Below are 138793 nucleotides of genomic sequence, written 5' to 3' on the forward strand. Positions count from 1 at the left end.
TGAAGCTATCCGTAGCCTCTGCAACACGAGTTCGATACCCGGCCCTCCAGGAAGCAATCCACATGGCTCAGCAGACCTCTCCTGTCTTGCCCGCTGCTCCCCTCAGCAGTGTGTTTCAGTCGATCTGCCTGTTCTGCTCCCTGCTCTGTCTCTGGTGAATCCTCTCAATCCCCGCATCTCTGGCCTGTACCCCAGCTCTTGTGTGCATGAATAATAAATCTTAAAAAAAAAAAAGAAAGAAAATGGCTGTGGCCACTGCAGGGGACAATTCTCAGCACAAGGGAACTTGCAGTCATACTGTTGCCCATTTCTTGAAAATAGAGGGGTTACGGGAAACAACAGAGTGTGCTCTGTGACCTGGTGACACTGGGCAGAGCCTTATCCTGTGTCGAAGCTTTATTTACAGCCTGTACCAAGTACAATAAGCCACCAGGAGCGTGCTCTGGGGAGGGTTGGCTGAAGCAACAACCAGGTCAAACTGAACCCCACGGGAGCACTGAGGACACTGGCAGACACCTGCAAAGCGTGGGCTCGGGTATCCTTCCCTGACGTCCACTCTCCTTGGCGCCCTCTTCTACTGGCCATGGGGTGGGATGGGGCTCTCCAGGCAGAGGTTGTGGTTTGAGGGGAGGAGAAGGGAACTTTAGGGAGACACGGAGGGGAGACAGTGGGTGCGCTGACGGGAGCAGAGAACATGGAGAGCAGCTCCTGGTCCTCTGTCCTGTTCCTTGGCCATGGTGCCCATGAAACGTGTAGAGATTTGGGGCTCAGTGTGTGAGGGGCTTTCCCCAAAGGTGCAGATCTGGGCGGTGGTGGATTCAGAACCTCCCACTGCTGTCCTGACCAAACCTCACAGGGCGGGGGACAGCAGCGCTGAGATGCTGCTGGGAGGGGTCACTGGATTCCGTGGGCAGTGTCTGTGGGGTAACAGGGGGGAACTGTTGCTAAATAACTTGAGGGAGCTGATAGTCCTGGGAGGCCGATGAACCCCTCACCCCCAGATGCCCGTCTAGGTAAAGGCATGGAAGCTTGTTTTGTCTTATTTTCAAGGCCGCAGCCTCCTCCTATGAGGGGACACAGCCCTTTGTGTCGGCTGGGTCTGGGGGTGTGGGTGGCCCGTATGGTGGCCTTAGGCAGAGGTGGTCTCACACCCACTCTCAGGCCCCCAGTGGGGTGCTTCCCTCAAGAGCTCAGGAGCCCTGACTGCATGCTGAGCTTTAATCTCCTGCATCTGCTTACAAGGAACAGTTTCTGTTTTATTTGGTGCTATATAAATTGTTGCTAGAAGCCACATTCTTTTGAGAATTTAGAAGAAATGATCATGAGCAGCCCCAACTCTCTTGTGCTGAGAGGACCAGGTCCACCTGGCAGGTGATGAATTAACACCGTCCTTTTAAAATCCTTCCAACAAGTACGGGAAGAGGCAGTGCTCCCAAGCACATTTTATGGGGTCCTCATGATTAGGGCTCTAGTCAGACTAGCCGGCAGCTCGCTTCCTCTCCACCAGCTGTTTTCACCGTGACACCCGCAAGCCACGGAGCACCCTTGCTGGGGACCTGACACGCTGGCACCCCGAGCTTGGGCTTCTCAGCCTCCAGAACTGGGGGGTAAATTTCTGCTGACTCAGCCACCAACCTGTGGCACTGTGATGACAGCCTCGTTGGCAGAGGTGTCAGGTGAGCTGTTGGCGATCATCATGCTGCGGGGATCCCTGGTAGATATCGGTGTCTGCATGGGGCTGGGTTCTGGTCTGAGGAGATTCTGGGCTCTTTGCCGGCAGCACAGCAGGGAGCGTGTACTCTGTGATGACAGCCTAGTGGGCTGAGGCGTCGGGGTCTCCTCCTCGTGCAGTGGCACCAAGGCTGTCCCTGTTCCAGACCCCAATTCTATCCTTCCAGCCTCCCTGTTGTCTATCCCGCCTACTTCCCTCTCCCCTCTAGGGCACATTCCAGTCCCTGGAGCATCAAACCCAGAGAAGCAATTAACTAATGGGAAAATCACCAAGGTAGCTTCTGTCAGAAAACTGTCTCCTTGGTGTGGCCCTTCCACACCAAGTCATTAACAACCATAATTAGCTCAGTGTCCCTCCCGCTCTGGAAAGATGATCAGACACTGAGCCTGGCTTTCTGCGCAAGATTCAGATTCTTACGTCGCCCTCTGGGATCTACGCTATAACCCAAGACAGCAAAGATTGCTTTGGAAATGTTGGTGCATTAGCAGGAACATGGAGAAGAAGGTTCCTGGGTAGCAAAAGCGAAGCCCCCACTACATGATGGAACCATATTTTTGACTCTTGGAGGGAAACACTTCTTCCCCTGGCTCCACCCATTCTGAACTTCCTGTCTCAGAGACTTTAGAAGTTGCCAGTCCTTTTCTTTGCTCGGTTAGAGGAAGATCCCAGCTCAGACAGCTTTGTTGGAGTGAGCTTGAAAAACCATCAACTAGTTCAAAAGCAGGTGAGCGTGGCTGAGAAGGGGACCAGAGCGATCATGCTGTGGGGCTCCCCGGTAGATATGGGTGTCTGCATGGGGATGGGTTCTGGTCTGAGAAGATTCTGGGATCTTTGCTGGCAGCACAGCAGGGAGAGTGCTGCAGAGCGGTGGGGGTGCAGGGTCAGAGGAGCCGGGACTGACCAGCACCATGTCCCTGCACCTCCCACCTCACTGGCCAGGGTGGGGATGGGGAGGGAGGGCTCCCGGGGCATCCCGGTCACCGGTGACGGGGGAAATGGAGAATCTTATTGCTGCGTCCTGCCAGCCTTTCCCAGAGAGAAGCTGCGGCCCTGGGCGTGAGGTGGGGTGAGGACGGGGTGCTCTGGTGAGGGTGGGCCCCCTAAGGGACAACGTAAGTGGAGCCTCCTCCCTCCGCCCTGAGTCCCGGCTTGCTGCAGCTCCCCGTCAGGGAGAGAGTGGGCTCTGCCCCCCCGCCCTGGCCTGTCTCTACTGTGAGGCCACCCACATTTGGAATCCTGGGCCCGAGAAGCAGCCAGGGGGAGGCGGGAGAGTGAGTGGCTCAGGGTGGATGTGGGGTCACAGGGACTGAAGTGACCCCCTCTGCCAGCCCCTGTAGCAGGCGACCTGGGCACTTTCCTCAGCGCTGTACGTCACCTCAGATTTCCAATGTTAGTAGCTGGAAAAACAGAATTAGCTTCCCCACGGGCTGCTCGTCATGAGTGAATGAAACAAATGGCTCCAGAGCATCACCGGTTCCGCAGCCACCCGGGGGTCTCTGCCTGCACAGCTAGGGGTGCAGGAGTCTCCGCAGCTCCTGCAGGCCCAGGACCTACCGCCTCGTTTCATGTTCGTTTCTTCCTGGGACGTCTCCTCAGAAAGGGGCAGCTTTTGTCCAAGAGGACATTTGCTGTTACATCCTCGAGGTCACTTGCGGCCCCCCCAGCCCAAGCTCTGTGTGGGTTTGTACTTGGGGCGCATGTGCCCCAGCACCACCCCTGTCTGGGGGGACAGACCCGGGGCCTTGAGCAGACTGGCCAATGCGTCACTTTCTCCACCAAGTAGCTGGGGTGACCCTGAGAGCAGAGCCCGCCCCCCATGAGGCTGTGTTCCAGGTCTGCTAGGGAGGCACAGGGACCTGGACGCCCCTTTCGTGGAGCTCAGTGTGACAGGCTCCGCCTCTGCCCCCGACCCGTGTTTTTGGGGATAATGTTGTCAGAAACAGAAGCCTCTGGACACTGGCGATGGCCCTGGAGCTGCTGACCCTGCGGGCTGTCGCGGCCGCGTCCCTGCCCGGGAGTCCCCCATGGCCCCCGTGGCCCTCGCCGCCACCCTCGCACTCCAGGGTGACCAGTGCACTGGGGTGACCTGGACACCCCCTGGCCAGGCCTGGAACCAGCATTTTCACCTGCGAACCCTCATTTTGTTTTTGTTTTCAAATATTTATTAGTTTATACAAGAACCGGGGTACAGGCCAGAGGTGCAGGAGGATGAGAGGATTCACCAGAGACAGAGTGGGGAGCAGAACAGGCGGATCTACTGAAACACACTGCTGAGGGGAGCACGGAGACGTGGGTTGCTCCCTTGCCGGCTGGGGATTGGACTGCAGAGGCTGCAGTTCTTGTGCTGCAGAGGCTTGGGATGGCTTCATAGTGCGGTGCTTAACCCCTTGGCCATCAGGGAGGCCCCAGAACCCTCATGTCGTGTGTGGGAACAGGATGTGAGGACACAATGGGCGCCGAGGGAGCTGTGGCTGCTGAGCTCGGATGGTTTCTATCGCACATGGTGTCCGTTGAATAGCCTCATGCGTATTTATTCTGTATGTTTTCCAGAACATCCAGCTTTGGGATAAATCCTAACACTGGGGCTGGTGACCAAAGGGTATAGGCGTATGCGCTTTGGGGAGACACTGCTGTTTGTCCCCGCGGGTAGGGGATATTCCCCACCCCCACTGGCCATGTTAGGGAGACGCTGTTTCCCTGTCTGTACTAACAGCCTGCGCGGCAAACCCCTGGATTTCTGCCAAAGTTGTAGGTGAGAAATAGCACCTCTGTGCCGTTTTAATTTAATTTATTGAGTTATTTTATTATGCTTTGATAATAGGTTATGAGTGAGCCTTAATATCTTTTATGTATTCTCAAGGGTCTCTTACCCTTTTTGCTTGAACTGCTTGGTCATACCTCTTGTTCCATTTTCTCTCATGTTGTGAGTCTTTTCTTTCTCTACTTTTGCAGTGTTTTGTATATGAGGGGGAACATTTTCCCCTTTTCTGACGTTTGTGTGTTCATTTGTATCTATTTTTTTTTGACCTGGTGGTGGTGTGTAGATTTTTATGGAATGAAAATTCTGAGTCTTCCACCTTCTGTATTTCAAATCTTAGATTTTCCTAACTCCTAGGCTACAAAGACTGCATCCACGCTTCTCCTATTATTTAAATGGATTTTTTGCCATCTCAGTATCTAACCTGTTGGAATCGGCGTGGCACCAGAAAGAGGCGAGGTTCTCATTGTCTAATTGTTCATGGCATCACCTCCACATTGGTGATGAACACACTCTCTTTCCCATCCATGTGAGGTGCTGCCTTATTGAATATGAATATAACAAAAATAATTGAATTAAATATATGTGTTGTGAATAGAGTATGGCCAATTTGAACTCTATCTGAATTTGCTGGTTTTGTTCTGGCTGTACTCACACACCCACCCAGTCTCTGGTGTTGCTGTGCGGACAACCCCTCCTGACAACGGGAGCCCCTGGCAGGGTCACCCTCGTTCTCTGGCCGGTGTGGGCAGGTAACAGTTTCCTCCCGCTGAGATGATAAACTCCCCAGCTTGAGGGGCCGGGGAGGTGTGTCATTTATAACAACTGCAGGTGACACAGAGTCGAGCTGGTGGGGTTTGCTCCTGGTCCTCTGCCCCCTGAACACGCTGAGCACCCACTGCACCCACGGCTTCTGGTGGCAAGAGGCTCCGCGGGGGCTCCAGAGACTGTGGGGTCCTGAGCCGGCACAGGAGGCTCTGGAGACGCGGTCTCTCCCCCAGCGCTGTGCAGAGCCCAGAACAGCGCGAGCTCCTGGGGCTGGTCACAGGTCAGCGCCTCCCCTGCTGAGAGCAGCCCTCGGCCCTGTCTACCCACAGCGTGGAGCCTGGACTCTGAGCAATGGCTCTGGAGTTCTCCCCTCCCTCTTGTGAAAGGCATCTGGATCATCTAAGCCTTTATAAAATTGCGGTGCCTTCTCTGGGATTGGGAGTCAACAAGTCTCTGAGTTGCCCACATGGGTGGTGGGTGTGACGTCATCACCCTAGTGCTGACATCACCATCTTCTGCTCCACCAGGTCTGCTGTGTCGGCCCTGAATGGATGCATCCCACGCGCTCCCACCAGGGGACACTGGCCATGCGTGGCTGCCCGGGCTGGCGCCGGGCAGGGAGGGATTCGAAAGGCCTGAGGAGGCGGCTGCGGGCTGTGGCAAGGCCTCCAGGCTGTGTGGCGACCCGCATGCAGGCCAGACTCGTCTTGTAATACGTCGAAGTGTTTATTCATATTTTTATCTATTTTTAAATTGGGCTTTTTGTCTTTTTATTAATGAAATCTGTTCTTCAGAAACTCTGTTCTTTTTCTGCATTTTATCATATGTTTATTAAATAGATGTGAAGTTCTTCTTCAGATATATGATTTACAAACAATCTTCCAGTTTGCAGCTCGCTATTTCCTTATTGCTTTTGATACATATTTGCTGCTATTTTTTATTCCTTGTGTTTATCTAATATGTACACTCAAAGCTAGAATTTAAGCTCTAATCACTGCTTTAGCTGTATCGCATGAACTGTGAAACTCGGGGTTTTAATTACACTCTAGTTCTAAATATTTATCAATTTCTATTATCTTCTTTGATCTATGAGTCATAAAATCATGTTCTCCAATTGCCAACAACACGGCAGTTTACATTTAATTTTAATTTCAGGAGGGCCAGGAAATAGGGTGGATGTTATTTCAACCCTGTGAAATCTCTAGGTCACTTAGCGCACCCCGGGGAGCACACCTGTGGAGGAAGGCCCTACATTTCCAAGGTGCTCGAAAGGATGTAAACCAACGGCACTTCAAAATAAATCAATTAAGTAAAAAGTAGTTGGCAACTTAAAATAAAAGACCACTATTAATAAATGTTCCCTGTACTCTTGAGAAAAACTGACTCTGAAATGTTAAGAAATAGTTTACAGGTGCTCATCAGATTAGGTTTATTAAGCATGTTGTTTAAATCCTCTGTGTCCATTTAGATTTTTACCTGCTCACTTTAGCAATGAGTGAGATGTTAAATTTGTCATCCTAGATGTGGATTTACATTGTTTTATTGTGATTTAGCTATTCTTTCTAAACCATGGTGCCTGTTACTATTATTTAAATTTTGAGGGTTACATTTTTGCTGTGTCATATTATATATTCCACTCACCCTCAGCCAAACCACCAATGCCCTCACCCCCTCTGCCTCCCTCCCTACCTCTGCCCAGTCCCCCATCCCCACCCCCACCTGCAAGCATTAAGTTCTTTCACTGAGTTCAAGATTTATTCCACTGTATTTTTTTGCCTGTGAATGTTTTGGGTTACACATCTTTATGGTGAAAGTCCTGTAGTGTGTCCCCTTTATTTTCTTTCAAGCAATTTACAATTTCTTTTTTATATCCAGATCTTTAATCCACTTTGAATTAATTTCCATATATGGAGCTAGGTATAGATCTGGTTTCATTTTCTTGTGAGGCCTCTCTGTGTTTCCCAACGCCATTTTTAAAGAGGCTGACTATTAATTGTGTGGTCACAGCTCCTTTGTCAAAGATTAACTCTCTGTATTGGGTGGGTTTATCTTGAGGCTTTCCGTTCTGTGTGGTTGGTCTCAGTTTGTGTTTTGTTCCAGCACCATACTGTTTTGATTACTGTTGTTATGTAATAAAGTATGAAGTCAGGAAGTGTGATAGCTCCTTTTTTTTTTTTTTTTTTTTTTTGCTTTTCCTTTTCTTGCAGGATTTCTGTAGTTATTTGGGTTTGTGGTCCATAAAATTTCTGTGGTTCCGTATATATTTTGTGATTCCATATAAATTTTATAATTGCTTGTTCCATTTCCTTGAAAAAAGTCATTGGGGTTTTGATAGGTATTGCATTGAATCTTTAGATTGCTTTAAGTCATATGGCCATAAAAGATATTTATTCTTCTAGTCCATGAGTAAGGGATTTCACATTTCTTTGTGTCTTCTCCAGGGAGTGGCTGGAACAAAATTACCCCCTTTTCTGACCTGGAGAGAAAACACAGGACAGAAGCTAATCTCTGAATTCTCCTGCATGTGTCTGTGACTCGTTTCCCTTATATGGAAGAGGGGTTCATAGGTCCCGCTTAGGTGGTGAGCTCCATCCCTCTTTGCCTGAACCTCCACTGCATGAGTAGTTAGTGCCTACAAGATGAAAGCTGGGCCATGTCATGTGACTTGGAGAAGTGACAGACAACAGACAACCATATAAAGAAATTACCCAGGCACACAGGTGATATTTTTCCATAAAATTCTATTGCTTTTTCAATAGCTGAAGCTGATTAATAAAGTTTTTTCAATATTTTGAGAAGCTTTAGCACCCATCAGTGCCTCCAAAAGTCCCTTAAATACTGTCTCTGGCGGCGGGGGATGGGGAGCCCGAAGGTCTGTGCTGCCACCAGGTTCCCAGACCCGCTGACCCTCAGGGCTGCCCCGACTCTGAGACTCTGAGACTCTGAGACTCTGAGGGGGCTTTACAGGCCGGGACTCTGGGCCTCACACAGAACAAGAGAAACCACCTCATCATGCTGAAGGTAGGCGGGTCCCCAAGGTAGGAATGTCTGGGCTGTCCAATCTCAGCTTCTCCCCTGACAGGCCTGGGCACCCGCCAGGCCACACCCATACTTCTGAGGAACCACTGAGCGAGTGTCCCTGCAGCACTTGGTTGGGTTAATGGTCAGCCAGCGTGACATCTGCCCTTGTAACACTATCCTGCAGATTAATCTTGCGATTAGATTAGCGACAGTCTGGCCCTTGTGATAGTCTGGCCCTGCAACACTTATTCCTTAGGCCTATCTCAGGCCAAGTGTCAGAATCTGCCCTTGAGACACTGATTGTAGGTTAATCTTCAACAGGCTGCTCAATGCTCTTTCTGTCTTCAAGGGCCATAGCCTCCCTGGTGGCGGGAAAAGGGAGTGGAGGACAGAAGCCCCTGTAGGTGTTGGGGCCGGCTCTGGCAGAGGAGCAGAATTGCCAGTGCCAGGGCAGAACAGCAGGAGAAACCACCTCATGAGGAGGTTTGGTAACTTCTCGCGGGGTCACCGTTCTCACCAGAGGGCCCATCCATCATGACATGGTTCTGAGTATCCAGGGACCCTGACTGCAGCCCCTTTTCAGTAAGAGGGTGGGGTGTGTGACTCAGGCACCATGTCTTCTCCAAGGGGACAGTCACACCACTCTCCTCAGCTTTTCCATTGGGAGGGTGGGCTGTGGGGGCTGCTCAGCAGACCCGTTGGGGTCACATTCCAGGTCACTTCCTTGGAGACGGGACTGAACTGTCTTGTTGTGTCGGCAACATCACACTGCTAAGCAGGAATCATGGAGCAGGCTTCACAATGCAGGATGCTGCTGAACGAGCAAGACCCTGGCCCTTTTATTGACAGACTAATCATACAGCGTCAGTTACATGGGGTCGGAGGACAAAGAGGGAAAGATGGGTGAGACTAAAGAACGTGATTTTGTCATCTAGGGCTTCAGGGGGACGTGAGCCTGCTGACCAGATAATTCTCATCTGCTTGATGACCAAGTGTTGTCTTCAGAACCAGACCCCAGACCCCAGGCCATGGTTCCGATCTCATCAACAAGGTGTCCGCTGATCAGCTTCTGGGGTGACTTGTCATACATCGGTCCTCAGCCACCCGGGTGTTCCCGGTCATACCTCGTGATGCACACCCTTCCCAGGGTGAGCAAGCTTTCTTCTCCTGGTTGATTTGAAAGGGACCTTGTAAGGTTGGGCTCCTATGACTGATTAACCAGGCAGTTCTGACCTTGTACAGGGATGCATTACTGCAGGTGACAAAAATGGTGGCCAAACAGGCCACTTAGGATTAGCAGGCCAACACAGTCTCACTAGTCTAAGGTCAGCATTTTAGCAATGCCTGGGGTTGAGGGCAGAAAGGTCAGGCCTTTCTCCTGATCTCCAGGTGCCAGGACCGGAGCACAGTTAGAGGAGCCAGGTGGGGCTGGTCCAACCTGAGATATCTCAGGGAAGGGCCGGTGGCCTCTTGAGGTGGGGCCAGCCTGTCTGCCTCTGAGTCTCCTCAGCACCCACATTTCCATCCTTGGCTGGTGACCCACTAGCCATTTCTGACTGCATGATCTGGCTCCCGTCAGTGTCCTCTGGGTGGCAGGAATGGAATTGGAGGGAAAGAGAGATTGAACACCATGGAAGCAGAATGTCCAGCTCTGCTCTCCTGACCAAGGCACAAACACACCCATCAGCGTCCCCCATCCAGGAGCCGTAGCCAGCATCAAGGACTCTCCAGTGAAGTCCATCACTAGTGTTCTGGGGAAAATTTTAAAATAGTATATATTTTGATTTATGCCAGAAAGGGTGAATCAGGTTAACAAGCATATTGGTGTTTTTATGCAGTTGATCAATCTGGCTTCCCTGGTGGCTCAGGACTGGGAGAATATAGTGTCCACATAGGGAATTACTACTGTGTTAACAAACGCCATGAATCACAGCACATTCTTCTGGCCAGGAGATTGATGCATTTCCAGTATCCTCATTCTCTCCCTCTAGTTCAGTTGCAAAGTTGGCTCAATGAAAATTGAGCACCTGACCTGATACTTGAGCACTGGCGGTGCAGGGAGGGGGATCCCTAGAAGCTGAGTCCAGTCCTGAGCAGCCGCCAGCACATCCTGCTGCCCCCCTGGTGTCTGCAGCCCACCCAGGAGCTCACATCTGACCCAGCCGATCTATTCCTCACATATTCAATGAATTCAGCACTGATTTCATTTTGCCCTGGAGTTTTTTCTGGGAATGACTTAAATTTAATTTTTGGTTTGATATTGGCTTTCAAATCTGCTATTTCTTCTTGCATCAGCTTTTGCTAAATTGTGTCTGTAAAAATCTATTTCATTTAAATAATCAAATTCTTCTGCCATGAAGAAGAATTTCTATTTCAGTCTATTTCAGTCACTGTTGCTTTTAATGTGTGAGGTCTGCAGTGGTGTTCCCACTTCCACTCTTTTTTTTTTTTTTTAAAGATTTATTTTATTTATTTATACAAGCACTGGGTTCAGTCAGAAGCGCGGGAGGGTGAAAGAATTCACCAGAGCCAGAGCGGGGAGCAGAGCAGGCAGAAGGACCGAGGTACACTGCTGAGGGGAGCAGCGGGCGGCAGGAGAGGTCTGCGCGCCATGTGGGACCCTCGCCCGGTGGCCGGGGAGCAGCCGGGGATCGAACCGGCGCTGCAGAGGCAGCGGGCAGCTTCGCAACCCAGCGCTCAACCGCTGTGCCACCGGGGAGGCCCCCCACTTCCACTCTTATGAGTGTAATCTGACCATCTTTACACATTTTCTTTATTCACTTTGATAGGGATTTGTCCATTTTATTGACATCATCAACCATTTAGTTTTATTTTATTTTTATTTATTTATTTTTTAAAAGATTATCTATTTATGCATACAAGAGGTGGGGCATAGGCCAGAGGTGTGGGGGGTAAGAGGATTCACCAGAGACAAAGTGGGGAAGAGAACAGGTGGATTGACTGAAATCCACTGCTGAGGGGAGCAGTAGGCGAGCCAGGAAAGGTCTGCTGCGCCATGTGGGTAGCTCCCTGGGCGGGGATCGAAATCGGGCTGTAGTGGATGCGGATAGCTTCATAGGTTGCATCATAACCCCTTGCGCCACTAAGGAGGCCCCATTTCGTTTTAGATTTCAATTTTTCTTTATTGTTCTTCTTTTTCTATTTCAATGATTTCTCTTTGTAGTGCTTCCCTCATTTTCTTGACCAGATTTTCATTTTGATGTTCCTTTTCCAATTTTTAAATGTATCACAGATGATGAATATTTTTGACTACTTGTTACTACTTATATGAGCCTTTAATGTACAAAAGTCCACTCTATCATGGGTCATGTGAAAGCACTTAACCCAGACCTGGGTGTCACCACTAATGTCAGCCAGAACAGGGGACTTTCCTACCAGCAGGGACCCCTGTATGCAAATGAAGAAACCTGAGGAATGAGTGAGTGCATTAGAACTTAACATAGTGACTATGTTTTACATCGACCGGCTCCCCATGATGAATATGGACTCACACAAACCTCCTAGTGGGCTTAACTGAGACACAATGGAGCCGGCCCTTCCCTCTCTACCTCCCTCAGGACCACACGAAGCTTCTCTTCCTGCCTCCTCTCTGGCCTGGCTGCACTCGCCTGTCGCACTCAGGGGCTGAGCCGACCTTGTAACGTAGGTTCCTCTGTTCTGGAATATTGTTTTCCTCATCGCTAGTGCATGATTGATGATACTGTATTTCCCCAGCACAGGGAGCTTAGCCTGTGCTTACATAACAAAACCGACCACACGCTACCCCAGAGAAATGGGCGTCTGCGCTTATCTAGCTTGAGAGCTGTTAGCAGTTTGCGTAATTACTACAGTGCTATAAAATTCCAGATTGAATTTTATTTCCAGATGAAGGGTCATAACGGTAAATCAGACCCTTTCATAATGAGACCCGAGTCTCCAGGGAACTGGGACCCCATGACAACATTCACAGAGCCCCTCCCCGTGGCAGGCGGTGTCACAGATCAGGGTCAACTATTCCTGATGGTCCTCATACCATCTGGTACCAGGTACCACCCAGTACCAAGTACCTAGTGGGCTTAACTAGGTTTGGACCTAGTTAAGGTCTCTTGGAGTGAGTTTGGACCCGTCCTTGGAGTGAGTTTGGACCCGTCCTAACTAACCTCATGCTTCCAACACATCATTCCAAAGATGCAAGCAGCCTGAAAGCAGCAGCCCTGTCTCTCCCACATCCCTCAAGGAAGGAGCAGGGAGGGACCGGCCTGCCCTGAAACCGGCCTGAAGCCCTGGGTGCAGGTGTGGGGCCAGACCTGAGAAGCGTGTCCAGGGACCCAGGGCCATCGATTAATTGGTGACTCTGGCACCGACCCGAAAGTTTCTTCCAGAATTTTCCAGCATGACCCACGCTTGGCTCCTTTCTGTAGTGTCCTTCGTGGTCTAGAACACTAGCTGCCAGGCTGAAGGGACGGGTGCACTTTATCCTTAATCAGTGTTTCATTTCCCAGCCACTCTCGCCACTGCGGCGCTGCCCTGACCTGGTACAGCCCTTCCGTGCAGAGGCTCGGGCGGCGCTGCCGATGACCAGGGGCAGGTCTCCTCGGAGCGAGCTTTGACGGCTCCGCCCTCACTTCTACTTCCTCCACGTTCTTGACATCCTGGCTGAGCAGTGGCCAGAAAATTCGAAGGGAGCCGAGCCCAGATTTTCCAGGTAGGGGAGTGGGGTGTTGATGGGGAGGAAGTGGGTGACTGTGAATTGGGTACTTCGCCCCGGGTGGGTGTCGGCAACCTCCGGAGAAACCTGCTCTCAGGGTGTGCCCCTCCTTGGCTCCTGTTCCCTGTTGGGCTGAGTTTAAGCTGTCTCTCTTCCCAAGGACGAGTCCTGTGAGTTACTGCCTCTTCCAGGGGTGACCGATCAGAGGAGACTCCTGAAAATGTACGGGCCAGTTCCTAACCCACAGAATTTCTAAATAAACGAAGCTTGCAGGGAGAGATGGCCGAGTGGACACCATGAGCTCCGGGGGCGGGTGGGAGCTCACGCCAGAGGTGGAGCAGCACAGCCCAGCTCCAGTGCACCCCGGGAGCACAGGGTCAGGGCCAGAGCTGTGGCACCCCTGTGCTGCCGGCCAGAGCTGCCCTTGGGAATCTGCCTCCTCAGGGACGGTTCCTTACTAGTGCATTGAGAATGGAGGAGGGGGACCCCAGCAGTGGGAGAAGAGGGACCCCAGGAGCGGGAGGAGGGACCGCAGCCCTGTGACTGCAGCCAGGAGAGGCCGGGGCACAGCCTGCTTGGTCTCCAGGCAGAGGGGAGGCTCGGCCTCCAGCGCAGGGGTCTCTGCCCAGCTCTGAGTGAGGGTGGACGCGGCGGCGTGGAGACTGCAGAGAGAGCCCCGGGGCCGGAGAGAGCCCCAACCACCTGCGGCAGATTGTGCCAGAACTGATATTTTAGAGTCTGTGATTTCTCTCCTCTGTTCAGCCAGAACTGATATTTTAGAGTCTGTGATTTCTCTCCTCTGTTCACAGGAAGCTGTTTCCTCCTCTCTCTCCTTGAGGGATAAAGAGAAAACCCTTTTTTCAAAAGCGCTTCTCTGCATCTGACAGCGTGTCAGATTGGGCTCGGTGCTGCCATCACTGAGCCGCCCCTCCACGCCAGCACGCTCAGCCGGCCCTGGGCGGTCAGCTCAGCCAAAGTCCTTCTAAATGCTTTCAAAAGGTTGCGGGTAGCAAAAAAATGTGGTACCGTGTTTCTAGAACACTCTCTACTGGTGAATAAGGGAAGGGTCATTTTCTCCACAGGTCCCGCGTGGGCTGGGCAGAAGGCCCTTCAGAGGGAGGCAGAGTTAGGGGGACGATGCTTAAGCAGTTTGCTTACTTAGCAAGCGCTGACTGAGAACCGGTCTCTGTCCAGAGCGCACCTGTTCCTGGGGGGCACAGGAAATACCAGACCCAGGGGGTCCTGCAATCACAAATCATCACTCTAGGGGGAGACAGCGGGGCACAGACGAGGTCTCCCTGTTGTAAACCCCACTGCACCTGAGCCCTGAGCGAGCAGAGCAATTGGAGGTGACCTCACCTAAGCTGTGCTGTTGGGGGTGACCGGCTTGGGGAGAGGGGCTGGAGAACACTCGGTGGAGAAGTGGGAGCTGGGCTCTGGGCACTAGATGGCCTGGGATTTCCCAAGAAGAGGGCACGGGCCACAAAGGTGCCAGGTGGATGGAGGGTAGAGGACTCGGGAAGGTTGAGGGGGGCAGGATGGCTGAAGCCTCTTAAAGAGAGACACTGATGGCTCAGGAGGCTTTCTGGGCTATGCCAAGGATGGTAAATTAGTTGCAAAAACAGTAATAATTTTATTTTTTTTTTCTTTTTTTTTTTCTTTTTTTTTTTTTTTACTTTTTTTTTTTTTATAAATTTTATTGTTATATTCCCCATACAATTGCAGCCCCCCATTCTGACCCCAATCCCTCCCCTCCCGCCCCCGCCCCCCTAAAAGTGTCTCTGGTTCATAGTTTTTTGTTGATTTTGATTTTCACTTTCTTATAGTTATTCATTTTCCTGGTCCCTTATTTAAGTTTTCTAGATTCCTGCTATGAGTGAGACCATCCGGTATTTTTCTTTTTCTTTTTGGCTTATTTCGCTGAGCATGATCCCTTCCAGCGCCATCCATGTTGCAGCAAATTGCATGTGTTTATCTTTTTTGAATGCTGAGTAATATTCCATGGTATATATGTACCACATCTTCTTGATCCAGTCATCTATTTTTGGGCATTTGGGCTGTTTCCAAAGCTTAGATATTGTAAATAGTGCTGCTATAAACATAGGGGTGCAGGTGTTCTTTGGAATTGATGTTTCTGTGTCCTTTGGGTAAATACCTAGGAGTGGAATTGCTGGGTCATATGGTAGCTCTATGTTTAGTAGGTCCAGAAATCTCCACACAGCTCTCCACAGTGGTTGGACCAGTTTGCACTCCCACCAACAGTGCAGAAGAGTTCCTTTTTCTCCACACCCTCGCCAACATTTGTTGTTGCTAGTTTTTTTAATATGTGCCATTCTCACTGGTGTGAGATGGTATCTCATGGTAGTTTTGATTTGCATTTCCCTGATGACAAGTGATGTTGAACATTTTTTCATATGCCTGTTGGCCATTTGCATTTCCTCTTCAGAGAAGTTTCTTTTAAGCTCTTCTGCCCATTTTTTGACTGGATTATTTTCTTTGTTGTTGTTGAGTCTCATCAGCTCTTTGCAGACTTTTGTGATCAGTCCTTTATCATTAGTGTTGGGTGCAAAAATGTTCTCCCAGTTGGTGGGGTTTCTCTTTGTTTTTGTTATTGTCTCTTTTGCTGTGCAAAAGCTCTTTAATTTGATGTAGTCCCAGCTGTTTATCTTTGCCTTCACTATCACTGCTTTGGGTGATGTGTCTGTAAAGATGTCTTTGATGTGCAAATCACGTAGTGTTTCGCCTATATTTCCTTCTATATATTTTATGGTTTCAGGTCTTATGTCTAGTTCTTTAATCCATTTTGAGTTGATTTTTGTGTATGGTGTGAGGTGGTGGTCAAGCTTCATTCTTTTGCATGTAGCGACCCAGTTTTCCCAGCACCATTTATTGAACAAACTTTCTTTGCTCCAATGCATAGTCTTTGCTCCTTTGTCAAAGATTAGTTGACCATAAATCTAAACAGTAATAATTTTAAACAGGAAAAGACCCCAAGTATGACATGAAAAATGATCTGACTAAAGCAAAAAAAGTCAGCCATCAGCTCCATTGTTAACAAGTGACCATCCATTAGGTTAACACGAAGCTGCAGGGAACTGGATCATCTGCAGTACCTGCAAGTAGAATCAGCAGGATTTGCAGAGGGACTGGGGAGCAGCTGAGGAACAGGAGGTACAGAGGACCCCAGGTTCTGCAAAACCGCTGGCTGACTAGAGATGCCATTCACGGGAACCGGGACTCTGCGGTGACAGGCTGGGGGAGCTCGGGTGCAGCATGGTCTGATTCTGTGGAGACGCCCACAAACGCCAAAATGCAGATCTGGGTGGGTTGCAGTTTGGGGTCTGGGGAGGTGTCAGCTACTGACTGCCCGTGACACCCCCGTCAGGACTCTGAATGCACAGAGCGGGGTGGGGGCAGCCCCAGAGCACGGGGCACTGGAGGCTGGATGTTTGTGTAAGAAAAAGGAAACCCCAGAAATGAGACGAGAATGGGGCGTGAGCAGCAGTTTAGAATTCCAGAGGAAGCGCCTGGGAAAACCAGCAGCTCTCGGCACCTGTGGAAGGTTCCAGAGACCCCCCCCCACCCCCGCCCGTGACACCGTCTCCTTCCTCTGCAGGACCCCAGCTGCCATGGCGGCCCCCCTCCACAGCGACCCCAGCGCCAGCGCAGGTGAGAGGGGCTCAGCTCCCCAGGCCGGCTCGGGGGTCCCCTGGACTCAGCCTCGCTCCGGCCTCCCCCCCCCCCCCCCCCCCCGCACTGTCCTGCTCCTCCCACGCCCTGACCCGCCACCCCCTCTCCTCCCCGGGGCGCGTCCCCTGCAGGGGGGGCCATGGGTTTGGGGGGCTCCCTGCCTGCTCCTGTGTGTGTCCCGCAGCGGGAGGGGGGCGGGGGGCTCCCTGCGGCTGCCCAGCCCGTCCCCGGGCCGCAGAGGACAGAGGAGCCCGGCGGGACGGGACGGCCCCTCTGTCCGCCCCGCGCCCGCTCCCGGCCCCTCCAGCCCCGCAGACGCCCGGCCCGAGCCCTCGGCCTGTCCCGCCCGAGTCCACCCCCGGGTCGGGCGTCCCGAGTCTCCCCGGGGCCGCCCCCTCCGCTGCGCTCCCCTCGGGCCGGCGGCCAGTTCGCGGGCAGCGGGGCTCGGGCGGGGCCAGGGGTACCCCGTGGGCTGGCGCGGGCGGGGCTCCGGGGCAGGGACGGGGGGGGGGGGGGGGGGGAGCCGGGGGCGCGGCTGGGGCTGGGCCGGGGCGGCCGGGTGGGGCTGAGTCCTCCCTCCCGCGGCCGGCTCCTCAGGCGAGGCGGGGTCCGGGAGCCCCGGGAAGGCCGCGCGGGGGGGGGGGGGGGGGGGCGGGGACACCGCGTCACGGTCACGGGGGACCCCCACGTGTTGCGTCACGGGCTCGTGCGGCTCCCGCCCTCCGGGGTCGCCTGGAGCAGCTCAGCTCCCGCGGGGCTCAGGCCACCCCACGGGGCCGCTGCATAGAGCCTGGGTGACGAGGGCTGCCCCTGGCGCACCCCGCGCTGCCCCCTGGGCCAGGAGCCGCGATGGCGCTGAGCCCGGGCCGGGTCTCCCCTCGACTCGCTCCCTCTCCAGGGCGGGCCTCCCCCGCAGGGTCCCCTGCAGACGGCCTGTGAGGACAGAGGGGGGCTCTGAACCCACACCCCAGCCCCCGGAGGCCCCCTTAGCCCTGCGGGGTCGGGACCTCCTCTCCGGGAAACTGACCCCTCACCCCAGGACTCTGGGTGTCTAACTGGGGAGCACCAAGGGCGGTTTGTTCATCCCTCAATTAGCAAAAGCGTCACCATCAAGTGTAGAGGAAGGGGATTAACTATAGGATTTTGCAGCCAGAGCAAGTTCCACAATTTTCCCCCATGACTGATATTTGTAAAATTTTACCCCAAGCTACTGAGCAGACTGAAGGGACGGGTGGAAGCAGAGGCCGGTCAGGAGGCTGGGGGCGTGGGGGGGAGCCTGGATTGGAATGAGGGTTTCAAGATGGAGAAAAGTGAAATTTGCAGCTTTAGCCAAAAGAACCAGCCGACCAGGGAAACGAGGCGAGAAAAGGGAAGCGAAGAAGCAAGTGTGACCCACATCTCTGGTCCGATGACCTGGACGAGGGTGACGGTGTCTCTAAGGCAAAGTGGAGCTGGTAGCGGGTCTATGGTGCTGGTGGCACGGGTGTGAGTGTGGACGTCACCGTGGAGACAGCAGCTTCCACAGAGGAGCCTCGTGCAGGGCCCGTCTCGCTCAGGGGCGCGCTGCCGGGGGCACCCCCATACAGACCCGCGCATCTGGGTTGGCAGTGGCCTCGCGCGGGTGCTGTGTGCCCCGAGCAGTCCCGAGAGATTTCCACATCACACACACTTCACAGAGACTGAGAGGGTCACTGAGACGAGGAGGAGCTGGAGAGGGTCGGTTTTCAGTCTCAGGCCCCGTTCTCTGGACACGGGCTCAGCTGCCGACACCGCAGCTCTGATGTGATCATTCAATTTCCCAGGAAGGGGATGGATATTCCCCTGCGAACCAAAGAGGGGACAACGGTACTGATTCATATAATGTGAGTTCCCCCGTTTGTCATGTGTCAAGGCACGTTATACTAAACCCCACATTTGTCAGTATTTCATGACTATAATGTTTCAGCTCGTACTTTAAAATAATAGATCTAGATCTTGGCTGATATTTCTAAAATCGCCTCTTCTTATTGCCACGATGTAGATCATTAACTCTAAACACAAGGAGTTTCATTGTCCTGTGGCTCATCATCCCTGAGGGCATGCATTGGGATGCAGTGTGTCTTTCCTGAGGGCATCTCCGTGCTGCTCGCAAGGGAGTGTGGGCCAGACTGATCTTGCCAGGAAGGACAGTTCCATGTTGACTATAAATGGGGCGGGGGAGGGAGGGAGTTGCAGGTGGAATCAACCCCAGGATGCCCTGAGTCAGCGCCTGTGCTGCTTCCTACATTCCCTATGTGAACAGCTGCACCGGCAGCACACAGGGCTCTTCTTTAACTGTTTTGTTTCCCTGATAAGCTCTTGATCAAACCCCTAGAGGAGCGCCAGGGCGGGGCTGTGCATGGCCGCCTGTGCAGCAGAGGCCCCTGGGGCAGCACCCCATGGGCAGTGGTGGGCGCCCAACAGGACTCTGCAGTGGAGACGCTCTGGCCTCCCCGACACTGTGGCTTTTGTCCCCTCCTGTCCCAGGCCTTGGACACCAAGACCCCAGAGAGTCACAGCTGAGACTGGTCTTACTGGGTAAGACTGGAGCAGGGAAAAGCGCCACGGGGAACAGCATCCTCGGGAGGAAGGCGTTTTATTCCAGCCTCGCTGCAAAATCCGTCACCACGTCCTGCCAGAGAGAGAGCAGCCCCTGGCACGGGGGAGAAGTGGTGGTGGTGGACACGCCTGGCATCTTTGACACGGAGGTGCTCGATGCTGACACCAGCAAGGAGATCACCCGCTGCCTCCTGCTGAGCTCCCCGGGGCCCCACGCGCTGCTCCTGGTGGTCCCGTTGGGCCGCTACACGCCTGAGGAGCACAAGGCCACGGAGAAGATGATGAGCATGTTTGGGGACACAGCGAGGAGACACATGATCCTCCTGTTCACCCGAAAAGACGACCTGGAGGACATTGAGTTCCGTGACTACTTAAAGGGAGCCACAGACGTCATTCGGGAGCTGGTGGGCAGGTTCAGCGATCGCTACTGTCTGTTCAACAACAGGGCGACGGGGGCTGAGCTGGATGCCCAGAGGGTCCAGCTGCTGGCCCTGGTCCAGCACGTGGTGACGCAGAACGGAGGGGGTTACTACAGCAACGATCTATTCCAGAGGGCGGAGGAGGAGATTCAGAGGCAAACCCTGGTGAGGCAAGAGCACTACAGGGCAGAGATGGAGAGGGAGAAAGCGCAGATAAGGCAGGAGTATGAGGAGAGGATCAGAAAGCTGAAGAGCCAGCTGGAGCAGCGAGAGAGCAGGGCGCAGATGGAGCAGAAGTTGGCAGAGAAGGAGTCTGTCTACCAGGCCAAGCAGCAAAATGCCAGGCGTGAAGTGGAGAATCAGAGAGGGATACTTGATGTGATCTTGAAAGCGCTGGATGTTGCATGTCTGGTTTTCTCACGTCTGTTCAAGTAACAGAAAGCGTGATGGAAATGTGTCTACTTTCTGGGAGACCGTGCCCCGTAGAATTCACTCCCCACAGTCACACACTCCCCGTTCCTCTGCTCGCAGCACCATGGGACACAGCCAAGCTCACGGTGGCAACTGGCAAATGTTTCACTGATTTGCAGGACATGCAAGTTCTCAGTTTGGGAAACTCGGAGCAGAAGATAGTGATGGTGCTGCCGTGCGATTTCTCCCTGAGACGCAGAGCAAAGGATGCAGGGACCAAAGGTGGTGACCCCGAGCTTTCTCTCCTTACCCCCAAACACACCTTTCTCCAGAGTCTTCTCACGGGGAGATGATCTTGCCAGGGTTTCTCCGCCCTTATTTGTACCTTCCAGACCCCGTCACCTCACCCATGTGGGTTATAGAAAGGTTAAGCATTTGCAGAGTCAGTTTTATGGCTGAGGACTGTATAGATCCCTCTGAATGAACGTAAACATGTTTAGTTACATTTTACAGGACTCAATCATTTCTCACCTCCTTCCCATTGGAGAACAAAGCTCTGTCTGGAAATTAGATTTTTTAGTACTTGATTACATGAAATGCCATGAAAAGAGAAGGGCAGAGATGCAGCAGATGACAGAACAATCATTGTAGATGTATTTGCGGACACACTTCACCCACTTCAGCAAAGCTCACTTGCTGAGCACCCAGCTCTCTGCTCTCTTTGTAACGGCCTCCCCTCCCGGTCCCCCCAGGACCCCATCCCTGGTTTCTGGCTGACCTGGGTCCTCGGCTCAGGCCTGCCTACCCATGAGTGTTTGTTAATAGCTATGATAATAAAGCTGTATTCTCCCATTTGGTGCACAGTGGCCGTCTGGTTTTCTTGGGAGTCGCCACGCTGTGTGTAAGAACACGGTGATGAGTTTCATGTTGTGCTAAAATCTCTAGTGTGGTGTGGACTGGACCTGCCCTCGTCTTTCCGGCTCCTCTTCCCCGGAGGGTTTGAGCCACTGTCACCTCCTCTGTCAGCAGGGACCCCACTCCCCTGGATTTCCTCACTGTGTTCTGATAGACATTATAGTTAACCAACATGCTGAGGATGCTGTGGTGTAGCAAATCCTTTCACATTCGGGGGACAGAACTGTAGCCCCTACTCCTTCCCTGTTGTTCCCCTGGGTGCTCCTAGGGGTTCCCCAGCTCACCCCATGTCCCCACACGTGCTCTGGTGGCCCCCAGAGACCCTGTCAGCTCTCCCTGCTCTGCCATCTTGAAAATGGCTTCTCTGGGCCCCAAGCCAGGTTGCCCAAAATAAGGCCACACCTCTTCTGTATTTCCCCAAAACCCAAGTGATGGAGAATAGACAACCCATTCTGGGGAAATTCCCAGTCATACACAGTTGGCATCTTTTCACAAAATTTTTTTTTTTTTTTAAACATTGGAGGCTGATGTTTGTTTCTCAGTATTCTCTGAGGCAGTAGCCATCAGAGCCACCCGGGAATCTTATTAAACTACAAAGTTTCGATGAAGTGGACACGTGCAACAGGAGATTCTGCTACCAGAGCAAGTTCCCAACTAGCTTGCTGCTGAACCAGCCCCTTCAGAGAGGCCTCCACAGAGCAAACCCCTGCGCTGGAAGGAGAAAGGTGGAAATGCTCTCGTAATGGTCAAGGTGAGTCCACTGACCCTCGGGCTCCCAGCTGATCCAAAGGACGCTTTCCCCTCCTGGATCCTGACGGAAACTGCAGATCAAAAAACACATCAAATAAGATCTCGTCACACATGGGCGCCACACGTCGGGAGCCTCCTGATAAAGATGCGGTGGAGACCGTGTCAGGGGCCAGAGGCCAGGTCAGTGTCCTCGGCTTCTCCTTGCACTGAGCTTGGCGCAGACAGTCACAGCCTGAGGCCTGTGAGCTCTGTGGATGGACCCCAAGGCAGCTGCTGGCTGCCAGGGAGAGGACTCTGGCCGCCTGTGGAGGGAAACAAGGAACCAGGACAGGCCCTGCCTGGTCCCCGCAGGTCAGGGGAGAGGACACTGTCTTCAGTGTGTTTCCTGTTTTGAAATGTGGAAACAATAGCAGGAAGTGGTCTGATGGATGCCGGGCTCCCAGTGTCCTCACACCCGGGCGGTCGACCCTCCGTGCTGGTGGCGAGGAGGCCTGGAGATGCCCTGACCTGCACTGAACAAGCACCCACCCCTCCTGCCCAGTCAGAGGGGACAGCCAGGGGCCCAGGAGCCAAGTCACAAGCTCAGATCTTATTCACCCTTGTTTAGAATATTTTGTTGGACCTTTAATTCTGGCTCCAGGTGATGAGGCTTGTCAGAGGTTTTGCTTGTTGAGAGGAAATGACATTGCAGACTCCCTGGGTTTGCTGTTGTGTCTCTACCAGCTCTTCTCTCTGTCTCCTGACCGCAGCAAACCCACTGCCTTTGTTGCTGTGATGCGTGCTCTTCCCGCCTCTCTCTGCCCGTCTCTCTTCCCTTGCGCAAACTACACCTCCAGTCACTTTCACATCGGTTATTGCCTTTGTCTTAAAGTTACAAATGGTCCATATTTCAGCTAAAATTAACGTAATTTTGTTATGAATAATTATCACTATTTACACTTAATTACTGATGTCAGTGTGGGGAGGGCCATTCTAACTCATGCTGTCTGTGCAAATAGTCACCTGAAAGCATTACATCCGCGTGTAAAACAGCTCCTTCAGCCTGAGGCAGCCCCGACCCTGCCCGCTCTCTGGCGGGTCGGTAGAAGAGTAGAAATTCAAAATACATTCTCCTCCTTTAATGCGGCAAATATGTGATACAGCAGGTAGTGTGTTTCTACCTAAACAGTAAAGCCGTGTTTTGAGGTAAAAAATCCTATGTTGCTTCCCATTTTTAATGGAAAACTAAAGCCAATTATAATGAACTAAAATTTAAAAATCAGTGTTTCAGGGCGCCAGCTGGATTCCCCATGCTCAGCAGCCTCTGGGCAGGCACCTCCCCCAGCGCAAACTGCATTTCCTAGAAATTACTCAAGTATTTGGAAATTAAATACACACTTCTAATTCGAAAGTAAACAAGGACATCACAAAGAAAACAAAGTATTTTAAACTGAATGATCATGAAAACAGATATACCAAAAATTGTGTAATAGAAACACACAGAGAGAAACTGCATGGCTTTGTATCCTTATTTAGAGAAGAATAAATAATAGTGCGCCGGGTACTGTCGAGACTCTGCATCCTGTTATCTCCTGAAGAATGTTGAATTTGTTCCAGCAGCACTTCAGTTACTGGCAGAACACGATGACCTTGGGAAGGCCTGTATTGACATGTCACTCACAAGGCACTGCAAGTTTGCTCTTCCTTTAACGCAAATTCCTTAGACCTGATGTGGTTCTGAGTCCTCAAGTGTGACCCCTTTGGTATTTCAGTCGAAATTTCCAAGTTTACCGCCCTCTTATGTGCTGGAATGGAGTTTCTGTTGCTACTGTGGGCAACAGCTGACCTCTCTGACCTAAGAAAGCAGTTATTTCATCCTTCCAGAAAATTCTCTCCTGATCACTTTGGAGATCAGAGTTCATAGGTCAGTCTGTGATTTAAAGTGTGGTTATACGCAGAATTTCCAATGGCCTTTCTCCCATTCTGTGGCTTTTTTCTTTCAAGAGTTCCCCATCATTTGCAAAATGTCCTGGCTGCCCCAGAACTCCGTCCTCTTACTCACGGGTCACTGTAAATTTCTGCTTGAGGGATGACTCTTGTGTCAGCAAATGGGAAACATCTTCAGTGGAAAAGACACACACATGACAGCAAGGTCCTCCCACCACCTCCAGAGTCAAGTTCCCTCTATATCTGCCTGTACTTGGTACTTCCCAGGACATTCAAAACAGTAGTTTTGAAATTACTACTTTGTGTTTTCTATGTCATTCATTAATGCTATTCCAGGGGGATTGGGAGTCAGAAACCTTCCTCTGACTGCTAAGAGTTGTTTTGACCCAGCAAGGAGCAAACAACCTTGCACTCACTTGCTCTTAAAACACCCCAAATCCCTGGCTCTCCTGCTTTGCTCCAGAGTAGAGATGATTTTTCTAAAATAGACATTTTAAAATTCACTAACAATAGATATTAAAAGTTCATCCATTTTAAAGTTCAGTAGAACTGTTGACAGCTTTGACCAAGACAACCCTCCCTCCTCACTGCACCTCAGTCCACCCTCCTACTGGCAGCACCCAGACTGTGGGGTTTCCGGAAGCCTGGAATGGGCCTTCCCCATTCTCCAGAGCCTGGGGCTGGTAGCAGCACCGATCTCTCCTCCTGAAATGTTGGGGGAAGCGACTTCTCTGAGTCTTATAGTAAGGACTGAAAGCACCATTTTGATATAAACACAGAAAATTCCTTTCAAATTTTTAATAAATGACATGTTTTGCGACTTGCCTTTAGAGTGATTGGATGGGTGTCATTGGTCACATGTCTGTATGACCTATTTTGATATTAATTAACAACTAAAGCTAAAACAGTAACACCTGATGAAGGACACCTGCCTTCTTACCCTAATGGAAATGCAGATGATTTTAGCTTTATTTCACTAGCGCTGACCTTGAGTGCGTCCATTTAGACACAAGGTGACCTTGATTCACTTAACCTTGAAGTATTTGCCAATTCCTCATAAAATCATGTGTAAACGCTAGAGAATTCCCACTGCCAACACCAGTCAGATTCTTTTTTGAAAATGAAACGAGTGATTTACCTGTCACATAAACAGGAAAGGCCCAAGGGAAGCAAAGGGCATATGAGAGGAAGGCTGAGGGGGAATCAGCCAACCACAGCAGAGTCCACACGGCAGTCATCCCATCACTGCTTTATTCACAGGAGCAGAACAGCAGAAAACAGGAACAAGAGTCAAACATCCTGACAAGGATTTGACAAAGATATGAAACCCGAATACAGTTCACTGGGAAGTGGCTTGCTGGTGAAATGCGTGGTTCTGGCTGTCGTGAGACGGCGGCTCTCTTAAGAATACACCAAGACAAGTCTGCGTGCGGCCTTCAGATTTTTTCGAGGCTTTTAGCAAAAGAAAATTTTTCTTAGTCTTTTGTAGGAGTCCACTGCTCTGGGGCCTGAGGGTGGCCTGGCGGTCAGCTGAAGGCCTGAGGTGAGGGGTCTGAGGTGTAGGATCTCTGGTCAGCAGGCGAGGGTGGGCCAGGCCTGAGGCTGTGTCCTGGGACTCCAGTTTATTCACCAGTCGTCACCCCACCTCCACTCTCCCCCCCAAAAAAAACATGGCAAGAGAACTTGTGCTTGAAGAAAGCCAAGGAGGAGTGAGCGGGAAGCATGTTCCCTCCTTTCCTCTCATCATTGCACCCTGAAGGTCAGGCTCCCCATGCGCGTCTGGACCCCAGGAAACTGAGCTGCATCAGGGGTGGGTCAGCCTCCACCTGCAGTCCGAGGGCACCAGCAGACCAGAGCCCGAGCAGGCCCTACTTGCTCCCTCCTGTTCCCTCCGCACCTCTGCTGAGTCCTGTCCACGGGAGCCTCCTCTGACAGACACCCACGCTGCAGGGTGCTCCCCATCAACCAGGCGGTGCTCCCCAGGATGTTCAGGTCATTCATCTGCTCCCCTTGCAGGCCCTCTCCTCTCTGCCTCCCTCCATACTCGCCCCAGATACCTCCCTGGGGGACTCACACCTGAGACACTCACCCACTCGTGCCTTTTCCCCACCAGGAAGGGGGAAGGGAAGGGGCTGAGGCAGGGCTGAAAAGGTCTTTGTTTTCTAAGGCCGGGAGGCAGGAGGCCTGAGGAGAGACAGGTGTCAGGCCTGAGTGTGTGGGCTCAGGGACGGGTCCTCTGCTCATGTCCCACTGGCAGCTCCAGGGCTTAGCCAGCTCCAGGTCCACCTTGTCGGGCACCCCTGCCCGATGTTGTTCCCCTCCCACCTGAAGAGTCTCCCGGGAAGGCTTGTTTGTGGCGATGGCCTCCTTCCCTCCTCACGCCCTGGCCCGGCCCAGCCTCCGTCCCTCCCACACATCTCCAAGCCCGTGCACACCCCGACCCCACACAGAGCAGGTTTTTCCCGCTCGTTACGCTCCATGAGCATGAACAAGTGACTGCAGGGACCCCACGCTGGGGGTGCACAGGAACATGAGGCCCAGGCTGCCCAGAGGCAGCTTCAGGCCTATGGGCTAGAGATGAGCATCTCAGGAGGTGAAGGCCTGAGGGCAGAGGCTCTTTCTCTATAGGGGCACCGGGGAGGGAGCCGTGTGCCCTGGACAACCTGATGAAGGGCCTGACAGAGCCAGGACTGGAGCCCACACCCTGTCTCACCACACCAGACAGCGTGGCCTGACTGGGGTGGTGAGTCACCCCGGGAAAGAAGTGACCGAGTGACCTGCTGCAAGATGACCAGGGGTGAGGGAGGCTGCAGGATGTGACTGCCCTGGTGGAGTCCAGCAGAGGCTCAAATGGACACCCTGGGCAGGAGCCATCTGTGAGTCCCCTCGGCTTCCTTCTGGACCCTGCACAGGCCCTCTGGCCAGCGCTCCCCCGGAGGCCCTTCCTTGGCCACCTGACCCTCGTCCAGTGGCTCCCCGGGCGTCTCCTGGGGCGGGGGGTGCTCCAGGCAGTACCGGTAGGCCTCGTTGCTGAAGGGGCGGTCCTCGCTTTCCCACAGCACGCCCTGGACCTGGAGCAGCAGCTCCCACAGCTGGGCCTCCTGCTCGGCGCCCTCGGCCCGGTTGTCGAAGCCACAGTGGCGCCGTGAGCACAGCACGTCCAGCCGGGCCAGGTCGCGGTTGTCGGTGTCGCGCAGGAACTCTTCCAGGGAGCCGTCACCCAGGTCCTCCCTGCGCGTGAACACCAGCACCGTGTGCGCCAGCACGGCCAGGCCGAAGAGCTCCTGCAGGCGCCGGGCTGCCGCGCGGTCCTGCTCGGTGAAGCGGCCCAGCTGCGTGACCAGCAGCACGGCGTGCGGGCCCGGGGCCGACAGCCGGATGGCCTCGCAGGCGTCCTGCAGCGCTGTGTCAGCCGGGCCCCCGCTGGACAGCAGGTCGGGTGTGTCCAGCACCTCCAGCTCCAGGCCGGCCCACCTGCGCCGCGCCTTCTGGAAGGCCCGAGTCACCGGCTGGGCGCTGAGCCGGGACTCGAACTCATGCCGGCCCAGGATGCTGTTGCCCGTGGCGCTCTTCCCGCTGCCGCTTTTGCCCACCAGAAGAAGCCTCAGTGTCGTGGGCTTCGGGACCGGCTGCCTCAGACCTGGGGAGGAGAGGGGAGGGTCTGGCCGGCCAGTCTGGGCACCCAGGGGCCCCTGGATGATCTGGGGTAGAAGTGCTGGGTAACAACATGTGGTACCACGTTTCCAGGTTCACATTTAAACCTCATTTTAGGGTCAGTATTCCACCAGAGGGCCCATCCAACATGACGTGGGTCTGGGTGTCCAGGGACCCTGACTGAAGGTCCTTCTCAGTGAGAGGGGGGTGTGACTCAGGGACCACGTCTTCCCGAGGGGACAGTCACACCCCCCTCCCCAGCTTTTCCCTTGGGCGGGTGGGCCAAGGGGGCTGCTCAGCAGACCCGTCGGGGTCACATCCCAGGGCACTCCTTGGTGACTGGATTGAGCCTCTCACCAGCATGGAGCTGAGACATTCGGCTGAGCGGAGACTTGGACCAACAACGCGTCATATAGAGAAGCCCAGTGTCAGCATTTCAGCCATGCCGGGGCTGAGGGCGGAGAGGGCAGGCCCTTCTCCTGACCTCCAGGGCCAGGACCAGAGCACCATGAGAGGCGCCAGGTGGGGCTGGGCCAGGCCTGTCTCACACAACGTCCCTGAGGCGTCTCGGGGAAGGGCCCGCGGCCCCCTGAGGTGGCACCGGCCTGTCGGCCTCTGAGTCTCCTCAGCACCCACTTGCTTTATTGCTGCACCTGTGGCTGGCTGACCCACCAGCCAGTTCTGACGGGATGATGTGGGGTCCTTGAGCACCCCCAAGTGACTTGAAAGGAACTTGAGTGAATGGGTGGGATTCCCACAGAAGCAGGGAAGATGAGAGTCTGTCCCTGTCCGCCCAGCGCAGCGCTGGACAGTCTCCTGTCAGAACCAGCCAGAGCCAGACCAGTCACTGGGCTCTAAGAAGAACACATCACCTGGGCCCTGAGGATTCTTAAGTAATAGTGAAGCTTGTTTATGGCTAAAAAGGGCATATCAGGCCTCAGGACTCCTTGGTGTTTTAATGCCGCCTGTTAACACAGGTTTCTCCTAAAGGCTCAGGCCTTGAAGTTTGTCTAGTGAAATATCTTCAGTGTCATCAGTGTTTATGACACATTCTGGCCGGAGACGGATGGATTCCACATCCGACTTCTGTCTCCCAAGTTAGTGCACAGTGAGCCTGAAAGTGGAGGCCCTGACCTGATGCCAGTATGAGCTTTGGGGGACCCTAGAATCGGTCCCCAGTCCTGAGCAGCTGCCAGCACATCCTCTACCCCCTGGAGTCTGCAGCCGGGCCGGGAGCTCCCATCTGATCCAGCCGACCGGCATGCGGGGCCTGCTGGCCCCAACCCACACTGTGCACAGTGGGGTCAGCCCCTCTTTCCTGAGCAGGGTCCCTAGGATGTAGACCCCAGCCTGGGGACAGGGAGGGGTCCAGTACAGGGTGAGGGGGCACTGGAATTCCTTCCACACACTGCCTGTCATGGCCTTTCCCTCTCATCTGACGGGGGCAGGGGGGAAAAGACCTCTCCCCAGAGTCCCTCTGATGGGGCTCTGATGCGGCCTCTCCACACACCACCTGCCCATCACCCCCCTGCACCTTCTCACATTCAAGTCAGCTGGGACAGTAGGTTACCTGGCGACGGGTCCCCCGAATGATTCTGAGACCGCGCTTCTGGAATGTCTTCAGGCACTTGCTCTTCAGATTTTATTCCTTCCTCCTTTTAGGGAGAAGATATGACATGTTTCTGATTTTTCTGAGTTTTAATTAAATGACTTTTGTGTCTGCTGGAGGATGTTTAGTCATGGATCTGGCTGAGTGAGGGCGGGAGCACGTCTCAGACACTTTAACTCTTTAGGGCCCTGCATCACCCCCCCACACATACACCTTCTCTCTCATGCACGGGCACACTTGTTCACACACACTCACACACACACACACATAACCTCTGTGGTCTCCATGAGGACCTGAGGAGATGTCATGGAGGAAGGAACTGCACAATCTCCCTGCCCCTGAATGGGTGGCATTGGATAAAGAGGGGCCCCAGGGTGCTCTGTGGGCAGGAGGGAGGGGCGGGGCCAAGAGCAGTTGGGGTTGTAGCAGGAGACCTGGTGGCCAGTCTGTGCCCGAGGCCAGGAGCAGGTGTTGCTGGGAGGGGCCGTCTCTGGCCCCTCCCAGAACGTTGTCCAGGCTTCACCTTTGGGGAAGGCGTGGCAGTGAGCACTGAGCAGGCATGAGAGATGGGTCCAGGTGTGGGGGAGGACCACGCCATGCACAGCCTTCCTGCCGCCCCTGGACAGGGCAGTGTTCTGCCAAGAGCTAAGAGACCTGGGGTTCATCTGTATAAAGACAGTCTTAGTCCTCTTGGCAAAGTATGGCCATGTCACCCCTCCCAGGAACACATCACCCTGCTGGTGGAGAGCAGCGGGCGCCCAGCCAGCCTCCTCAGGAACTGACCTGGCTCCCTCTCTCAGGAGCCCTGTGGTCCTGTCTGCTGATGTTCTCTGGGGGCCTGGGCAGGATCCCAATGGCCCAGGAATGTTTCCAGAACAGGCAGGACACCCGGAGCCATTCGCAGTCAGAGTCTCCAGGTGTGGGACCCAAGCACAGGGGTTGCATGGACAGTGCCCCCACCCGGCGGCTGGAGGTGCTGCTCTGGGTCATGGACGCACTTCAACCCCCAGACCCGGAAGCCAGTGGGTGGGAGCGGCCCCTCGGGCTGTGGGGCGTAACGTCTGCTCAGGGTGGACTCCCCAGTCAGCCGTGACTCCCTACAGATCAGGCCTGTGAGCAGCGTCTCCCAGACCAGACACCATCTCTCAGGGACACAGTGTCTACCCCCCAGGGGCTTCTGGAACAGTCTCTGCAAAGTGCAGACCCTCAGCCCCTTGCCCTCGGCTTCCTGCATCTTTGCTGTGGCTGCGGCAGTGTCTCCCCCACGAATCTCCTTCCTCCTCCTGGAGAGGGGCAGGCTGGGTTAGGGAGGGGCCCTGAGGCACCTGGGAGCCAGTGTCCTGCACCCCAGACCGCTGCGCGAGCCGCACCCCAGCCCCTGCCTCTCCCTAGCCCTGCCCTGGACGGGGCCCCCAGGGGTGCCGCTCAGGGTATTCCGTCTCCAGACAGACACCCGCAGGCACCACTTCCCGGTGGGTTCTCAGGATGACGATACTTGGGACAGGTGCCCAGGATGGAGCAGCGAGTCTCCTCAGACAGGCAGGCAGGGCACCCTCTGTTCACCCAAACACACCCACAGCGGTGACAATACACATGCACAACACACAGACATTCACATGAACCTGCGTGCACAACATACACGTAGACACAACACACAGCATCACACTCACCACACACACACACAGGTATACTCACACCCACCACACATACATTCACACATGTGCACACATACACAACACACACGTACGTAACAGGCACAAAAACATCCGTGCACAGAAACACAAATACACACACACAAACACGCCACACACCTGACTCACACCAACCACTCCCAACACAACTCACACACACACACACTACACAAACTCAAACACACACCCTTCCCCGCCCCCACAGGGCACTTACCAGGCAGCCGGCCCCGGGTCCTGTGTCTCCACTCAGGTAGGAGACTATCCCCCACACGCCCTGACGGAGGGAGGTAACTGGTGTCCAGAGGGCTGAATACAGGGAAGACATGGCTTATTTTTGGAGTAAAATGTGGTGGAGAGCCCAGCTCAGTTCTCTGCCTCCCCAGCACGGGTGCTACGCGGCCTGGCAGCTGTGGGCTGCTGCTGGGAGGCGCTGGGAGTGGTCGGAACAGGCCAGGCCCGCCCGAGCGGAAGCCCTGCCGTCTGCCTGCGTCCACGGCCTGGGAATGCAAACAGGAAGGCAGAGCCCAGCGCTGTGGCTGCTTCCCCTGGACGGGGCGGCTGGACTCGGAGGCTTACATGGCGTGGGCCCTTCAGAATACAGTGGAAGGGAGTGAATTTTTACTGATCTCCCTTTTCTGGGACCTGCCCCTCCCCGCAGACCCCCTGCACCTTCTCTAAGCCAGTTGTCTCGCTGCTCCTCCAAGCCCTCCTTCCTGTGAACATTGTCTCAGGGCGGGTCTGCTGCTCCTCCTAGCCATGAACCACCCACTGTCCTGAGCTGCCCTGCGGCAGCCTCTGCCGCTGAACGCATGTGAACTTACTGGAAAAAGGGAGACTTTTACTCAGACACAGAGTAAGTCAGAGTAAATAAGTCCCCCTTCCCCTGTGCGCTGGACTGGACAGTCAATGATGGGTAAGATTGGGGGCACACGAGATATGGCACTGGCTAGCCGCATGTCTGTGACTCCTGACGACCTAAGACAGGCGCAGTCCCCGAGGGGTTTCATCTTTTGTTCTTTTGCTATCGCAATGAAATTCTTTGGCGTTCGATTCAGGCAAATGCCTGTAAGCCCAATCTAGGCACTAAGCCCGCAGTAAAAAACCCTTCCTTTACTTGAAAACATGGTTGCTGCAGAGCATCATCAAGAAATAAGCCTGATGGACTTACCTACAAAGCAGTTTAACTATTAACCAGTTGGCCATTGTTCCTACATAAGAAGCAACCTAGTAACCACTCTATAATTATACTATTTTCTCGACTACTTTACCTTTTTTATACTGATGAAATCTTTTTCCTGGAAATGCATGACAAAGAAAGTAATTTGTGCTAATGTTAATTTTTAAAGTAATCATAATACTTCTCATATGAGATAACACTACAAATATTAAAATGCTTACATATATAAAAAATTGCTTGCGCTTACCTAATGTAAAATGTAAAACTAGTTGAATATTATAAAATCTGATAGGTTGTAGCCTTGGAAACAAAACAAGTTATATTAGCTTAAAGAATGTTGGTCTGTGTCCAATGGAATCGAATAGAAAATCCAGAAATAAACCCACAGATTTATGGTCAACTAATCTTTGACAAAGGAGCAAAGACTATGCACTGGAGCAAAGAAAGTTTGTTCAATAAATGGTGCTGGGAAAACTGGGTCGCTACATGCAAAAGAATGAAGCTTGACCACTACCTCACACCATACACAAAAATCAACTCAAAATGGATTAAAGAACTAGACATAAGACCTGAAACCATAAAATATATAGAAGGAAATATAGGCGAAACACTACGTGATTTGCACATCAAAGACATCTTTATAGACACATCACCCAAGGCAGTGATAGTGAAGGCAAAGATAAACAGCTGGGACTCCATCAAATTAAAGAGCTTCTGCACAGCAAAAGAGACAATAACAAAAACAAAGAGAAACCCCACCAACTGGGAGAACATTTTTGCACCCAACACTAATGATAAAGGACTGATCACAAAAATCTGCAAAAGGCTGATGAGACTCAGCAACAACAAAGAAAATAATACAGTCAAAAAATGGGCAGAAGAGCTAAAAAGAAACTTCTCTGAGGAGGAAATGCAAATGGCCAAGAGGCATATGAAAAAATGTTCAACATCACTTGTCATCAGGGAAATGCAAATCAAAACTACCATGAGATACCATCTTACACCAGTGAGAATGGCACATATTAAAAAAAACTAGCAACAACAAATGTTGGCGAGGGTGTGGAGAAAAAGGAACTCTCCTGCACTGCTGGTGGGAGTGCAAACTGGTCCAACCACTATGGAGAGCTGTGTGGAGATTTCTGGACCTACTAAACATAGAGCTCCCATAGGACCCAGCAATTCCACTCCTAGGTATTTACCCAAAGGACACAGAAACATCCATTCCAAAGAGCACCTGCACCCCTATGTTTACAGCAGCACAATTTACAATAGCTAAGCTTTGGAAACAACCCAAATGCCCAAAAATAGATGACTGGATCAAGAAGATGTGGTCCATATACACCAGGGAATATTACTCAGCATTCAAAAAAGATAAACACATGCCATTTGCAGCAACATGGATGGCGCTGGAAGGGATCATGCTCAGCGAAATAAGCCAGAAAGAAAAAGAAAAATACCGGATGGTCTCACTCACAGCAGGAATCTAGAAAACTTAAATAAGGGACACGACCAGGAAAATGAATAACTATAAGAAAGTGAAAATCAAAATCAACAAAAAACTATGAACCAAAGACACTCTATGGGGGGTAGGGGGCGGGAGGGGAGGGATTGGGGTCAAAATAAGAGGGTTGCAATTGTATGGGGAATATAAAAATAAAATTTATTATTAAAAATAAGAAAAAATAAACAAATGCAATTTAAAAAAAAAGAATGTTGGTCTGTGTAATCATTATTTGCAGATTGCTTTTTGTACTTTAGTATGGAACACTGCACACGTCTACATGAAAAATGAAATAGAATATCTTGTATTAAGTAATCATACATCGCTAAGTAATAATTAACTTTGATGAAATATTGTATTGTTAAAAAAGTATAAAAATGTATAATGATTTTGAGCACATTACATTCAGATCTTCACTCTTGAAGTGTGTCTGTCTGTCATTTATGCGCCGAATCCTTGACCGTCCTGCACGTTTTCTCATCCCTGGGACGGCCTTGCCGGTCTACCGCTGCGCTGGTCCTCGGCACTGCCCCGTCTTCCAGAGGACGTCCCCTCCCGCAGAGGGCACGTGCGGACTCTAACACAGACACTGTCTGGGGGGAGCCGTGTTTGAAAGGGAGACGAGAGGAGGGAAAACCTCAGCTTCCGCAAAGACGCGTTTGCTGGGACGTTACCAGTAGCTCTGACACGTGATGTTAAAGTGTTAAGATACACTCAAAAGTCCCTCTCACCTGGCACAGTTGTTCTAATTTCCTCCTGTTCTAGTGGACAGCTGTGGAGTATTTACTCCAGTTCTCATACTCTGTGTGTGTGTGTGTGTGTGTGCACCTTCTCATGTTTGACATTAAATTATTCTCTAAGACCTGAACATGATAAGTTCTTAGACGCCATGGCTCGCTTGTACCACTCCTTCCACTGCATAAATAATTAGAGCATGACGGCCCCGCCCGGAGATGCCGTCACCTGTGCAGCATCTGGATGAGCCCCTGTGGCCGCCCCTGGGTGGCTGCAGCAGGCGGGAGACCAGCTCAGCCTGAAGCCGCTGAGATGTTATTGCAGCAAAATCTGCAGCGTCAGTCTCATGCTTGTTTCTTCCGGACTCTCACTTTTGATGATTCCTTTGCTGGGGAAATCTGCGAGTGTGAACTCAGTCTCTGCTTGTGAATGCCTTTGATTGTGGACTCGGGTGTGGACATTCTAGGACGACATGTTTTTTATTATTATCGGGAACTGAGAAGTGGGTGTTATTGCCACCATGTTAGCCCTCCCTGGGGCCTCTGGTTTAACCCAGCACCCCCAATCTACAGCTCCCTTTCAAATAGGTCCAAGTTTACGCTCTGGGTAGTCGGCTGCTTCACTTCCCTCAGAGCACCCAGATGTCTCCTTGGATTTAGGGATCCCAGCTCCCACTTCACCTGGAGTTTTTCATTGTTGTTTTTTTTTAAAGGTGTATTTATTTGTGCATACAAGAACTGGGGTATAGGCCAGAGGTGCAGGGTTGGGGGTAAGAGGACTCACCAGAGACAGAATAGGGAGCAGAATAGGCGGATCTACTGAAATACACTGCTGAGGGGAACAGCGGGTGAGACAGGAGGCACAACAGGAGAGGTCCGTTGTGCCATGTGGGTAGATCCCTGGCAGGTGGGGGATCGAACTCGCGCTACAGTGGCTGCAGACAGCTTCACAGTGCTGTGCTTAACCCTGTGTGCCGTCAGGGAGGCCCGAGTTTTTCATTGTTATTTACTTGGCTTTCCCCACACAGGATAGTCCCTCACTTTCTGCCTGACTGTATGAGTCAGGGTTCTCTGGAGAACGAGGACCTACAGGATGCGGGTCTGTCTCTCAACAGGTAGGTGGGTAGGGAGGTGAACAGGTATTACAAAGAATTGGCTCATAAGGAGTTGCCTCACTGGCTTATGGCCCTGGGAACCCCCTAGCTGCAGTCAGTGGAGACCCTGGAGCCAGTGGCCCAGCCCAGTCCCCGTCCACAGCCTGAGAAGCAGGAGGAGCGACGGGGAAGCTCTGGACTGAAGACACGCAGGCTCAAGACCCGGGAAGAGCCCATGTTCCGGTTTGATTCAAAACCAGAAAAAAAAAAAAAAAGCAAAAACCCTCAAAAGTAGTCAGGCAAAAGGAATTCACTTTCAATCAGCCATTTTGTTCCATTTGGGCCTTCAACTGATCGGATGAGACCCACCCACGTGGAGGAGGGCGATTTCTCTGCATCTCCTCTGCTGCTGGTGCTTCTCTCAGTGGGAAACATCCTCACAGACACATCTAGAAGGTTTGACCAACATCCGGGCACCCCATCAAATTGACACACACATTAGCCATCCTGGTGGTGGTGCAGGACCTTGAGCTCTCACAGGGTTACTCCTACCACCTGCGGTGTCTGTGACTTATCACGGTCTGAAACGCAGGGGACACTTCTTGCTCCTGGAGCCAAATGTCTGTGCTGTACTTAGAATGTCAAGTGTTCTTCCTTTTATAAAAAAATTAGTGGTTACTCTAGAGTTTGCAATACACATTTACAAATAATTCATGCCAATTTCAAATGATGTTCTACTGCTTCCCGGATCAGTCAGGTGCTTTATAACAGAGTATTCCCAGCTCCTGCCTCCCGTCTGCCGTAACGCTGCTGTCATTCACTTCAGTTACCCATGTGCTGGCATCGTGTGATGCGAAGCTCCTTTCATCGCTGTGAACAAAACATCACCTAGTAGGCCAGGTCAGAATAAGGAACATGAAAGGTTTCCTACACAAATGCTCTTACTTTCCTCATGTAGAGCTGATTCCTGACCTGTGTTACTTTCCTTCTTCCTAATGAATGATTGTTTGTTGTTGGGCCAGTTTGCTGGCGATAGAATCCCTGACTCTTGTTTGTGTGAGAAAGTCTTCATGATTCACCCTAAAAGCTATTTTTGTAACAGAATTTTAGTTGGTGGCTTCCTACGTTCATCACTTTAAATATTTTACTCCACTCTATTCTTGCTTGCATGGTTTCTTTTCTTTTTTTTTAATATTTATTTATTTATGCATTAAGAGCTGGGGTACAGGCCAGAAGTATGGGGGGGGGTGAGAGGATTCACCAGAGACGGAGTGGGGAGCAGAACAGGCAGACTGACTGAAATACACTCCTGAGGGGAGCAGCGGGGAGACAGGAGAGGTTTGCTGCGCCATGTGGGTCAGCTCCCTGACAGGCCGGGAATCAAACTCATGCTGCAGAGGCTGTGGATTGCTTCATATGTGATGCTCAACCCCTTGCACTACCAGAGGCCCTTTTTTACATAATTTTAAAGGGTAACTTCACAGCGCTGCCCTCAACCCCCTGTGCCACCAGGGGAGGACCTTTTATATTTTAAAAACCACAATTTATATCTATTTGGCTACTGTTTTATGTTAGTCAATTTTTATAGGTTTTTAAAATTATTTTATTTTATATAATTCTTACATCATTTTTCATTTTGCACAAAGTATGCATTTTCATTTTGGTTATATTCCCCATGCAATTCAAACCCCCCTTATTTTGACCCTAATCCCTCCTCTCCCTCCCCCTCCATCCCCCGTAGTGTGTCTCTGGTTTATAGTTGCTTCTTGATTTTGATTTTTTCTTTATTATAATTAGTCTTTTTAAAAAATATTTATTTATTTATTTATTTATTTATACAAGCACTGGGTATAGTCAGAAGCGCGGGAAGGTGAGAGAATTCACCAGAGCCAGAGCGGGGAGCAGAACAGGCAGACTGACGAAGTACACTGCTGAGGGGAGCAGCGGGCGCAGCAGGAGGGGTCTGCGCTCCATGTGGGACCCTTGCCGGCGGCCAGGGATCGAACTGGCACTGCAGAGGCTGCAGGCAGCTTCGCAGCCCAGCGCTCAACCGCTGCGCCACCGGGGAGGCCCCTATAATTAGTCTTTTTCCTGGTTCCTTATTTAGGTTTTCAAAATTCCTGCTATGAGTGAGACCATCCGGGATTTTTCTTTTTCTTTCTGGCTTATTTCGCTGAGCATGATCCCTTCCAGCTCCATCCATGTTGCTGCAAATGGCATGAGTTTAGGACACAGAAACATTAATTCAAAAGGGCACCTGCACCCCTGTGTTTACAGCGGCACTATTTACAATAGCTAAGCTATGGAAACAACCCAAATGCTCAAAAATAGATGACTGGATCAAGAAGATATGATCTATATACACCATGGAATCTTATTCAGCAATCAAAAAATTTTTTTATAGTTTTTATTTAATTTTGTATCCATCCACTTGGAAATGATCTCATTTTTTTTTTTTATAGAGGCATGTTTTACTTATTTATTTATTTGTTTGTTTTGTTTACACATGCACTGGGTACAGTCAGAAGCACGGGAGGGTGAGAGAATTCACCAGAGCCAGAGCGGGGAGCAGAGCAGGCAGAGGGACCGAAGTACACTGCTGAGGGGAGCAGCGGGCGGCAGGAGAGGTCTGCGCGCCATGTGGGACCCTCCTCCTGTGGCCGGGGAGCAGCCGGGGATTGAACCGGCGCCGCAGAGGCAGCTTCGCAACCCAGCGCTCAACCGCTGCGCCACGGGGGAGGCCCTGATCTCATTGTTTACAATAGTTTATCAGTGTATTCTCTTGATTTTCCCAGATAGAAGATCACAGCTTTGACAAATAACAATTTTACAACCATCTTTTCATTTTTCATATATGCAATTCACTTCTTGGTGCTGATCACGATCCTGAAAACACAATCCCAAACACCAGATCCTGAATGTCAAGTCCTGAAATCTATATTTCTGGAGGAGAGAGGGCAAGAACGAGAGCAGATTGCTCATCAGAAACCATGCAAGCGGGGCCTCCCTGGTGGTGCAAGGGGTTAAGACACAGCCTATGAAGCAATCCGCAGCCTCTGCAGCATGAGTTTGATCCCCAGCCAGGGAGCTACCTACACGGCACAGCAGACCTCTCCTGACGCTCCCACCGCTCCCCTCAGCAGTGTGTTTCAGTTAATCTGCTTGTTCTATTCCCCACTCTATCTCTGGTGAATCCTCTCACCCCCACACCCTGGCCTGCACCCCAGTTCTTGTATGCATAAATAAATAAATCTTTTAAAAAAATCAAGAGGGTTTGGGTTATACTCCAGAAAGACACAATCCTGAATGCTAGAATGCCAAAGCAAAAATTCCAAAAATAAAATGATAGAGAACAGAACATCAACAATTCTTCCAGACATTTCTGGGCCTTTTGAAAAGGGCTTGCTCTGTGTGAGAGAGACTTGAGCACCAGCTGTGCCTGCGTCTGGGCGAGCTGGCCATCCACAGCGTAGCCAGCAGGATGTAGGCGCCATCTGCTCCACAGTCTGTGATCATGCTGCTGTGGACACCAAGCCAGGTTCATTTTTGACGGCACCAGTGAGAACGATCTTCCCGGCTCTTCCTTTTCCCTGTGAGGTGGTCGCACGTGCCAACTCTGTGAGGGGACACGGCGCGGTCCTTTACCATCAACCAGCTGGAGTACCCGCCTGCGACCAGCCCAGCTCTCATCCCCCTTATATTTCATGGCCTGCCTCCTCTTTTCCCCACATGATGGAGGCCATCAGGATTCAACATTTTGATCACTCAGGACTATGATCTCCAGAAATTTAGATTTCAGGATTTGACCTTCTGGGTCTGGTGTTTGGGATTGTGTCTTTCAGGATCGTGGTCAGCACCAAGAAGTAATTGCATATGTGAAAAGTGAAAAGATGTTTGTAAAATTAATATTTGTCGATTCTGATCTTCTATCTGGGAAAAGCAAGAGAACACACTGATAGATTACTCTAAACAATGAGATCATTTCCAAGTGGATGGATGCAAAATTAAATAAAAACTGTAAAAATTGACAAACACAAAACAGTAGCCAAGTAGATACAAATTGTGGTTTTTAAAATATAAAAAATAAAATACCTAAGAATAGCCTTTAAAATTATGTAAAAAAAAAAATCTACCTGAAGAAAACTTTAACAAGATTGTCAGGATGTGGTGCAAACAGAAGTTTCACATGATACTTAGTGAAAATGTAAGCAGGTCAAACCACCTTGGACAGTCTTGGTAGTGTCTAGGAAGCTCCTAGCTCAATAGTCAGTGTCCAGCTACTGTACCCCAAGGGGGACCCAACAGAAGCAGGTGCATGTGTTCATCAAAAGGAATGCCTCCGACATTTGCAGTAGCGCTGCTCAGAACAACAGGCAGTAGTAAATATCCATAAAATAGAAGTGCTCTCCCCACAAACAAGGAGAGAAAAGAAAATAGCGAGTATGTGAGCTAACAGACATGTAATGAGCTTGGTTGTGGTAAATACGACCCAGTGTATGCCCATCTCAAGTCATCAAGTTGTGTACCTTTAGAATGCATAGTTTTTACTTAGCAATTATATGGATAAAGCTGAAAAATAAAATTAATATAAAATTTTATAAATTATTTAAATAAATAAATAATAAAAAACTGGAAAATGTTTTAAACTGAAAGCAACATAGTTCAGATTAATTGAGTCTATTTTATAACATATACTCATAAGTTATACACATCAATTGGGTTATAGGCACACAATGAAATAGTATATTGCCATGAGAATGAAGAATTGATTGCCACATCTAATATGAATAAATTTCAAAACAGAATGGTAAAAAAAAAGCCAGTTATGAAAGAATTTATGTTCTATGATTCTATCAATATAAAAAACAAAAAAAACTAAAACCAATCTATGCCACTGGCCTCAGCTAGAGGTCACCCTGGAGGGCATGGGGTTTTGGGGTACTGGCGAGGCGCCCTGTGTCGGGGTGCCGGTGACAGTGCAGAGAGTGTGAACACAGATGGCCCCTTTTCTCCATGCAGGTTATATTTTGACCAAAAAACCCAGAGCTGGAAAGGAAAACTCCAGATTTGAAAGTCTGGTGGGCCTATGAATTTTCTCTAATGAGGATTTTCCACAAGGCCCCTACATTATTTCCTTTTATTCTGGAGGGGGATGTTTGCTCTGACACACAGCTGTAAACACAGCTGTAAGGACAGAGGCTTCAGGAGGACTGACCATCCCAGGACACCACCACCAGGAAGCCCTCAGCCCCGCAGCCCACACCTCACTGCAGCTGCCGCTGCACCCCTCCTCGCAGGGACCCCTGGCTTCCCTTCTTCTCATGCAGGAAGGTCAGATGTGCTTCAGGGGGTCACCCAGGGCTCCCCAGGAGGCAGGATCACCTGGTGCAAGGACGAGTTTAGGAAGCTTTGGCTGAAGCCTGTGGGAAGAGGAGGGAGAGGCTTGGGCAGAAGGACTCCTTGGGCTGCGACGAGCCCTGGTCACACTCTTGTCACTCAGCACAAGCTGGGGACTAATAGAGGCTCTACAGACATCCCAGAGGTCAGGGGCAGTGGTCAAGTGTTACCCCCACAGCAATCGGGCATGGGATGTGGGTGTCGGGGGTGGGTTGATCTTGGTGGAGTTGAATGTCTATGGCACAGAATCACCCTAGGGGACTCCTGAAGTTTGGGGGCTGAGCTGGCAGCCCTCAAACTGGGTGGGCCCTGAGCTGGCAGCCATGGACATTCCATCTGCTGGGAGCCCAGGGCCTCAGCCCGGAATGGTCGGGGGTCACTGGGCAGAGGCTCCACACTCTGGTCTGGGCACATGGGCTGGGGTCACAGGCCAAGGCCGCTGGCGGGAACCAGCAGCAGGACAGGTGCAGGAGGGCAAGGTGTGAGCCGGGCCTCCTGCAGCCAGGCCTCCTGCAGCCCCAGTCCAGTGACAGGGAAAAGTTTCCTTTTTCTCCACAAAGGCAAACCCCATCACTGGCTCCGCCCACCTGAGCTTCCTGTGCTTGTGGCCCAGGGCTCAGGGCTCCACAAGGAGGAACACACTTGTCCTCACTCGCAGCAGAGGCAGCAGCTCAGGGCTCTCCCCGAGAACTCGAGACTCATCATCTGCAGAGAAGGTGAGGCCGAGAGGGCCGTGGGTGTGGTGATGCGCCTCGAGAGTGTGAGTGTGTGTGTGAGTGTGGGGGGACCATGGAGGAGAGCGTCGGCGGGGGCTGGCGTGAGGGGAGATGTGTCAGGAAACCAAGAGATTTACTGGAGCGATGCCACACGTCAGTTTAGATGTAATTGCTCGTCTCATGCTTCATTGACGGTTTATTTCATTTGAATCAAGAGGCCAAAAAAAATCTAGTAAAATGATCCCAGGTCATCACTTTGTACCTTTCCTGTCTTGGGCTGTCAGTCAGGCATTCCTGGGAGAACCCCAAGTTCCTCTTGCTGGAAGATGGCTGTGGAGGCTGGAATCTAATCTAAGCAATAAAGGGTGTGTCCTATTCTAGATCTTTCCAGTACCCTGTGTGTGTGTGTGTGTGTGTGTGCGTGTACGTGTGTTCAGTGTGTGCAGAGACAGTCCACACAACTTCAGGATCACACCGACAGTACTAGTGGTGAATTATAAAAAGAGCTTAAAGGTGATTTGGTTCTTTTCCACACTTGCTGGAGGTTTTCATGCAATTCATGTGTTTTGAATCACTTGGAGTTTCTCTTGTCTCTACTTTCTGTGATGTTCTCAGGCACACGGTTCTGTTCCTTGTTTCCTTTCATTTTTAAGAGGGGATTTGCAATATAATTTTGTTGTAATGTACAATATTTGCATCATTCTAAAATCAGAATACGAAATACAGTGACTTTAAAGAAGCCAGGGTTCTGCCTCCCTCCCCCTGCCCAGCCCCCCAACCTGTCTTCCCCTGAGAGAGAGAGAGAGAGAGAGAGAGAGAGAAAATGCGCGTCCTGCTGGGTCTAAACTCAGTTTTCTTGCTCACCATCCGCAATCCGCCCTTGGCTGCGGGATGCGTGGCGGTTTCCGGGTGCGAGGCCTCTGTCACCCTGAAATGCAAGGACCTGCTGGTGTGGCCCCGGGGCCTGGAGCGGATCCCGCACCTGCTGGACACTGTTTGCCGGAGGACGCGGGGTTTGTCCGGAGATCCTTCCTCTGGCCCCACAGTCCTGGGGGGGCGGGCGTGTTTGGGGGGACTCATTGTCGGTAGCTCTCCCCCTGCATTAGGGTCCCCTTCCAACCCGGGGCTCGGGCCTGGGGGGCTCGCCCTGGCACCCCCTCCCCAACACGACCTCTGTGTCCTGATGGCAGGGTGGCACTTGTCTCTTGTCCCCCAGGGTCTCGGGGGCCACAAAAGCGCTGCCGAGTCCCCCTCTCTCCAGCTGTTGCCCGCTGTCAGGAAAGCGGGGTGCAGCCCTGGCGCCTCAATGTCTGAGCTGCAAGCCTCAAGTTCAGGTGTCCCCCTTGGGCCTGGTTCACGTCTGTGTTTTGGGGTAATTTAGGAAAGTCCCCCATGCTCAGGCTTGGGAGGCGCGGGCCTGTCTCCTGTGGCGTCGCAGGTGAGGGTCGCTTCTGGGGGTGAAATCTGGACCCTCCTGTTGTTCCTTGGGAGCGTGAGGGCTGCGGGGTCTGCCCTCCCAGCCAGCCGGACCTTCCCGCTGGGCCCCATCCCCACAGGGGAGCCCCCAATAGGGCCTATGTGGCTGGGGGTGCAGTCTCCTGCCCGGTCCCCCTGTGTGCAGCACCCTGCGAGGCTCCCCGGATGAGTCACCACCGCCCCGTGTTTTGTCCCCTCCCATCCCTGTCCTGGCCGCTTCTCCCCCGTGGACGAGGCCGCGCCGGGACAGACGCGGTCTGGGAGTGAGAGCGTGTCCAGCTGAGGGAGCTTCTGTCTCTGGTGTAGACGGATAGACAAATAGGTCATTAAGGGTGTTGTGATTCATATTTTGGGGAATGTTCTAATAATGAGCAGCTATGAAAGGATCATATGGACAAATTTCTCCCATTGAGCTCCCCCAGCCCCACCTTCCCACTCGGTTCCTAGAGTAAACCCCGCTAGTCAGGACGCGCCGTGGCTTCCAACGCTGCTGATTCTCTTTCCTGACACGTTCCCCGAGGGCTGTGCTGGGGTCACGGGGGGGAGGCACGGGGCACGGTCGTTTCTGCCACAGCCCGGGTCAGGCAGCTCAGGGGATGCTCCCCTCCCAGGACGAACTGTCAGGTTTCCTCTCGCCCGTCTGGGGGTTCAGTGAGGAGGGCGGGAGTCTGCAGCTGAGGGTTGGTGGGATGGTCCAGGGACAGCTCCAGGCTGAGGCTCCCTGTGGCAGCTCCTCGAGGACTTTCTCTGTGGGGTCTTCATAGTCACGGCCCTTTTCCGGGGCCCACATGGATCCCCTGCATTTGGCTGTGACGCACACAGGCAATTTCAGAAAGAGATGACTTGATCTGTTAGCAGCCAGCGTGGGAACAGCTTTTCAACTTCTGTGTCCGATGCCAGAAGCTCACCTCAAACACTTGGTCACTGTAGATCGCAAGACACCCCGGACTGGTCTTTCTAAACATCAGAGTATTTTTAAAACAAAGACATCAAATTTATCTTTTTCTGGGTATCTTGAGAAAATGAGACGCGCTCACCGTGTGCCCAGAGCAACACAAACACCAGGCAGTGCTCACATCCCGCCCCAAGGGGTTATCCCCTCGGCTGAGCCCCCTGGCCCAGCTGCCCACAGCCAGGTGGCACCCCAAGGCCCCCCCCCCTCCAGCCCACACTCTGAGTGTCGGATGCTCCTGCTTTTTAACCAGCTCTTCCCTAGACGGAACACTACCTGCTCCCACCAGCTCCCTCAGGTTTCAGATCAAAAGCAAATACCCGAGTCTGTCCCAGATCAGAAAATGTGCGACTCACAAGGAAAATGGAGGAACAGATTTAACACTGTGGGCGCTGCTTTCCTCACAGGACAGAGGGCCCCGTCAGCAGACACCAGAGCAGTAAGAGGACACCAGAGAGTGACTTCAGTGAGCCCCTGCCTTAGGAGACTGGCGTCATTTACACAGCCGGCAGGGTGTGCACAGAGAAAATGAAGACTGGAATATTTATCTGAATCTTTTTTTTTTATTTCTTCTTAAAATTATAAAGGTGCCCGCCCTTCAGACCTCCTGGTTGACCATGGCTGACCTTCTGAGGATCGTGCTCGTGGGGAGAACCAGAAGTGGGAAAAGCGCCTCAGGAAACACCCTCCTGGGGAAAAAAGCATTTGAATCTAAACTTGGTCCCCACGCTGTTACCAAGCACTGCCAGGCAGCAGCCCGGGAATGGCGGGGGAGGAAGCTTCTAGTGGTCGACACCCCAGGGCTCTTTGACACCAAGGGGAGCCTGGACACCACCTGTTTGGAGATCAGCCGGTGCGTCCTGGCCTCGGCCCCGGGGCCCCACGCCATCGTCATGGTGATGCGGCTGGACCACTGCACGGAGGGGGAGCAGCAAACCCTCGCGTTGATCAAGGACATCTTCGGGGATTCTGCCATGAAGCACATGATCATCCTCTTCACGGGCAAGGATGATTTGGAGAATCACAGCCTAGATGAGTTTATAGAACAACAAGAGGTGTCTCTAAGAAGCATCGTCAGGGAGGCCGGGGGCCGCTGCTGCGCCTTCAACAACAGAGCAGGGGCGGCCGAGAAGGAGGCTCAGGTGCAGGAGCTGGTGAGTCTGGTAGAGAAGATGGTGCAGAACAACGGAGGGGCCTACGTCTCTGACGCCATCTACAAGGACATGGAGAAAAAGCTGAAACAACAGGCGGAGAATTTGATGAAAATCACCACGGATAAATTAAATAATGAAATTAAACTGGTAGAAGAGGAAGATGCCGATCAACCCCAGGACAAAAGGGAAAGGAAAATCTCAGATCTGCCAAGGCAATGTGAAGAGCAAATAAGAAATACATGGTAAGGGCCTCCCCGGTGGGGCAGCATGTTGAGCGCAGCGCTGTGAAGCTGTCCGCAGCCTCTGCAACGCTGGTTCGAATCCTGGTCGGCCAGGGAGATTCCCACATAGCGCGGCAGACCTCTCCTGCCTCACTCACTGCTCCCCTCAGCAGTGTGCTTTTGTCCCTCTGCTTTTTCTGCTCCTTGCTCTGTCTCTGGTGAATTCTCTCACCCTCCTGTGCCTCTGGCCTGTACCCCAGTGCTTGTATAAATAAATAAATCTTTAAAAAAAAAGAGATACAAGGTAAGAAGTGAGAACAACACATTTGAAAAGGGAGGGAATGGGGTCAAAAAGATGCTCTGGAATACATGGGAGATGTTTGGCATGTCATGTCAATTTCAGGTTTTCTTCATCTGCCGCGATGACGCGCTGAGGTGGGGCATGCATCTATCCATAAGGCGTGGCAGTACCTTCTGCCTTTTTCTTCTTACAGTCTGACCTTGTTACTCCCTCAGTAAGTTGTGGAGTCCGGGTCCCCCGCTTGAAGTGGATGGACCTTGTGGCTGCTTTGATAAGAGGCAGGTGGCTGACGCAGCCCGGGGGACTACTCAGGTAGAGAGGGAACCTGCCCCCTGCTCCCTTGGGTGCCCCCTGGACTTGGCCACAATGAACCCGGGTGGAGGGGCCCATCCCCAGGGGGATTGTCCATGTGCTGACCACACTGAGTGGACAGAGCAGTGGGGGTTCAGGGTCAGAGGAGCCGGGACTGACCAGCACCATGTCCCTGCACCTCCCACCTCACTGGCCAGGGTGGGGATGGGAGGGAGGGATCCCGGAGCATCCAGGTCACCGGTGATGGGGGAAATGGAGAATCTGGTTGCTGCGTCCTGCCAGCCTTTCCCAGAGAGAAGCCGCGGCCCTGGCGTGAGGTGGGGGGAGAACGGGGTGCTCTGGTGAGGGTGGGCTCCCTAAGGAACAACGTAAGTGGAGCCTCCACCCTCTGCCCTGAGTCCCGGCTTGCTGCAGCTCCCCGTCAGGGAGAGAGTGGGCTCTGCCCCCCGCCCTGGCCTGTCTCTGCTGTGAGGTCACCCACATTTGGAATCCTGGGCCCGAGAAGCAGCCAGGGGGAGGCGGGAGTGTGAGTTGTTCAGGGTGGATGTGGGGTCACGGGGACTGAAGTGACCCCCTCTGCCAGCCCCTGTAGCAGGCGACCTGGGCACTTTCCTCAGCGCTGTACGTCACCTCAGATTTCCAATGTTAGTAGCTGGAAAAACAGAATTAGCTTCCCCACGGGCTGCTCGTCGTGAGTGAATGAAACAAATGGCTCCTGCAGAACATCACTGGTTCTGCGAGATGCCTGGGTGTCGCCTCGGCTCCCATATCTGGGGGTGCAGGCGTGGAGGCTGTGGCCGATCTGCTGAGTCCCCGCACCCCCCGCAGGCCCAGGACCCACCCGCCTGGTTTCCTCTGTTGCTCTGTACTCAGCTCCCGCCCCCTCGCTGGTGCCTTAACACTGGAGCCACAGAGGCCACTGCCCGGGAGAGCCGGCTCCCTCGTGGCTCTTGGTCTTGCTTGTCCAGGCCAGTTTGTGCCTCTTTACCCAACTGAGTTTTATGATGGACTGAGGTAGCTGCAGGGGGTAAGAGTAGGACAAACTTTTCCAATATAAATTTTACAATTATGCTAAAGAAGTGTCTGCTAATTCCAATCTTACACCAGGGTCAGTGTCGAATTTGCTCCATTGTCTCTACTTGCTCAGTAGTCTGCGTTTCGCCTAAATCATTGTACGAAGTATTGTGGTAAAAATCAATTTTCTCAGATCCTGCTGTGTTACTGTCGAGTGTAATAAGTTACTTATGATTCTCGCATCAATATTCACCCGTGACCCACATGGGCAGGATTATTGACTTGTGGCATTTTAGTCAGCCTCCGAGAAACATGATAAAGCCTGACGGGGAGCTGGAGGGTCCCCCTCAGTTTTCTATGAATAGGTCGCAGAGCACCGAGATGATCAGGTCAGTCTCTAGAAACTTAAACGAGTCCCCTGGGAAAGCAGCTGGGCCGGGTGCTCCTCCGAGGGAACCCTCTGGAAGGACTGTATTATTCCCTCCACGGTGAGTGGGTGGTTTCCTCTTCCAGCCTCTCCTGGCATCAGGGAGGACACAGATTAGATTTTCAGGGGGAACAAAAGAGAAAAGCAGCTGGGCGGGTTCCAGGGCCTGGACTGATCCTTCCCTCTTCTTGTCCTTTTGGCCTGGAAGGACCCTGCCCGCCGGAACCTCCTGGGTGACCACAGAACACAGCAAGGACAACACTCTGAGGATCGTGCTCGTGGGGAAAACCGGAAGTGGGAAAAGTGCCACAGCAAACACCCTCCTTGGGGAAAAAGTATTTGAATCTAAACTTGTTCCCCACGCTATTACCCAACACTGCCAGGCAGCAGCCCGGGAATGGCGGGGGAGGAGGCTTCTTGTGGTCGACACCCCGGGGCTCTTTGACACCAAGGAGAGCCTGGACACCACCTGCAGGGAGATCAGCCAGTGCGTCCTGTCCTCGGCCCCGGGGCCCCACGCCATCGTCATGGTGATGCGGCTGTCCAGCCGCTACACGGAGGAGGAGCAGCAAACCGTGGCGTTGATCAAGAACGTCTTCGGGAAATCTGTCATGAAGCACATGATCATCTTGTTCACGGGCAAGGAAGATTTGGGGAATAGCAGCCTGAGTGAATTTATAGCACAGGCAGGTGTGAATCTCAGAAGCCTGGTCAGGGAGGCTGGGGGCCGCTGCTGCGCCTTCAACAACAGAGCAGGGGAGGCTGAGAAGGAGGCTCAGGTGCAGGAGCTGGTGGGGCTGATAGACAAGATGGTGCAGAGAAACGGAGGGGCCTGCTTCTCTGACAACATCTACAAGGACATAGAGAAAAAGCTCAAAGAAAAGGTGGAGAACTTGAAGAAAATCTACACAGATCAATTCCATAATGCAATTAAACTGGTGGAAGTGGAAGATGCTGATAAACCCCAGGGAGAAAGGGAAAGAAAAATCGCAGAGCTGTGGAGGAAATATGAAGAGCGAATAAAAAATGTAGAGGGAGAAGCTAGTCAGGGTGTGCTTGATGACATTGTGAATGCGGTCAAGAAGATACTGACAGGAATAAAGGACTTTTTTACGAAGTAATGTCAACCTCAACTTTCCTTCCCAGTCTGCGGTGACACGCTAATGCAGTATGTGCGTCCCCACGTGAGGCCGTGGCAGTGTCTCTTGTCTTCCTTGTCCCTGCACCCTGACCTTGTTCCCCGCCATTGAGCTGTTGTCTGTGTCCCTGCCTGATGTGGATGAACAGCAGGTGGCTGACGTAGCCCCAGGGACTTCTCAGGTGGAGCTGGAACCTGTCCCCTGCTCCCTTGGGTGCTTGCCCTTGGACTTGGCCCCCGAGAACCCCTGGAGAGGATCAAGTCGCTGGCCCACCGGGGCTGACCCTCCATCTGCAGAGCAGGCGACGCGACATTGAGGTGGACACTCCAGCTGCTGGTGGGGCCCTCCCATGAGGCTGAGAGCAATGAGGAGCCCCTCGCCCACCCCACATCTAAATATGGATTCTTTGTTTAAAAAAAAATAGATGATTATTAATTTAAAACCCTAGGGTTTGAAATGGTTTGTTATGTGGCTCTATTTTCAACTATGAACATTTTACCATCTCATTCCACACAGCCCAGGCCCGCCTTGTTCCTCCTCACAGACACACATAACCAGTTGCAGAAGAGGCAATAATCTGTCCGAGTACAAAATTTGTTTAGGAAAATGGAAATTAGATCTTTTTTGACACTACCTGTGAGCACCGCTGGTGATGTGGGGTGTTCTCCATGACACCCCTACACCCAGCTGCACGGCCGGGGCCCATGTCCATGCCCAGACGCTGTGTCTCTTGCTCTCTGTCTTCTGCTTGGATTCCCAAGGGCCGTCCACTCGGGGATCCCCTGGGGGTAGGAGATCGCAGCCTGAAGACCTGCTCCCTCCTCCCTGCAGTGTCATCTGACCACCCGCACCCCTAACCCGGGGCACACTCCTCCCCGCTGGCCTCTCTACCTGCCGCCTGAATGGCTCTATTATCACTCACCCCATGGGGTTCCCAGCCTAGTGCTTTCCAAACCCTCTGTCCACAGCTTCTCGGAGCCCCTCCCAGACTCTCCTCGTGTGCTAATAGCAGTGGCTGCCAGTGCTCACCGGGATCTGACTAATAAATCTCAGGACACCTGGTTTTGTGTGTGTTTGTTGCGTTGTTCTCTGTCAGGCCTTCCCTGACTCCCCGTGGGGTTTCCACCCCTGGTGCTGCTGCCGGGACACCCTCCCTGACAGCGCCCCAGGCGGGGTCACTGGGCTGCGGGCAGGGAGAGGCTCCCTCTGGCCAAGATAACCGCGGGGCTCCCAGTGGGGCCAGCGCCGGGTGTCACCCCCGCAGGCGACGCGGTGGAGTTGGTGGGGGCGGCCTGGACCTCCACGGCCCGAACGTGCAGGGAACGGGCTGGGGGTGGCGGGAGCCGCGCTGCAGGACACGCGGTCGCCACGGAGCTGTGGGGTGAGCAGCGCGAGGGGAGCACTGTAGGGAGCACTCCCGGCACTGAGGGGGCTGCTCGCCCCCACCCCGCGGCCTGGGTGCACAGGGGGTTCCTGGGGAGGACTCAGGGCTCGGCCCCGCCCTTGCTCCTTGGGGAGCCATTCCCGAAGTTTCCCAAGACTGGGGGCGCTTTATTAATCCACAGGACCCGGGGGCCCTACTGTAGACCGGGGGGCCCTTGTTCCTTTCTCGGTCTCATACTCTGTTGTGGGCGTAAGGTGACCCCAAAGAATCCAGCGTCCCTGGAATCATCTCAGAGCTCCCGCCCCCAGGCAGAGGTGCCCGCGCGGGCCTGAGGTCTCGGGAGGCGCCGGCCAGAGGGGCTTTCAGGAGCTGTGCCCCGTCCAGCAGATCCCCATGGTGAGACCCCCATCCCGCCCGCTCTGGCCCCGTGTGCAGCCGGCCGGGCCCACCTGCTCCCCGGGAAGGGCGGGTGCAGAGGTGAGGCTGAGGCCCGGCGGGACAGTCCTGCTCGGCTTGCGGGGCGCTCTGGGGCCGTCTGACGCCCCCGTCGCCCGCACCCGGGGACCGGCCGAGAGCAGTGAGCACAAGCCCGCATCCCCGGTGCCAGAACCGAACCTGCCTGACCCAGGACCCGAGTCCCGACCCGAGTCCCATGCCGACCTCGGGGCTGCATGGCTCCTTCCCGCTGGCCTGACCCGGGGCGTCCAGCCTCCTCTCTGGGGGTCATAAAGACAGGGCAGCGGGTCCCAGGGTTGGGGGGGGTGGGCACACTCACCAACCCTCTCATCAGGAGGAGCCGATGCCCTCTCTGGTCTGGAAGGAGGAGCAGCCCCGCGTGTCTTCACAGCTGCGTGGCCGTTGCGGAGCCCGAGCAGACACCTGCCCTGACCACGGCCACTGTGTCCCCGGGCTTTGGTCTGCTGCTTCCAGAGGTGCACAAGACCCCCTGGTCAGGGCACTGGCTGTGGCCACCGCTGTAAAGAAAAGGGGTTCAACTGCAGGAAGGCGACAGGAAGAGAGTGGAAGACACTGTCCTGGGGGCCAGGGAAGGGCATGGGATGTGGACCCCTTTCTTCCTGACCAGCCCCCCAGGTGACTTTGCACCTCCACTGACCCCAGGTGTGAATGCAGGGTGGAGTCTGGTCTGTGGGGAGGTGCGGAGGGGACCCGGAACTCCAGGAAGGGCTGTGGCCACCCTGACCCCTGGTTATTTGGGCCAGGAGGGAGCAAAAGCACTGGGGTTGCCCTTCAGTGTCCCACCAGCCTTCTCTGCCCACCCTGGGCCGGACCCGGGGCCAGAGGCTTTTAGTGACTGTGGCCTGGTCGTTGCTGTCAGCCCCGGGATCGGTCACCACCACCCCCTGTCTGCTCACCACCCGTGGTCTCCTCCGGAGCAGCCTGCAGGTCCCCTGGTCCCCCCAGCTGTCTGACAGCGGGTGGGTGGGCCTGGCAGCGCTGACCCGGGTGGACACTCGGGCCATCCACCACGGCCCTCATTCCACCCCAGGTCAACGGGGTTCGGAGCCCGGTGAGTCCTGGTGGCAGCTCACGCCCCCTCCTACTCTGTGTACACAGGCTTGGCCTCCTCTTCTGGGTGCACATTGGGTGCAGCCTGAGGTGTGGCGATGGGCGCCTGACAGAACAGCCCAGTCACCAGCCCCTCTGGGAGGGCGAGACAGATGGACAGATGCCAGATGGAGGGGCAGAGGTGATCTGGGGGAGGCTCTGGCAGAGGCCCTGGCTGTGCAGTGGAGCAAGGCCAGAAGCTAGTGGCCCCTGTTGCAGGGACGCTGCTCTGGGGGCAGCTCAGATCCTGTCACCACGTGAGGACTCTCAGGACAGAGGTTCCATTGGGAGGACAGGGGCCTGGCGACCCTCTCTGACCACTGTGGCCTGACCTCGCCTGCTCCCTGACGTTCCCCCACCCCCCAGGAAAGAACTTCCTTGCTTTGTCTCTCACAAATTCCTCCTCGGGGTGCTCAAGCTAAGACCTGAAATAGGAGACATTGTGAATGGGGGTGGGTGGTCAGCCCAGGTGTGAGTGTGAGTGTGTGTGTGTGCTGTGAGTTGTGACTGAGTGTGTGATTGAGGGTGTATGGTTTCATAAGTGTGAGTGTGTGTGCGCGAGTATGTGAGTGTGTGACTGTAAACAACTGCATGCGTGTGATTGTGTGACTATGTGTGGGTGAGTGTGATCAGATGTGTGTGTGTGTGGGTTTGTGTATGACTATGTCGACTGAGTATGGGTGGAGGGTGAGTGTGTGTGGCCAGGTGTGTGTGTGAGTGTGAGTATACGTGTGTGTGAGTATACATGTGTGAGTGTGAATATACGTGTATGAGTGTGAGTATACATGTGTGAGTGTGAATGTGTGTGAGTACACGTGTGTGAGTGAGTGTACGTGTGCGAGTGTGCTCCCATCCGTGGCAGCTCCCCGAGGAGCCCCCTGGGCACAGGGGTCAGCCTGTCCCGAGCGCCAGGGGCTCTGCTCTGCCCCTGGGGGTCTCAGGCCTGGAGCCTCCGGGGCCTGTCGGGAGCCCAGGCCGGGACTGAGGGGGAGTGTCCAGGCATTGCTGCCCCAGGCCCCGCGCACAGTGAGGACGGGCCCAGGACGCTCCTGACCGTGTGCGAGGAGGGGAGAGGGATCGGGGAGGAGGAGGCCCAGACCCGCCGCCGGGACCACAGGGCTCCTCGAATTGGGGGGAGGGGGACGGGGGGAAGGGGTGTCTGGGGGTGAAAGGTAACGTCTCTCTGGCCTCAGTTCCGCGTCTCTACTCATCTCTGCAGCCACCGAGATCAGGGAGCTGAGACTCATCACGTCTGCGGCTCAGGAGACCCTCCCCGCGGTCCCGGGTCGGGCTCTGGGGCCCTCGGGTGCGCGTCAGGCTCAGGCTTCGGCCCAGCCCAGCTCCCGCCATTTTGCCGCCTCTGAGAGACGCAGCCGCGGCCGTGGGGTCCGGAGAGGAGGCGCAGGCCTGGCCCCACCTCAGCCCCTGAGCAGCCCTGGCCTGACTCTCCCTCTCTTGGCGTCTTTGTGCTGACACGGAAGCAGGAGTCACGCCGACCTCCATGCTGCTGACGGCGCCCCGCGAGCGGAGCTGAAGCACGGGGCTCGCCTGGACGACCAACAGCGCCTGCGCCTCCTTCTCGGGCGACCCGCCTGCTCTCCCCGCCAGGTCATGCTCTCTGCCTCCGAGTCATCCTCCTGTGCCGTGTCCCCCACCCGTCTGCCTGGCTGTCCCCAAAGCCCCGCACGTCTCCAAACCCCTCCTTCGGGGGCAGCCCCTGAGTGACGTCCTCACCCCAGCCCGAGGGCACAGGCCCCTCCTCCCCGCCTGTCCACCGGGCCCCGGACTCCGTCCGTCTCTCCTCGGGTGTTGGTTTTGTCCTCTCGGCCATGTGTGAAGACACCAGGCGAAGCCAGAGTGGGGTTTTCTTGCCCCCTGGCCGCCTCCCCTTGGCCCATGGGGCACAGCAGACACCTCTGACTCTATTTGGGGTTACACCAAGGGCCCACTTCCTCCAGGGGCCCCGTGGGGTCCTTGGCCCACCTGCTGTGTCCACATCCCCGCCATCAGTTGTGGCCACTGACCAGCATGGGCTGGACCTGGACACCTGGGGAGAGGCAACGTCCTGACCCTCCACCCCCCACCCCCACTCAGGGAAGCAGACTCTGGAGCGGAGGCCAGCACGTGTGCGGGAACAGAGCCTCCCTCGGGTGATGGTGGGGAAGCGGGACAGCCGCTGTGCTCAGGCGCGTGGAGGAGCCCGGCCTCGGATCAGGCCAGCTGAGGCGCTCCTTAGAGAGGGAGGGAGGGAGGGCACCAGAAATGCAGTGGCCTCAGGGGAGAAAGCCAAATTGGGGTCCTCTCACTGGGCCTCGTGGGTGAGGAGGAGCGGCCTGAAAGGCCTGTGTGAAGATCAGGGCCAGGAGTGGAGGGGCCTCGGGGAGAACCTCCTACTTGCATTGGTTGTTGGTGCAGCCCCAGCTCCCAGCTGGGACCCTGTGGGTGGGGACCCGCCTGGACATGCAGATGCCAGAGCGCCCAGGTCAGCAGCGACTCTCAAAGCCAGGCCCTTGGCCGCACGCCAGTGGCACCGCGTGGGTGACCCTAGACATCCACTGTTCAGGCTCCACCGACTCCTTCTGACTGAGAACCCCAGCAAGGCCCCTGCGTGTGCGCCTCGGCGCTCCGGGTGCTTCTGCACAAGCTGCGGCCCTGAACCCCGGGCTCCTGCTTCCGAGCAGGCAGTGCCGACTGTCTCCGGAGTGTGTGAGCTTTTCCTGTTTTAAGATGAAATCAGGCTCTGACGCGCCTGAGGGCAGAGAGCCGGTCCGTGGCCCCAAGACAGCTAAATCCCTGCTGGGAATGTGGGGGTGTCAGGATGGGGTCAGGAAGCAGGGGCCCCTCAAAGGTCACGGCCAGGGTTCCGGGGAACACAGAGCTGCTTCCTGCACGGAGGGGGCCGGGGCAGGGTGTGAAGGAAGGGGCAGCAGCAGGCCTGGGGAGCTGCTCCCTGCACAGCCTGAAGCAGGAGGGGGGACAGGGCTCCCCAACCCCCCCACCCCTGCTTGTGGGTCACACGGGAACAGTCAGCCCCGGGCGGCTCCCACTTTCCTCAGGACACACGCGGGTCCTGGACAGCTCACCCGCCTCCCGCTCAGCCCGCGTCCACACAGCCTGACCTCCGCCTCCTGGGGCTCCCCCCGCCCCCCGGGAGCACCGAGAGCTCCCTGCGGCCCCAGCCCCGTCCTCACCTTCACTCCACCCCTTCCCAGGCTCTTCCTGGGGCCACTGGTGCAACCCCCCTCCCTGGGGTGTCCTCTGTCCCCTCAGCCAGCAAGGCCTGCGCAGTGTCACCCCGCAGAGGAGGAGAGTAGTGACGGGGGGTCGGGGGAGATGGAGAAACCTTATTTTTAAAAACTATTTTTGAAACTGAGTGAGCACATAATTAATTCATTAAAATTTATTTCCTTTCTCATAAAAAACAGGGGCGGGCGCAGCTCTGTCTGGACTGGCAGCACCAGTCGGGGCCTCGGCGTGGGGCTCACGGGACCCGCGTCCTCTGGGGCGGGGGCCCAGCGCCCCGAGACCTCAGGGGGGCCCGACGCCCCGCGCCCGCCAGCGCCGCCCCGGCCCGAGGGCTCCGTCTCCCGAGGGTCCCTCCCCCCGCGCGGGCGGCGTAGCAGCAGCCGCGGACCCTGCCCGGGCCCGGGGGCGGCCGTGGCCGGAGGAGACGCCCCCCCCCACCCCGCGCCCTCTCTGCGGGCCGGACCCCGAGGGCCCGTCGGCCGTTCCGGGCCCACCCGGTGTCGGTGCCCGCGGGGCCACCGTGACCCCACCTTGACCCGGGTCCCACCTGAGGCTTCACCTGCGCCCCTCCCGCCCCGGCCCCCGACAGCCCCGATGCCCTCCCTGTAAGGCCGAGCTCCACCCTGGACCCTCGAGTCTGTGCCCTGCTGCGTCCCCAGAGCCCCCGCCGCGGGGGGCGCGTGACCCGAGTCCACCCCCCCCCCCTCAGGCGCCCGGAGTCTCCCCCGGGGCCTCTCCCCTCCGCTGCGCTCCCCTCGGGCGCCGGCGGCCAGTTCGCGGGGTGGCTGCGGGGGTGCGGGGTCCGGGCTCTGGGGCCAGGACCCGGGGAGCCGGGGGCGCGGCTGGGGCTGGGCCGGGGCGGCCAGGCGGGCGGGGACGGGTTTTGGGGGCCCCCCGGGAAGGCTGCGCTGGGGGCCCCGGGGACGCCGCGTCACGGTCACGGGGGAGCCCCCGGGATGCCGCATAACGGTCATGGGGGCCCCGGAGACGCCCCGTCACGGGCTTGCGCCCACCGGGGTCGCCTGGAGCAGCTCAGCTCCCTTGGGGCTCAGGCCCCCCCGCAGGGCTGCTGCGCAGAGCCGGGGTGACGAGGGCTGCGCATGACCCGCGGCCCCAGGCGCACCCCGCGTTGCCCCCTGGGCCAGGAACCGCGACGGCGCTGAGCCGGGGCCTGGTCTCCCCGACTCGCTCCCTCTCCAGGGCGGGCCTCGCCCCGCAGGGTCCCCTGCAGACGGCCTGTGAGGACACTCGTGGGGTCTGAGCCCACACCCCAGCCTCCCCAGACCCTCGTAGCAGGCCGGGGTCGTGTCCTCCTCTCCGGGAAATTGACTCCTCACCCCAGGACTCTGGGTGTCTAACTGGGAAAAAGGAGCCTCCCTGGTGGCACAAGGGCTCAGGTCTGGGCACTATGAAGCTATCTGTAGCCCCTGAGCACGAGTTCAATCCCCGGCCAGGGAGCTACCCACATGGCACAGCAGACCTCTCCTGCCTCCCTGCTGCTCCCCTCAACAGTGGGTTTCAGTAAATCCCCCTGTTCTGCTCCCCACTCTGTCTCTGGTGATTCCTCTCACCCCCCCCACACCTCTGGCCTGTACCCCAGCTCTTGTATGCATAAATAAATTAAAAAAAAAATCTAACAAATTGGGAAATACCACCAAGGGTGGTTTGTTCATCCCTCGATTAGCAAAACTTTCACCACAAAGTGTAGAAGAAGGGGATTAACTACAGAACTTTGCAGCCAGAGAAAGATCCACTACAATTTTTCCCCATGATTGATATTTTTAAAATATTTCTCCAGGCTTTTGAGTAGACTGAAGGGACGGGTGGAAGCAGAGAGGCCCGTCAGGAGACTGCTGAGACGTGGGGTGGGGGGGCGGGGGGGAGCCTGGATTAGAATGAGGGTCTTCAAGATGGAGAAAAATGAAATTTGCAGCTTTAGCCAAAGGAACCAGCCGACCAGTGAAACGTGGAGAGAAAAGGGAAGCGAAGAATCAAGTGTGACCCACATCTCTGGTCCGATGACCTGGACGAGGGTGACGGTGTCTCTAAGGCAAAGCGGAGCTGGTAGCGGGTCTATTGTGCTGGTGGCACGGGTGTGAGTGTGGACGTCACCGTGGAGACAGCGGTTTCCACAGAGGAGCCTTGTGCAGGGCCCGTCTCGCTCAGGGGCGGCGCTGCCGGGGGCACCCCCATACAGACCCGCGCATCTGGGTTGGCAGTGGCCTCACGCGGGTGCTGTGTGCCCTGAGCAGTCCCGAGAGATTTCCACATCACACACACTTCACAGAGACTGGGAGGGTCACTGAGACGAGGAGGAGCTGGAGAGGGTCGGTTTTCAGTCTCAGGCCCCGTTCTCTGGACACGGGCTCAGCTGCTGACTCTGCAGCTCTGATGTGAACATTCAATTTCCCAGGAAGGGGATGGATATTCCCCTGCGAACCAAAGACAGAATAACTGCAGTGTAAGGTTTCAATGCAGTGGACACGTGGAACAGGAGATTCCGCATCCCTAGAGTTGCTGGCCACAGAACCAGCCCCTGCTGAGAGGCCTCCACAGAGCTAACCCCTGCGCTGGGAAGAGAAAAGTGGAAATGCCTTTGTAATGGCCCAGGTGGGTCTGCTGACCCTCAGGCTCCAGCTGATCCAGGGCTCTAAGGATGCTTTCCCGTCAGGGTCGTGACGGTAACTGCAGATAAAGAAACATCAAATAAGATCTCGTCAGGTGTGGGCGCCACACATTGGGAGCCTCCCGGTAAAGATGCGGTGGAGACCATGTCATGGGCCAGAGGCCAGAGTCTTCGGCTTCTCCTTACCCTGAGTTTGGCGCATATAGTCGTAGCCTGAGGCCTGTGAGCTCTGTGGATGGACCGCGAGGCTGCTGCTGGCTGCCAGGGAGAGGACTCTGGCCGCCTGTGGAGGGAAACAAGGAACCAGGACAGGCCCTGCTTGGTCCCCGCAGGTCAGGGGAGAGGACACTCTCTTCAGTGTGTTTCCTGTTTTGAAATGTGGAAATAATAGCAGGAAGTGGTCTGATGGATGCCGGGCTCCCAGTGTCCTCACACCCGGGCGGTCGACCCTCCGTGCTGGTGGCGAGGAGGCCTGGAGATGCCCTGACCTGCACTGAACAAGCACCCACCCCTCCTGTCCAGTCAGAGGGGACGGCCTGGGGCCCAGGGGCTGGATCCTCACAGGGTGGCATCAGCTGTTGCCTTTCCAGTGTGCCCATAGTGGGGCAGACCAGGCCAGAGCACAGTGGCCATGACGGAGACAGCAGGGGGACGGTTGAGGAAATGAGCTCAGAAAATTCCCCCAAAGAGCAAAAGGGTCTGTGGACTTCGGGCTTCAGGAATGGGGCTTGAGCCAGTTGACCAGGTCTCGGGAGCAGGATATCACGTGCTCAGCAGCCTCTGGGCAGGCGGCTCCCCCAGCACAAACTGCATTTCCTCGAAATTACTCAAGTATTTGGAAATTAAATACACACTTCTAATTCACAAGTAAACAAGGACATCACAAAGAAAACAAAGTATTTTAAACGGAATGATCATGAAAACAGATATACCAAAAATTGTGTAATAGAAACACACAGAGAGAAACTGCATGGCTTTGTATCCTTATTTAGAGAAGAATAAATAATAGTGCGCCGGGTACTGTCGAGACTCTGGATCCTGTTATCGCCTGAAGAATGTTGAATTTGTTCCAGCAGCACTTCAGTTACTGGCAGAACACGATGACCTTGGGAAGGCCTGTAGTGACACGTCACTCGCAAGCATCCTTCCTCTATATCTGCCTGTACTTGGTACTTCCCACGACATTCAAAATAGTGGTTTTGAAATTATTGCTTTGTGTTTTCTACATCATTCACTAATGCCATTCCAGGGGGATTAGGAGTCAGAAACCATCCTTTGACTTCTAACAGTTGCTTTGACCCAGCAAGGAGCAAACAACCCTGCACTCACTCGCTCCTCAAGCACCCCAAATCCCTGGCTTTCCTGCTTTACTCCAGAGTAGAGATGATTTTTCTAAAATAATACATTCTATAGTTCACCAACAATAGATATTAAAGTTCATCCATTTTAAAGTTCACTAGAACAGTTGACAGCTTTGACCAAGACAACCCTCCCTCCTCACTGCACCTCAGTCCACCCTCGGACTGGCACCCAGACTGTGGGGTTCCTGGAAGTCTGGAAAGGGCCTTCCCCATTCTCCAGAGCCTGGGGTGGTAGCAGCACTGATCTCTCCTCCTGAAATGTTGGGGGAAGCAGCTTCTCTGACTCTTATAGTAAGGACAGAAGCACCATTTTGATATAAACACAGAAAATTCCTTTCAAATTTTTTATAAATGACATGTTTTGATTGGCTTGTGTCTCGAGTGGATGGGTGTCACTGGTTAAATGCCCGTATGACCTATTTTGATATTAGCAAGTAAAGCTAAAACAGTAACACCTGAAGGACACCTGTCTTCTTATCCTAATGGAAATGCAAAGGATTTAGCTTTACTTCACCATCGCTGACCTTGAGTTTGTCAGCTTAGGCACAAGGTGACCTTGATTCACTTAACCTTGAAGTATTTGCCAATTCCCGAAAAATTCATGTGTAAATGTAGGAGAATTCCAACAGCCAGCACCAGTCAGGTTGTTTTTTGAAAATGAAACAAGTGATTTTACCTTTCACACAAAGAGGAAAGGCCTGAGGGAAGGCTGAGGGGGAATCAGCTTGCCACAGCATAGTCCACACGGCAGTCACCCCATCACTGCTTTATTCACAGGAGCAGAACAGCAGAAGACAGGAACAGAATCCAAAATCCTGACAAGGAATGACAAGGATATGAAAACTGAATACAGTTTAGTGGGAAGTGGGTTGCTGATGAAGTCCATGTCCGTTCCTCCCACGTGTCTCCAAGCCCGTGCACATCCTGCCCCCACAAGAGCAGGTATTTCCTGTTCGTTACGCTCCATCAGTATGAACGAGTGACTGCAGGGACCCCACGCTGGGGTGCACAGGAACATGAGGTCCAGGCTGCCCGAGGCAGCTTCAGGTCCATAGGGTAGAGACGAGCATCTCAAGAGGTGAAGGCCTGAGGGGAGAGGCTCTTTCTCTATAGATGCACAGGGAGGGGAGCCGTGTGCCCTGGACAACCTGATGACGGGCCTGACAGAGCCGGGACTGGGGCCCACACCCCTGTCTCACCACACCAGACAGCGTGGCCTGAGGCCTGGGCTGGTCAGTCACCCTGGAAGTAAGCGAGTGACCTGCTGCAAGATGACCAGGGGCGAGGGAGGCTGGCAGGACATGATTGCCCTGGTGGAGTCCAGCAGAGGTTCTAATGGATACCCTGGGCAGGAGCCATCCTGTGTGAGTCCCCTCAGCTTCCTTCTGGACCCCGCGCAGGCCCTCCAGCTAGTGCTCCCCGGGGGGCCCTTCCTCGGCAGCCTGACCCTGGCCCAGCAGCTCCCAGAGCACGTTCTGGGGCGGGGGGTGCTCCTGGCAGTATTGGTAGGCCACGTTGCTGAAGGGGTGGCCCTTACTTTCCCACAGCACGCCCTGGACCTGGAGCAGCAGCTCCTGCAGCTGGGCCTCCTGCTCGGCTCCCTCGGCCCGGTTGTCGAAGCTGCAGCGGCTCCGTGAACACAGCACGTCCAGCCAGGCCAGGTCGGGGCTGTGGGTGTTGTGCAGGAACTCGTCCAGGGACCGCTGCCCAGGTCCTCCCTGCCCATGAACACCAGCACCATGCGCACCAGCATGGCCAGGCCGAAGATCTCCTGCAGGCGCCGGGTCGCTGTGCGGTCCTGCTTGGTGAAGCGGCCCAGCTGTGTGACCAGCAGCACGGCGTGCGGGCCCAGGGCCGACGGCCGGATGGCCTCGCAGGCATCCCTCAGGCCACATTGGCCGGCTCCCTGCTGGACAGCAGGTCGGGCGCGTCCAGCACCTCCAGCTCCAGTCTGGCCCACCTGCGCCGCGCCTTCTGGAAGGCCTGGGTCCACCGGCTGGGCGCTAAGCCGAGACTCGAACTCGCGCTGGCCCAGGATGATGTCGCCAGTGGCGCTCTTCCCGCTGCTGCTTTTGCCCATCAGGAGCAGCCTCAGCGTCCTGGGCATCAGCGCCGGCTCCCTCGGACCTGGGGAGGAGAGGGGAGGGTCTGGCCGGCCAGTCCACGCACCCGGGGCCTCCTGGGATGTGATCTGGGGGTGGACGTGCTGGGTAACCACACACGATACCACATTTCCAGGTTCAAGTTTAAACCTCATCTTAAGGTCAGCGTTCTCACCAGAGGGGCCCGTCCACCATGACCTGGGTCTGGGTGTCCAGGGACTCTGACAGAATGTGGGAGGATCATGAATAGGTGACATAGTACTGAGAGGGTCAGATCTTTCAAGGATGAAATGAGTCCCCTTGAAAGTAACTGTCACTCTTTGTGGGAAAACTCTGCAGCCTGTTCCCTGCGCAGTAGGTGGACTGTTGCATCTTTCAGAGTCTCTGGGGAGCAGCAGGACACAGATGACACTTTCAGGGGGACAAGAGAGAAAAGCAGGCGGGGGCGGAGGGTGGTTCCAGGACTCACACTGACCCTTTGCCTCTTCTGGTCCTTAAAACCTGAACCTGCCGGCCCTCCAGACCCTCCTGTGTGAACACAGCAGACAGTGAGGACAGCGCTCTGAGGATCGTGCTCGTGGGGAAAACTGGCAGTGGGAAAAGTGCCAAGGGAAACACCCCTCATTTGAAAAGAAATATTTGCTTCTAAACTTGCAGCGGCTGCTGTTACCCAGCATTGCCAGGGAGCATCCCGGGAATGGCGGGGGAGGAGGCTTCTAGTGGTTGACACCCCAGGGCTCTTTGACACCAAGGAGAGCCTGGACACCACCTGCAGGGAGATCAGCAGTGCGTCCTGTCCTTCGCCCCGGGGCCCCACGCCATTGTCATGGTGATGCAGTTGGACCACTACACGGAGGAGGAGCTGAAAAACATCGCGCTGATCCTGAACCTCTTTGGAAAGTCAGTCATGAAGAACATGATCATCTTGTTCACACGCAAGGAAGATTTGGGAAATGGTAACCTAAGTGAGTTTATAGCACAGGCACATGTGAATCTCAGAAGCCTGGTCGAGGAGTGTGGGGGCCGCTGCTGCGCCTTCAACAACAGGGCGGGGGAGGCCGAGAAGGAGGCTCAGGTGCAGGAGCTGGTGGGGCTGATAGAGAACATGGTGCAGAGCAACGGAGGGGCCTGCTTCTCTGACGCCATCTACGAGGACATAGAGAAAAAAATTAATGAAAAAAAAGAGAACTTGAAGAAAATCTGCACAGATCAATTAAATAATGAAATGAAACTGGTGGAAGAGGAAGATGGCTGATAAATCCCGGAAGAAAGGGAAAGAAAAATCTCAGAGCTGTGGAGGCGATATGAAGACCAAATGAAAAATGTAGAGGAAGAAGCCAGGCGCGGTGTGCTTGACGACATTGTGAATGTGATCAAGAAGATGCCGTCAGGAATACGGCACATGTTTGAGAAGTGATGTCAGCCTCAGCTTCCTTCCCAGTCTGCGGTGACGCTAATGGGGTACATGTGTCCCCACGTGAGGCCGTGGCAGGGTCTCCTGTCTTCCTTGTCCCTGCACCCTGACCTTGTTTCCTGCCGTTGAGCAGTGGGGTCTGTGTCTCTGCCTGACGTGGGTGAACAGCAGGTGGCTGACGCAGCCCCAGGGACTTCTCAGGTGGAGACAGAACCTGCCCCCTGCTCCCTTGGGTGCTCGCCCTTGGACTTGGCCCCCGAAAGCCCCCCAGAGAGGACTCCAAGTCGCTGGCCCACTGGGGCTGACCCTCCATCTGTAGAGCAGGCGAGGCGACATGGACTTGGACGCCCCCACTGCCCGGGACCTCCCATGTGCCTGAGAGCAACGGTGAGGCCCTCCCCCACCCACCCCCATTCATGAGAAAAATAAATGGTTGTTCTTTTAAACCACCGGGGCTGGGGCTGGTTTGTTGTGTCTCCATGAACCAGAATCAACATCTTCCTGCTCTTCCCGCTCAGAGCCCACACCCCACCCCTCCTGCCCCCTCACGCACCAACAAACTTAACCAGCAGCACAGCTGGCGAAGACGCTATTAGGAAAATTGAAATAAACCCCAGGACACCAAGTGTTGGCACCGCTGGCGACCTGCGCTGTCCCATGCAGACCCTGGGCACAGCCCCCCGATACCTGAGGGCGAGCACCCTGTGAAGGCTCCCGTAGCTGAAGTGGCCTCCAGGGAAGAGACTCAACCCTGTTTCCACTTCTCACCACAGGGAGAAAATCCCCTTTGATTCTCCTTCGGTTGCCCCCAAACAGGTAGGAGCACAAGTTCTCACATGAACGTAAAGGGCACAACAGGCTTGTGGACAGTGGGGCGCAGGGGGTACCTGGGCTTCCTTAGTGAAGCAGGAGGCTCTCTGGCTGGAAGCTCGTGGCGGGGCGGACCTCAGATGATGCCGCCTCGGGTTGTTCTCTCTCTTCTTTCTCAGGCGCCATCCCGCACGCAGTGCCCCGCCGTGACGGAACCACCTCTCTGGCAGATCGTCCCCACCTTACCTCTTTCTCTTTCTCCTTCAGACCTTCCCTGATCTTCACTGCAGGTTTTTTCTTAAGTTTTTAAATTTTTTTTATTTATTTATGCAATCAAGAACTGGGGGGCGGGCCAGAGGTGTGGGGGGTAAGAGAACTCACCAGAGACAGAGTGGGGAGCAGAACAGGCAGATCCACTGAAATCCACTGCTGAGGGGAGCAGCGGGGAGACAGGCGAGGTCTGCTGCGCCCTGTGGGTAGCTCCCTGGCTGGCCCCGAACTCAGGCGGCAGTGGCAATATCGTGACAGCTTGATAGAGCTGAGCCCTAAGCCCTGCGCCACCAGGGAGGCCCTGTGCTGTTTTAGTCTCTGGTGTTGCTGTGTGACAACCCCCCCTGACAACGGGAGCCCCTGGCAGGGTCACCCTCGTTCTCTGGCCGGTGTGCGCAGGTAACAGTTTCCTCCCGCTGAGATGATAAACTCCCCAGCTTGAGGGGCCGGGGAGGTGTGTCATTTATAACAACTGCAGGCGACACAGAGTCGAGCTGGTGGGGTTTGCTCCTGGTCCTCTGGCCCCCTGAACACGCTGAGCACCCACTGCACCCACGGCTTCTGGTGGCAAGAGGCTCCGCGGGGGCTCCAGAGACTGTGGGGTCCTGAGCCGGCACAGGAGGCTCTGGAGACGCCGTCTCTCCCCAGCGCTGTGCAGAGCCCAGAACAGCGCGAGCTCGTGGGGCTGGTCACAGGTCAGCGCCTCCCCGCCTGAGAGCAGCCCTCAGCCCTGTCTACCCACAGCGTGGAGCCTGGACCCTGAGCAATGGCTCTGGAGTTCTCCCCTCCCTCTTGTGAAAGGCATCTGGATCATCTAAGCCTTTTTAAAATTGCGGTGCCTTCTCTGGGATTGGGAGTCAACAAGTCTCCGAGTTGCCCACGTGGGTGGTGGGTGTGACGTCATCACCCTAGTGCTGACATCACCATCTTCTGCTCCACCAGGTCTGATGTGTCGGCCCTGAATGGATGCATCCCACGCGCTCCCACCAGGGGACCCTGGCCATGCGTGGCTGCCAGGGCTGGCGCCGGGCAGGGAGGGATTCGAAAGGCCTGAGGAGGCGGCTGCGGGCTGTGGCAAGGCCTCCAGGCTGTGTGGCGACCCGCATGCAGGCCAGACTCGTCTTGTAATACGTCGAAGTGTTTATTCATATTTTTGTCTATTTTTATTTTTATTATATATTTTTAAAGATTTATTTATTCATTTGCACAAGAACTGGGGTACAGGACAGATGTGCGGTAGGGGAGAGGATTCACCAGAGACAGATTGGGGAACAGAACAGGCAGACTGACGAAATACACTGCTGAGGGGAGCAGCGGGCACGACAGGAGAGGTCTGCCGCACCATGTGGGACCCTCGGTAGTTGGCCAGGATCGAACCGTTGCTGCAGAGGCTGCGGACAGCTTCACAGGGAAGAGCTCAACTGCCTGTGCCACCAGGGAGGCCCTTTTTGTCTATTTTTAAATGGGGCTTTTTGTCTTTTTTATTAATGAAATCTGCATCCTGACGGTGGGGTGGTGCTTGTCTCTCCTCCTCTGGGGTCTCAGGTCCCCCTCTCTCCAGCTATTGCCTGCTGTCAGGAAGGCAGGGTGCAGCCCAGTGCCTCAAGTTCAGAGCCGCAAACCCCAAGTCCCTTGGGCTCGGTTTGTGTCTGTGTTTTGGGGTAAATTTAGGAAAGTCCACCATGCTAGGCTTGGGGGGCGCGGGCCTTCTCTTGTGGCGTCGTGGGCCATTGCTTCTGGGGGTGAAACCTGGACCCTCCTGCTGGCCCCAAGGAGTGTGATGGTCACAGGGCCTGCCCTCCCGGCCAGCTAGGCCTTCCTGCTGGGCCCCACCCCTGCAGGGGTGCCCCCGCTGGGGCCTGTGTGGCTGGGGGTGCAGTTTCCTGCCCAGTCCCCTGCCCAGTCCCCCAGCACCTGCCGAGGACCATGTCAGGGATTCCTGAAAGGATGAGACGGCGTCGGTGAAAACGAAAGGGCTGAGGGGAAGGGAATGAGGAGACACCGACACTTGGTGAGGTGTTAGTATCTTCTGCCGAAAGACTCAGCAGGTCTTTATTTATTCATTATTAGTAATAATAATAACAAAATACATTATCATGTGTAAAGCAAAAACAATTAGTGTATTATGTTTCCCATAGACTACTGGCTCCTACAGGTCTCAGCTAGACGGCAGCTTTCAAGGTTAATAGATAATAAACCAGACCTAACGTTAAAACTACTTATTTTTTCATTTAGACAATTATTTAAAATAGTGAATAACCGCCAGTGCATCCCTATCAGCTAAAGCCTAAGCATCAAAGGACTATTCTATTCACATGACCTTCAGCCGGAGACCAGCTGCAGTTCAGCTATCAGAACTTTTTCTACCTAGAAATTCCTTAACTCAAATAGCTTCATATTAAAAACTTTCCCAAGAAACTTCAAGAGAAAATAAAATAGAAGGACCTACTATGATTGTTGTATTGTAATGCTTGTCAGGCATGCTCAATAAGTTGTCTTCCATTGTCAAGTAGGCCAAATCATTTAATAATTAGTTTCTAATTTTCCATGCCGTTTATTTGCAATATACTGATGCATATAATATAGTGCCTAATGTACTTTTTTGGGAAATTTTTTTCTTATTTATGACCAAGAACAAAAAGTGAAGGAATGTTAGATCTTCAACCTCACGGTGTGAGGCACAAGGAATCTTCAGCCCCACAGTGTGAGGCCCTTTAGCTTCGGCCCCACGGTGTGAGGCCCTTTGGGCTTCGCTGCTTGCCAATATCTTATCTGGCTGGGGCATCAAGGCCTCCTGCAGCACACCCTGCAAAGCTCCCTTGGGTGATTCACCACCACCCTGTGTTTTGTCCCTTCCTGTCCCTGTCCTTGTTACTTCTCCCCGTGCTGACCAGGGGTCTGCCCCCCAAAAAAGCAGTGTGGGAGTGAGAGCGTGTCCAGCTAAGGCAGCTGCTGTCTCTGGTGCAAGATGTATATGTTATAGAGCAGCCCCGATATTGAATGGGTTCCTGGCTGTGGGTCCTCACCCACACGCTTAAAAGGGACTTACGAATACTCCACTGCAGGCACACACAAAAGGTTGATAAAAGGTTTATTTACAAGGGAAAAGGAAAGAAGGAAAATGGACAACTCAGGGAGAAAATAGGGAAATAAAGTCTTTCATGCGTCCTACCCAATCCACCGACCTGGAAACCCAAAGGCACTCTCCGAGCTGGCCGGACGCTGCGAGCTGGCGGAGAGCCCAAATGGGGGACCCCCCAAAGCCCACGTGTCTGCCTTTTATATCAACCTGGCTGCTACACCCCACCCTCAGGTCCCAGCCACCTTCCCTTGGGTGGGGATGGGATGTGGAGTTCCCAGTGTCTTTGGCTTTGGCCTGGGGTGGGGGTGGAGTCCACAAAGCCTGTATGGAATTAGCTTTAGGACAGCCTTTTCCCCCTAACAGATAGACAAATAGATAATTAAGGATGTTGCAATTCATATTTTGGGGAATGTTCTAAAAATGAATGGCTATTAATGGATTATATGGGCAAATTTCCCTTACTGAGTTTTCGTCAGTACCACCTCACCATTCGGTTCTTAGAACAAACCCCACGAGTCAGGATGCGACATTGCTTACAACGCTGCTGATTCTCTTTCCTGACACGTTACCCGAGGGCTGTGCTGGGGTCACAGGGGGAGGCACGGGTCACGGTCTTTGCTGCTGCAGCCCGGGTCAGACAGCTCAGGTGATGCTCACCTCCTAGGAGGCATCGTAAGGTTTTCTTTTGCCCGTCCCGGGTTAACGTGAGTAGGGCGGGGAGTCTGGACCCGAGGGTTGGTGGGATGGTCCTGGGCGAGCTCCAGGCTCAGGCTCCCTGTGGCAGCTCCTCGAGTACTTTCTCTGTGGAGTCTTCACAGTCACAGTCATTTTCCAGGGCCCACAAGGATCCCCTGCATTTAGCAACACACACAGGCAATTTTAAAGAGATGATTTGATCTCTGTTACCAGCCAGCGTAGGAACAGCTTTTAAACTTCTGTGTCCGATGCCAGAAGCTCACCGCAAACACTTGGTCACTATATCACAAGACACCCCAGACTGGTCTTTCTAAACATCAGAGTATTTTTAAAACAATGACATCAAATTTATCTTTTTCTGGGTATCTTGAGAAAATGAGACTCGCTCACCGTGTACCCAGAGCAACACAAACACCAGGCAGTGCTCACATCCCGCCCCAAGGGGTTATCCTCTTGGGCTGAGTCCCCTGGCCCAGCTGCCCACACCCAGGTGGCGCCCCAAGGCCCCCCCGCCCCAGTCCACACTCTGAGTGTCCGATGCTCCTGCTTTTTAACCAGCTCTTCCCTAGAGGGAACACTACGTGCTCCCACCAGCTCCCTCAGGTTTCAGATCAAAAGCAAATACCCGAGTCTGTCCGAGATCAGAAAATGTGCGACTCACGAGGAAAAAGGAGGAACAGATGTAACACTGTGGGCGCTGCTTTCCTCACAGGGCAGAGGCCCCGTCAGCAGACACCAGAGCAGTAAGACGACACCAGAGAGTGACTTCAGTGAGCCCCTGCCTTAGGAGACGGGCGCCATTTACACAGCCAGGAGGGTTTGAAAAAAGAAAATGAAGATTTGGATATTTATCTGAATCTTTTTTTTTTTAATTCCTTATTAAAATCTTAAAAGTACCTGCCCTTCAGACCTCCTGGTGGACCATGGCTGACCTTCTGAAGATTGTGCTTGTGGGGAGACCAGAAGTGGGAAAAGTGCCACAAGAAGCACCATCCTTGGGAAAAAGTATTTGAATCTAAATTTGGTCCCTACGCTGTTACCAAGCACTGCCAGGCCGCAGCCCGGGAATGGTAGGGGAGGAGGCTTCTTGTGGTCGACACCCCGGGGCTCTTTAACACCAGGGAGAGCCTGGACACCACCTGTTTGGAGATCAGCCGGTGTGTCCTGCACTCGGCCCGGGGCCCCACGCCATAGTCATGGTGATGCGGCTGTCCAACCCCTACACGGAGGAGAAGCAGGAAACAATGGTGTTTATCAAGAACCTCTTCAGGAATTCCATCGGGAAGCGCATGATCTTGTTCACGGGCAAGGAAGCTTTGGAGAATCGCAACCTGAGCGAGTTTATAGCACAGGCAGGTGTGAAGCCAAGAAGCATCATCAGGGAGACTGGGGGCTGCTGCGCCTTCAACAACAGGGCTGAGGAGGCCGAGAAGGAGGCTCAGGTGCAGGAGCTGGTGGAGCTGATAGAGAAGATGGTGCAGAGTAATGGAGGGGCCTGCTTCTCTGACGCCATCTACAAGGACATAGAGAAAAGCTCAAAGAAAATGTGGGGAACTTGAAGAAAATGTACATGAATGAATTGAATAATGAAATTAAACTGGTGGCAGAGGAAGATGCTGATAAACCCCAGGGAGAAAGGGAAAGAAAAATCGCTGTGGAGGCAATGTGAAGTGCAAATAAAAAATGTAGAGGAGGAAGTTAGGTGCAATGTTTGACGACATTGTGAATGTATTCAAGGAGATGCTGTCAGGAATATGGCACTTGTTTTGGGAGTAATGTCAACCTCAGCTTCCTTCCCAGTCTGCTGTGACGCTAATGCGGTACGTGCGTCTCCAAGTAAGGCGTAGCAGTGTGTCCTGTCTTCCTTGTCCCTGCACCCTGACCTTGTTCCCCGCTGTTGAGCTGTGGGGTGTGTCCCCTGCCTGACGTGCATGAACAGCAGGTGGCTGATGCAGCCCCAGGGACTTCTCAGGTGGAGCCGGAATCTGCCCCTACGTCCACTGAGTATGGGTGGAGGGTGAGTGTGTGTGGTCAGGTGTGTGAGTGTGAGTATACGTGTGTGTGAGTGAGTATACATGTGGGAGTGTGAATATACGTGTGTGAGTGTGAGTACACGTGTGTGAGTGTGCTCACTTCTGTGGCAGCTCTCCGAGGAGCAGCCTGGGCACAGGGGTCAGCCTGTCCGGGGCGTCAGGGGCTCTGCTCTGCCCTTGGGGGTGTCAGGATTGGAGCCTCCGGGGCCTGCCGGGAGCCCAGGCCGGGACTGAGGGGGAGTGTCCAGTCAGTTGCTGCCCCAGGCCCCGCGCACAGTGAGGACGGGCCCAGGACGCTCCTGACAGGGTGCGAGGAGGAGAGAGGGATCCGGGAGGAGGAGGCCCAGACTGTCTGTGGGGACCGCAGGGCTCTGGAAGTTGGGGGAGGGGAAGTGAAAGGGGGTGTCTGGGGGTGAAAGGTAACATCCCTCCGGCCCCAGTTCCGCGTCTCTACTCATCTCTGCAGCCACCGAGATTAGGGAGCTGAGACTCATCATGTCTGCTGCTCAGGAGACGCCTCCTCGCGGTCCCGGGTCGGGCTCTGGGGCCCTCGGGTGCGCATCAGGCTCAGGGTTTCGGCCCAGCCCAGCTCCCGCCATTTTGCTGCCTCTGAGAGATGTAGCAGCGGCTGTGGGGTCCTGAGAGGAGGTGCAGGCCTGGCCCCACCTCAGTCCCTGAGCAACACTGGCCTGACTATCCCTCTCTCCAGAGCTGCTGACGGTGCCCAGTGAGCAGAGCTGAAGCACGGGGCTCTCCTGGATGACCAAACAGCACCTGTGCCTCCTTCTCCGGGTGACCTGCCTGCTCTCCCCAGCAGGTCATGCTCTCTGCCTCCGAGTCATCCTCCTGTGCCGTGTCCCCCACCCGTCTGCCTGTCTGTCCCCAAAGCCCCGCACATCTCCAAACCCCCTCCTTTGGGGGCAGCCCCTGAGTGACGTCCTCACCCCAGCCCGAGGGCACAGGCCCCTCCTCCCCACCTGTCCACCGGGCCCTGGACTCCGTCCGTCTCTCCCCGGGTGTTGGTTTTGTCCTCTCGGCCATGTGTGAAGACACCAGGTGAAACCAGAGTGGGGTTTTCTTGCCCCCCTGACCGCCTCCCCTGGCCCATGGGGCACAGCAGACACCTCTGAATCTACTTGGGGTTACACCAAGGGCCCACATCCTCCCGGGGCCCCATGGGCTCCTTGGCCCAACTGCTTGTGTCCACAAGCAGCATAGGCTGGACCTGGACACCTGGGGAGAGGCAACGTCCTGACCCTCCACCCCCACCCCCACTCAGGGAAGCAGACTCTGGAGCGGAGGCCAGCACGTGTGTGGGAACAGAGCCTCCCTCGGGTGATGGTGGGGAAGCGTGACAGCCGCTGTGCTCAGGCGCGTGGAGGAGCCCGGCCTCGGATCAGGCCAGCTGTGGCTCTCCTTAGAGAGGGAGGGAGGGAGGGCACCAGAAATGCAGTGGCCTCGGGGGAGAAAGCCAAATTGGGGTCCTCTCACTGGGCCTCGTGGGTGAGGAGGAGCGGCCTGAAAGGCCTGTGTGAAGATCAGGGCCAGGAGTGGAGGGGCCTCGGGGAGAACCTCCTACTTGCATTGGTTGTTGGTGCAACCCCAGCTCCCAGCTGGGACCCAGTGGGGTGGGGACCCGTCTGGACATGCAGATGCCAGAGCACCCAGGTCAGCAGCGACTCTCAAAGCCAGGCCCTTGGCCGCACGCCAGTGGCACCGCGTGGGTGACCCTAGACATCCACTGATCAGGCTCCACCGACTCCTTCTGACTGAGAACCCCAGCAAGGCCCCTGCGTGTGCGCCTCGGCGCTCCGGGTGCTTCTGCACAAGCTGCGGCCCTGAACCCCGGGCTCCTGCTTCCGAGCAGGCAGTGCCGACTGTCTCCGGAGTGTGTGAGCTTTTCCTGTTTTAAGATGAAATCAGGCTCTGACGCGCCTGAGGGCAGAGAGCCGGTCCGTGGCCCCAAGACAGCTAAATCCCTGCTGGGAACGTGGAGGTGTCAGGATGGGGTCAGGAGGCAGGGGACCCTCAAAGGTCACGACCAGGGCTCCGGTGACCACAGCGCTGCTTCCTGCACGGAGGAGGCCGGGGCGGGGTGTGTAGGGGCAGCAGCAGGCCTGGGGAGCTGCTCCCTGCACAGCCTGAAGAGGGAGGAGGGACAGGGCTCCCCAACCCCCCCACCCCTGCTTGTGGGTCACACGGGAACAGTCAGCCCCAGGCGGCTCCCACTTTCCTCAGGAAACACGCTGCGGGTCCTGGACAGCTCTCCCGCCTCCCGCTCAGCCCGCGTCCACACAGCCTGACCTCCGCCTCCTGGTGCTCCCCCCACCCCCCGGAGCACTGAGAGCTCCCTGCGGCCCCAGCCCCGTCCTCACCTTCACTCCACCCCTTCCCAGGCTCTTCCTGGGGGCCACTAGTGCAGCCCCCCCTCCCTGTGGTGTCCTCTGTCCCCTTGTTGTAGAGCAGCCCCGATACAAAACGGGGTGCCTGACTGTGGGTCCTCACCCGCGCGCTTAAAAGGACTTATCAATGCTCTGCTGCAGGCACACGCGAAAGGTTCATAAAAGGTTTATTTACAAGGGAAGGGGAAATGAGGAAATGTACAGCTCAGGGAGAAAAGCAAAAGCGGGAGACAAAGTTTTAAATGAGTCCTACCCGATCCGCCGATCAGGAATCCCAAAATGGCGCTCTGAGAGCTGCCGCCAGCCAGGAGCCGTGAAGCCAGAGAGAGCCCAAGGCCCACGTGTTTGGTTTTTATCTCCAACCTGGCTGCCCAACTCCACCCTCAGGTCCCAGCCACCCTCCCTTTGGTGGTGACGGGATGTGTCTTTCCCAATGTCCTGAGGGCTTTGGTCTGGAGTTGGGGGGGGGTCCACAAAGCCTGCATGGGATTAGCTCAGGACATCCTCTCCCCCTAACACCCTCAGCCAGCGAGGTCTGCTCAGTGTTGCCCAGCAGAGAAAGAAAGTAGTGGCCAGGGCACAGGGAGATGGCAGAAACCTTATTTGCTTGCAACCATTTTTGAAATTGAGTGATCATATAATTTATTAAAATTTATTTTCTTTCTCCATAAAACATTGAAGCCCTCTAGACAGCAGGGGAGGACGCAGCTCTGGTTAGACTAGCCCCGCACCCAGTCAAGTCCTCGACAGCGAGTTCATAGGACCCACGTCCTCTGGGGCGGGAGGCCCAGCGCCCCGAGAGCTCAGAGGGGCCCGACGCCCCCCCCCCCCGCCCCACGCGCCCCGTGCCCGCCCGGCCCCCGCCCCCGCCAGCGCTGCCCCGGCCCGAGGGCTCCGTCTCCCGAGGGTCCCTCCCTGCGCGCGGGCGGCGGAGCGGCAGCCGCGGACCCTGCCCAGGCCCGGGGCGGCCGTGGCCGGAGGAGACGCACCCCCCCACCCCTCGCGCCCTCTCTGCGGGCCGGACCCCGAGGCCCGTCGGCAGCCCCGGGCCCACCTGGTGTCGGCGCCAGCGGGGCCGCCCGTGACCCCACCTTGACCCGGGTCCCACCTGAGGCTTCACCTGCGCCCCTCCCGCCCCGGACCCCGACAGCCCGCGGCTCCGGGGGGCTCAGCCTGGGCGCGGCCGTGCGTGTCCTTCTCCGCGGGCCTCGCCCTCCCGAGCCCGCCCCGGCCCCGCCCGGAGGACACCGCCCGGCCCGGGATGAGGAGACCCCGGCCCGCCCCGCCGGCCCGAGCCCCCGCCGCGGGGGCCCCCAAGCGCGGCCTGGGGTCTGGTCCCGGCACTGCGGGGGCTCCCCCGCCCCCCGCGGCCCCGCCCTCGGCCTCCGTGACCCGCTGGACACGCGGTGGCCGCCCGTCCCCGCCCGGGGCTCCCTCGCCCGCGCCCCCCGGGGCTCCTCCCTCCCCCCCCCCGCAGAGCCCGCGGGTCCCCGCCTCCCCGGACCCCGTCGTATGTCCAGCCCCCTGGTGCGGGGCGCGTCCTGGCGGGTCCCGGGGAGCGGGGCCGGCGCCCCCCGCTGCGGCCCCTCCGGGGAGCAGCATGTGACGGGGTCACTGCGGGCCCGAGTTCCAGCAGCAGCAGCAGCAGCTTCTCCCCCCAGAGCCCCGCGCGCCGCGCTCGGACACCCGCGCCTGGGGGGGGCGTCCAGCGGGTCTTTCCCCGCAGACGGTGTCCGGCCCGATGGCGACCCCAGCAGCGCCCTGGCCGGGGGGTGGGCGCGGCCGCGGCTGCTCCGCTGAGGGAGGGACCCCGAGGCCAGGACTGCTGGGGTGCGGCAGCTCTGGGCCCGCGGAGGCCGCCCGGGCGCCCCGCAGAGCCTGTGCAGAGCGGGTGGGGGATCAGGTCCCGCACCCCCTGGCGACTCCCCGGCGGAGTCCCAGCAGCCGGGAGAGCCGGGCGTGGCCGCCTCCAAACCCCTCGCCCCTGGGGGCGTTTTTCAAGGACCCAGGGGGCGCCCCTGTAGGCCCGGAGCCCCCGGCCCTGGAAACCCTGAGCCGCCCAGGTTGGGGGCGTCGGGTCCATTTTAGCCCCGGGTGACCCGCCCGCTTGACCCCGCAGGTACCCAGAGGGGACGCGCCGGAGCACCCCGCTGGGAGTCGTCCTGGGGGGCAAGACCGGGACCCGCAGAAGCGCCACGGGGAGCACCTCCTGGGGGCCGCGCTCGAGGCCAGGCTGGCGCCCAGGCCTACCCGGGACTGGCCAGCCAAGCCGGGGAAGCCGGGGCGAGAGACCTGGGGGTATCGACACCCAGACTTGTTTCCGGGGGGCCCGCCCCGACGCCCTGTGCCGGGAGGGGGAGCTGCTCTCGCTCTCGGGCCGGCCCCGTGCGCTGCTGCTGGGGGCTCAGCGGGGCCGCTTCACCGCCAGGACGCGCGGGGTGAGGGGGGGCTTCGGGGAGCCGCGCTGGCCCCACCGGGCTCCCCTTCCCCGCCAGGAGGACCTGCAGGGGGGCCCTGACGGAGGCTGCAGGGCCGGACAACAGGGCCCTGGGGTAGCTGCTGGCCGCTGTGGGGCCGCGTCGGCGCCTTCACCACCCGCCCGAAGGCCGCGAGCCGAAGAGCCGGTCCCGGAGCTCGTGGCCCCCAATCCAGGCCCGGGGCTGGAGAACCGGGGGGCGCACGACACCCACGAGCTGCACGGCTTGGTCACCGGGCCAGGGGGAGGTCGGAGCCCTTCGTGGGGAGCCCGACCAAGGCCATGGGGTCCAGAGAGGGGCCCCGCCGTGGCTGGGGAGAACCTCCTGGCGAGAGCCCCGAGCAGGACGCTGCTGCTTGTTTTATTCTGTCTTCCGTTGTTGGGTAAATTTCTATTCCTGCTGCTCCATGGATGGTACAAATATGCGGTTTGTGTTCCTACTTGTCCTGTGCTCTGCCCACTTGCTCTCTGGCTTGTCGATGTGGCCGGCTGCTCCCCAACAGGCAGTGATGATTTTGGGAAAGACCGCGGCCCTGAGAGGCAGGACTCCTCGGCCATAGGCCAGACCCGTGTTTGCTCAAGTCCTGGTGGAGGAGGGGCCCCGGGGCCTCAGTATGTGAGGGTCTGTGAGTGTTTACATCTTTACATCACTCTCTTCATCAATGAACCAGGTCATTTTAAGTTACTGTCTACTTTGAAATAGAGCGACAGAAACCTTGAAAACTGTAAATATAGAATTCTTCTCATTTGCAAATCTCTAAGGTCAATGTACGCTCCTGGAAACTTTTTCTTCTTTAAAATACTACTGCTACTGAATAGAATAAAATAAAAGCTACACTTTAACGGAATAGAACAAAATTATAGTGATAAGTCAGCTGTGAAGGTCCTGAGAGCATACTTGATTCTGTCCTGTGGTTTTGTCCCCATGGTGGGTGGACACATGGTAGTTTATTCTATAATGGAGCCCACTCGAGGCCCACAGCCACGCGCAGACCAGCTCACGCCCCAACAGTCTGTTTCACACACATCACAGGTGCTTAGCATTGTCGGAGGCTCAGCCAGATTCCATCCTGACCCGGAGCCCAGGGAGCCCTGAAACACACAGGCCAACTCCCAGACAAGGGTGGGGTGGGGGTGGACCTTCTGAAGCCTCGTCCTGTTCAGTGCAGATAGAAGACAGGCTTAGCAGAATAAACAGAATCCTTATGACCGATGAGCTCGCTGGGAAATAAGGAGAACTCCCAGCAAAGCACACAATACTAAAAAAGAGTGTGCCGCTAACCCCGGAGTGCAGGCCCCTGGGAGGAGCAGACAGGGAAGGCTGAGCTGACCTCGCCAGCCCGAGCTCAAGGCCGCCAGCCCCGGCTGATCGGCCAGGTTGAAGGGCTGATTCTGGAACAACTATTTTAAAGTTCTTGACTGAAAATTCCAATGAATACATCATCTGGGATTCTGCTTCTATGAACTATCTCAGCAGCCGCATTTTCCTGATTCCTCATATGTCATATAAACCGCCTTTAGGGGAGCGGACACGACAGGAACGGCATCCCCAGAGCTGAGCGGGGAAATGAGAATTTCATTCCCAAGGAAGCCGGCATTTCAGAGCCAGTTTTAATGACACGGGAGCTTGGAACACTGCTCAGTTTCACACAGGCTCCGGCTCACTTCTTAAGTTTTCAAGTTCCCCTTTGATTGTCTCTCCACAGTCTGAAAATAAATGTGTCTAACTTTGAAGCATCCTTCGGGTGTTTCAGTAGTCTGTGTGCAGCTAATAGAAACCACCAGTCATGTTTTAGTAGAAAATGGACTCATGGCAAAGAGAAAAGGATTTTTATTTTGAGCATTAAAAAAAATTTAGACCCTGGCTGAGCCCATCAGGGCTGATATTAATAAATACCACCCACTGAAAAACAACAAGGATGTTCTGTCTTCCTCTCTTGCTTCCTTTCCTTCTGCTGTTTCTCTTTCATTGCAGAGCCATTGCTTGACATCCTTGCTAGGGTTTGGATCGTAGAGGATGTCCCTGCTCAGGTGCAGTAGCACTCCCATCACTGAGCCACCATGGCCCTTCCCCAGTGTCCACTGTGTCCTGCCCCTGCCCTCCTCTCCCTCCCTCTGTCCTTCTAGATGCTCCAGATCTTTGGTCAGCTTTCAAGAATTGGTTTTCATGTTTGTCTTTGTCTGACCCTTTGTTTGGTTTCTCTAGATTCCACACATCCGTGACACCCTCCGGTATTTATCTTCCCCTCCTGGCTCACTTACCATCATCCCTTCCAACACCACCCACGTGGCACAGATGTCACGAGTTTATCTTTTTGATGGCTGAGTAGTGCTCCACTGTGTTACAGACCACGTCTTCTCGACTCGCTCCTCTGCTGGGGGCGCTTAGGTTGTATCCATGTCTTGGCGATTGTGTGTGGAGCTGCAATGAACTAAAAATCTTCTCCTTAATGGTTTACAGGAATTCTCTGTAGGAGAGGCATGTGAATGCTTTATTGGCAGAGCAAGCAAATTCTGTTTGACAGATTTCTATAGACAATAAAGAAATCTTTCAAACAAGAAGGTAAAATAAAGACTAGCTCACTAATAACAGCTGAGATAATTCTTTGCCAGCTTACCTGGACTGCAAGAAAAATTAGAAATTCTTTAGCCAAAAGTAATAAATGATACCAAACATAAATTTATCTTACATAAGGAAAGTAAAAGCTCCAGAGATGCCAAAAAGAAGATAAAATATAAAAGACATTTTATTAACATTTTGTTGTTCAAAATTAATTGACTGTATAAAGTAAAAATAGTAATATTGCATTGGGGAATTTACAACATACCTAAAAGTCAAACAATATATGGGAGAAATCACAAGTATATTATGTTTCTTAAACTACACATGAAGTGGTCTAATATTTTTTAACAGGTAGACTGTGATAAATGGTTAAATGCCCCAGAAAAAAAGCAGAGACCATAACACTGGATGAAAGAAACCAGTTATATGCTATTTACAAGAAACTCACTGTAAATACTACAAATGTATTTATTTTCTGTTGCTGCCTAGCCAATCAGCCAGGCTCTGAAAAATAAGGACACACACAGACCTGGGAGTGTAAGGAAACCTACATTTATTATCGCACAGTGTCTGTGGGCCAGGTCCGAGGCTTACCCGAGCCCTCTGCTCAGTTTCCACCAAGTGCCGTCATGCTGTGTTCTCTCCAGGAGCTCCAGGCCCTTCCCTAAATGTACTCAGGTTGTTGGCAGAATTGAGCTGCTTGCAGTTACAGGACTGTGGTCCTTCTAGAGTCTCCTGGAGGCTGATTCTCCTCACAGGCAGTTCACAACATAGACATTTGCTTTCCTCCAAGCTGGCAGGAGAATCCTTTTCTTAGTGAGGTCAGACCCATCCAGCACAAGCCTCCCTTGGACGAAGCCAAAACCAACTGATTAGGAAGCTTAATTACATGTATAGATGTTATTAAGAGTCTCTTTTTCTTTGCTATGTAATCAAGACAGTAACATCCACCTTATTCACACTTTTGCCCACATGCAAGGGGAGGGTGAGCCAGGGTTGTACACAGCTCGGGGGGGAGGGCATGATCTTGGGCCCCATCCTAGAATTCTGCCTAGCATAACAACACAGTGTGAAAGTAAAAGAACGGGGAAAGGAATATCATAAACACAGTTATGAAAAGAAAATTACTATATGAATTACTATATGAGTAGAAAGTTCATCCATAGAACAAGGACTATTGTGAACAATAAAGACAGACATTACTAAGGCTGATGTGTGGACTTTCCAGGAAGACACAGCAGTTCCCAAACATGATCCACCCCCAGCAGCTTCCAAATACAGGAAGAAAAAACGAAACAAATCAAAAGGCTAAATAGCCAAATGCAAAGTTATATGGGGAGACTTTAGATCTCTTAGTCATCAGTAAAGCACAGAGGCTGAAAGCGAGTAAGAAAAGAAGGTGTAAGACGATGATTCTCCCTCAAGGTCAGCTTCATCCTCCCTCCTGCTCAGCATCAGAAAGGACGTCCAGCCAGCCACACAAGGCCACAAAGAAAAGACAGAAAAATCACGCAGATTGGAAGGGACATGGTCAAGTCTTTACTCTGAGGTGCTGTGACTGTCTGTGGAGAACAAGGACCGGAGAGGCATCTCTGTGAAGGTGAGCCTGAAGGCAGGGAGCACCCACGCGGGCTCTGAGCGAAGGGAGGAGCCTGACTCCAAGGCGCCCAGCTCCCTGCAGCCCCAACTCTCGTCATGAAGAGATGAGAAGCTGACTTTTCCTTTGAATAAAGGCAATTAGTGAACACAGGCGCCCACTCCCCATCACCGTGTGAGTTTGAGATGAACTGTGGTAACAGCTAGTGGGCTGGCTGACCCTGGCCTGTGAGGACCAGCGTGATTGACCCTGAGACCATGGGTGCGGGGGGGGGGTTTCACAGAAGGTTTCCTGGGCTGGGCCGTCTCTGGGGTTTGCCTGTGCTGTGCCTCCGGCCGCCGAGCTCAATGCTCAGTGGATCATAAAATGTCTCTTCCTCTTCATTTTACTGGAGAGGCTCTGGGTCAGCAAGCGATTGTTTTAAGTTGTTTCCCCCCGACTGTTCTTACTTCAGATGTGGAGGGAGACACGCACAGACTTCGGGAGAGACCCCTGGCCGCGCGCACTGTGCTCTCCGGCTCACTGTGCAGCTCGGTGGTTTCACGCTCATGGCGCTCGGGGAGCCCTGGGTAGACAAACGGCGCGGCCAGGGGTCCCCACTTGAATACACGCCCTTAAGCAACAGCCCCTGAGCACGGGCTGGTCTGACCAGTGGGAGCGCAGAGCCGCCCTGCAGCGCATGGAGAGCTGGTCAGAGGCGCCTCCTGGGAGCGGCTCTCCCCGCCCCCTGGGGACGGCAGCCCTCTCTGTCCCTGGTCAGCAGGAGCCTTCTGGTGGCTGCAGCTTGAGGAGGCAGGGCCCGGAGAGTCGGCCAGGGCAGGTACTCCCGGGATGGGGGACGAGGGGGGCGACGGAGACCCCACAAGGGATGTTCTGGGTGGAGGGGAGGCCTTTCTGCACCTGGGGCCCCGTCTTTGCTTTCTTAATTTTTTTCCTCCAGATTTGGCTTATTTGAACAAGTTGTGAAAAGGAAATGGGGGGGGGGGGTCTGACTAGGGCAGGTTTAGCAGGAAGATCTGGTTAAGGGGAGCTGAGTCTCCTAGGACCTGGTCCTGTTTGTGACAGTTTGTGACCCCAGGAGCAGATTCCCTTCTGCTGGGGGCTCGGGATCCGCTCCTCAATCTTTCTGTTTTCTTTTCCCTGCAGCTGTGTTCTGCGCCATTCAGCCACACGCAGGCTCCTCCTTAACTGCATCCGCCAGGCTTCCTGCTGCGCCCTCACTGAGCACCACTGGCTCCCGGGTCTGTCCCTTGGCAGACAGGAGTCTTCCCAAGGACCTCCCTGTCCCGCTGCCCACAGCCTCGGAGCAGCTAGCCCGCAGCACTGCGCCTGGTAAGGGGAGCCAGCGAGGGTCCCCACATCTATGGGGACCCAGAGAGCACAGCTTAGTTATTGCCTCTGGTTTCTGGTGGGCTCTCACACAGGTTACCCGACCTCCGGGCGATGGTGGGTGCATTCTGGGCAAGAGCAGATGTAGGTGGGTGGAAAACCAGTGTGGGAAGCAGCACCCCACAGTCCCAGTCAGCCACGGCCACCGCGCCGGCCTTGGCCAGCAGATCCTCTACTTCTTAGCCCAGGGGGTCTCAGGGCCACGCAGGGTTCCATAAAGCTGGAGCAATATTTTCAACCCGGTTGTCAGATGGGAAAAGGGAACCCCCAGCACCCCCTGCTGCGGGAACCAGGCCAGGACACGCACCTCATCTTACCCTCTCACTTCTCATTTCCCTCCCCGCAGCCCGTCTTGGAGTGTCCGTGGCCCAGTGACCCTGGGGGAGGGGAGCAGGTCCTTGAGGTCCCATAGGACACATGTGGCCTCAGTATCTCCCACCCCATGAGCTACATGTTCCCTCATCCCCTCTGCCCCCTTCTCCCCAAATACACACTCATGGTGACAAGATGAGGGACTCAGCCTGAGGCCCACCCGAGTTCAGGGGAGTGGGTGGAAGAAATCCATCCCTTTCTTGGCCGAGCCTGTGGGGGAAAGTGTCACAGACTCACACTCACGGAACTAGAGCCGTGACCTGGATCCCAGAAAACACAGGGATGGCCCAGAGGAGTGGAGGAGACTCTTAGGGTGCTTGGCCACTGTCCCCCAGGGGAATGCGGTCTTTATTTCATGCTTTCTCAAGGGGAGAGGAGACCCTCCATGGATTTGATTAAAAACAGTTTCTGCTTTCTCGTAAGGAATGAGAAGAGGGGAGAGAGACGCTCCAGTCCAGGGTGTTACACAGCCTGTCCCAGGCTGCTGAGTTATTTACAGATGCTTGAAAATAAAATAGAAAATGGCCCAAGGAGATAGTTTCCCGATGATAACTATGCTCAGGTGTCTGAATGTGAGGTGTTCTCAGACCTTCTCGACTTTTCATTTCTTTTTTTATTCCAGAAGGGAATGGAAGGCCTTCAGAAGAGCAGCTACGGAACTATGGCTGAAGGTGAGAAAGCCCCAAAGCCCTGGAGACCTCCGGCCCTGGGGATGTGGGGGGCTCACTATCTCCCCACATGCCCCTGCCCCTCCCTTAAACACGGCAGCAGAAGCCAGTGGTTTTAACCTGAAGGCGAGAGAGGCAGCTGCCCTTTGTCCCCCGCCTGCCCTCCACCATCACACGCCCTGGGGGGTGGGGGGGCGCCCTGCATGGCCTGTGGGAAACTTGGAGATGAAACTTCTGGCCACAGGGCGGAGGATTTGGAACTGAATTGTGAGACAATGATTTCTGCTGCTTCTTCTGCTCTCAGCTGAAGAGAGGAAACCTCCCCCTCGGAGGTTTAGTTATCATTTTTGCTACAAAGCATCTGGGCTCCTGAAGGACAGGAAAACCACTGCAGCAGGAGGAATAAACCAGGGCCATGAGGAGCCTGAGGAAGTAAATTCATCGGGGCTCCCCAAACGCGGGAATCCTTGGGTTCTCACCCTCTTCAGCCCTTCAAGATGCTAGTTCTTGGTTCCATGGCTCCCTCTCCAGCACCACTTGTCTTACAATTTCCCGATTCCTGTCAGCCCAGTAGATGATCCTCCCAGCACGTGTCCTGGAATATCTTCTCCACCCACCCGAGGCCACTGCCAGGCTCTCCTTGACATCAACTCAGACCCTTCAGGTTTCCCCATTTCAACACCCAACTCCCCACCCAAAGGGCAGACACCCCAAACTGACCCTGGGTGGAGGTCACGAGGCCGCGACCTTGGAGACTTCCTTTCTCCCCAGGGTGAGCTGTGGGTGCTTCCACCCGAGCACACCAGGGGGTTTTCTCACTCGTGACTTCTAACTCACATTATTCAGCCTGAAGCTGGTAAGAACCATCCATGGAAGCCCTTTTCCTGCAGGCCTGGGGGCTGCTCTGGAGGATGGGCATGGGGCCCTCTCCTTGGAGTAGCAGGACTTACTCTGGGCTGTGGGTATGTTATAGGGCAGAGAGGGGTAGCCCAGACGCGGCAAATCTGCCTGCTCTAAATAGGTTCTGCCATCCTCCGCATCAACAGAATACATATGAGACTTCAATGGGAAGAAACTTTAATACAATTGGTGAACAAGACAGGAAAGGCAAAGAATCTTGTTTTTAAATGAAGCACCCAAAGTGACCCGTCCCCTCGTGGGTAAAAGTCCACCCAAGCAGGATTGGCCCAGAGCAAGGCCCCAAAGCCTGTCACAAGTCTAAGGCATCTTCCAGTGGGGATGCACAGAAAGGGATCAGAAACAACCAGACAAGTCTGGAGGGAAAACAGCAAAATCAAAATCAAGACGAAAACTGCCACTGGCACCTCCCCACGGGTCTCCCCCACATCTGTGTCACCCCGTCCACTACCAAAAGGCAAGTGCAGCTTCTTCACGTGTCTCTGCTCCATGTGCCTCCTCCAAGGCTCCTTCTGGCTCCATCCTGCTTCCTTCCTTCCTCAGTCTCCTCTGCAGCTTCTTCTCTCTCTGCTCAGTCCACCCTCCTTGGGGTGGCGCAGGAAACCTGGAACCTCCCCGTTTCCTGGGGACCACCCTGTTACTGGTACAGCCGGGGCTTGCCCTGGGGATCCCCTTCTGCCCAAGAGCCTCCTACGTTGCCTACAAAACTTGACACGTGTTCCAATAGGACTGTCCATCTGGGAAAGAGGCCCAGGGCGTCCATGAGGAGCTGTGACCAGAATCCTCAGAATTACTCAGTAGGGCACAGAAAGCTCCCTCTTTCTTTCACACACAGGCTGGGCAGGAGATGACAGGTCCACAGCTTCGTCCTCACTGAGGCTTGTGCTGGTGGGCAAGACGGGCTGCGGGAAAAGCGCCACCGGGAACAGCATCCTCCGCCGGCAGGTGTTCGAGTCTCGGCTGGGGGCCCAGGCCGTGACCAGGAAGTGCCAGAGGGAGGCGGGCACCTGGAACGGGAGGAGCCTCCTGGTGGTCGACACGCCCCCCATCTTTGAGGCAGAGGCCCGGACAAGGGAGATAGCCCAGGACGTCGGGGACTGCTACCTGCTGTCCGCCCCCGGGCCCCACGCGCTGCTGCTGGTGACCCAGCTGGGCCGCTTCACGGAGCAGGACACGCAGGCCGCGAGGAAGGTGAAGGAGGTCTTCGGGGCAGAAGCCATGAGACACGTGATCGTCCTGTTCACCCACAAGGAGGACCTGGGCGACGGGTCCCTGCACGATTACGTGGCCGATACAGACAACCAGAGCCTGCGGGCGCTGGTCCGGGAGTGCGGGAGGCGCTACTGTGGCTTCAACAACCGGGCCACGGGGGAGGAGCAGAGGGCGCAGCTGGGGGAGCTGATGGCCCTGGTGGAGCAGCTGGAGAGGGAGCTGCAGGGCGCCTACCTCAGAAACAGCCTCTTCTCGGAGGCTGAGCTGCTGCTGCTGCGGGGCAGGGGCGGTGCCTGCGGGCAGGAGCTCAGGGCCTTCCTGGCTAAGGTGCAGGCACAGGTGGAAAAGCAGAAGCAAGAGCTGACAGAGACCCAGAGCTCAGGGGTGATGAGGGGGTTCCTCAGAGTCCAGAGCTGGGTGATGTCTCACCCCAGAACTTCAGCCCTCCTTGGCGTGTGCTTGTTGGTTTCTGTTGCCCTTTTAATTTACTTTGGGGCTGGCAGCCACTAAGCACAGGGGACACGCTCTGCACGCACCTTCCCTTCAGAGCTGCCCATCTGCCCGTCGGGGCTTCCTTCCCTTCGTGAGGGCACTTTTAGCCCCCCGCCCCGGCAGGATCGCAGCCCTTTTCAGTAAATAAAGCCTAGAGGAAAAGCTGGCGTCTCTGGTTGTTGTTAAAAAGTCTGAGGGTGAACCCCAGGGACCTGGCCACAGCCCTGGAGCCAGGCTGCAGGAAGGGCGCAGGCAGAGGGGCTGAGGGGCCTAGGCAGGAGGGGAGGGGAGGGGAGGGGAGGGGAGGGGGGGAGGGGGGAAGGGGGCACAGGCACATGGCAGGTTCTGTGACCCCTGTCCATCGTTCTCCGTGGGCAGTAAAGCTGCTGTGTTACTCTCCAGAGCTGCAAGTGATTCACAGCCTGCGCAAGGGGCTCAGGTGTAACCTCCTCAAACCCTTGAAGAGTTCTCAGGCCAAGGACCACCTCCTCCATGCAGTCTTCCCAGACTGCCAAACGTAATTTGTCCATCCCTCCCGGCTCCACTTGGTCCTGCTCCACAGACACTAAGACAAGACCATGAGTGTCCAGCTCCCTGCTGGCCTCAGGAACATAAGGTAGATAACACAAGGTTCCTGCTTGGAAGAAGTCACTGGGGATGAAGGCATAGAAAAATGGGGTAAACATGATGTTGCTTGGAAGTGGGGTGTCAGCCAACAAGAGGTTATACTGGGCCCTTCAGAGGCTCCCTGGACAGGGTGGTGCTGGCCTCTCCTGGGAGTCACGTCAGGCTGAGGCAGGCCACAGCTCAGGAAGGGAGTGGGATCAGCCCATGGAGAGAGGGTGCAGGGAGAGATGGCACTGGCAGGGCCTGGGCTACCAGGGCCAAGGACTATGTCACAGGGCAAGGGTTGGTGTACTGGGAAGATTGCACGGGGTGGTTGGAAATACAAGGCAAGCCTGGTGACGGGGCGGGGAGTATTGGGGAGAAAGAATTCCATCTGGGGGGTCAGAACCAGGGCTGTGTGGATGGGAGCGGTGCAGGGAGGAGAGGGTGGGTCTGAGGCACAGAGGAGGTGGAGCGACAGCAGTCGGGGAGGCAGCCAGGTGTCATCCTGGGCATCTGGTGACTGTGCTCCCGTCACTCCCAGGGCCTGCGGAGGGAGAGCAGAAAGGTGAAGATTTCAGTCTGGATGTGTGGCCGTGAAGGCCTCTGGGGCATGTCCAGTCTGGGAGACAATCGCGGGGAGTCCCATCCTTCCTCCAGGAAAGGCCCTTGATGCGTGACCCAGGCCTGAGGAAGTGTGAGGGGCAGGGCTATAGGAGGGTGGCTCCCGCCAGGGTGCCGATGGTCATTCCCAGGCTCCCACGGGGAACAGAGCACCCACACTTTGCCCACAAGCAGCGCTGCCTGTGACCCAGAGGGCCCCCACCTTTGTGGACGTCCGAGGAGGGTGAGGTTGGAGCGTGACCTGGAGATAAGCGGCCGTGGAGAAGGGTTGGCCAGCCCTTTACTCAGGGGGAATGTACAAGGAAGAAATTCCTGAGGAGTGAGCACCTGAGCTGTGTGTCCTGGCTCCGGCCACGCCCTCCTTGCCCCGCCTCCTCCCCCCTCACCCATCCTCCCAAACAGTCCTGTCTGGGCATCTGTCACTTCATTCAGAGTCTGTGAGCAGTTACCTGACCAGGCCCCTGGTTCCACCTAAATCTAAGAACGAGAAATCTGGTCCCTTGTCCCCAGGCCAGGTCCTCCACCCTGACGCGTGTTCTCATATTTCAGAGGAAGCGTGAGAGGCTTAAGGATTTAAAAAAAAATATATATATATGGAGTCTGGCCTCCCTGGTGGCACAATGGTTGAGCGCTGTGTTGCGAAGCTGCCTGCAGCCTCTGCAGCGCCGGTTCCATCCCCGGCCACCGGGGAAGGTCCCACATGGCACGCAGACCTCTCCTGCCGCCACCGCTGCTCCCCTCAGCAGTGCATTTTGTCAGTCTGCCTGTTCTGTTCCCCATTCTGGCTCTGGTGAATTCTCTCACCCTCCTGCGCTTCTGACTATACGCAGTGCTTGTATAAATAAATAAATAAATCTTTAAAAAATCATTAAAAAAAAAGAAATATGGAGTCAAATGCTTTCAAATGTAGGTAAGAAAAAGACCAAAACTCAAATACCTTAATCAATAAGGGAATTTATTCTGAAATAATGGGAAATTCAGAGGTCAGTTGGGCTTCGGGAGCAGTGACTCGGGGGTTCAGGTCTGTGTCATCTCTGTTCTACTCTCAAGCACTGACTTCACCCCACCCTAGTGGCAAGATGCCGGCTGGCGCTCCAGACATCACCCTCAGATCCAAGAAGGATCTGAGACAGAGACTGTCTTTCTGAGGGTCTCGTTGGCCTAAAACGAGGCATCACGCCCATCCATGAACTCGTCGGAGCAAAGAAACTAAGGTTGGCGCCTGCAGGCCACCAGGCGGCCTGGGGCTGGGCTGTTGTCCTCTGCTGGGGCACAGGGCTCGGTGCCAGCCAGGCAGAGTCCAGGCCCCCCAGGAGTGTCCGAGGCAGAAGGGAGGGACCTGCAGGGACAGCAGCCTGTTCTCTGTGGACAGGACATTCATTCCAGAATCGGTGACTCGGAGGACCGTGAACCCACGGGGTGTTGTTCAGAACATGCTCTGATGTGCAGATGCCAGCTGGAGTGAAAGAGGGTGGAAGATGGGAGAGAAACAGGAACAGGTCAGCAGAGCAAACAAGAAAACACCCCCTTTTTCGCAGAGTGTCTGGTCCTTGGAGGGCCCAGAGCCCTTGAGGAAGGAGGCGCCCTGCAGCTCCCTCTCCAGCTGCGCCACCAGGGCCATCAGTTCCCCCAGCTGCGCCCTCTGCTCCTCCCCCGCGGCCCTGTTGTTGAAGCCGCAGTAGCGCCTCCCGCACTCCCAGGCCAGCGCCCGCAGGCTCTGGTTGTCCGTCTGGGCCACGTAATCGTGCAGGGACCCGTCGCCCAGGTCCTCCTTGTGGGTGAACAGGACAATTGCGTGTCTCATGGCTTCTGCCCCGAAGACCTCCTTCACCTTCCTCGCGGCCTGCGTGTCCTGCTCCGTGAAGCGGCCCAGCTGGGTCACCAGCAGCAGCTCGCGGGGCCAGGGGGCAGACAGCAGGTAGCAGTCCCCGACGTACTGGGCTATCTCCCTTGTCCGAGCCTCTGCCTCAAAGATGGGGGGTGTGTCGACCACCAGGAGTCTCCTCCTGTTCCAGGTCCCTGTCCCCTGCTGGTAGGTGCTGGTCACAGGCTGGGCCCCCAGCCAGGACTCGAACACCTGCTGGTGGAGGATGCTGTTCCCAGTGGCGCTTTTCCCGCAGCCCGTCTTGCCCACCAGCACGATCCTCAGCGGGGCCTGCCCTGGCCCTGAGCTCTCTCCTCCTCCTGGGGGGGCATGAAAGCGGGTTTGCCTCCCTCTGGATTCCTCAGCTGAAACCTGTCCCCAGCATGAGGGCCTCTGGGAGGAGGTTTGGTTTCCATGGGGTTGTGAGGGTGGAGCCCCCTTGATTAGGGGATAGTGTCCCTGTAAGTAGAGGAGTCCAGGGGCCTCTCTCCACCAGGTGAGGACACAGCCCCAGGAGTGGGTCCTCCCCAGACGCAAATCCGCCAGCACCTTGACCTTGGACCTCCCGGCCTCCAGACTGAGAGAGATTTGCTGCTTCCCACCCAGGCTGCGGGGTCAAGGAGGCCTCATGCCCTCCTGCCGTCACGGGGCTGCACCGAGAACCCCAACTGCCCCTCAACAAAAGCAAGAAGGGAAGTCAGGCAGGGCTGGGAGGACACATCACCCCATCTGGCAGAGCCCCTGGGCTCTTTCCTCCACGACTGCCGCCGCCCTTTCTAGAACCTTCTCTCTATTTTGTTCCCACCCAAAGTGATGCTCAGGGCCTCCCACAACCAGGAGTTGATTGGCCCCTACTTTCCACTCCTGTCGTTCCTGCCTGATCTCTGTCTTACAAAATGACAGGGTTTTACTAGAAAAATGTAACCTCACTACGGAGAACATCAGAGCAAATAGCCCACCACGTTACATTTCCTGGGGAGATGCATGTCCTGCGTTGCTGATAAGTTGAGTCACCCCAAGGAGGGGAGTTCGCTCCCCGATGCTCAGGTCCTGGCCCCCAAGTTCATAAAGAGCTCGCAAGACCCTTGCCTTGTCTGGAGGCACCTTCTCCGTCCTGAAGCCCTTCTTCCATGGTGCCCTAGAAGGGACATGCAGGGACGGCCCAGTGGAGTGGCTGGGCATGCCCCACAAATCCCCACATTTATAGAGGAAACAGGGGTGGGAAGAAACAGCCACTGAAGGTGGGACATGCAGGAGGGACACCAGACCAGGTCTGTGGGGACCCGGCCCCTCCCCACAGCCTGGGCTCCCGGGGGGTTCACACACAACCCAGCATGGATGCAGCCGCAAGGGCTACCTGTCGCCGTGAGTAGCTCACGGGGGGCACTGAAAATGCAGCGTCCACCCTGAACACCTAACCAGTGAGAGCACCGCTGCCTGCCAGCTCCAGGCCTCTGGGCTCCCGTCACTTTACGGTCAGTCCTGCCAGACTCACGGCTGCCTGCAAGCGTGCCCTTGCGTGCTGCAGACGGGCCCCTCCCTAAGCGTCTGCATGACGGGAGCACCTCACTTGTGCTGCAGATGGAAGGTCAGCCTGGATGGGCCAGTGAGTGGACCTTCTGTCCATGGAGGGTTCTCGGTGGTCCCGTGGGCTTGCTCACCACATGGTGGCCAGTCCAAGGGTGAGCACCCAAGGGAGCAGGGGGCAGTTTCCGGCTCCACCTGAGAAGTCCTGGGGCTGCGTCAGCCACCTGCTGTTCACCCACGTCAGGGAGGGACACAGACCCCTCTGCTCAACGGCGGGAGCAAGGTCAGGGTGCAGGGACAAGGAAGACAGGAGACACTGCCACGGCCTCACATGGGGACGCACATACCGCATTAGTGTCACCACAGACTGGGAAGGAAGCTGAGGCTGACATTACTCCCAAAACCCGTCCCATACTCCTGACAGTGTATCCTTGACCCAATTCACAAAATTCACAATGTCGTCAAGCACACGGCCCTTAGCTTCATCCCTTGCATTTTGCTCTGCTTTTCCCATTGCCTCTGCAGCGCTTCGATTTTCCTTTCCCTGTCTTCCCTTGGTTTATCAGCATCTTCCATTTCTACCTGTTTATTTTTTTCATGTAATTGCTCCATGTACTTTTGCTTCAACTTCTCCTCCTTTTCTTTGAGCTTTTTCTCCATGTCCTCGTAGATGTTGTTAGAGAAGCAGGCCCCTCCGTTGCTCTGCACCATCTTCACCCACCAGCTCCTGCACCTGAGCCTCCTCCTCAGCCTCCCCCGCCCTGTTGTTGAAGGCGCAGCAGCGGCCCCCACACTCCCTGACCATGCTTAGCGGCTCGGGTCCCTGTGCTATAAACTCACTCAGGCTATCGTCCCCCAAATCATCCTTGTGCGTGAACAAGAAGATCTTGTGCTTCATGGCGGATTCCCCGAAGACGTTCTTGATCAACTTGATAGTTTTCTGCTCTTCCTCTGTGCAGCGGCCCAGCTGCATCACCATGACGACGGTGTGGGGCCCAGGGGCCGAGGCCAGGACGCACTGGCTGATCTCCAAGCAGGTGGTGTCCAGGGTCTCCTTGGTGTCAAAGAGCCCCGGGGTGTCGACAAGTAGAGGGCTCCTCCCCAGCCATACCTGGGATTCTGCCTGGCACGTCTTGGTAACAGCGTGGGTGCAATTTTAGATTCAAAAACATTCTTCCCCAGGAGAGTGGTCGCTGTGGCACTTTTCCCACTTCCGGTTGTCCCCACGAGCACGATCCTCAGAGTGTTGTCCTCACTGTCAGCCATGGACACGGGGTTGGACCTAGAGGGAAATGTGAGGAAAGAGAATCACTGTAAGCAATGGCTCATCCTGACTAAGTGGGGGTTTATCCTAAGAACCGAGGGGTGAGGTGGGGCTGGGGGAGCTCAAGGGAGAAACATGGTTCATCTAAGAAATCTCAATAAGAAATGGAAGAAAAGGGCCTCCCCTGGTGGCGCAGCAGTTGAGCGCTGGGTTGCGAGGCTGCCCACAGCCTCTGCAGCGCCGGTTCGATCCCCGGCCACCGGGGAGGGTCCCACCAAAAAAACAAAAGAAATGGAAGAAAAACGAAAGCCTGGAGAACTAGCCCAGCCTCTCCTCCTCTCGTGCCCTCCGGACACACCCGCACTGCAGGCTCCTGGGGCCGCTGCTTCACCCCTTCCTCTCACTCTCTCATTTCCACCCACGCCCTCCTTGCTCTGCGGGAAAGCAGCGTCTGCAGCGCCCGACGTCACTGTCTTCTCCTTCGGTGTCACGCGCGTTCTGATCCGGAACAGGCTCAGGTGTCCTCGTGACACCCGATCTGAGGACGCTGGTGGGAGCAGCTCGCGTTCCGTGCAGGGGAGACAGCGTCCTCACCCCAAAGCAGGCGCTTCGGGCACTCAGGGTGTGGACTCGAGGGGGAGCGGGTGCTGCCGCGGGGCTGTGGGCAGCTGGGCCGCGGGGCTCAGCCGAGGGAGTAACCCCTTGGGGTGGGATGTGAGCACTGCCTGGGGTCTGTGCTTGCTCTGTGTACACGGTGAGCGCCGCTCATTTTCTCAGGTTACCCAGATAAAGAGAAATTTGATGTCATTATTTAAAAATACTCCAATATTTACGAGAGCATGACGGAGTTACTTGTGACCTAGTGTGGGTCTGCTAATCCTAGGTGGCCTGTTCGGTCGCCATTTTGTTCCGTACGGTTCTGAATCCTAAGCAAGGTCAGAAGGGCCTGGTCAGTTAGGTCCAGGAGCCCCGCAAGGTGCCCTTCAGATCCATCAAGAGCACAAAGCTGGATCACGCTGGGAAGGGTGTGCTTCACGAGTATGACCGGGAACACCGGGGTCGATGTATAACAAGGGACCCCAGAAGCTGATCAGTGGAACGCCTTGTTGATAAGAATAAAACCAGGGTGGGGGGATTAGGGTGTGATCTCCATGACAACACCGAGTCATCAAGCAGATGAGAAGCACCTGGAGGGCAGACTCACAACCCCTGATCTTCTATATTCTGCCCCTTTCCTGACTCTCCTTCCCCTTCATCTCCTTCCTCTTTCCTTTTGCTCCGCCCCTTACACCGATGCTGTGAATCAATAAAAAGGCCAGGATCTTGCTCTTCAGCAGCATCCCGCATCATGTAGCCTGCTCCCCGACTCCCGTGTCTTTATCAGTGTGGTGTTGCCCGACAGAGCAATCTATCCTGACAAAGTGTTTGAAGTGAGCTTTGGCATCTGACTCCAAGTACTAGAAGCTGTTCCTACGCTGGGTGGTAACATAGACCAAATCATAGTCTTTATGAATTTCATGTGTGTGTTACAGCTCAATGCCGTGACCGTCATGGGCCCTGGAGAGGCATCAGATAGAGAGTGACCCTGATGGTGAAGACTCCACAGTTGAGGAGCTGGAAGATCTGGTGGCCAGTCTGTGCCTGAGGCCAGGAGCAGGTGTTGCTGGGAGGGTCATCTCAGGCACTTGGTGCAGAAGGTTGTCCAGGCTTCACCTTTGGGGAAGGTGTGGCAGTGAGCACTGAGATGGGTCCAGGTGTGGGGGAGGACCACGCCATGCACAGCCTTCCTGCATACAAGCACTGGGTACAGTCAGAAGCACGGGAGGGTGAGAGAATTCACCAGAGCCAGAGCGGGGAGCAGAGCAGGCAGAAGGACCGAAGGACACTGCTGAGGGGAGCAGCGGGCGGCAGGAGAGGTCTGCGCGCCATGCGGGACCCTCCTCCGGGGGCCGGGGAACAGTACCGCTGCGCCACCGGGGATGCCCCTGGAATTCACTTTCAATCAACCATTTTGTTCCATTTGGGCCTTGAGCTGATTGCATGAGACCCACCCACGTGGAGGAAGGCAAATTTCTGTGCATCTCCTCCACTGCTGGTGCTTCTCTCAGTGGGAAACATCCTCACAGACACATCCAGAAGGTTTGACCAACATCCGGGCACCCCATCAAATTGACACACACATTAGCCATCCTGGTGGTGGTGCAGGACCTTGAGCTCTCACAGGGTTACTCCTACCACCTGCGGTGTCTGTGACTTATCACGGTCTGAAACGCAGGGGACACTTCTTGCTCATGGAGCCAAATGTCTGTGCTGTACTTAGAATGTCAAGTGTTCTTCCTTTTATAAAAAAATTAGTGGTTACTCTAGAGTTTGCAATACACATTTACAAATAATTCATGCCAATTTCAAATGATGTTCTACTGCCTCACGGATCAGTCAGGTGCTTTATAACAGAGTATTCCCAGCTCCTGCCTCCCGTCTGCCGTAACGCTGCTGTCATTCACTTCAGTTACCCATGTGCTGGCATCGTGTGATGCGAAGCTCCTTTCATCGCTGTGAACAAAACATCACCTAGTAGGCCAGGTCAGAATAAGGAACATGAAAGGTTTCCTACACAAATGCTCTTACTTTCCTTATGTAGAGCTGATTCCTGACCTGTGTTACTTTCCTTCCTCCTAAAGAACTTCTGTTTGTTGTGGGGCCGGTTTGCTGGTGATAGAATCCCTGACTCTTGTTTGCGTGAGAAAGTCTTTACGATTCACTCCTGAAGGCTGTTTTTGATAGAGTCTAGTTGGTGGTTTCCTACTTTCAGCACATTCAATATTTTACTCCTCTCTATGCCCCTTGCACGGCTTCTGACGAGCAGTCTGCTCCTGTTCTTACCCTCTCTCCTCCGTAAGTAAAGTGTTTGATCTTTCTGGCTCTTTCCAAAATTTTCTCTTTGTCTTTGTCTTTCTGCAGCTTAAATACTCTACGCCAAGTGTGGATGTTTTGGTATTTATCCCAGTTTCTCTTAGATCACGGCATCTGTGGCTTGGGGGGTGTCATTAACTTCGTCTGCCATTGTTCCTGAAGATGGATTTATTATGTTTTATTCTCTCTTTCTCTCTTTCTTGTATTCCAGTTATGCTCCTTTGGAAATTGTCACACAATTCTTGAATATTCTGTTCTATCTTTTCTATTATTTTATCATTTCAATTTGGGGAATTTGTATTATCTTCAAGCTCATTAATTCTTTCCACGGTTGTGTCCACTTGTCAGTGAACTCCAGAAGGTCATTTCTCATTTCTCTATGGCACTTTTGATTTTTAGAATTTCCTTTTGAGACTGTCATGCTGTTTCCCTATCTCTGTTTACATTTTTTTTTTTTAAATAGAGGCATTTTTTATTTATTTATTTATTTGTTTTGTTTATACATGCACTGGGTACAGTCAGAAGTGCGGGAGGGTGAGAGAATTCACCAGAGCCAGAGCGGGGAGCAGAGCAGGCAGAAGGACCAAAGTACACTGCTGAGGGGAGCAGCGGGTGGCAGGAGAGGTCTGCGGGCCATGCGGGACCCTCCTCCGGTGGCCGGGGAGCAGCCGGGGATCGAACCGGCGCGGCAGAGGCCGCAGGCAGCTTCGCAACCCAGCGCTCAACCGCTGAGCCACCGGGGAGGCCCTCTCTGTTTACATTTTCATCTGTTTTTGCATGTTAGATACCCTTTCAGGCAAACCCTTTAACATTTCAACCACTCATTTTATTTATTTATTTTATTTAAAAAATTATTTACTTATGCGTACAATAACTGGGGTACAGGCCAGAGGTGTGGGGGTGTGAGAGGATTCCCCAGAGACAGAGTGGGGAGAAGAACAGGCAGATAGACTGAAATCCACTGCTGAGGGGAACAGCAGGAGACAGGAGAGGTCTGCTGCGCCATGTGGGCCCCTCCCTGGCCAGGCATCCAACTTGTGCTGCAGTGGTTGCGTACAGCTTCATAGGTTGTGCCTAAACTTCTTGTGTGACCAGGGAGGCCCCAGAGTGTATTCTCTTAATTAAAATATATTTGATGTACAATTTAGAGTTTTAATATAATCTTGGAGATTTAGATTGTTTCCTATTATCCCTACTTAAATGTTTTTCTATAGGAGGTATGTGTTGAAATCATGAAAGTCAAAAGGGTTTGGGTTATACTCCAAGGACACAATCCCGAATGCTAGAATCCCAAAGCCAAAATTCGAAAAATAAAATGATAGAGAACATCAATCATCCTTCCAGACATTTCTTGGCCTTTTGGAAAGGGCTTGCTCTGTATGAGGGAGAAGTGAGCACCTGCTGTGCCTGCGTCTGGAGCGAGCTGGCCATCCACAGCGTTGTCAGCAGGATGTAGGCGCCGCTTGGTGATAGCGCTGCTGTGTCTCCCACCCTCTCTAGCCACCCTGGGGTGCAGGCTGGAGCCTGGGCCCATCTAACTCCCACATGGGAAGGAATGGGTGCAGGAGGCGAGACTGAGGACTGGGTGGAGACCGTCCTGCTCTGCTTGTGGGAGGCAGCTCTGAGACGCGTCTGCCACCCAGCATCGCCCCTTCCTGAGGGCTGGCTGAGGCGCAGCGAACACGAGCCCACATCCCGTCAGCATCAGAACTGGAACCTGCCTGACCCGGTGACCTGGAATCCCAAGCCCAATCCTCGAGGGCCCATAGGCTTCCCTCCTGCTGGTCTGACCCGGTCAAGTCTAATCTGCCACACTGGGAGTCGTAAGGACACGTCAGCGGGTCCCGGGAGGGCACCCTCGTCAGCCCTCATCAGGAGGAGCCGATTCTGTCACCCGTCAGGGCTGCGTGGCTGTCACGGAGTCTGTGCAGAGACCTGCCCTGACCATGGCCACCGTGTCCAGGGGCTTTGCCCCTGCTACTTCCGGCTGGTCCACAAGACCCCGCTGGTCCGGGCACCGGCTGCGGCCACCGCTGTGAGGAAAAGGGGTTCAACTGTAGGAAGGAGATGGGAAGAGAGTGGAAGACTCTGTCCTGGAGGGCCTGAGGGAAGGGATGTAGGGATGTGGACCCCTCCCTTCCTGACCAGCCCCCCAGGTGACTTTACACCCCCACTGACCCCAGGTGCAAAGTCAGGGCGGTTACTGGTCTGTGGAGAGGTGGGAAGAGGACCCGGAACTCCAGAAAGGGCTGTGGCCACCCTGACCCCTGGTTATTTGGGCCAGGAGGGAGCAAAAGCACTGGGGTTGCCCTTCAGTCTCCCACCAGCCTTCTCTGCCCACCCTGGGCCGGACACGGGACCAGAGGCTTTTGGTGACTGTGGCCTGTCAGGGTCCTTGCTGTCAGCCCCGGGATCGGTCACCACTACCCACTGTCTGCTCATCACCCGTGGTCTCCTCCAGAGCAGCCTGCAGCCCCCCACCTGTCTGACCGGTGGGGACGTTGCAGGTAGGTGGGCCCTGGCCCTGCTGACCTGGGCAGAGGCTCTGAACTCGCTGCCCAGACTGGACACTCGGGCCATCCACCACGGCCCTCATTCCACCCCAAGTCAACAGGGGTCAGAGCCCGGTGGGTCCTGCCCGCGGCCATGGACCTGGTGGCAGCTCACGCCCCCTTCCTCTGTGAGACGCAGGCCAGTTTCCTTTTACAGGTGCGTGTTGGGGCACAGGCTGAGGCGTGGGGAGTGCACATGGACAGAACAGCCCTGTCGCCAGCCGCTCTGGGAGGGCGAGACAGACAGACACCGGATGGAGGGACAGATGCCGGATGTGTAACCTGTGGCTAAAGCCATAGACTGTTACAGGTGGCGGCGCCTGGAAGGTGGTTGGTGAGGACAGACATCTCTGGGAAAATGCTAAAAAGTATTGCATTTGGGGTGGGGCAATAATAATATAAGGGGCGCAGATTCATTCAGTCTTCGAATTCAGGTGTTTGGATCTTCAGCATTTGGGTTGTGGATTCCGGCCCCCACCACGCCGATCTTCCAGAAAGCTCTTGCTGGCCTCTGAAGGTGGAGGCCTCCAGCAGCCAGCCTCAGAGAGGAGAAGTTCAGAGGCTTTGCAGGTGCCGAGCAACTGAAACTGTTCCTGGTTTTGCTGTGGTTACAGCCTGGCAGGGAAGGCCAACACCTGGAGCTGGTGCTGGGTGCCCCGCTGAGCTATGAGTGGGGCCGTTTGGCGGTCTTTTAGTTGCTGCAGCTGCTGTGTGAGTGTCCCTTGTCTGGTGCTGCGCTGGGGGTCCCGGCAGCTCCGGGAGCATCTCCTGTTGTGTCTCCTGTTGTCTTCGTGAGGCTGAGCCTGGCCTCAAGTCTGGATCCTGCATGCTCCAGGTCAACAGAGGCGGGAAGACGGCATCTTGGGCACATGGCCTATTGTTCATGAGAGGAGCCCCGTGTCCTCAGTGGCAGGAAGACGCCATCTTAGCTGCTTTGTTTAGGACTGAGAAGCACTGGACACAGCTTCGGGTGAGGTAAAGGCCATTTTTGGCCTCAGTGACTCTTTGTTTATCCCTGGTTTGTTAAATAAATCCCATTGTTGTGGTTCCCTGAGCCTGAGTAGTCTTGTAATTGTGCGTGTGGGTGAAGAACTCAGACAGTGACTGGTAAACTATTGGGCAGTGTCCTTAGCCAGTTCTGGTGCCCCTCGCTGCCCTGTGTCAGATGGAGGGGCAGAGGTGATCTAGGGGAGGCTCAGGCAGAGGCCCCAGCTGCGCAGTGGAGCAAGGCCAGGAGCTAGTGGCCCCTGTTGCAGGGACGCTGCTCTGGTGGAAATTCAGACCCTGTTGCTGTGTGAGGACTCTCAGGACAGAATCCCGTCAGTGGACAGGGGCCTGGTGACCCATCTGACCACTGTAGCCTGACCTCGCCTGCTCCCTGACATTCCCCCCACCTGTCAGGAAAGAACGTCCTTGCCTGGTCTCCAGCTCACCCGAGCTCTGACAAATTCCTCCTCAGAGGGCCTCAAGCTATGACCTGAAGTAGGAGACACTGTGAACGGGGGCTGGATGGTCAGCCCGGGTGTGAGTGTGAGTGTGTGTGTGTGAGGATGGTTGAGTATTGTGAGTGGGTGAGTGTGTGATGACTGTATGGGTGTCACTGTGACTGTGTGTGGGTGAGTGTGTGTGTGATCAGGTGTGTGAGTGTGAGTACACGTGTGTGAGTGAGTACACGTGTGTGAGTGAGTGTACGTGTGTGAGTGTGCTCACTTGTGTGGCAGCTCCCCGAGGAGCAGCCTGGGCACAGGGGTCAGCCTGTCCCGAGCGCCAGGGGCTCTGCTCTCCCTTGGGGGTCTCAGGCCTGGAGCCTCCGGGGCCTGTCGGGAGCCCAGGCCGGGACTGAGGGGGAGTGTCCAGGCATTGCTGCCCCAGGCCCCGCGCACAGTGAGGACGGGCCCAGGACGCTCCTGACAGTGTGCGAGGAGGCGGGAAGGAACAGGGAGGGGAGGAAGAGGTGCAGACTCGCCGTGGGGAACATGGGGTTCCGGGAGTGGGGGGGAGAGAGGGGTGGTATGGGGGGAAAGGTAACGTCCCTCCGGCCCCAGTTCTGCTTCTCCACTTATCTCTGCAGCCACCGAGATTAGGGAGCTGAGACTCATCACGTCTGCGGCTCAGGAGACCCTCCCCGCGGTCCCGGGTCTGGCTCTGGGGCCCTCGGGTGTGCGTCAGGCTCAGGCTTTTGCCCCAGCCCGACTCCCGCCATTTTGCCGCCTCTGAGAGACGCAGCCGCGGCCGTGGGGTTGGGGCCAGGTCCAGGCCTGGCCCCTCCTCAGCCCCTGAGCAGCACTGGTCTGCGCCTCACCTGAGCAGCTCTGCCTCCTGCTCAGCGCTCCCTTCTCCGTCTCCCCCAGTCGCTCCCTTTGCCAACTAGCCTCTGGGGAGACCGTCACTCAGGAGGGGCCCAGCTCAGGGCAGGGGGGCTGGTGCGCCTGGGCAGAGGGAGGCCGGTCCCTCCGGGTCCCCCAGGCGAGCTCGGGGCTGGGGTGAGGGGGCCGAGCTCCCTCCCCGCGGCCTGGGCTGTGGTGTCTGTTCACACGCTGAGGCAGACACGGTTGTTTTCACACTTGGGAAGTGCCCAGAAGCTGCGTCTCCTGGGGCAGAGCTGAGCTCAGAGAGAAGTGACATGGACAGGTCTTGTGCCCGGGCCTGGCGGGAGCCGGGCTGAGCTCTGAGCCCGGGGTGTCAGGACGGGGTCAGGAAGCAGCAGCCTGTCAAGGTCACGGCCAGGGCTCCGGGGACCACAGGCTGCTTCCTGCACGGAGGGGGCCGGGGCGGGGTGTGAAGGGGCAGCAGCAGGCCTGGGGAGCTGCTCCCTGCACAGCCTGAAGCCTGAGGGGGGACAGGGCTCCCCAACCCCCACCCGCCCGCGGGTCACACGGGAACAGTCAGCCCCTGGCGGCTCCCACTTTCCTCAGGACACGCGCGGGTCCTGGACAGCTCACCCGCCTCCCGCTCCAGCCTCGTCTACACAGCCTGACCTCGGCCTCCTGGGGCTCCCCCCCCCCCTGCCCCCCGGGAGCACCGAGAGCTCCCTGCGGCCCCAGCCCCGTCCTCACCTTCACTCCCCCCCTCCCCAGGCTCTTCCTGGGGCCCCGGTGCAACCCCCCTCCCTGGGGTGTCCTCTGGCCCCTCAGCCAGCAAGGCCTGCGCAGTGTCGCCCCGCAGAGGAGGAGAGTAGTGACGGGGAGTCGGGGGGAGATGGAGAAACCTTATTTTTAAAAACTATTTTTGAAATTGAGTGATCACGTAATTAATTCATTAAAATTTATTTTCTTTCTCATAAAAAGCAGGGGCGGGCGCAGCTCCGGGGGGGCTGGCAGCGCCAGTCGGGGCCTCGGCGTGGAGCTCACGGGACCCGCGTCCTCTGGGGCGGGAGGCCCAGCGCCCGGAGAGCTCAGGGGGGCCCGACGCCCCCCGCCAGGCCCCGCGCCCGCCCCGCCCCCGCCCCCGCCAGCGCTGCCCCGGCCCGAGGGCTCCGTCTCCCAAGGGTCCCTCCCCCCGCGCGGACCCTGCCCGGGCCGGGGGCGGCCGAGGCCGGAGGAGACGCCCCCCGCGCCCTCTCTGCGGGCCGGACCCCGAGCCCCATCAGCCGTTCCGGGCCCACCCGGTGTCGGTGTTGGAGCCGCGGGGCCACCGTGACCCCACCTTGACCCGGGTCCCACCTGAGGCTTCACCTGCGCCCCTCCCGCCCCGGCCCCCGACAGCCCGCGGCTCCGGAGGACACGGCCCGGCCCTCGGGGTCCGACCCCGCAGCCACCGAGATCAGGGAGCTGAGACTCATCACGTCTGCGGCTCAGGAGACCCTCCCCGCGGTCCCGGGTCGGGCTCTGGGGCCCTCGGGTGCGCGTCAGGCTCAGGCTTCGGCCCAGCCCAGCTCCCGCCATTTTGCCGCCTCTGAGAGACGCAGCCGCGGCCGTGGGGTCCGGAGAGGAGGCGCAGGCCTGGCCCCTCCCCAGCCCCTGAGCAGCCCTGGCCTGACTCTCCCTCTCTTGGCGTCTTTGTGCTGACACGGAAGCAGGAGTCACGCCGACCTCCATGCTGCTGACGGCGCCCCGCGAGCGGAGCTGAAGCACGGGGCTCGCCTGGACGACCAACAGCGCCTGCGCCTCCTTCTCCGGGCGACCCGCCTGCTCTCCCCGCCAGGTCATGCTCTCTGCCTCCGAGTCATCCTCCTGTGCCGTGTCCCCCACCCGTCTGCCTGGCTGTCCCCAAAGCCCCGCACGTCTCCAAACCCCTCCTTCGGGGGCAGCCCCTGAGTGACGTCCTCACCCCAGCCCGAGGGCACAGGCCCCTCCTCCCCGCCTGTCCACCAGGCCCTGGACTTCAAGGCGCCCAGCTCCCTGCAGCCCCAACTCTCGTCATAAAGATACAAAAAGTTGACTTTTCCTTTGAATAAAGGCAATCAGGGAACACAGGCGCCCCCTCCCCATCACCGTGTGAGTGTGAGATGAACTGTGGTAACAACTACTGGGCTGGCTGACCCTGGCGTGTGAGGACCAGCGTGACTGACCCTGAGACCATGGGTGCGGGGGGTTTTCACAGAAGGGTTCCCGGGCTGGGGCGTCTCTGGGGTTTGCCTGTGCTGCGCCTCCGGCCGCCGAGCTCAGTGCTCAGTGGATCATAAAATCGCTCTCTTCTTTGTGAATGGAGAGACTTTCTGGGTTGGCAAGAAATTGTTTTAAATTGTTTCCCCCGACTGTTCTTACTTCAGATGTGGAGGGAGACATGCACAGACTCTTCGGGAGAGGCCCCTGTCTGAAGCTACACTGTGCTCTCCGGCTCACTGTGCAACTCAATCGTTTTATGCTCATTGCTCTCATGTTCGGGGATCCTTCAACAGGCAAGTAGCGGGGCGATGGGTCCCCACTTGAACACACCGCCCTTAAGCTCCAGCCCCTGAGCGCAGGCTGGTCTGACCAGTGGGAGCGCAGAGCCGCCCTGCAGCGCATGGAGAGCTGGTCAGAGGCGCCTCCTGGGAGCCGCTCTCCCCGCCCCCTGGGGACTACAGCACCTTTCCCTCCCTGGTAGGAGAACCTTCTGGTGGCTGCAGCTTGAGGAGGCAGGGCCCGGAGAGTCGGCCAGAGCAGGGACTCCCGGGATGGGGGGCGAGGGGGGTGACGGGGACCCCACAGCGGTGTTCTGGGTGGAGGGGAGGCCTTTCTGCATCTGGGCCCCGTCACTGCCTTCTTAATTTTTTTCCTCCAAATTTGGCTTATTTTAACAAGTTGTGAAAAGGAAATGGGGGGGGGCCGCTGACTAGGGCAGGTTTAGCAGGAAGCTCTGGTTAAGGGGGAGCTGAGTCTCCCAGGACCTGGTCCTGTTTGTGACAGTTTGTGATCCCGGGAACAGATTCCCTTCTGCTGGGGGCTGGGGACCCACTCCGCCATCCCCCCATTTTTCTTTTCCCTGCAGCTGTGTTCTGCGCCATTCAGCCACACGCAGGCTCCTCCTTAACTGCATCCGCCAGGCTTCCTGCTGCGCCCTCACTGAGCACCACTGGCTCCCGGGTCTGTCCCACCCTTCGCAGACAGGAGTCTTCCAGAGGGCCATGCTGTCCCGTGCACAGCCTCGGAGCAGCTAGCCCGCAGCACTGCGCCTGGTAAGGGGAGCCGGGGAGGGTGCCTGCGACTAGGGGGACCCAGAGTGCACAACTTAGTTCTTGCCTCTGGTTTCTGGTGGGCTTTCCACAGGTTACCCCACCTCCTGGTGATGGTGGGGAGCATCTGGGCAAGAGCAGATCTAGGTGGGTGGAAAACCAGTTTGGGAAGCAGCACCCCACAGTCACACTCAGCCACGGCCACTGCGCCGGCCTTGGCCAGCAGATCCTCTACTTCTTAGCCCAGGGGGTCTCAGGGCCACGCAGGGTTCCATAAAGCTGGAGCAATATTTTCAACCCGGTTGTCAGATAGGAAATGGGAACCCCCAGCACTCCCTGCTGCGGGAACCAGGCCAGGACACACACCTCATCTTACCCTCCTCACTTCTCATTTCCCTCCCTGCAACCTGTCCCGGCGTACCTGTGGAGCAGTGACCCTGGGGAGGGGAGCAGGTCCTTGAGGCCCCATAGGGCAGATGTGGCCTCAGTATCTCCCACCCCATGAGCTGCATGTTCCCTCGTCCCCTCTGCCCCCTTCTCCCCAAATACACACTCATGGTGACAAGATGAGGGACTCAGCCTGAGGCCCACCCGAGTTCAGGGGAGTGGGTGGAAGAAATCCATCCCTTTATCGGCCGAGCCTGTGTGGGAAAGTGTCACAGACTCACACTCACGGAACTAGAGCCGTGACCTGGGTCCCGGAAAACACAGGGATGGGCCAGAGGAGTGGAGGAGACTCTTAGGGCGCTTGGCCCCTGTCCCCCCAGGGGAATGCGTTCTTTATTTCATGCTTTCTCAAGGGGGGAGGAGACCCTCCGTGGATTTGTTTAAAAACAGTTTCTGCTTTCTCGTAAGGAGTGAGAAGAGGGGAGAGAGACCCTCCAGTCCAGTGTGTTACACAGCCTCCCCCCACCGCTGCTGAGTGATTTACAGATGCTTGAAAATACAATAGGATCAGAAAATGGCCCAAGGAGATAGTTCCCCGAGGATAACTATGCTCAGGTGTCTGAATGTGAGGTGTTCTCAGACCTTCTCGACTTTTCATTTCTGTTTTTATTCCAGAAGGGAATGGAAGACCTTCAGAAGAGCAGCTACGGGACTATGGCTGAAGGTGAGAAAGCCCCAAAGCACTGGAGACCTCCGGCCCTGGGGGTGTGGGGGGCTCACTATCTCCCCCACATGCCCCTGCCCCTCCCTTAAACACGGCAGCAGAAGCCAGTGGTTTTAACCTGAAGGCGAGAGAGGCAGCTGCCCTTTGTCCCCCGCCTGCCCTCCACCATCACACACCCTGGGGTGGGAAACGTGGAGATGAAACTTCTGGCCACAGGGCAGAGGGTTTGGAACTGAATTGTGAGACAATGATTTCTGCTGCTGCTTCTGCTCTCAGCTGAAGAGAGGAAACCTCCCCCATGGAGGTTTAGTTATCATTTTGGCTACAAAGCATTCGGGCTCCTGAAGGACAGGAGAACCACTGCAGCAGGAGGAATAAACCAGGGCCCTGAGGAGCCTGAAATGAACTAAATTCATCGGGGCTCCCCAAAAGCGGGAATCCTTGGTTCTCACCCTCTTCACCCCTTCAACATGCTAGTTCTTGGTTCCACGTCACCCTCTCCAGCACCACTTGTTTTACAATTTCCCGATTCCTGTCATCCCAGTAGATGATCCTCCCAGCACGTGTCCTGGAACATCTTCTCAACCCCTCCGAGGTCACTGCCAGGGTCAACTCAGACCTTCAGGCTTCTCCATTTCAAACACCCAACTCCCCACCCAAAGGGCACATCCCCCCAACTGACCCTGGGTGGAGGTCATGAGGCCCCGACCTTGAGACTCCCTTTCTCCCAGGCTGAGCTGTGGGTGCTTCCACCCGAGCACACCAGGGGGTTTTCTCACTCTTGACTTCTAATCCACATTATTCAGCCTGAAGCTGGTAAGAACCATCCATGGAAGCCCTTTTCCTGCAGGCCCGTGGACTGGTCTGGAGGATGGGCATGGGGCCCCTCCTTGGAGCAGCAAGATTTATTCTGGGCTGTGGGTACAACCGGGCTTGCCCTGGGGGTCCCCTTCTGCCCACGAGCCTCCTACGTTGCCTACAAACCTTGACACGTGTTCCAATAGGACTGTCCATTTGGGAAAGAGGCCCAGGGCGTCCATGAGGAGCTGTGACCAGAATCCTCAGAATTACTCAGTAGGGCACAAAAAGCTCCCTCTTTCTTTCACACACAGGCTGTGCAGAAGATGACAGGTCCACAGCTTCGTCCTCACTGAGGCTCGTGCTGGTGGGCAGGACGGGCTGCGGGAAAAGCGCCACCGGGAACAGCATCCTCCGCCGGCAGGTGTTCGAGTCCCGGCTGGGGGCCCAGGCCTTGACCAGGAGGTGCCAGAGGGAGGCGGGCACCTGGAACGGGAGGAGCCTCCTGGTGGTCGACACGCCCCCCATCTTTGAGGCAGAGGCTCAGACAAGGGAGATAGCCCAGGACGTCGGGGACTGCTACCTGCTGTCCGCCCCCGGGCCCCACGCGCTGCTGCTGGTGACCCAGCTGGGCCGCTTCACGGAGCAGGACACGCAGGCCGCGAGGAAGGTGAAGGAGGTCTTCGGGGCAGAAGCCATGAGACACGCGATCGTCCTGTTCACCCACAAGGAGGACCTGGAGGACGGGTCCCTGCACGATTACGTGGCCCAGACGGACAACCAGAGCCTGCGGGCGCTGGTCCGGGAGTGCGGGGGGCGCTACTGTGGCTTCAACAACCGGGCCACGGGGGAGGAGCAGAGGGCACAGCTGGGGGAGCTGATGGCCCTGGTGGAGCAGCTGGAGAGGGACCTGCAGGGCGCCTACCTCAGGAACGACCTCTTCTCGGAGGCGGAGCTGCTGTCGGGTACGGGCGAGGCCTGCGAACAGGAGTCCAGTGCCTTCCTGGCCAGCGTGCAGGCGCAGGTGAAAAAGCAGAAGCAAGAGCTGACAGAGACCCAGAGCTCGGGGGTGATGAGGGGGTTCCTCAGAGTCCGGAGCTGGGTGTTGTCTCACCCCAGAACTTTTGCCTTCATTGGCGTCTACGTGTTGATTTTTGTTGCCCTTTTAATTTACCTTGGGGCTGGCAGCCACTGAGCACGCATGGCCTGGCTCTGCACACGCCTTCCCTTCAGAGCAGCTGAGTGTGCCCCTTGGAGCTTCCCTTCCCTTTGTGATGGCACTTTCTGCCCCTCCCCCGGCAGGATCACAGCCCTTTTCAGTAAATAAAATCTAGAGGAAAAGCTGGCGTCTCTGGTTGTTGTTAAAAATTCTGAGGGTGACCCCAATGACCTGGCCACAGCCCTGGAGCAGGGGGTCTGCAAGAAGGCGGGGCCCTGAGATGCTGTGTGCACCTGTGCCCCGCGCCCCACTCTCTGTCCTGCTGCGGAGGGAGGGGAGGCCTCAGGGACCTTTATTTATGGACAACGGGCTGGTTCCCCAGGCTGGCGGTGATGGAATGCGCCTGTCCCTGTGCCCAGGAGACAGCGAAGGGACTGGAGGGAGAATCAGGCCATGGGGAGGCCAGAGGGGCTGAGGGACTGTGGCCACGGAGGGAGGGGAGTGGGGGCAGCCACAGGCCAGAAGGGCTGAGCCCGTGAAATGCCAGGATGGAGAGGAGCTCATGGAACTCCCCAAGGCCATGAATCCTTGTTTGTCTTGGGTGACATCAGCCGTTAAACACCCGAGGACCTTCTGAGGTCATGACCCAGCCCACAAGCGCAGGCAGGGCGGCTCCCATCTTCTGGGAGTAAATGGCCCTGGTTGAGCTTCGTTGTAGGCGACACCGTTTATCCCGGTCTAGGCCCAGCCGTGTGTCATGTGAGGGCCCCAGAGCAAGGGTGGGGCACCCCATTTGAGGGATGAGATCTGGGCCTCGGCCAGGCACCCGGTGGAGATAGGAAATCAGAGGAGGCGTCCCAGGGGCTCCCCCACCGTCCCCCTCCGGGTACCCGCTCCACACCCACCCTCTCTGCCCCCTGCACCCTGTGAGGGAGGCCCACAGACACCCCAGACAGCCTGCGAGGGTGGGGCGGGGTGGGCACAGGGCTGGTTCAGTGACCCCTGTCCATCGCCCTCCGTGGGCAGTAAAGCTACTCTGTTACTCTCCAGGGCTGCAAGTAACTGATTCCCAGCCTGCGCAAGGGGCTCAGGTGTAACTTCCTCAAACCCTTGAAGAGTTCTCAGGCCAAGGGCCACCTCCTCCATGCAGCTTCCCAGATTGCCCAACCTAATTTGTCCATCCTTCCTGGCTCCACTTGGTCCTGCTCCACGGACACTAAGACATGACCATGAGTGTCCAGCTCTCTGCTGGGCGCCAGGAACATAAGGTAGATAACACAAGGTTCCTGCTTGGAAGAAGTCACTGTGTGGTTGGGGATGAAGGCATAGAAAAATGGGGTAAACGTGATTTTGCTTGGAAGTGGGGTGTCAGCCAACAAGAGGTTATACTGGGCCCTTCAGAGGCTCCCTGGACAGGGTGGTGCTGGCCTCTCCCGGGAGTCACTTCAGGCTGAGGCAGGCCACAGCCCAGGAAGGGAGTGGGATCAGCCATAGAGAGAGGGTGCAGGGAGGGATGGCACTGGCAGGGCCTGGGCTACCAGGGCAAGGGCTATGTCACAGGGCAAGGGTTGGTGTACTGGGAAGATTGCACCGGGTGGTTGGAAATACAAGACAAGCCTGGGGATGGGGGAGTATTGGGGAGAAAGAATTCCCTCTGGGGGATCAGAACCAGGGCTGTGTGGATGGGAGCAGTGCAGGGAGGAGAGGGTGGGTCTGAGGCACAGAGGAGGTGGAGGGACAGCAGTCGGGGAGGCAGCCAGGTGTCATCCTGGGCATCTGGTGACTGTGCTCCCGTCACTCCCAGGGCCTGCGGAGGGAGAGCAGAAAGGTGAAGATTTCAGTCTGGATGTGTGGCCGTGAAGGCCTCTGGGGCATGTCCAGTCTGGGAGACAATCGCGGGGGGGTCCCATCCTTCCTCCAGGAAAGGCCCTTGATGCGTGACCCAGGCCTGAGGAAGTGTGAGGGGCGGGGCTATGGGAGGGTTGCTCCTGCCAGGGTGCCGATGGTCATTCCCAGGCTCCCACGGGGAACAGAGCACCCACACTTTGCCCACAAGCAGCGCTGCCTGTGACCCAGAGGGCCCCCACCTTTGTGGACGTCCGAGGAGGGTGAGGTTGGAGCGTGACCTGGAGATAAGCGGCCGTGGAGAAGGGTTGGCCAGCCCTTTACTCAGGGGGAATGTTCAAGAAAGAAATTCCTGAGGAGTGAGCTCCTGAGCTGTGTGTCCTGGCTCCGGCCATGCCCTCCTTGCCCCGCCTCCTCCCCCCTCACCCATCCTCCCAAACAGTCCTGTCTGAGCATCTGTCACTTCATTCAGAGTCTGTGAGCAGTTACCTGGCCAGGCCCCTGGTCCCACCTAAATCTAAGAACGAGAAATCTGGTCACTTGTCCCTGAGGCCAGGTCCTCCACCCTGACGCGTGTTCTCATATTTCAGAGGAAGCGTGAGAGGCTTAAGGATTTTTAAAAAAGAAATATGGAGTCAAATGCTTTCAAATGTAGGTAAGAAAAAGACCAAAACTCAAATACCTTAATCAATAAGGGGATTTATTCTGAAATAATGGGAAATTCAGAGGTCAGTTGGGCTTCGGGAGCAGTGACTCGGGGGTTCAGGTCTGTGTCATCTCTGTTCTACTCTCAAGCACTGACTTCACCCCACCCTAGTGGCAAGATGCCGGCTGGCGCTCCAGACATCACCCTCAGATCCAAGAAGGATCTGAGACAGAGACTGTCTTTCTGAGGGACTCGTTGGCCTAAAACGAGGCATCAAGCCCATCCATGAGCTTGTCGGGGCAAAGAGACTAAGGTTGGCGCCTGCAGGCCACCAGGCGGCCCGGGGCTGGGCTGTTGTCCTCTGCTGGGGCACAGGGCTCGGTGCCAGCCAGGCAGAGTCCAGGCCCCCCAGGAGTGTCCGAGGCAGAAGGGAGGGACCTGCAGGGACAGCAGCCTGTTCTCTGTGGACAGGACATTCATTCCAGAATCGGTGACTCGGAGGACTGTGAACCCACGGGGTGTTGTTCAGAACATGCTCTGATGTGCAGATGCCAGCTGGAGTGAAAGAGGGTGGAAGATGGGAGAGAAACAGGAACAAGTCAGTAGAGCAAACAAGACAAACACCCCCTTTTTCACAGAGTGTCTGGTCCTTGGAGGGCTCAGAGCCCCTGAGGAAGGAGGTGCCCTGCAGCTCCCTCTCCAGCTGCGCCACCAGGACCATCAGCTCCCCCAGCTGCACCCTCTGCTCCTCCCCCGTGGCCCTGTTGTTGAAGCCTCAGTAGCGCCTCCCGCACTCCCGGACCAGCCCCCGCAGGTTCTGGTTGTCCGTCTGGGCCATGTAATCGCGTGGGACCCGCCGTCCACGTCCTCCTTGTGGGTAAACAGGACAATTGCGTGTCTCATGGCTCCTGCCCCGAAGACCTCCTTCACCTTCCTCGCGGCCTGCGTGTCCTGCTCCGTGAAGCGGCCCAGCTGGGTCACGAGCAGCAGTGCGTGGGAACCGGGGGCTGAGAGCTGGCAGCATTTTCTGATGTCCTTAGCCTTGGTTTGAGCCTTTGCCTCAAAGATGGGGGGCGTGTCGACCACCCGGATGCTCCTCCCGGTCCAGGTCCCTGTCCCCTGCTGGTAGGTGCTGGTCACAGGCTGGGCCCCCAGCCAGGACTCGAACACCTGCCGGTGGAGGATGCTGTTCCCGGTGGCGCTTTTCCTGCAGCTTGTCTTGCCCACTAGCAAGATCTTCAGTGGGGCCTGCCCTGGCCCTGAGCTCTCTCCTCCTCCTGTGGGGGCATGAAAGCGGGTTTGCCTCCCTCTGGGTTCCTCAGCTGAAACCCGTCCCCAGCGGGAGGGCCTCTGGGAGGAGGTTTGGTTTCCATGGGGTCGTGAGGGTGGAGCCCCCGTGATTAGGGGATAGTGTCCCTGTAAGTAGAGGAGTCCAGGGGCCTCTCTCCACCAGGTGAGGACACAGCCCCAGGAGTGGGGTCCTCCCCAGACGCAAATCCACCAGCACCTTGACCTTGGACCTCCCGGCCTCCAGACTGAGAGAGATTTGCTGCTTCCCACCCAGGCTGCGGCGTCAAGGAGGCCTCATGCCCTCCTGCCGACACGGGGCTGCACCGAGAACTCCAACTGCCCCTCAACATAAACTAGAAGGCAAGTCAGGCAGGGCTGGGAGGACACATCACCCCAGCTGGGCAGAGCCCCCGGGCTCTTTCCTCCACAACTGCCGCCGCCCTTTCTAGAACCTTCTCTCTATTTTGTTCCCACCCAAAGTGATGCTCAGGGCCTCCCACAACCAGGAGTTGATTGGCCCCTACTTTCCACTCCTGTCGTTCCTGCCTGATCTCTGCCTTACAAAATGACCCTAAACCTCCAGAGAGAAAAATTAACTTTCTCTTTGACGGCTGCTTTGGCAGACACGGCAGCGCCTGGACCGGACAAGCAGGTGACCCGCCTGAGCACGGAGAGGGACCGACCCTGAGCTGAGCTCCAAGCCTGGCTGGAGCCAGGAGTGACGAAGGCAGACGAGGGGCTACAGGGGAGTCGGCCCCCACGAGAACTCAGGCACCAGAACTAAGAAAAGCCTCCTCCTGAGTCCCCATGGGGGAGCCGCCCTGGGCCAGCCAAAGAGCTTCAGCCATGCCCACCTCCAAGGGCCCCTCGCCCACTCTTCAGACAAGAACATTTAGCTCCTTTGTTCTCACCTCTGGTCCCCAAACCCACATAACCTCATTTCCTTTATGAATCAGGGAGGCTGACTTGAAGGCATCTCCCCCTCCTTGCCAGTCCACCCACAGCAAGCTGATGTCTCCCGGGCCTGCTGTCCTGACCTGACCGGGCACCCAGGCAGGGACCCTGCTGGGTGATGGGACCACCTCGCTGGCGTGGACAAAGTAATGAGGGCAGCCAGCCCAGCGGTGCCCAGGAGGGTGCAGGCAGGTGAGAAACTCGCTTTGTGAAGGGGAACGAGGCCCCAAGGGGCCCCCCTGTAGCCACGCCCTCCTGCTGTGGCTCCATCCTGGCTCATGGGAGGGTTAAACCAGTCTTTAAACAATAAGCTGTGTTTCTCTATGAGAGTAAAATAAACACTTCACCTGAGCAGGCCTCCCTGAGTCCCGCTCCTGAGTCTCTCTCGTCTCTGAAATGGGAACGTGTGTGCGGTGCTGAGAGGAGGCGACGAGACGGGAGGACGTCAGCAGAGCAGAGCAGGCCTGGTCGTGAAGTCAGGTGGAAAGCGAAAGGCAGTTCGCAGCCTGCTGGGCCGGGGCCGCCTGTGACTCTGGGGAGGGGGAGAGAGGGAGGTGCCACCGGCCCCTGCCCAGGAGCCTCCAGGCGCCCAGGCCCAGGTAGCAACACTGGGCACACTTGAGAGCATTTTGCATAAACACGAGAAAGAGGCTCGTCACTATCACCAGAGGGCGCCACCTCGGCTCGTTTTGCTCAAAAATTCACCTTCTGGAAGATGTTCTATCGGTCATCTTTCAATGTGCACTTATTTAGGTCTTTAAAGTCTGTAACTCTGGACCACAGTCATTCAGGAATAAATGGGCCTGGAAAGCCCAAGTGTCGGCGCCGACAGAGTGTCACTGGCAGGCCTGGGAGGGAGAGACGGAGACGGGGTCACACAGGGTACAACGAGCCTTTACCTGGCAGGGCCTCGACTCTCTTGGGGCGACCCTCCCTCCCTCCCAGGCCGCTTCCCGCCCTGGCTGCCGGTCTCCCCAGAGAGCACCAGGGCAGTGACAGATGGACACACGGCCCAGGCCGAGCTGCCAGGGAGGGCGGGTTTCGGTGTCAGGAACAGAGCCGTGGGCGTGCTTCCTCCCCAGCAGCTTCAGGGGAGCCTGGGGGACCTGGGAGAAGCTGAGGAAGAAGGATGTCTTGTGTTCGTTTTGTTTTTAATAGCAGCTCCGTTCTTCCTCCCCCCACGTCTACAATGCTTTTGTGCAAACCAGATCCCCAGCAGAATCAGCCCAGAGACACCCAGGAAACCTGGGCCCAGCTGAGGCCCTCGCCACGCCCTCAGCCACCACCACCACCCTGGGGGCCAGCGTGCCCCACACGGCTCCCTCTCCCCGAGACAGGGTCTTTTGTTTGTTGTTCTTTTTACTAAGGAACTGCTGGTTGGTAACTCTGAGAATGATTTAGGGACAGGTTTGCACCTCTGCAGGTGTCTGTCACCCCACCCAACCCACCCCAAAGCCCCCACAGATTCTACCGGGTCCACTGCCCCCCTGGCCCCGGAAGCCTCAATTCTATGGTCAGATTTCTAGAATTTTTTTTTGCTTTCGTTTTCTCTGTCGTTTTGTTCTTTATATTCCACAGAGAAAAACAACCCGGGGTGTCCTTCTCCTTCCCACTTCTCCTGGCTGCTGTGAGGGCTGAGCTCGGGGCTGGGTGGCTCTGGCCTCCCTGCTATTTCTCATCAATGGCCTCGGCTCCCCCACGCACCCTCTGAGGTGGCCAAAGGGCAGGACTTCCCCGCGTGGAGGTGAACCCACATTTCCCTGGAGACAGTAGCGCCCACCATGGGGTGACTCGGCCAGAGTGAGGCCTTTAAGGGGGGCTGTGCTCCTCCATAGCCTCCAGGCCCTTGGGGTGGGGGGCCTTGTGGGGGAGGGTGGGGTGAGCTCTGAAGCCCCCCTCCGTACCCAGCCCCAAGATGAGCGGTAAGTCTGCTCGCTCCTCCGGCGTGTGAGCTCACGGTCGTTCCCGGAAAACAACTCGAAGCGGAGGTGAGACCAGGTAACCTCGGTCCTCTGCTGGGTGTGGCGCGAGGCCAGTTCTCTGCAGGAACCACACAGGCCTCCTGCCCTGGAGCAGGCCGGGCTCACAGGACCCCCTCCCAGCCAGCACAGGGGCTTCAGCTTCTCAGGTAACACCTGCCGTCATCCCGAACGCGGGGGGCAGAGGGCGTGCTTTGGCATGTGCAACACGTTATTCCTCTTCACCCTCTATCATTCCTCTGGTGTCCCGTTTTTGTCAGAAAAAAAAAAAGATCTAAAGGTCAACTGCTCCAAATCTCAATGGCTGTGTTGGGGACACACGTCAGCTCTAAGCTGGTTTGCCATGACTATGTCTACCCCTGAAGTCGCCCCACCCAGGCGCGGCTCACGTCTTGCGCCCACTCGGGGAAGGGCACGTTCAGAGGCGCCTGCAGCCACCTGCCTGCGCCAGCGGCCAGCGTCCCGCGGGTGGGCCTGCCCCGGCCACGCGTCACCATGGGGACCAGGCCCAGCTCCTGACCAGCTGCTGTCTGCCGGCCAGAGAAGCTGATCACTGCCGCAAGAACCTTGGTTCTCTCTCCAGGACTTCCTGAGGGGCCGAGCCTGAGTCGGGGTGTCTCTCCTTGGGACGCCCCAGGCCTTCCCTTCAAGCTGCCCATTCTTTCACTTGGTGGCTTTTCTGTAAATCCTAGGTAATTTTGTTGCAGATTCAAGAAAGGCCTTTGAAGGAAAGAAAGGAAACCTGAGCTCCTCTGCCCACACCCACCCTGCCCTCTGTGGTCACCTCCACGCCCCTTAGGATGCCTCGCCCTGGAGACCCCTCATCCCGGCTGACTGTTCGCCCCCAGGTGCTCCTCGTGCTGGCGAAAGAAGCATCAGCAGTAAAGGGGGGGCTGTTCTCTGCCCTGTCGCCACAGGGAAAACAGCAAATACCCCTGGAAGAAGCCCGTGTGACATCGTGCTCAACAATCGCCGATTTGTCACACAAAAATAACCTCCATGTGTAAGGCCCTGCAGGTGGGTGACCCCCTTATTTACCAAAGCACCCCACAGTGGGAAGGAACTGAAACCTGGTGACCCCCAAGGCCCTGGACTTGTCAGGGTGCTTCGGCGGACCCCACGGAGATCAGTAACAGTTCCTCCTCCCCCACAGACGCGGGTGATAAAATGAAACAAAACAGCCAGAGTCTGGGAAGATCCTCTCATTTAAAATCACACGACACGCAGAAAATCCCCCGCGGCTGTGTCACGAGCAGGTGAGCGGCGCCCCTGCTGTCTGTCGTCAGGTGGTCGTGAATGTGCCAAATGTCTCCTTTATGGTGTCGGGCCTTAGACAGCTCCTTCCTGTCCCGTTACCTAAACATGGGTTACTCGTGCCCACACAGCAGTACCGGGCTGCTCACGATGCTTCACAGCAGCTTTGTTCATCCCCAAACTGGGAGGCAAGTGGAGAAGTGAGCGGTGGGTGGTGGGTGCTGTGCAGCCCCAAGGAGAAATGAGCTACCGCCTCGGAAAGATGGAGAAATCGCCAATGTCATGACGAAGGGAAAGACACTGGCCTGGAAATCCTGCCTCCTGCATAAGTGCAGGGTAAAGGAGTGTCAGGCTTCCTGCCCTCCCGCCATCAGGATGGATGATGGACCCTGCGGTCCTGAATGCCTGCCTGATGGTGGCACCCGGAGTGGGGTGTGGGCATGTGCTGGTGGGCACACCTGGGCTGGGTACACCTGGGCTGAGAGACTGGGCTTATAAGGGCGGCATCAGGGGGACGCCAGGAGCAGAGCAGAACCACGAGAAGAGAGAGAAGCAGAGGCCATGTGAGACCGCCAGGGAGCCCTGGAAGAGTGGAGAGTTGCTGGGGGCTGGGAGGCCTTCCCCGCCTCCTGACACCACCCCCACCCCCACACCCCTGCCTGCCATGTACCTGTTAAATCCCAATAAAAGCCCACAAAAGCCACCGATAGCTCCAGGACTCTCTCCTTTACCCCGTCTGCATGGGATCATAGAAAACCTGCGCTGTCCCTTCCTGCCCCTACAACAAGCCAACTGTGGGGCTCTCTGGAAAAGGCAGGGGGAGGAGACACTCAGGGGTTAGTGGCTGCAGGTGGGGGAAGGGGATGCGCAGGTGGAGCACAGAGGGCTTCTGGGCAGGGGAGACTAATGGTGTCACTCCACATCCCATCCCTATCCGACGGGAGCCCCCTGCAAACTATGGGCTTTAGTTAATAATGCTGTGGCTGTATCAGCTTATCAACTGCAGCAATTATACCTCATTAATACGAGGTGTTCATGACAGGGGAACCGTGAGCAACTTGACTTTTCTACAAGCCTAAAACACCTCCCCCAAATTAAAGTCTATTTATTTTTTTAAAGGCCGGACGAGAGGAGGCGAAGATCAGGAAGGGGCTGAGGAAAGGGGGGATTGAGAGAGAAGGTGGGATGGGGAGGGGGTGGGGTCCAGGAGGGGGTATCAAAGGTGAGAAAGGGTAAGAGGAAGGGGGTGGGGGAGCAGAGGGAGCAGAGGGAGAAAGGACAAGTTATTTGCATGTCGCAACCCCCTGCCTGTGGGGACTTACACATGGGAGAGACAGCCAGGAACACTCAGTTGTGATTTGACATAAATAATATGACTGATATAAAGATAAGGATGTTTCAATAATTGTTAAGTTTTGTACTGACTCAAGGAGCTGCTCCCCCTCCCCACCACCCTTCCAGGTGACTGACAGCCCAGAGTGGAGACTTCATCCTCCCTGGCGCACACACAGTGTCTGCTTCACTGGGTTGCTTTGTCGTAGTTGTTTTGTTTTCGGCCTGCGGCGCCACCGTGAGCCACGGTCCAGTGATCGACAGTAGAGATGATGCAAAGATGTCCTCGAATATAGGTATATACAAAATATGTGTGCCTCCCTGATGGCGCAAGGGGTGGGCACCACACTATGAGGCAATCCACAGCCTCTACAGCACCCCACAGGGCGCAACAGACCTCTCCTGTCTCCCCGCTGCTCCCCTCTGCAGTGTGTTTCAGTCAGTCTACCTGTTCTACTCCCCACTCTGTCTCTGGTGAATCCTCTCAACCCCCACACCTCTGTCCTGTACCCCAGTTCTTGTATTAAAAAAAAGCTAATATGTAGACATACAAAATTGTAGAGACATAAGCTATGCTATTTTGAAGTCTTAAATGCTGTGTGAATTGGTATAAAGAGGTATAAATAATAAGTCAACTGATTCTTTGTCGCAAGGGGTCAAGATGCAACCTATGAAGCTCTCCACAGCCACTGCAGCACGGAGTTCCATCCCCAGCTACCCACATGGCGCAGCAGACCTCTCCTGTCTCCCCACTGCTCCCCTCAGCAGTGTACTTCGGTCAATCTGCCTGTCCTGTTCCCCGCTCTGTCTCTCATGATTCCTCTCACCCCCCACCTCGGCCTATACCCCAGTTCTTCTATGCATAAACAAATAAATCTTTAAAAAAAACCTACAATTTTAAAACCTCTAAAAGATTTACCAAGAAAAACTAGAAAACACCAAGTCCATCAAAATTAAGAATTTTTGTACATCAAAAATCACGATCAATAGAGCGGAAAGGCAGCTCACAAGGGGGGACAGGGGTCTGCTGGTCACGTCTCTTACGGGGCTGATGTCCAGACCACGTCCATCCCACAGCTGAAAAGATGACCTGGTGTAAAATGGGCGCGGGGTCGCGGGGGTCGCGGGGGTCCGGGGTGCGCACAGCACAGTATCTGCTTCACTGGGTTGCTTTGTTGTCGGTGTTTTATTTTAGGCCTGTGGCGCCACCGTGAGCCACGGTCCAGTGACAGACGGTAGAGATGATGCAAAGATGACCTCGAATGTAGGTGTATACAAAATATGCTAATGTGTAGTCATACAAAATAGTGGAGACATAAAGCTGCGCTATTTTGAAGTCTTAAATGATGTGTGAATTGGTACAAAGAGGCATCAATAATAAGTCAGTCAATGATTCTTTGAAACATCAACACAAGTTGAGGCCTCCCTGGTGGCACAAGGGGTAACGATGAAGCTGCCCACAGCTACTGCAACACAAGTTTGGTCCCTGGCCAGGGAGCTACCCACATGGCGCAGCAGACCTCTCCTGACTCACCTGCTGCTCCCCCCAGCAGTGTACTTTGGTCAGTCTGCCTGTTTTGTTCCCCACTCTGTCTCTGGGGAATCCTCTCACTCTTCCCCATATGTCTGGCCTGTACCCCACTCTTGTATCCATAAATAAATAAATATTTTTTCAAAAAAGTTTGAAAACAAAAAAAAAACCTAGTGGTTCAAAGGAAGAATCATTTATTTTAATGAATCCCATGTGGACGGGTCTGGGGCAGGGAGGGCTCATTGCTGCTCTCTCAGCCTCATGGGCCCTAAGGGCAGCTGGAGCGTCCCCTGTCCCTGTTCCTCACTTGTGCTGCAGATGGAAGGTCAGCCTGGATGGGCCCGTGGGTGGACCTCCTGTCCATGGAGGGTTCTCGGTGGTCCCGTGGGCTTGCTCACCACATGGTGGCCGGTCCAAGGGTGAGCACCCAAGGGAGCAGGGGGCAGGTTCCGGCTCCACCTGAGAAGTCCCTGGGGCTGCGTCAGCCACCTGCTGTTCACCCACGTCAGGCAGGGAACACAGACCCCACCGCTCAACAGCGGGAGCAAGGTCAGGGTGCAGGGACAAGGAAGACAGGAGACACTGCCATGGACTCACGTGGGGACGCACGTACCCCATTAGCGTCACCACAGACTGGGAAGGAAGCTGAGGCTGACATTACTCCCAAAACATCTGCCATATTCCTGACAGTGTATCCTTGATCCAATTCACAGTGTCGTCAAGCACACCATCCTTAGCTTCATTCCTTGCATTTTTGCTCTGCTCTTCCCATTGCCTCTGCAGCTCTTTGATTTTCCTTTCCCTGTCTTCCCTTGGTTTATCAGCATCTTCCTTTTCTACCTGTTTAATTTTTTTTATCTCTGTGCTCTGTGTACTTTTGCTTCAACTTCTCCTCCTTTTCTTTGAGCTTTTTCTCCATCTTCTTGTAGATTTTGCTAGAGAAGTACAGCCCTCCGTTGCGCTGCACCATCTTCTCTATCAGCCCCACCAGCTCCTGCACCTGAGCCTCCTTCTCGGCCTCCCCCGCCCTGTTGTTGAAGGCGCAGCAGCGGCCCCCACACTCCTCGACCATGCTTCTTAGCGGCTTGGGTCCCTGTGCTATAAACTCACTCAGGCTGCCATCCCCCAAATCATCCTCGCGCGTGAACAAGAAGATCATGTGCTTCATGGCGGATTCCCGGAAGATGCTCTTGATCAACTTGATAGTTTTCTGCTCCTCCTCTGTGCAGTAGGTGAGCTGCATCACCATGACAACGGCGTGGGGCCCCGGGGCCGAGGCCAGGATGCACTGACTGATCTCCCTGCAGGTGGTGTCCAGGCTCCCCTTGGTGTCAAAGAGCCCCGGGGTGTCGACCACATGAAGCCTCCTCCCCTGCCAGACCCGGGATTCTGCCTGGCACTTGCTGGTAACAGCATGGGCTGCAAGTTTAGATTTAAATGCTCTTCTCCCCAGGAGGGTGATCACTGTGGCACTTTTCCCACTGCCGGTTTTCCCCATGAACATGATCCTCAGAGTGTTGTCCTTACTGTGAGCCGTGGTCACCGGGTGGGTCCTGGAGGGAAATGTGAGGAAAGAGAATCAGCAGCGTTGGAAGCCATGGCGCGTCCTGACTAGTGGGGTTTACTCTAGGAACCGAGTGGGGAGGTGGGGCTGGGGGAGCTCAATGGGAGAAACATGGTTCATAGAACCTGTGAGGAGCCATTCTCTCCCAGTCACCCCGCAGGAGAGCAGCGGGACATGCTTCTGATCTTTCTCCACCTATCCAGCACCAGAGGCGGTGGACACGCTCTCACTCCCAGACCACGTTGGCGGGGGTGGGGGGAGTGGGAGGGGGTACGGTCAGCACGGGGAGAAGCAGCCAGGACAGGCCGGGAGGGTAGAAGACACGGGGTGGCAGTGACTCACCTGGGGGGGGCTTCGCAGGGTGCTGCCGACGGGGGGACCGGGCAGGAGGCAGCACCCCCAGCCGAACTGGCCTGAGGGTGGGCGCCCCTGGAGGGGTGAGGTAGGGGGGAAGGCTGGGCTGGCCGGGAGGGCAGCCCCCTCCCCTCATGCTCCCTGGGACCTGCCAGAGGGTCCAGATGTCACCCCCAGAAACGACGCCCCGCGACACCACAGGAGACCGGCCTGTGCCCCCCAAGCCTGAGCTGGGGAGACGTCCCCAAACTTTCCCCAAAACACGACGCAAACCGGGCCCGAGGGGGACACCTGGACTTGGGGTGTGTGGCTCTGACCATGAGGCCCTGGGCCGCACCCCGCCTTCCTGACAGCGGGCAACAGCTGGGGAGAGGGGGACCTCGCGGTGCTTCTGGGGTTCCCGAGACCCCGGGGGATGAGAGACAAGTGCCACCCCGCAGTCAGGACTTGAGGACATGTTGGAGAGGGGGCGCCAGGGAGAGACCCCAGGCCGCGGGGTCCCCCAAACATGTCCCCCGTGACCCTGGGCCCAGAGGAAGGGTCTCCGGGCAAACCCCGTGTCCCCCCGCAGACAGTGTCCGGCAGGTGCGGGCTCCGCTCCGGCCCCGGGGGCCTCACGGGCAGGTCCTGGCATTTCAGGGTGACAGAGGCCCCGAAACCACGGCTCATTTGGAGGGGGCGCCCAGGGTGCGTGGCAGAGGGTAAGCAAGAGAACGAGAGGGTAAGGGGGGGTGGAAGGAAGAGGGCATTTTGTGTTTTGATTTTAGCATGATGTAAATACTGTACATCACAACAAGGTCATATTGAAAATTCCTTCTTAAAAATGAAAGGAAACAAGGGAACAGACCCGTGTGCCTGAGAACATCACAGGAAGAACTACACACAGGAGACACTCCAAGTGATTCAAAACACATTAATTGCATGAAAACCTCCAGCAAATGCATCCCAAGGTGGAAAAGAACCAAACTACTTTTAAGCTCTTCTTATAATTCACCACGAGTAATGTCGGTGTGATCCTGAAGTTGTGTGGATCTGTCTCTGCACACACTGAACACACACACACACACTCTATTCGAAAGATCTAGACTAGGACACACCCTTTATTGCTTAGAGTCCAGCTTCTGGGACCATCTTCCAGAAAGAGGAACTTGGGGTTCTCCCAGGAATCCCTGACTGACAGCCCGAGACAGGGAAGGCACAAAGTGATGACCTGGGTCATCTTATTAGATTTTTTTTGGCCTCTTGATTCAAATGAAATAAACCGTCAATGAAGCATGAGATGAGCAATTAAATCTAAACACTGACCTGTGGAGGTCACTCCAGTAAATCTCCTGGTTTCCTGACACATCTCCCCCCACGCCAGCCCCCGCCGGTGCTCTCCTCCATGTCCCCCCAACACTCACACTCACACTCTCGAGGTGCATCACCACACCCACGGCCCTCTCGGCCTCACCTTCTCTGCAGACGATGAGTCTCGAGTTCTCCGGGAGAGCCCTGAGCTGCTGCCTCTGCTGCGAGTGAGGACAAGTGAGTTCCTCCTTCTGGAACCCTGAGCCCTGGGCCACAAGCACAGGAAGCTCAGGTGAGCGGAGCCAGGATGTGCATTTGCATTTACAGAGAAAAGGGAAATGTTTCCCTGTTGCTGGACTGGCCCTGCAGGTGGCTCAGCTCACACCTTTCCCTCCTTGCACCTGTCCCGTTGCTGGTTTTCAGCCAGGGGCCTTAGGTCACAGCCAGCCCAGGGGGCCCATGGCCCCCACCCATGTGCCCAGTCCAGGGTGTGCTGGCCTCTGCCCTGAGACCACAGACCATTCCGGGATGAGCCCTGGGCTCCCCGCAGATGGAGTTTCCATGGCTGCCAGCTCAAGGTCCACCCAGTCCCCAAACTTAAGTTATTCCCTGGGTGACTCTGGGTTGTATTTACCACAACCAAACATGTCTGTGATCTCATGGAGTTACCATGTTCTTTTCTCTCCTTGTTTGTGGGGAGAACACTCCTATTTTATGGCTATTTACTAGTGCTTGTTGTTCTGGGCAGCACCACTGCCAGTGTCGCAGGCACTCCTTTTGGTGAACACACGTACCTGCTTCTGCTGGGCTCCCCTTGGGGTACAGTAGCTGCACCCTGACTATTGAGGTAGGAGGTTCCCTAGCCACTACCAGGATTGTCCAGGGTGGTTTGACCCGCTTACATTTTCCCTAAATACCATGTGAGAGTTCTGCTTGCTCCACATCCTGACAATCTTGTTCAAGTTTTTTTCAGGTCGATTTTTTTTTTTTACATAATTTTAAAGGTTATTCTTCAGTATTTTATTTTTGGTTATTTTAAAAATGACAATTTGTATCTATTGGGCTACTGTTTCATGTTAGTCAATTTTTATAGTTTTTATTTCATCTTGCATCCTCCACTTGAAATTGGTCTCGTTGTTTACAGGAGTTCATCAGTGTATTCCCTTGATTTCCTCAGATATATGATCATAGCATCCACAAATAATGATAATTTTGCAACATCTTTTCATTTTTCATAGATGCAATTTACTTCTTGGTGCTGATCACGATCCTGAAAGACACAATCCCAAACCCCAGATCCAGAAGGTCAAATCCTGAAATCTAAAATCTCGGAGCTCATGGTCCTGAGTGATCAAAATGTTGAAATCCTGAAGGCCTCCATCTCCGTGGCAATAAAGAGAAGAAAGTCCACTAAATCTAAGAGAGGTGAGAGCTGGGCTGGTCGCAGGCGGGTACTCCAGCGGGTGGATGGGAAGGACTCTCCGTGTCCCCTCGCAGAGCTGGCACATGCGAACACCGCACAGGGAAAGGCAGAGCCGGGAAGATCGTTCTCACTGGTGCCGAGAGAAGAGGACCTGGCTCGGTGTCCACGGCAGCGCCATCACCAAGCGGCGCCTACGTCCTGCTGACAGCGCTGCAGACGGCCGGCTCGCTCCAGACGCAGGCACAGCAGGTGCTCACGTCTCTCACACAGAGCAAGCCCTTTCCAAAAGGCCAAGAAATTTTGCTTCAAAATTAAGCCATGTCTCCTCTGTGTTCAGCCCTCTGGACACCCTCCATTAATTCCCTCCTCAGGGCGTGGGGGTGATAGTCTTGGTCCCAGTGGACACACAGTACCTGGGGCCAGCAGCCTGGTGAGTGCCTGTGTGGGGGTGAGGGGTGTGTGAGGGACAGGTGTGTCTTTGAGTTTGTGTGTGCTGTGTGTGTGTGGGGGGTGACGGTTGTGTGGGAATGCTTGGTGTGAGTCAGTTGTGTGGCGTGTTTGTGCATGTGTATTTGTGTTTCTGTGCACGGATATGTTTGTTCCTGTTACAGATGTGTGTGTATGTGCGCGTGCATGTGCGTGTATGTGTGGTGGATGAGTGTAACTGTGTTGTGTTGTGTGTGTGTGTGTGTGATGAGTGTGATGCTGTGTGTTGTGTCTACACGTCATATTTAGGTGTTATGTTGTGTACGTAGGTTCGTGTGAGTGTCTGTGTGTTGTGTGAGTGTGTGTTGTCACCTGCTGTGCATGTGTTTGGGTGAACAGAGAGTGCCCTGGCCGCCTGTCTGAGGGGAGTTGCTGCTCCTTCCCGGGGACGTGTCCCGAGTTCGCCGTCATCCTGAGAACCCACCGGGGAGCGGCGCCTGCGGGTGTCTGTCTGGAGACAGAACTACCCCAAGCAGCACCCCTGGGGGCCTGGTCCGGGGCAGGGCTGGGGAGAGGCAGTGGCTGGGGTGTGGCTCACCAGGGGCCTGGGGTGCAGGATCCTGGCTCCCAGGTGCCTCAGGGCCCCGCCCTAGCCCAGCCTGCCCCTCTCCGGGAGGAGGAAGGAGACTCGTGGAGGAGGCACTGCCGCAGCCACAGCAAAGATGCAGAAAGCCGAGGGCAAGGGGCTGAGTGTCTGCACTTTGCAGAGACTGTTCCAGAAGCCCCTGGGGATTAGACGCCATGTCCCTGAGAGTGTCCGGTCTGGGAGACACTGCTCATAGGCCTGGAGTTCTGCAGAGAGTCACAGCTGACTGGGGAGTCACCATGAGCGGACATTACACCCCACAGCCCTGGGCAGCTGCTCCCACCCACTGGCTCCTGGGGCTGGGGGTTGCAGCGCGTCCATGACCCAGAGCAGCACCTCTGGCCGCAGGGTAGGGGCACTGTCCATGTAGGCCCCTGAAGTTGGGTCCCACACCTGGAGACTCTGTCTGACTGCAAAGGTCTCTGGGTGTCCTGGATGTTCTGGAAAAAGTCCTGGGCCATGGGGATCCTGTCCAGGCTCCCAGAGAACATCAGCAGACCGGACCCCAGGGCTCCTGAGAGAGGGAGCCGGGTCAGTCCCTGAGGAGCCTGGCCAGGCGCCCACCGCTCTCCACCAGCAGGGTGACGGGTTGCTGGGAGGGACACGGCCCTACATTTCCAAGAGGACTAAGACTTGATCTGAAAAGTGTCATGAATGTGCTGGAATCTTACTGGGGAAGAGAATCTGGTTCCACCAAGTACTGACACTCTGGGGACACTGAGGCCCAGGCAGCAGGGCCCCCCTGACTGTGGTTGTACAGATGAGCCCCAGGTCTCCCACTGTCCTGCCCTGGGGGGTGGGGATGCTGTGCATGCTGTGTTCTTCCCCCAGACCTGGACCCCCCCTCTCATGCCCACATAGTGCTCACTGCCAAGTCTCCCCCATAGGTGAAGCCTGGACAACATTCTGCCCCAAGAGCCAGATACAGCCCCTCCCAGCAACACCTGCTCCTGGCCTCGGGCACAGACTGGCCACCAGGTCTCCTGCTATAACCCCAACTGCTCTGGGCCCCTGTTCCTCCGTCCTGCCCACAGAGCACCCCGTGGCCCCTCTTTATCCAAGTGCTACCCATTCAGGGGCAGGGAGATTGTGCAGGACCTTCCTCCATGACACCTCCTCGGTCCTGATGGACACCACAGAGGGGGGGTGTGTGTGTGTATGTGTGTGAACAAGTGTGCTCAAGCGTGAGAGAAAAGGTGTTGGGGGGACGCAGGGTCCTGAAGAGGTAAAGTATCTCAGCACCTGCTCCCGCCCTCCCTCAGCAAGCTCCATGATTAAACATCCTCCGGCAAACACAAGTCATTTGACTAAAACTCAGAGAAATCAGAAACATGTCATATCTTCTCCCTAAAAGGAGGAAGAAAAAAAATCTGAAGAGCATGTCCCTGAAGACCCCCCAGGAGCACGGTCTCAGAATCATTCGGGGGACCCGTCGCCAGGTAACCCACTGTCCCAGCTGACTTGAATGTGAGAAGGTGCAGGGGGGTGACGGGCAGATGGTGTGTGGAGAGGCCGCATCAGAGCCCCAACAGAGGGCCTCTGGGGAGGGGTTTTTCCCCCCTGGCCCCGTCAGCTGAGAGGGAAAGGCCATGACAGGCAGTGTGTGGAAGGAATTCCAGCCCCCCTCACCCTGTACTGGACCCCTCCCTGTCCCCAGGCTGGGGTCTACATCCTGGGGTCCCTGCTCAGGAAAGAGGGGCTGACCCCACTGTGCACAGTGTGGGTTGGGACCAGCAGGCCCCGCGTGCCGGTCGGCTGGATCAGATGGGAGCTCCCGGCCTGGCTGCAGACACCAGGGGGGCAGAGGATGTGCTGGCAGCTGCTCAGGACTGGGGACAGCTCTAGGGTCCCCCAAAGCTCATACTGACATCAGGGCAGGTGCTCCACTTTCATGGCTCATGGTGCACTAACTTGGGAGACAGAAGTCGGATGTGGAATCCATCCGTCTCCGGCCAGGATGTGTCATAAACACTGATTACACTGAAGATGTTTCACTAGACAAACTTCAAGGCCTGAGCCTTTAGGAGAAACCTGTGTTAACAGGCGGCATTAAAACACCAAGGAGTCCTGAGGCCTGATTTGCCCTTTTTAGCCATAAACAAGCTTCACTATTACTTAAGAATCCTCAGGGCCCAGGTGATGTGTTCTTCTTAGAGCCCAGTGACTGGTCTGGCTCTGGCTGGTTCTGACAGGAGACTGTCCAGCGCTGCGCTGGGCGGGCAGGGACGGGCTTCTGTGGAAATCCTGCCCATTCACTCAAGTTCCTTTCAAGTCACTTGGAGGTGCTCAAGGACCCCAAGTCATCTCATCAGAACTGGCTGGTGGGTCAGCCAGCCACAGGTGCAGCAATGGAAAAAGTGGGTGCTGAGGAGACTCAGAGGCAGACAGGCCGGTCCCCCTCAGGGGCTGTGGACCCTTCCCGTAGACGCCTCAGGGACGTTGCGTGGGACAGGCCTGGCCCAGCCCCACCTGGCGCCTCTCATGGTGCTCTGGTCCTGGCCCTGGAGGTCAGGAGAAGGGCCTGCCCTCTCCGCCCTCAGTCCGGGCATCACTGACATGCTGACACTGGGCTTCTCTATATGACGCGTTATTGGTCCACGTCTCCGCTCAGCCGAATGTCTCAGCTCCATGCTGGTGAGAGGCTCAATCCAGTCACCAAGGAGTGCCCTGGGATGTGACCCCGACGGGTCTGCTGAGTAGCCCCCACGGCCCACCCGCCCAAGGGAAAAGCTGGGGAGGAGGGTGTGACTGTCCCCTCGGGAAGACGTGGTCCCTGAGTCACACCCCCTCTCACTGAGAAGGGCCTTCAGTCAGGGTCCCTGGACACCCAGGCCCACGTCATGGTGGACGGGCCCCCTGGTGAGAACGCTGACCCTAAAATGAGGTTTAAACGTGAACCTGGGAACATGGTATCCATGTGGTTACCCAGCATGTACACCCCTAGAGCACATCGGACCAGGCCCTCCGGTGGCTGGCCAGACCCACCCCCTCTCCTCCCCAGGTCTGAGGGAGCTGACCCCGAAGCCCACAACGCTGAGGCTGCTCCTGGTGGGCAAAAGCGGCAGCGGGAAGAGCGCCACGGGCAACATTATCCTGGGCCGGTGTGAGTTCAAGTCCCGGCTCAGCTCCCAGCCGGTGTGACCCAGGCCTTCCAGAAGGCGCGGCGCAGGTGGGCCGGCCTGGAGCTGGAGGTGCTGGACATGCCCGACCTGCTGTCCAGTGGGGGCCCGGCTGATGCGGCGCTGCGGGACGCCTGCGAGGCCATCCGGCTGTCGGCCCCGGGCCTGCACGCCGTGTTGCTGGTCACGAGCTGGTCCACTTTACTGAGCAGGACCGCACGGCAGCCTGGCGCCTGCAGGAGCTCTTCAGCCTGGCCGTGCTGGCGCACACAGTGCGGGTGTTCACGCGCAGGGAGGACCTGGGCGATGGCTCCCTGGACGAGTTCCTGCGCAACACCAACAACCACGACCTGGCCCGGCTGGCCATGCTGTGTTCGCGGAGCCACTGTGGCTTTGACAACGGGGCCAAGGGCGTCGAGCAGGAGGCCCAGCTGCAGGAGCTGCTGCTCCAGGTCCAGGGCGTGCTGTGGAAAAGTGAGGGCCACCACTTCAGCAACGCGGCCTACCGGTACTGCTAGGACCACCCTGGGCCCCAGGAGGTGCCCGGGGAGCCGCTGGGCCAGGGCCAGGCCACCAAGGAAGGGCCCCTGGGGGAGTGCTGGCCAGAGGGCCTGCGCAAGGTCCAGAAGGAAGTTGAGGGAACTCACAGACGGCTGCTGCACAGGGTGTCCATTTAAGCCTCTGCTGGACTCCACCAGGGCCGTCACGTCCTGCAGCCTCCCTTGCTCATGGTCATCTTGCCCAGGGTGACTCGGTCACTTCCTGCCCAGGGTGACTGACCAGCCCAGGCCTCAGGCCACGCTGTCTGGTGTGGTGAGACAGGGTGTGGGCTCCAGTCCTGGCTCTGTCAGGCCCTTCATCAGGTTGTCCAGGGCACACGGCTCCCTCCCTTGTGCCCCTGTAGAGAAGGAGCCTCTCCCCTCAGGCCTTCACCTCTTGAGATGCTCGTCTCTAGCCCATAGACATGAAGCTGCCTCTGGGCGGCCTGGGCCTCATGTTCCTGTGCACCCCAGCGTGGGGTCCCTGCAGTCACTTGTTCATGCTGATGGAGTGTAACGAGCGGGAAATACCTGCGCTGTGTGGGGTCGGGGTGTGCACGGGCTTGGAGATGTGTGGGAGGGACCGAGGCTGGGCCGGGCCAGGGAGTGAGGTGGGAAAGAGGCCATCTCCATAAACAAGCCTTCCCGCGAGACTCTTCAGGTGGGAGGGAATAACGTAGGGCAGGGCTGCCCGAGAAGGTGGACCCAGAGCTGGCTAAACCCTGGGGCCGCCAGGGGGACATGAGCAGAGAACCCGTCCCTGAACCCACACACTCAGGCCTGACACCTGTCACTCCTCAGGCCTCCTGCCTCCCGGCCTTAGAAAATAAAGACCTTTTAAGCCCTGCCTCAGCCCCTTCCCTTCCCCCTTGCTGGTGGGAGAAGGCTTGGGTGGGTGAGTGTCTGCCGTTTGAGTCCCCCAGGGAGATATCTGGGGGCGAGTATGGAGGGAGGCAGAGAGGAGAGGGCCCGCAAGGGGAGCAGATGAATGACTTGAAATGCTGGGGAGCACCACCTGGTTGATGGGGAGCACCCTGCAGCGTGGGTGTCTGTCAGAGGAGGCTCCCGTGGACAGGACTCAGCAGAGGTGGGGTGGGAACAGGAGGGAGCAGATAGGGTCTCCTCGGGCTCTGGTCTGCCAGTGCCCTCGGACTGCAGGTGGAGGCTGACCCACCCCTGATGCAGCTCAGTTTCCTGGGGTCCAGACGCGCATGGGGAGCCTGACCTTCAGGGTGCAATGATGAGAGAAAAGGGGGGAACATGCTTCCCACTCACTCCTCCTTGGCTTTCTTCAAGCACAAGTTCTCTTGCCATGTTTTCGGTGGTGGGAGGGAGTGGAGGTGGGGTGACGACTGGTGAATAAACTGGAATCCCAGGACACAGCCTCAGGCCTGGCCCACCCTCGCCTGCTGACCAGAGAGCCTACAACTTAGACCCCTCATCTCAGGCCTCCAGCTGACTGCCAGGCCACCCTCAGGCCCCAGAGCAGTGGACTCCTACAAAAGACTTAAGAAAACTTTTCTTTTGCTAAAAGCCTCGGAAAAATCTGAAGGCCGCACACAGACTTGTCTTGGTGTGTTCTTAAGAGAGCCGCCGTCTCACGACAGCCAGAACCATGGACTTCATCAGCAAGCCACTTCCCAGTGAACTGTATTCGGTTTTCATATCCTTGTCAAATCCTTGTCAGGATGTTTGACTCTTGTTCCTGTCTTCTGCTGTTCTGCTCCTGTGAATAAAGCAATGACGGGATGACTGCCGTGTGGACTCTGCTGTGGTTGGCTGATTCCCCCTCAGCCTTCCTCTCATATGCCCTTTGCTTCCCTTGGGCCTTTCCTGTTTATGTGAAAGGTAAATCACTCGTTTCATTTTCAAAAAAGAATCTGACTGGTGTTGGCAGTTGGAATTCTCTAGCGTATACACATGATTTTATCAGGAATTGGCAAATACTTCAAGGTTAAGTGAATCAAGGTCATCCACAAGGTCAGCGCTAGTAAAGTAAAGATAAAATCATCTGCATTTCCATTAGGGTAAGAAGACAGGTGTCCTTCATCAGGTGTTACTGTTTAAGCTTAGGTGTTAATTAATATCAAAATAGGTCATATGGGCATTTCACCAATGACACCCATCCAATCATTCTAAAGGCAAGTCAGAAAACATGTCATTTATTAAAAATTTGAAAGGAATTTTCTGTGTTTATATCAAAATGATGCTTTCTGTCCTTACTATAAGAATCAGGGAAGCCGCTTCCCCAACATTTCAGGAGGAGAGATCGGTGCTGCCACCACCCCCTGGCTCCAGAGAATGGGGAAGGCCCATTCCAGGCTTCCGGAAACCCCACAGTCTAGGTGCTGCCAGTAGGAGGGTGGACTGAGGTGCAGTGAGGAGGGAGGGTTGTCTTGGTCAAAGCTGTCAACAGTTCTACTGAACTTTAAAATGGATGAACTTTTAATATCTATTGTTAGTGAACTTTAAAATGTCTATTTTAGAAAAATCATCTTACTCCGGAGCAAAGCAGGAGAGCCAGGGATTTGGGGTGTTTGAAGAGCGAGTGAGTGCAGGGTTGTTTGCTCCTTGTTGGGTCAAAGAAACTGTTAGAAGTCACAGGACAGTTTCTGACTCCCAACCCTCCTGAATAGCATTAATGAATGACGTAGAAAACACAAAAGAAATTTGAAAACTACCATTTTGAACGTCCTGGGAAGTACTAAGTATGGGCAGATATAGAGGGAACTTTACCCTGAATTGGGGGGAGTACCCTGCTGTCACGTGTGAGTCTTTTCCCCTGAAGATGCTTCCCATTTGCTGACACCGAGTAATCCCTCAAGCAGAAATTTACAGTGACCCGTGAATAAGAGGACGGAGTTCTGGGGCAGCCAGGACGTTTAGCAAATGATGGGGAACTCTTCAAAGAAAAAAGCCACAGAATGGGAGAAAGGCCATTGGAAATTCTGCACATAACCACACTTCAAATCACAGACTGACCTATGAACTCTGATCTCCAAAGTGATCAGGAGAGAATTTTCTGGAAGGATGAAATAACTGCTTTCTTAGGTCAGAGAGGTCAGCTGTTGTCCACAGCAGCAATGGAAACGCCATTCCAGCACATAAGAGGGTGGTAAACTTGGAAATTTCGACTGAAATACCAAAGGGGTCACACTTGAGGACTCAGAACCACATGGGGTCTAAGGAATTTGCGCTAAAGGAAGAGCAAACTTGTAATGAGTGCCTTGTGAGTGACATGTCAATACAGGCCTTCCCAAGGTCATCGTGTTCTGCCAGTAACTGAAGTGCTGCTGGAACAAATTCAACATTCTTCAGGAGATAACAGGATCCAGAGTCTCAACAGTACCCGGCGCACTATTATTTATTCTTCTAAATAAGGATACAAAGCCATGCAGTTTCTCTGTGTGTTTCTATTACACAATTTTTGGTATATCTGTTTTCATGATCATTCAGTTTAAAATACTTTGTTTTCTTTGTGACGTCCTTGTTTACTTGTGAATTGGAAGTGTGTATTTTATTTCCAAATACTTGAGTAATTTCAAGGAAATGCAGTTTGCGCTGGGGGAGCCGCCTGCCCAGAGGCTGCTGAGTGTGGGAAATCCAGCTGGCGCCCTGAAACACTGATTTTTAAATTTTAGTTCATTATAGTTGGCTTTAGTTTTCCATTAAAAATTGGAAGCAACATAGGATTTTTTACCTCAAAACACGGCTTTACTGTTTAGGTAGAAACACACTACCTGCTGTATCACATATTTGCCGCATTAAAGGAGGAGAATGTATTTTGAATTTCTACTCTTCTACCGACCCGCCAGAGAGCGGGCAGGGTCGGGGCTGCCTCAGGCTGAAGGAGCTGTTTTACACGCGGATGTAATAATACTTTCCTGTGACTATTTGCACAGAAGCATGAGTTAGAATGGCCCTCCCTACATTGACATCAGTAATTAAGTGTAAATAGTGATAATTATAACAAAATTACATTAATTTCAGCTGAAATATGGACACATTGTAACTTTAAGACAAAGGCAATAACCGATGTGAAAGTGACTGGAGGTGTAGTTTGCGCAAGGGAAGAGAGACGGGCAGAGAGAGGCGGGAAGAGCACGCCTCACAGCAACAAAGGCAGTGGGTTTGCTGTGGTCAGGAGACAGAGAGAAGAGCTGGTAGAGACACAACAGCAAACCCAGGGAGTCTGCAATGTCATTTCCTCTCAACAAGCAAAACCTCTGACAAGCCTCGTCACCTGGAGCCAGAATTAAAGGTCCAACAAAATATTCTAAACAACGCTGAGTAAGATCTGAGCTTGTGACTCGGCCCCTGGGCCCCTGGCTGTCCCCTCTGACTGGGCAGGAGGGGTGGGTGCTTGTTCAGTGCAGGTCAGGGCATCTCCAGGCCTCCTCGCCACCAGCACGGAGGGTCGACCGCCCGGGTGTGAGGACACTGGGAGCCCGGCATCCATCAGACCACTTCCTGCTATTGTTTCCACATTTCAAAACAGGAAACACACTGAAGAGAGTGTCATCTCCCCTGACCTTCGGGGACCAGGCAGGGCCTGTCCTGGTTCCTTGTTTCCCTCCACAGGCGGCCAGAGTCCTCTCCCTGGCGGCCAGCAGGCCTGGGTCCACAGGCCTCAGGCTGTGACTGTCTACGCCAAGCTCAGTGCAAGGAGAAGCCAAAGACTCTGGCCTTTGGCCCCTGACACGGTCTCCACCGCATCTTTACCGGGAGGCTCCCGAGGTGTGGCGCCCACACGTGACATGAGCTTATTCGATGTTTCCTTTTTTTTTTTTAAAGATTTATTTATTTATACAAGCACTGGGCACAGTCAGAAGCGCAGGAGGGTGAGCGAATTCACCAGAGCCAGAGCGGGGAGCAGAGCAGGTAGAAGGACCGAAGTACACTGCTGAGGGGAGCAGCTGGCGGCAGGAGAGGTCCGCGCGCCATGTGGGACCCTCACCGAAGACCAGGGATAGAACTGGCGCTGCAGAGGCTGCGGGCAGCTTCACAATGCAGCGCTCAACTGCTGCGCCACCGGGGAGGCCCATTATTTGATATGTTTCTTTATCTGCAGTTTCTGTCAGGATCCAGCAGGGGAAAGCATCCTTGTAGCCCTGGATCAGCTGGAAGCCCGAGGGTCAGGGGACTCGCCTCGGCCATTACGAAGGCATTTCCACTTTTTTCCTTCCAGCGCAGGGGTTCTCTCTGTGGAGGCCTCTCTGCAGGGGCTGGTTCTGTGGCAAGCGAGTCGAGTCGGGAACCTGCTCTGGTAGCAGAATCTCCTGTTGCACGTGTCCACTGCATCGTAACTTTGTAGTTTAATAAGATTCCCAGAAACATCAGCCTCTAATATTTAAAAAAAAAAATTGTGAAAAGATGCCAGCTGTGTATGACTGGGAATTTCCCCAGAATGGGTTGTCTATTCTCCATCACTTGGGTTTTGGGGAAATACAGAAGAGGTGTGGCCTTATTTTGGGCAACCTGGCTTGGGGCCCAGAGAAGCCAGTTTCAAGATGGCAGAGCAGGGAGAGCTGACAGGGTCTCTGGCGGCCACCAGGGGGGACATGGGGTGAGCTGGAGAAGCCCCAGGAGCACCCAGGGGAAGGAGAACAGGAAAGGAGTAGGGGCTATAGTTCTGTCCCCCAAATGTGAAAGGATTTGTTACACTAGGAAAACCACAGCATCCTCAGAATGTTGGTTAACTATGATGTCTATCAGAACACAGTGAAGAAATCCAGGGGAGTGGGGTCCCTGCTGACAGAGGAGGTGACAGTGGCTCAAACCCTCCAGGGAAGAGGAGCCAGAGAGACGAGGGCAGGTCCAGTCCACACCACTCTAGAGATTTAACCACAATGTGAAACTCATCGCCGTGTTCTTACATGCAGCGTGGCGACTCCCAAGAAAACCAGACGGCAACTGTGCACCACATGAGAGGATACAGCTTTATTACCATAGTGATAAACAGTGACTCACCAGGTAGGCCGGCCTGTGAGAGGACCCAGGTCAGCCAGAAGCCAGCTGTGGGGTCCTGAGAGGGGGGCGGGGGGACGGTTACAAAGAGAGCAGAGAGCCGGGTGCTCAGCAAGTGTGTGATGCTGCGGTGGGTGAAGCGTGTCCGCAAATATATCTACAACGATTGTTCTGTCATCTGCTGCATCTCTGCCCTTCTCTTTTCATGGCATTTCATGTAATCGAGTACTAAAAAATCTGATTTCCAGACAGTGCTTTGTTCTCCAACGGGAAGGAGGTGAGAAATGATTGAGTCCTATAAAATGTAACTAAACATGTTTACGTTCATTCAGAGGGATCTATACAGTCCTCAGCCATAAATTTGACTCTGCAAATGCTTAACCTTTCTATATCCCACATGGGTGAGGTGACGGGGTCTGGAAGGTACAAATTAGGGCGGAGAAACCCTAGAAAGATCATCTCCCCGTGAGAAGACTCTGGAGAAAGGTGTGTTTGGGGGTAAGGAGAGAAAGCTCGGGGTCACCACCTTTGGTCCCTGCATCCTTTGCTCTGCGTCTCAGGGAGAAATCGCACGGCGGCACCGTCAATATCTCCTGCTCCGAGTTTCCCAAACTGAGAACTTGCATGTCCTGCAAATCAGTGAAACATTTGCCAGTTGCCACCATGAGCTTGGCTGTGTCCCATGGTGCTGCGAGCGGAGGAACGGGGAGTGTGTGACTGTGGGGAGTGAATTCTACGGGGCACGGTCTCCCAGAAAGTAGACACATTTCCATCACGCTTTCTCGTCCATGAACAGATGTGAGAAAACCAGAAACGCCATCTCCAGTGCTTCCAGGATCACATCAAGTGTCCCTCTCTGATTCTCCTGTTGCGAGCCGGCCGCAGCAGCCTGGGTGTCAGGGGTTCCTGAAGGATGGGAAGGCGTCGGCGCAATTGTAGAGAAATCGTAAGGGAAGGGGAATGAGGAGACGCAGACACTTGATCAGGTGCTGACATCATCCTGCTGAGGGGCTCAGCAGCCCTTTATTTATACTAAGCAAATCGCGAGTGCACAAGCATAAGGTAGGAAGGTAATGATCATCACATGTCCTTTTTCAGGAGCCGCCAAGGGTCTGTTTGCCTTCCGGCAGAGGTGTCACATTTATTATTCTTGGTCTTAAAGAAGGCACAGTTGCTAAACAAATATTTTCAAAGTAGTTATTTACAATCCAACAGTTATTGTATCACTAGCAAAAAAACCTGCGTGTCTGCAGCTAACATTTCTAAGTTTGCCATGGTGAAGGATTAACTAAGGGCTGAGGGAAACAAAGGGCGGGGAGTTACCTGGGGGAAGGGAGACAAAGAGATTATTTCTAACTAACCTATAAAGTTTAGACTAACTTATAACTAATTGATTAAAGTAAAAAAACAGAAGGCTTTTATATAGAAATCATCATCTATAGTATATTGTTTTAATACTGATTTGATATTAAGGAACCAAGGGCCTGGAGGGCGTTCATGCCAGGCAAGCCGCACTGACTCTTCCCTGGCCCCCAACTCTCAATGAAGGGAGGAAGTCTCCTCATCTAAACAAAGAGTTTTTCTACCTATCACTCCTCTACTATCTAGTCAGCCTAGTTTCAGTATTTAACTATAAGATCAAGGGGCAATCTCTTCTTCCATAAGGTTGCTGGTTGTTGTTTTAAAGAACTACAAATATTTCATCAGGGGCAGGAGCGGAGATGGTTATAGCCTTTGATTCTCACAAATGGTCAATATGTGACATATCAGTAGTTGTAACATTGACCATTTCCGAGTGCGTTATTTGTGCTGCCGTGGTTACTAGCTCAACCAGTCACAAATTGCTGTTGACTTATTCTTGAATGCACACTCTAACAGCTCCCATACCAATTCTCACATCCAGGGGAATTAGCCCTACACAAACAGGAAGAATTTAGCAGGAGTCAGCTATGGCGTCTCTTGGTTTATCAGGAATCTTCTTATACTTGGAGCATGGCTCGGCCTCTGCCACCCAACTGTTATCTTTAACTTTAAAGTAAAGGAATTTCTTTCTCCAATTAGCTCTTGCCTCAAGACACCACATCTCTATATCAAAGTCTTGGCCGATAGATGTTTACAACCTTTTGTTTCCAGAAGTTTTTTCACTGGTTAATGTAAAGCCAAATGTTGAATTGCTGCCTTTTTGGCAGGGGACTACTAATTTTATGAAAAATGTAATATTTGTATCATGCAGTGCCATTTGTCATCAAATTGGTTATTCAGTGATTGATCAGTGTTTGTAGTTTTACTTTTAAATGCGTATTTTAGCAATGGTAGAAACTAGCCATAAACAAATGAGGAGAATCTTGGAGTCAGCTAACGAGATTCCTGATTTTTCAGAAATCTGCCCCATGGCCGGACTTTTGTCAGACGACATGAGTAGCGCGGCTCCCCATAATCTCCTTGCTGGTGTCAGCATCGGGCGCCTCCGTGTTGAAGATGCCAGGCGTGTCCACCACCACCACTTCTCCCCCATGCCAGGGGCTGCTCTCTCTCTGGCAGGACGTGGTGACGGATTGTACAGCGAGGCTGGAATGAAACGCCTTCCTCCTGAAGATGCTGTTCCCCGTGGCGCTTTTCCCTGCTCCAGTCTTACCCAGTAAGACCAGTCTCAGCTGTGACCCTCTGGGGTCTCACTGTCCAAGGCCTGGGATGAGGTGGGGGGGCAGACAAAAGCCGCGGTGTCAGGGAGTCCACCTCCACCGCAGAGCCCCGCCTGGTGCCCCCGCACTGCCCACGGGGTGCTACCCCTGAGGCCTCTGCTCCACAGGCAGCCATGCACAGCCCCACCTGATGCCCCTCTTGCCGCACTGGGGGAACGAACTCGTGCTTTCAGGGTTCCTTGAACTTCTTATTCTGATGACTCGAAGCAGAGAAGCCCACGGTGTTGTAAACAAAATGATCAACAAGAGAGCGCTGAGCAGCTTCAGTTCCTCATGAAAGAATGCAGGAAGCTAGAAAATACCAGACCTCAGGATCCCTCGCCCACTCCGATTTGTATTCAGATGGAACTTTCCTTCTTGCCATCATGGAGCCAGACAGGTGGTTATGCAACGCCTCCCCTCCCCGCCTTGTGGAGAACCTCGGTGGTGCCCCCGCAGAGACAGTGCCCCTTACGCCACAAACACGCATCCCTCCCCAGGGAGTACCGCCCAAGGAGAGCGAAATACCTGTTACTTCGGGTTAGCAAATAGAGATGGGACTAATACCCCCCCAGCAGTGGGGGGCCGTGACCTCTTCCCTGTCGGTGAGGTGGACCATGCTTCTGGCACGTGGGATGTGCTCCCTAAATTCCTGTGCACTCTAGTCCTCAGAGACGTTGCAAAACGCATCTGGAAGCAGAGGGCCCCTGATCCTTTTGCTTGTTTGGGAACTTTCCGAGTCACTTCCTCAGGTTTCCCTTTACTCTCCCAGTTCTGTTCCACCGCGCCCTGCCCATTTTACCCATTATAAGTAGACTTGAACGCCAACAACGTTTGCGAAACATTTGGTAGCATCTGGCCTCTGCGCCGGCGGTTTGGAAAGTCACAGGGAGGAGTTCCCCGGGCCGCCCTGGGCAGCTGTTCACCACGCTGACCGTCTTCCCGCTGACTCACAAATGGAAGTGTCCCCCCCCCATGTCCAGCAGGGACAATCTCTGGGGTGACCCTTACAGAGCATCTCTTTCTCACCAAACACAAGGGGTCGGTCTGCCTCAGGATTTCAGCACATTAGGGGATCCTGGCATCCATCAGACTCCGTCCTGCTGGGATTTTTTCTTTTCGAAGACTGGAAACACACCGAAGAGAATGTCCTCTCCCCCTTGGGACCTGTTGGGGCCACACGCAACCCGCACCTTTGGCTCCTTGTTTCAAGGTACAGGCAGACCAGGGAGTCCTCTGTGGTGGGTCCAGCTCAGTCTTACTCTTCGGGTTTCAGCTCTCAGGCCCCTTGGCTGTCGGATGACCACATTATGTGCACATCAGTCTCTTTTTCAGGGAGAAGCAAGAAGACACTACCTGTGGCCGCGGGGCCCTGACATGGTTTCCACCACATCTTCACCGGGAGACCCCAGACTCATGGTATCATGTGTGATTGGCCTCATTTGACTCAACTCTGTGTGTACCTTCCCCTTCAGAGTGCTGGAGGTGACAAGTGTCTTTGCAGCCCTGGTTCAGGCTGGTGAAATGCAATTTTACTGGCTCAATCTCATCCCCTCTAAGCACGGGAGGGACGTCTAGCCCCTCAGCCAAGACTCAGCAACATGAGTGAGTTAGCCCGCGTGAGCAGCCGTGGCCCACTGCATCTCTCACTGGGAGCCAGGTGCTGTGAGCTAAGGCGTGCATGCACAGACAGCACAGCGCCAGTCAGGTTCCCGTGGACCCATACACAAATGGAGTGAGTGCTTGAGATGCACATCCAGAGAATAGGGTGCCAAGGTCTATTGTGGGCAACAGAGCAAGAGGAGGAGCTGCAGGGAGACCTCCTTTAGCAAAGAGGCTCTCTCGTGGAGACAGCTTTTGGGATACCTAGGGTTCTGTGGACTTTGGGTCCATTTCGCTGATGTCACCTAGGTGGTTTCTGGTCTTCAATTTCCCTTCTCCAACCACAAGGCAAACTGTGGACTGTAAAGATAGCCGGGAGGTTGAAAAAGATGGTTTAAGATTCAAGTAAAGATGAAGTGCTGCAAGGGCAGAGTGTAACAGTCTGAGATTAAAGAGTAACTTGTTCAGGGTCATAAAGTAACAAGATGGTTTAATTAAGCGCTGCAGAGTCACCTGAGTCAATGGATCCCTAGAACTGTGGGGTGGGGTGTGACAGGGCACCCTGAAACTGTTGGGGTACAAGGTTGAATGCACCAAGTTGCTAGAGCCCAGCCTTCCCAACATGGCGGGCCCTGGCTGCCCTTCACCGTGATGACATAATCTCCCTCCTTCCATTCCAAGCGCAGGGTATTTGCCTGCAACGTCCCTCTCTAGTGTGGCCCTGGCCCTGCCGCATCAGCCCCTCCTGGGAACTCGCTAGCAGTGCAGACCCTCTGGCTCCACCCTTCTCCCACCAAACCAGAATCTCTGTATTAACGAACCTCCCCGATGGTGTCGATCGGTGCTAGTGTGTCCCCAGACACTGGGGCGACTTGAAATTCAGGCTCGAATGAAAACAACAACAGCATTTCATGAAAACACATCTCCGTGTGTGCCCGGTAAGTCCTCTAGAGGGATTGTCTACTTCTGTCACCTTTCCAACGGGCATGTCCAGGCCCACCCAGCTTTCAGCATCCAGGCACTAACCCTCTGCACAGGGGAGGTGCAGACTGAAGAGACGGCAGGCATCACTGCCTGCGCGGGACTGGTGACCTCCCCTCGCCCTCTCTCGGGGAAAGGAGAGAGAGAAGCGCAGAAGGACGAAACAGCTGCACGGGCAATGTGTGCTCACTGGGCGGCAGGGATTTACTAGGTAACCGGGTTCAGGCACTCCCTGGCTGTGAGTCACGGTCTGAGGAGGTCCTCGGAGGACAGCCATCGACACAGGATGCCGCCCTGTGCAGTTCTTGCGTCAAGGGTCTGGGGACAGGCAGAGGACACACTCTGGGCAATAACAACAGACAAGACACCCTTTTGCAGACACACTCAAGTCAGTGACTCGAGCTGATTGTGTATTAATAACGACGCCACCTTCCGCAAGACCCTTAAGTGGAGGAACTGCTTTTGTGTAAAAAGTCTTTCCATCCGCAAATTAAACTGCCTTCTATGAAATCCCTCTTCTTGGAAGGAAACAGGAAAACTGAGGTGCAAGTTCGTAAGATCATGATAACAACATGACCGCCCGTGGTGCTGAATGTCAGCGTCTCGGTGTCTTCGAATGTCAATAATGTCTCATACACTCTAATGTCAGGACACCAGCAGCGACGGGGTTCATTTAAAGAAGTGATGGGAGGAAAACGCATGGCCGCCAAGAGTCTCAAACACGAAAGAGGAAAAGGCATGGATTAACGCTCACTTAAAAAAAAAAAAAAAAAAACCTAGAAAATACAGCAAGATAAAGCAACATAAAGCACCAGCGTGGTGACAATAGAAATAAAACAGCAATGTTTGAAGTGTGGAGGAGAAAATGTCAGATCTCGTTGGTAAACCAAATCGTGTTTCACTGGGAAAAGTTAACACAGACGATCAGTGATTCAGCATGATCACGCGCAGCCTCGCTCACGCACGTGCATCACACGGCACCCAGTCAGCGTCTGGCCACCTGGCGAGCCCTGAGCGCAGGTCAGGCCGGAGCTCGCGCGCCCACCTTGGCTAACCAGCGTCGTCGCGGGGGCGGCGGCCAGAGAGGTAGACGGGACGGCGGGCAGCGGCGCGGGAGCAGCGGAGGAGTGACCACTGCGGCACAGGTAGGAGGCGGAACATCCTCGGCGGGGAGAGGACAGGTACGCAGACACCCCACGCGGGTGAGCGCCCAGCCACCTGCTCGGTGGAGGGAGCCAGGGTGCCAAGGCGCTTGTTTTACTTCTCGCCGGTTCCCCGCGTCAGGTGTAAACGCTGCCACACATTACGATCAATGGACGATAGGAACAAACCCCGAAACCTGAGAGCGGGGGGGGGGGGGGGCAAGCCTCAGTTTTCTGTTGTGTCCATCACAACGCGTGTCCTCTCTCATGGGCCTTCCGCCTGCTCTCTGCCCTGGGAGGCAGGTGGGCACTGGGCGCCAGGCTCTCCCCACCCCCACCCCGCGGGCTTCTCAGCAATTAGCTGCCCTGGAGAGCAGACGTGTTTTCTTTGCCTCATCGACAGCACGAACCTGGTGCAAAGGCGGGAATAAACGAAGGTGTCCATTTTGAGGAAAATGACCACAGCTGTCCAGAACGTCCGTCGCCCACATTGTAGGGTATTTCCTTTCTCCTTGGGGGTACGTGCGGCTCTTTGCTTCAGCACTGGCTTGGGAAGGCTATAATGCAACAGAGTGTACGATGCGAGTCTTAGAATTTTCCCTAAAACGTCAATGACGAAAACAGCAGATAGACATACACCCAGATTCTGCAGGGTGAAGCCAACTCTGTCTCCCTCTGAGCCGCACTTTCAAAAGGAATCGTGTCTTTTGTGTATGGCGTTCAGCTACCCTTCCGCCTTAGATATTTTTTATTAAATGTACACTTTAGACTAATTTTTGTCTGGGGCGAAGGAGGGAGCTGCAGACGTCCTGCTTTGGATAAAATGGCTTGGGATGTGGAGAGGCCAGTTTCAAGATGGCAGAGCAGGGCGAGCTGACGGGCTCCCCTATGACCACCAGGACACGTGGTGGGACATGGAGGTGAGTTGGGGAGGCCCTAGAGGTGATTAGAGTTGGGAACTAGAAAAGGGATAGGAACTGCAGCCTCTTTTTCTGTAAACAAAAGAGCGTTTCTGCACCAGCAGAGCCAGAATGATCTAGAAACCGTGGTTAAACATAATTCTATCTGCATATAGAAATGAATCCAAGGAGAACATGGCCTTTGATCAGCACAGAGGGAGCAAGTGTTGCCCCTGGCTCGCTTTCCCCACCACTCACAGAAATACCCATCACTCCAGTTACAGGAGCGAGGGTAGGTGAGCTCTAGAGTTGTCCCTGGAGCTGTCTCCTCCCGAGCACAGTGGGACTAGGTGGATATAAATTATAAATTTATAATTCTTTTTCTCTGTATATCATTTACTTTCAACAACACTGAAAGATCTAGAAAGGTGAGTGTCTTCCCCTGTTCTCATTTGCTGATGCCTCCAGCTGGTAGGGCAGTGACTGGTCCTTAAAAGGCTGTCAATGAACTTGGCCTGAAAAATCAGTTGCTTAATGTTTTTTCCTATTCATAATTTGATTATTTGCCTTTACTCCTGCTTTTAAAGAATTAGTGAATAAAGAGCTGTGCAGATGATCTGGTGGTTAACTTACACTCAGCTGACACGCTGCTGCTCTGATATTAACATTCATTTTTCCTAGGTGGGAAAGTTAGAAGTGCGGGAGCATGAGAGAATTCACCAGAGCCAGAGCGGAGAGTAGAACAGGCAGAGTGATGAAGTACACTGCTGAGGGGAGCAGCGGGCGGCAGGAGAGGTCTGCGCGCCATGTGGGACCCTCGCCAGCGGCCGGGGATCGAACCGGCGCTACAGAGGCTGCAGGCAGCTTCGCAGCCCAGTGCTCAACTGCTGCACCACCATGGGAGGCCCTAGATTTATAATTATTTATAAAATACTTGAGATGTTCACTGTGTACATAAGAAAATCATAACTTCCTGAAGTTAGGGTTGAGAGTGGAGATGGCAGGTCAAACAATAGCAGTGTGGCCAGAGCTTCCCTCCCACAAAGTCCTAGTCATCACGATAAAAAATGGTTTTGTTTTTATATGCACCACATAAAGAGGCATATGGCTTAAAGGGACAGTTAAATCACAAGAGAAGCAAAGTAATTAACATCTGTGATGACATATTTAACACATATCTCTCAGACATTGCTAAAATGGCAGAGAAAATTTCTAAAGGACACAGAGGATTTAAACATGATCAAGGAACTTAAGCTAATGAACTCATATGAACTATTTCTTAAATGTTCAGAGTCAGTTGTTTTCAAGTATACAAGGGAATATTTATTAATTCTGGTCTTATTTTATCCTTAAAGAAATGCTCTACAAGTTTCACGGGTCTGAACTCACATAGCCCATATTTTCTGATCACAGCGTAATTAAATGTAAATAATCAAGTCAAAATCCCATGTGTTTGGCAATTGGAGAACAGTTTCATATAACTCATGGCTCAAATGAGATACAACAGAAATTGATATTTACCATTAAAGCATAACTAAACTTCTTAATCTCCTGTATTTCAACATTCATGAGATACAGCACAGCTAGGACAGTGATGAGATTAAATTTTAACTTTAAGCATACATTTTAGATAAGAAACAAGGAATAAAAAATAATCAGCAGGGCCTCCCCAGTGGCACAGCGGTTGAGCGCTGGGTTGCAAAGCTGCCCGCAGCCTCTGCAGCGCCGGTTCGATCCCCGGCTGCTCCCCGGCCACCGGAGGAGGGTCCCGCATGGTGCGCAGACCTCTCCTGCCGCCCGCTGCTCCCCTCAGCAGTGTGCTTCGGTCCTTCGGCCTGCTCTGCTCCCCGCTCTGGCTCTGGTGAATTCTCTCACCCTCCTGCGCTTCTGACTGTACCCAGTGCATGTATAAATAAAAATAAATAAATCTTTAAAAAAAAATAATAATCAGCAAACTATGTATGAGAAGCAATAGGAAATAATAACTGGAGAAAATTTTGCAAAAGTCCAGTTCAAAATAGGCAAAATCATGAATAAGCACTTTGACATATTACAAGATGAGATGAGTGTCTGGATTGACGACACTTCACACACACAGCACCTGATGGCGTCACCACGAGTGTCACGAGTGTCACGGAGCCTCCTCAGTCTCGTTGGAGGCCCTCCCTTGCCACTCTAAACTGCGCACAGATGCATGGCTGATGCCCCTGACAGGAGCGTGTGTGTGAAAGAGACCCACTACAGAGGGGTGATGCTATACCTTCGCGGAGGACATGGTGGTGATGCAATGGGGATGATGGCGACGATGACAATGATGTCATACCTACCGTCTCCTTCCACAAGGGGTTGTTGACGCCAACCCCAGAGAAAGCACTGCAGCTTAGAGGGGTTT

The 138793-nt window shown here is 55.2% G+C and overlaps 10 protein-coding genes and 5 pseudogenes across 15 annotated transcripts in view; 8 read left to right on the forward strand and 7 right to left on the reverse strand.

Annotated features, from left to right (window-relative positions):
- Positions 1 to 16616: 16616 nt before the first annotated feature.
- On the forward strand, positions 16617 to 20108 carry GIMAP4 (GTPase, IMAP family member 4; the record flags this gene model as incomplete). Its single annotated transcript, XM_084230707.1, has 2 exons — positions 16617 to 16656; positions 19183 to 20108. 2 exons carry the CDS (start codon positions 16617 to 16619, stop codon positions 20106 to 20108), a joined length of 966 nt encoding a protein of 321 aa, XP_084086833.1.
- Positions 20109 to 26521: 6413 nt separating this feature from the next.
- LOC311169006 (GTPase IMAP family member 6-like) lies at positions 26522 to 42328 on the reverse strand (the record flags this gene model as incomplete). Its single annotated transcript, XM_084230708.1, has 5 exons — positions 26522 to 27315; positions 28538 to 28679; positions 41185 to 41237; positions 42028 to 42037; positions 42113 to 42328. 5 exons carry the CDS (start codon positions 42326 to 42328, stop codon positions 26522 to 26524), a joined length of 1215 nt encoding a protein of 404 aa, XP_084086834.1.
- Positions 42329 to 44278: 1950 nt separating this feature from the next.
- On the forward strand, positions 44279 to 45076 carry LOC311169008 (GTPase IMAP family member 7-like; the record flags this gene model as incomplete). The annotated part of the gene is made up of 1 exon (XM_084230710.1): positions 44279 to 45076. Exon 1 carries the CDS (start codon positions 44294 to 44296, stop codon positions 45074 to 45076), a length of 783 nt encoding a protein of 260 aa, XP_084086836.1. The 5' UTR covers positions 44279 to 44293.
- Positions 45077 to 46990: 1914 nt separating this feature from the next.
- Positions 46991 to 48406, forward strand: LOC311169009 (GTPase IMAP family member 7-like; the record flags this gene model as incomplete). Its single annotated transcript, XM_084230711.1, has 2 exons — positions 46991 to 47067; positions 47314 to 48406. The coding sequence occupies 2 exons, from the start codon at positions 46991 to 46993 to the stop codon at positions 48224 to 48226; spliced, it is 990 nt and encodes a 329-aa protein (XP_084086837.1). The 3' UTR covers positions 48227 to 48406.
- An 11430-nt stretch (positions 48407 to 59836) lies between these two features.
- On the reverse strand, positions 59837 to 60684 carry LOC311169010 (GTPase IMAP family member 6-like; the record flags this gene model as incomplete). Its single annotated transcript, XM_084230712.1, has 3 exons — positions 59837 to 60130; positions 60175 to 60554; positions 60597 to 60684. 3 exons carry the CDS (start codon positions 60682 to 60684, stop codon positions 59837 to 59839), a joined length of 762 nt encoding a protein of 253 aa, XP_084086838.1.
- Positions 60685 to 60722: 38 nt separating this feature from the next.
- Positions 60723 to 61812, forward strand: LOC311169011 (GTPase IMAP family member 7-like; annotated as a pseudogene). Its single transcript has 2 exons — positions 60723 to 60760; positions 61052 to 61812. The product of its transcript is annotated as a GTPase IMAP family member 7-like (transcript).
- Positions 61813 to 66848: 5036 nt separating this feature from the next.
- Positions 66849 to 68470, forward strand: LOC311169012 (GTPase IMAP family member 7-like; annotated as a pseudogene). The gene is made up of 2 exons: positions 66849 to 66897; positions 67743 to 68470. The product of its transcript is annotated as a GTPase IMAP family member 7-like (transcript).
- Positions 68471 to 80261: 11791 nt separating this feature from the next.
- Positions 80262 to 84202, forward strand: LOC311169013 (GTPase IMAP family member 5-like; the record flags this gene model as incomplete). The annotated part of the gene is made up of 3 exons (XM_084230713.1): positions 80262 to 80304; positions 82064 to 82815; positions 84074 to 84202. 3 exons carry the CDS (start codon positions 80262 to 80264, stop codon positions 84200 to 84202), a joined length of 924 nt encoding a protein of 307 aa, XP_084086839.1.
- Positions 84203 to 85579: 1377 nt separating this feature from the next.
- On the reverse strand, positions 85580 to 88204 carry LOC311169015 (GTPase IMAP family member 3-like; the record flags this gene model as incomplete). Its single annotated transcript, XM_084230717.1, has 3 exons — positions 85580 to 86337; positions 87122 to 87155; positions 88127 to 88204. 3 exons carry the CDS (start codon positions 88202 to 88204, stop codon positions 85580 to 85582), a joined length of 870 nt encoding a protein of 289 aa, XP_084086843.1.
- Positions 88205 to 88220: 16 nt separating this feature from the next.
- Positions 88221 to 88810, reverse strand: LOC311169016 (GTPase IMAP family member 7-like; annotated as a pseudogene). Its single transcript has one exon. The product of its transcript is annotated as a GTPase IMAP family member 7-like (transcript).
- A 12127-nt stretch (positions 88811 to 100937) lies between these two features.
- Positions 100938 to 102973, forward strand: LOC311169017 (GTPase IMAP family member 5-like; the record flags this gene model as incomplete). Its single annotated transcript, XM_084230718.1, has 2 exons — positions 100938 to 100980; positions 102102 to 102973. 2 exons carry the CDS (start codon positions 100938 to 100940, stop codon positions 102971 to 102973), a joined length of 915 nt encoding a protein of 304 aa, XP_084086844.1.
- A 571-nt stretch (positions 102974 to 103544) lies between these two features.
- On the reverse strand, positions 103545 to 111079 carry LOC311169018 (GTPase IMAP family member 3-like; annotated as a pseudogene). The gene is made up of 3 exons: positions 111043 to 111079; positions 106065 to 106705; positions 103545 to 103675 (listed from the first exon to the last, which is right to left on the reverse strand). The product of its transcript is annotated as a GTPase IMAP family member 3-like (transcript).
- Positions 111080 to 114612: 3533 nt separating this feature from the next.
- Positions 114613 to 119837, reverse strand: LOC311169019 (GTPase IMAP family member 7-like; the record flags this gene model as incomplete). The annotated part of the gene is made up of 5 exons (XM_084230719.1): positions 114613 to 115321; positions 115675 to 115745; positions 117096 to 117242; positions 119529 to 119677; positions 119759 to 119837. 5 exons carry the CDS (start codon positions 119835 to 119837, stop codon positions 114613 to 114615), a joined length of 1155 nt encoding a protein of 384 aa, XP_084086845.1.
- A 1013-nt stretch (positions 119838 to 120850) lies between these two features.
- LOC311169020 (GTPase IMAP family member 6-like) lies at positions 120851 to 123267 on the forward strand (annotated as a pseudogene). Its single transcript has 4 exons — positions 120851 to 120910; positions 121129 to 121221; positions 122273 to 122330; positions 122473 to 123267. The product of its transcript is annotated as a GTPase IMAP family member 6-like (transcript).
- An 8234-nt stretch (positions 123268 to 131501) lies between these two features.
- The window catches only part of LOC311169021 (GTPase IMAP family member 7-like), a gene marked incomplete at both ends in the record, with an annotated part of 16817 nt that continues 9525 nt past the window's right edge, over positions 131502 to 138793 (reverse strand). Inside the window, one exon of the mRNA XM_084230720.1 lies at positions 131502 to 131630. Within this exon, the coding sequence (XP_084086846.1) occupies positions 131502 to 131630 (129 nt within the window). The remainder of the gene's footprint in view (positions 131631 to 138793) is intronic.

This window comes from Talpa europaea (assembly GCF_964194135.1).
Source record: "Talpa europaea genome assembly, chromosome: 3".
In the NCBI taxonomy this organism is placed as follows: domain Eukaryota; kingdom Metazoa; phylum Chordata; class Mammalia; order Eulipotyphla; family Talpidae; genus Talpa; species Talpa europaea.